At 44.2% G+C, this 130,253-nt stretch overlaps 2 protein-coding genes across 2 annotated transcripts; one reads left to right on the top strand and one right to left on the bottom strand.

Annotated features, from left to right (window-relative positions):
- Positions 1 to 16,020: 16,020 nt before the first annotated feature.
- Positions 16,021 to 97,492, bottom strand: LOC147605190 (CRM-domain containing factor CFM2, chloroplastic-like). The gene is made up of 11 exons (XM_086794165.1): positions 96,425 to 97,492; positions 95,433 to 96,228; positions 95,178 to 95,308; positions 94,801 to 95,091; positions 94,546 to 94,702; positions 94,153 to 94,445; positions 18,080 to 18,139; positions 17,752 to 17,835; positions 17,438 to 17,669; positions 17,187 to 17,317; positions 16,021 to 17,090 (listed from the first exon to the last, which is right to left on the bottom strand). Exons 1-11 carry the CDS (start codon positions 97,382 to 97,384, stop codon positions 16,791 to 16,793), a joined length of 3,435 nt encoding a protein of 1,144 aa, XP_086650291.1. The 5' UTR covers positions 97,385 to 97,492; the 3' UTR covers positions 16,021 to 16,790.
- LOC147605191 (uncharacterized) lies at positions 67,371 to 68,657 on the top strand. The gene has a single exon (XM_086793900.1). The coding sequence runs from the start codon at positions 67,371 to 67,373 to the stop codon at positions 68,655 to 68,657; it is 1,287 nt and encodes a 428-aa protein (XP_086650026.1).
- Positions 97,493 to 130,253: the final 32,761 nt, after the last annotated feature.

Below are 130,253 nucleotides of genomic sequence, written 5' to 3' on the forward strand. Positions count from 1 at the left end.
GAGGAGCTCAATGCCAAATTAGAATAAGTGAAAGAACAACTTCAACAAGAAGTGGCGACCAACAGAGAAAAGGAACTGGAGCACACACAAAAGTTGAGAGATGCATACGCTACCTTTCAAGCCAAGGAAGAGGGGTTCACTGAACAAATCAATGAGCTCAAAGAAAAAATTGTTGTCTTAGAACAAAAGGTGGTAAGCCTCCAAGTAGAGCGTGAGCAGCTGAACAAGGCACATGCTGAAAAGCTAAAAGCCCTCAATGAGGTGATCAATGCAAGGACAAAGGAGATAGATCAAATGTTGGTCAGCCCATCAACAACACGTACTTAAACATGTACACCAGCAACTAACCAGCAACCAAATCTTAGTAGAGGAGCGGATCAAGCAGCAGGTTGAAGTGGCTAAAGCTCAAGCCATCACTTCCAAGATGGCACAAGAGGAAGCTACACGAACATATGAAGAGCTGGTTGCTGCTCGAGAGGTTCATGAGGTAGCCATCTCCGGACTCCTTTCAAACAAAGATTCCAGGATTCAAAAACTGGAACGACAGCTTGCCCTCCAGCACGATCTCAAAGGACTAATCAACCTGATAAATTATGATAACTCATCGAACGCGCTTCGGAGATAGGTTTGTTGCTAGTAACTCCTCAAGTCCCTCCTCAGACTCTAACCTTGTTATTATCTACACTAACCCTCTCTCTTCTTCAATATGAAATTAACCTCAACGATGACCTCACTCTAGGAGACCTCACACTGATTCATCAAAATATGGAAAGGGATGCAGACCCAACATTGGTAATGGGAATCCTTCAAGGGGATATAATCCTTACTGACCCAATTGATATTTTCTTCTTTCCCTTACATCCCATAGTGCTAAACCTTCGTAGTTGGTGTTGGGTGCTATAACAGTCAGACATCCTGGATAACAGTGTCGATAAACTCGACCTGTTTCTACTAGATGACATACCATTAACACTCGGCCAACTATGAAGTTGTTGCACATAGCTACCAATGGGTGGGTAATTAGCCACGGCTGGATTGAAGTTTATAATACCCATTAACATCTAAATATCTTTGAATCAACATTATATCATCCGTTTGGTATTATAAAACTCTGTGGAAACATCCAGAAGAATTTGGAGGCTATGCTCACTCCCATGGTTTATAATTTTGATAAATAGCATATTGAATATCCTAATATATCCACAACAGATAAACTTGCACTCCAAGAATTTATGAAAGCTAACAAGCCCACCCCCACCCAACCACCCCCAAGTTCAAGAAGAAACACCAAGATCCTCCACTGCTTTTACTTATCCAGTGTTTACTTCCATCGCCCCTAGTAAATTACTAAATCCATTTCCTAGTGTATCTCCTACAAACAAAATTGAGGCCGATTGTATTTCTCTCGCTTCTCTTCTATCCCCGCTGATTTTCCCAATAAACCCTCTCACCCCCGCCCGAGGAGATGCCGACACCAACTCTATCTCCACCAAGGCCACTCAATGAGATACGTGATCTTCACCCTCAGGATGACATACAAGCTTGTACTAATGTAAATGTCGAGTCTCTGTCAGCTGCAAAGTACGAGGGCTTCATCCAAGCAAGTAATCTCCTCTTGAAGCCAAAACTCATGTTCAAGATGCTAACGCAAATCACACCATTTGAGCCTACCCAAAAGATTCCTACCAGAGGCCTACTCCACCATGGAGTCGCGAAAGCAGCCCTATGTAGCATACCCTCTCTGAGAGCCTCCATGCCTAAATTGGAAGAGCTATTGCTGCCAATGGGTGGAGAAGGGACATTGTGGGAAAATGTGGCTCGTCACACCAAACTAGCCAACCCGCACTTGGCTGATCCAAATTGTAACATTCATGATCAATTTTTGTTTCCGAAAATGGCGCAAACAATACCCAGTACATACAAGGGGAGGCTATGCATCAATCAAAATAGATGATACCAATCCTCGACTCGAGGATTTTGGCATATAGCCTGGAGCAAAAAGTTCCTGACAATGCCAGAGTACAGTTTTTAGTACCAGTGCTCCCCGCCAACATACCCCGCCAACATAAAGAGTGGATCCACTTTACATGCCAACATAAAGGCGGCTCACTCCACTCTAGTTCCACGAAGCAAAGCAAAAGGGATTCTCACATTTGTTATAACTTCCCTCACTTTTTGCCATCCACATTCTCGGACGTCACAAGTCAAAGGTAGCAAATGCTCACATGGATACGAGCTTGGTGAAGGATTCCAGATTCGGACATACTAGTTGTTATCAGATTCATAAAGTTAGTCGTAGTTCTTATTGATCAACCAAAAGAAAGGTATGATGGATTTAAGGCACAGCAGCTCTGCTTTGACATGAACAGAGGCTTGATTGAACAAGGCATGATGCTTTGTTATCATCGCCTCTTAGGTGTCTACCAAGTTACATGCATGTCACATTGGAGGACATGGTAGACACCAGGTTCTGGTCATCACACTCAGCTTTCAGAAGAATCCTTTAAAAGCTTCAATCTCGCCAGAACTTCTATAGACACGAGTTTAGTGACCAGGTCTTTTGACCTAGGTAAAAGGTTTTGAGGATAGAACCTACATCAAATAGAGGGGGATGTGAATCCCATTTTGGATTAACAAATATTCTCCTCCAATTTAGGACATTAATAAGTGTTATGTAAAGGCACTATAAAAGTTGTACATTTTGAGATACTAGCCACCCAAGGCCTTAGTTAGGAAATTTTGGGTGCCCAAGTGCGAATAAGGGCCAGATGTATAAAAGGCAATTTCTCATAATGAAAGGACACAATCCCCCTTTGTGCTACGAGAGCTCTTGCTTTGGAGGGAGAGAGAGAGAGAGAGAGAGAGAGAGAGAGAGAGAGAGAGAGAGAGAGTGCTCTAGTGCATGTTCCTCTTCTATACATGTGTGTAGGAGAGTGAGAGGTAGATTGCCTTGCATTGTGGTTGGTGCGAGTGACTCTGTGGTGGTGACAGCATGGAGGTGGAGCTTACCAAAGCGATCTTGGAGAGCCTTAAGGGACGCGAGCTCAAAGCATTGGTATGTACTCACCAAATGATAGTTGTTGTATATTGCTTCTTCCAATTATGAATGGGTAGAGTTCTCTCTTGGGAGGTGCGGTAGCCCATAACACTTCAAAATGGGTAGATTTAAAATAGAAACCAAAAGAGGATGTAAAACCTTCTAAACCCAAGAAAAACAAGGGATAACAAACTGTCGAAAACAAGGTTGAAATAAAGGACAAGGGAAAGGAGCTTGTGAAGGACCCAACCCCAAAAAATCCAAAAGCTAACATGATGCGAATGCATCCACCTCAAAGGCTAACAATCAAACCAAAAAACCCACATGTGCGACACATGATACAAAAGCCCAAAAGAAAGTTCGTTCTCGTTGCATGGGTAAACATAATGAAAACCTAATGATCCAAAGAAAGTTAGAAGATGAAACAACTTCTAGTACTTCACTTAGTGAGGGCGAAACAAGTTCTTACTCATCACTCAGTGCACCTCACAAACCAATCAAGAAACTAGAACCCACCCAACCACCCCATATTGAAAATTATGATCACATGACATGCGAAAAGCAAAAAGCAAGCTCAGGAGAGCATGCTTAGCATTGTTGAGTGTCATATAGGATCACAGGTTGTGATTGAACCTCATAATGTCAAACCTAAAAAAAGCAACCAAAATATATAAAACAGAGGAGTATCACTTCCCCTTTCAAGAGGAAGATGTACTCTCTACAAAAATGAACCCATCAAGACAAGAAAAGTCATTAAAAGCAAATTGCACGAATCGTGCAGTTGAAAAAGCACGTGAGGAATTCGATGAATCCCTTACGAAATTTAAGCAATCTCTCAAATCCTCATTTAGAGGAGTTTTTTTTTCTTGTGGCGAGGTTAGAATAGCTTCAATCCTTGCATCTTTAAAGGTTGACCATGAGTTATACACCAAGAGCTCAAGAGCTTTATATCATAGACCTCAGTTAAAATTGTTAAAGAACCGAGTGTGCCATTGTACACATTGGGCACTCTTGAAAAAGATGAAAGCCAAGAAGAGGATGAAAGTGAATGGGAATATGAAACCAAAAACGGGAACTAAAACTGAAATAAAAACTAAAAACATCCATGGTTCCACTTGAAGATTCTATCATGATATGGTTAGATTTCCCTATGGGTAATGATGTTAAGCGTAAACGCACATTGATTAGCCCCTGAGCTAGTCATAACATCCTAACAATAGACACTTGGGTGTCATTAGGGAAACCTAAAATCATCCCTAAAGACAACTCTCTTGCAAGAGGTGCTAATGGATAAAACATTGAAGTACCAAGTTGCTTTATTAGCTATGCTACTCAAACAATCGCGACGAAAATGTGAAATTTAGATTCCATGTTACCCGGATCCCCTTCAATATGATCTCATCCTTGGTGGAACTTGGGTACGTGACTCGTTTTATTCAATTAACGAATCCATGCAAACAGCACCTTGAACATATACGGGAGGAAGAGACCTTGGAGGAGGAGTTGGAACTCCCAACATATCTTACATAGAATACCCCAAGGGTTATGGTTGGATTTGAACTTCAAAATAAAATCACCACAATCCAAGCATAGCTTTATCCACAACAACAACACAATCTCACGACCCTCAAGTTATGGGATTTGTTAGGTCAACCAACACTAGACACTCATCCAAAGAAATTCCATTCACAAACAGACATAAACATGCCATGTTTGGGTACCTTGAACAAAAAATATATATATAATCTAACCCCCTTACATATAAGTTTTTTGTGGTTGAGTATGTATTGGAAATAGATTTGATCTTGGGGCATAAATGGACTATTGCTACTACCCAAGCACCACTCTGCTTTGCTGCAATAGGGTCATGATGGTCAATGAAACAAAGTTGACAATACCATACTGCACTACGGGAGAAGATCCAACCCTAATGGATTTATATAATGCTGAATGCAAAAAGCTACAAGCCTCTTCCTCGAAAGCCCCTCTACATGAAGACCTACCATCTGCAGCATCAAAATGACCGACTCTAATAAAGCATCAAAATGACCGACTCCGATAAAGCATCTACCCCTTCAACTCTAACAAAGTCCAATGCCAAAACCTTGCAATCAACAGCCATTCCTGAAGAAGTTCCCCAAGTGCAACCATCTATCTCTAAACGAGATCTCAAAGAAAAAGCCTCAACCTTGACAACACCTCATCGACCACCCTCTCCATAGGAGCGGGCTATATGCTCAAAAGCCTCATCATCGAAAGCCACTCCACAAAAGACTAAAGCCTCATCGTCAACAATGCCCATGAGTCTCAAACCTGCACCCTCAGTGTGCCAACCAAATGTGAAGGAGGACCCCACACCTTCCACTTCATCCAAAAAGAAAACCCCACCATGACAACCAAGATCATGGTATTAAAATGTGCGTGGAGAAGCAACTACTTGTAGCTCAAGGCTACTACGAAGACACCAATCCAATTCCACATTTCCACCAATTGTTTGAGTAGCATAGCTAAAGTAAAATTGTCCAATTGTTTGAGTAATATAGCTAAAGCAACTCAGGCCAAATAAGAATAAAATTACTCCACAACATCGTCCACAAAAGCCTATGCGAGTTCCTAAAAGAACTCCAACAACTCAACAAGTGTGGGTATCAAAAAGATTACTGCAAGCACAAGGGTAAAACCAAGGGAATACCAAAGCTTGGATTCCCAAGCGCATCAAGAAGTGTCCCAAGCCTGCTCAAAGAAAGAAGCCTCAAAGGCATTAACCATTAACTCCTAATGTTCATCAAAGATGGGTGCCTATGCACGTGCTTGAAGAACAAGGATACTATGATAGAAATCCCATCATATGATTGCCAAGATCAAACAAAGGAAGGAACGCTTCACCAACACCTTCAACCCGAGCAGCTTCACCAACACCTTCAACTCGAGCAGCTTCACCTAAAGTTTGACAAGAATGGAGACCCAAGAAACACCAAGCAAGCCACGCAACCTCAGTCATGCTTACAACACATACACAAGAGCTTGTGTGTTCAGTCAACACCACTGGCAACCAACCAGAAGTTTGTCCCTACCGCCTCGATAACAATTGAGCTACAAATTCAAGAATCAATTCCCACATCTGTAAAAAGGAGACTTATAAGTGCATCAAGGACAAACTCACGATGCTCTTTTCATCCCTCTGGATGAGAATCATGAGTGCAAAAGCTATGTGGCAGACATAAGAACCTATTCTCTCAAAAAGGAGAGTAGCCATAAGAACCTGTTCTCTCAAAAAGGAGAGTAGCCATAAGAACCTATTACTCGCAAGGTGGTAACAACCTACTCTGTCAAAAAGGAGAGTATCCACAAGAACCTGTTGCTCGCAAGGTGGTTTTTTTTTTTAGGAAAAGAAAATGACACAACACAAGGGAGTCACACAAATGGCCTACATAAAAATGGTAAAATATCACAATAATAAACTCCCAACGATCTTCCATAGCCAATACATTTTTTAAGATTATAGCTTACTATAAGTTTTGGCTAAGTTAATATAGCAACTACTCCATAAGTACATATCCATACTCATGCACTGGAGGACATTTGCACCAAAGCCTCATCATCAACAACTTTCTAGGTACATCTCTGGATGGGGGGGCCATGGTGGGTGAAAGCTTGGTCAATGGTACAACCCATAGAGCCTAGAATTTTCCTTCAAATTGTAAACCTCTCCAAACAAAAGTCTTCACAACACATTGACCTCTAATCCTTAGTGAAGATATCTAAATTATCCTCACAAGTCGATGTGATTCTTTCTTGCCTCGCCAACAACTGGCTACTTCAACAAAAGTAGGAGCTCAATAAGAGTCTATTTGACTCAGTTCTTGTACTTCATGTATACCTACTTCCTACACACCAACATTTGACAAGAATCCTACCACAAAAAGGTACATCATCAAAGGCCAATTTCTTCAAATGATGAATGTCACTTCAATGAATCAGATGAGGAACTGAGAATCACAATCTCATTCTGATGATTTTGTCTACATTCCTCCGGATCCTTCCATCTCTTCTCCCCCATCCTTAATATCTCTTAGTTTCCCAACTAACACAAATCACATGTAACTTTACTTATGATTGCCAAAAACAAAGTGAGAAAAAAATATAACCCACATAAAATGTGCTCACAAAAATATAAAAATGCAATCACTCGCAAAAAACCCCCCACCCATTAGCAATTCTTGCTAATCTCTAACCTTTTCATTTACTAACTAGACTTTCTTATTCCTTCCGAAGGACCGAGGACCATTGAACGTCACTCACCATCAAAAGCCATCAACAAAACTTATCAATTCTTCCTACACAAAGGTCTTCAACGCGATCTCACGAAGACGCGTTTGGCATCAAGATAGGGGGAATGTTAACCCATTCCTAGGGTTAACAAGAGCTACTGCCATTATCTTACATCAAGGAGTCAAGGTAGATACACCAAAAGGTCATACATTCAAGATATGAAGCAATGGTGTCCAAATCTATAACTTGGACGGGCGCCCGTAATAGTCCGATGGAATACTTATGGCGATTTTCGCTTCAACAGCGTGTGGTAGTAAGTTAGGATGAAGTCACAAGTGATGTACGTCATGGATATATTATGAGAGTAGTCATTGTAATAGCATTAGGCCTCTTATGAGCCTAAAGTTCCCGACTGGCCATAGTTTAAGTGAGTGTGAACACTTATGGCCATGTATATAAGTGAATATCTCTCACAATACAAAAAACCCTCCCATTGTGCAATAGAGTCTTGCTCTTGATAATCCTCTTGTTAATATCTCTCTAATTCATGATAGTGAGTGTGTGTGTGTGTGATTGAAGTGAGGTGACAAGAGGGACAAGTACATGTAGTGCAATGCGGTGGTGTGACAATGCTTGCAGGGAAGCACAGTGGAATTGCTTCTCAAGGAGTTATAGAGCTTGGAGACCTTAATGGCTATGAGCTCAGCCATTAGAAACATCCTCATGACAGTTTCCGTTCACCAGGTAATCTTCTTGTTGGATGTGTTTCGAAGGGGGTTTGGGTGAGCCATAACAACTATAGTTTTCCCTTTGTCCTTGGCCTTCTTTATCTTTTTTCTTATCTTCACACTCATCCTTCTTCCTTTTGTAGATATCAATCTTTGATCATATGTCCATAGTAGAAGCATGTCCTTGGTTCCTTCTTCTTCTTCTTGTCAATTGCAAACGTTTGGTCATCTATTCCTGAAGGGGGTAGAAGACTTTCTTGCTTCTCTTCTAGTCTCTTCCATAATTAGTGAGAAGAAGCACATGCAATTATCTTAGTTTTTTATTGTTTTTTGTTTTATTTTAGTTCTTAGGTTTTTCATCATTTTTAGGTATATGTGTATGTATAATTTGTAGGAGGCGCTATGTTATATATGTATAAATGGAGTTTAAGGATTACGGCTTACCATGTAGGCCCACTAAGCAAAGGAAGAGAATCGGTTGTCCATCCAGAACAAAAGCTTTAATGTCATCATCTCTGTTGACAGATTTGGTGGCACACTTGATTTGGGCTTTGTCCTTTTAGCTCCAGCTAGCAAGTTGGTGTTGTAGCATGGCACTGCCTCCTATGGGTGTTATGGGCCCGTTGTGATCCCCTTGGGCCTTAGGAATGCATGGCTGTTCCACGGAAGTGTGTACATAGATCTCTTTGGTGTTTGGAACCAGTTGTGGCTTTTCTTTGATGGAAACAGTGGTAGGTAAGGCCACTACACATGAGCTAGCTATTGTCTCTTGTTGTTGCTTGGTGTCCACATGATCCTTCAATTCCTTTGGAGGTGGTGTCAACACGTGAAATGAGGTGGTAGCCACTACTCTCCACTCTTGCTTAAGCTTGGGGATTGGCGTTGGAGGCACGGCTTTAGGGGGGCACCAGAGGCACAACTTTAGGTATCCACTCCATTTTTGGTTTAGTGTTTGATGGTGGTGTGGTTGTAGAGACTTGTGGGAAACCAAATGTAGGGGTTCCATTTGTAGAATCCTAACATTTTGATGGGAATCCTGTAAGGCTTGAGTTGTGGGTGAAAATATTTTGCATGAGGCTCTAACTTGGCATATTTATACTCATGGGTTGGCTTCTATAACCAAACATTATGGCTGTCAGGTCTTTGCTTTGGTGATATACGTGCCTTCGCTAGCTAGGGTATTCTTGGGTACCCACTCCTTGGTGACCTCTCTGAAGGGCTATTGAGGATAACATTTGGGGGGTGGTCTTCAACTTTGCAGGCAAGACTTTGGATCTTCAACATTTTGAGTGTTGAGAGTGACAGGGATTACCTGAGTTGCTGTGGAACCTACAAGTGGTGGGTAGGATGTTGATAGGTCCAAGGTGTCCACGTCTAGTATAACCATTTCATGGGGAAGCTTAAGTGTTGTGGGCGGCTGGACGCGGTGAGGCGAGAGGAGTGTTGAGTGTTAAGAGTGACAAGGATTACCTGAGTTGATGGCCTACAAGTGAAACCTAGAAGTGGTGCAAGGGGTAGGATGTTGATAGGTTCAGGGTGTTCTCGTCTAGTAACCATTTTGTGGGGAAGCTCGAGTGTTACAGTTTTTTTCTTCCAATTGACTACATAATCAGTGGGGCTGAAATCCATCCCCTCCCAAGGATGATGCTTTCTTTCATAGTACCTATGGGAAGCACATAAAACTTGCATGATGCATGTTTAGTTCCAAAGTAAAATTTTACTTCAAAACAATTGACAGTCATGGATTGGGAGTTGTTTATTGTGGTAATGATCATTTGCAGATGGTGTGAAGAGTGGTGGCTTAATGAGGTGCACATCTCCTAGGGCTAGCCATGGTGTCAACCAAGGTTGGCCACATAGCTAAGTGGCCTTTCTCGATGAGGAACTCTAGATCAAGGCAAGCAGGTTTCACCACAGTTTGGGAAAACTCTAGAGCTTAAGGGTTCTAGTTCTTTAGCTTTTTCAGGAGCTAGTGTGGCCTTTGGGGCTTGTGCCTTAGTCACTTTAGCTACTAGCTAAGGTTAAAGCTTGAGCTTTTTGTTTCTTTTTTGCCCTGGATGTTTCTTTCGCTACTACCATCATCTTGGTTTTGGGGCTTGTAATGGCATCATTAAGGGAAATTGTATGAATAAGTCCTCCTTGTACACTCACAAGTTAAGGCTCCTTGTACACTCATAAGAAGTTAAGGCTCATTAACCACTCATAACAATAAGTCCTCCATATACACTCATAAGTTAAGGCTCATTGGCATGGCTCTGTATCACTGGATTTGGGGATGGAGTTGGGGTACTTGGTGTGTGACGGCTCGACAATTCTATGAAGACACTTGACAACATTGTGCATGCCTTTGCAATGGAGACATTGAAGAGGTGGCTATGACATGTTATTGAAGTCTCTCACCCTTTGTCACACCATGGATTCAAAAAAGGAGGCATAATCAATGGATAGAGATTGTTTTGGATATCCATATGAATTTTATTACTTATATGACTCATAGATCTCTTGTTTTTCAGACTCTCAAAATCCATTAGCAAAAGCATGGAGAAGAATGTGGGGAGAGGATGACCTCTTGAGCTCCTTGTAAGCAAACACACATACATAAGAGTAGACAAGCACACAAGAGAGATGAATGGATGAATTTACTTTTATTCTCCTCTCTTGTCTAATCCTATAACATAAGAGTAGACAAGCACACAAGAGAGATGGATGGATTTACTTTTATTCTCCTCTCTTGTCTAATCCTATAACATAAAGAGATAAGAGTACATACTATATGTGTCAACCTGACTACATGAGTTAGAATTATATGTGTGAACCCGACTACATAAGCTAGTACTATGTTATATCTCTAATACACCCAAGTGGATCACATAGCCTATAAACCATTGGGTAGCATATCCCACATAATCTCACCATGTCCACAACACTAGTTGAGCTTGATATCTCAGCACTCCCCCTCGAGCTCAACTCCACACAGTGTAATCTAAGTAAGCTCATAAAATTGTGAAGCTTCTCTATACCCAATGCTTTTGTGAAGTTGTGAGCCACTTGATCCTCTATGCTAATATATACTAGATCCACATCACCTGCTAAAGCCTTCTCCCTCACAAAATGATAATGCACCTCAATGCGCTTTGTCCTAACATGATAAATTAGGTTACTGGCTAGGTATATGCTACTCATGTTGTCACAATAAATTACAACGTCTGTATCCATGAGCTTACCCATATCACCAAGTAGCTTCTGAAAACCAAGCAATCTCATATTGATAATGTCTGTATTCACGAGCTCACCCATACCACCAAGTAGATTCTAAAACTAAGCAACCTCATGTTGTCACAATAAATGACAATGTTCATATCCACGGGCTCACTCATACCACCAAGTAGCTTCTGAAACCAAGAAACCTCTTGCTGTTACAATAAATGACAAATTTCATATTCATGGGCTCACCCATATCACCAAGTAACTTCTAAAATCACATTGTCACATCACCTATTAGAGCCTTCTCCCTCACAAAATGATAAAGCACCTCAATCTCCTTCATCCTAACATGATACTCATGTCACAATAAATGACAACGTTTGATCCACAGACTCATCCATATTACCAAGTACCTTCTAAAACCAAGTAACCTAGAAAGGCAAGAGGCTGCTGACTAGACTTTGCCCACTCGACAGCTTCCCAGAAAGAAAAGATGTTATCAAATATACTCCTTCCTTGGAGGAACCCATTCTGTGTATCATGGATAGTCCTTTGGAGAATCGCCTGCAACCTTATACTCAAGGCTTTAGCTAAGATCTTATATGCATATCTAAGGAGAGTGATGGGCCTCCATTGTTTGATGTCAGTCTTGTCCCCACTCTTGGGGATAAGGTGAATCAGCCCCTCCGTGAGGTATGGCGGCATCATACCCGACAGCCACATTTCCTGAAGGGCAACAGTGATAGCATCTCCAATATGATCCCAAAAAAGAATAAAGAAGGCGGGAGAAAGACCATCATCCCCTAGGCATGAACTACTAGAAAGAGCATGTAGTGCGTGAAGGAATTCATCCTTCGAGAAAGGGGCATCCAGGGAAGAACACATAGCATCTGTAATGAGCCTGGGCATGCACTCCCAAACTTTCTGTCGTGCCACATCTCTTGGAGGAGAGGGCACCTCTGCAGTCAACAAAGACCGATAAAAATCTGAAGCAATTGTTAGACAATTCTTGGGAGATTATTGCTAGCATCTCAACCTCGAATATCTAGAAGGCTAGATGCACTAAGGCCATTGAGGGTACTCCCGTTCTTGTTTCTCAGTGTCTTTGCAGGATTTGGAGTGATATTATTCACACCATTATGGCTACTTGGGCCATAATCCAGGGATCTTTAAGGGCTGCGGAGAGAGGAAGCACGCCCAGTTTATGAGAGAGTGGGACATTGGTATCTTTTTCACATCCTCTCATTCAGGACCCTATTGGCAGCACAGGGCTCCCAACAATTGGTTGAGATCTCCACCTTGCTTGGTGTGAAATCTCCATTTTGTAAAATTTTTCATACTTAATAGAAGTCTCCTTTCTGGAAAAAAAAAAAGACCACGTAACCTCATAAGCTTCCATAGCAGCATGACAAGAAATGGCTATTTCTTGTTGCTCCAACTCACAAGCAGCACTCCTAAAAGAAAACATAAATCCAATGATAGAGATCTTATATCTGAGATACTACTAGCCCAATCACCATTTGTATACCTATGTAGATGTATCTCTTTGCTAGCCTCATAGAAAAGTCCATAATCAATAGTGGAATTTATATAACTACCAATCTCATAGAAAAGTCCATAACAACAGTGGACTTTATATATCTAAGAATCCGTCTAACCACATCCAAGTGTGGCTTCCTAGGGGCTTACATAAACTGACTCACAAGTCTAATATCATAGCTCAAATCTAGCCTAGTAATGGCAATGTAAATCAAGCTATCCATTATGCGCCTATACGTAATGGTAGGGTCCTTCATCTGTATCTATGGAAAGCTTAGTGTTCTACTCCAATGGCACTGAAATAGGCTTACAACCTGTCATACCAATGGCACTAAAATAGGCGTACAACCTGTCATACCATACTTGGACAACATGTCTAAGCCATATTGACTCTGTAATAACAAAATGCTATGAGGTGATCTCACCAAAAATATACCATAGCTCACCCAAATCTTTCATCTTAAGCTTTTGCATCAAATGCATCCTGACATCATGTATGTTAGCATCACTACTAGGGTGATAGTCAAGTCATCCATATAAATGGCTAACAACATGATCCCTCTATCAGCCTTTTTCACATAATGCGAAAAATTTACATTGGACAACTGAAATCCAATAGTAACAAGATATTTCCCAATCTTGTTTGACCATGCTTCTTTAAGCCTTACAAGACTTTACGTAGCCTACACATAAAATTTGGATATGCATCATCTTCATATCCTAGTGGTTGCATCATGTAAACTTCTTCTATAAATCACAATGGAAGAACTCCTTCTTGATATCCCTTTGATGTAAAGACAACCATAGCATGTAAGAATACATTCTTCATATCCCTCTAATATAAAGATAACCATAGCAGTGATAGCTCTCACACAGTAGTAGGCGCAACCGGACTAAATGTTTTCTCATATTCAATGCCATATGTCTATGTATAACCATTGGCAAGCAGTCTTGCCTTACATAGATATTCACAAATCCATCTGAGTCATGCTTGACCTTGTACAACCATTTATATTCAATTGCCTTCCCCTTAGGCAAAGACACTAAATCCCATGTTGCATTGTATCCAATGCTACCATCTCATTTAGGCTTTGGATGATGTGTATCCTCTATCTCTTGGTTTGCTTCTACATCCCTATCTTGAAGATTGTCTACTAGGTCTATTACCTCACGCCACACTCATCAAAGATGTAGTGTTTACAAATGGTCATGAAGCCTCTTGCTCTTGAGATCAGTCGTAAATTGATCAATAAGCAATGATTCATCTAGCCTTTTGTGAGGGGACTACATCTCATATGGAGATGCTTAGTTCTAGCAATGTAATCCCGCATTATCTCACCTTCCTCTTGCTTGAGGTTATAGATTTGTGCTATGGGGCTCCAGTGAGAATCCCACTTGAAGGTGTGTCTCAAGACCTCATAGATGGCCTTTCCTAGTGGGTTTAGGGACCTAAACCCACTGGGCTAAGTTTTTCTTCAAGGAAAAGTCCAAATGAGGAGATCTTAGTGGGATCATCAATCCTTCCCATGGCTTCACAAACTTAATGAAACTTCTCTAGGTACTGAATGGGATCTCTCTAGCTCCATTAAGTTTAGTCATAGCATCCTTGAGATATGAATTGGCTTAGTTTTGCCCAAATTTGAGGCTCTTGGTGTCATGTTTATGGCAACCCCTCTTCCCATTTCAAACGTCAGCATGTCTTCCACATATAGTGGTGGAACATAAGGGAAAGGCTACATAAAATCCTCTATTTAAGAATTTAGAGTTTCTTTCTCCAAGATTTGAATAAATCACATTATGAAAATGTATCACATAAGATAAAAGAAATTGAATTAGAAGTAGAAGCATACATTTAATAAGGGTTGATGCACCGGCCCCGAAAAAAAAGTACATATTTAATATGGTGCCAATGAGATGAAAATAAGAGTATCTTACACCAACAAACATTTTTCCAAGGGCCTTGCTATTTTGGAAATTCAGCTTGAAACACCCATAAGGGTATAATTTCACTATGGTTGTTCATAAATTGATTTAAACATGCAAACGTTATCCTTGTTTTGCTATCAAGCAAAGGAATGGGATTGAGAAAAATACATGCTTAATGCAATGGTTTATCCATCCTCAACAAAGGAAGAAAATTGCTTATGACATTTTCATCTTGAATTACCTAGAGAAACAAGGAAAAATGTGAACAATAAAATGTTGAAATAATTAAAAGTCACACCATGGACCAAGGTAAAAAGCCAACAATGGTGATAAATTTAGAAATGATGAGGATGACATTGGGAATAAGCAATAATATTTTCTTAATTTAAATAAATGTGAGGTACAAACTTTTCTTTAATGGCAAACTGTCCATTCCTCGCTAATTCTATAACAATATGGTTGCTGCATAATTTCTTCTTCTTTTTTTGAAAAGATTGGAATTATATTAATGGAAAAAATACATAAAGCTTTTTAAGCTTAGAAGCTAAACTTCAATATCTAAATACTCAAAAAATAGAAAGCTTCATTCTTCATCTATACTCTCTGCAGCCTTATCTCATTTAGGTTTATAAAAGTATGGACAATCGAAACTTAAGCTATCAAAAATCTTAATTTTATACATACCATTTGTTTGTCACACATACTAGTTCATCAAAAATCTCGATTTTACACATACTAGTTGTTTGTCTCACCAAATAAAATACTTTTTTTTTCTGAATCTGCTCTCCCTCATCCACATCATCACAACCGCATTGAAATATAACCTAACTAAAGTCTAATTAAATCTTGATTACAAACTTCATTGGAGAGCTTTATAAAGCTTCGAACAAGATTAAACTGCATGTTCTTCATTTACATATAGCCTCCATACTCCCACACAATCTATCAGTAAGGCATAGTGCCTCAAATCTTTGAGTTTTGGCTAGAACCACAAGCTTCATTGCATATAGCCTCTATGCTCCAACACAATTTATCAGTAAAGCATAGTGCCTTAAATCTTTGAATTTTGGCTAGTACCACAAGCTTTGTTACATAAAGCCTCCAAGAGATGTTACATAAAGCCTCCAGGAGAGTAATGACATAATCCCACAGTCCAACTCTTCTACTGTATAGTGATAATTTCGAAAGCCAGAAAGATCATGATGGCTTCATCTCAATCAGAGACTAGCAGTACATGTAAATATCGATGATGATGATACACAAATCGAATGGCTTCGAAAAGGATGAGTTAATAGTGATTTCTCACCCATGAGGTTACCATCAACACTCGCCATTTATTAACTATGTTCTAGAAAAAGATAACAAATTATTGTGTTGTAAGTGGTATGTTGTTTGCTAGCACAAACTGCACTTGCAATCATGTTGGGACAAGAAATTCCCTATTAAAAGAGTCCATTCATGAAGAGCAGTCTGTACAAAGCACAATTACAGTGAGAAATGAGATCATAGTGGTTGAAGCTACTAGAAACATCCCACTGTGGAGAAGATACAGAGAAATGCAGCATGAGGTCACATGGCTAAATTTACTTGCTTTCTTGTCTACAATTCATTCAACTGCATCAATAGGAGGATGAATTTTTGGTGCGCTCAAATGTTACACACCAGGTAAGCATACCATCATTCAGTTGGTTCTCTCAATTGTGATGTTGGTTGTCAGACGGATAACAGATCTTTTTCCTTCTTTTTCAAGGGGTGGAGTGGAGAGTTTTAAAAAATGCTTCTTGTTGACTTGGAGGAAACATTTGCCCCATCAAGGATGACCAAAACCTGAAAGGTCCTAGCCTTCGCAGTAGAGCAGAGATGAACAGTGCTCCCAGGCAAGCGTCTGTCCACCCGTTATGTTTGATGCTTTGCAAGCATCTGTCCAGTCATTATGTTTGACACTTTGCAAGCATCTGTCCACACATTACGTTTGATGCTTCAGAGCACAGCCCCATCGCTTCTGCCTTTCGTGCAGCTTGCATTGTCATGTGCTCGAGCCTCCACTTGCTCTCCTCGTGTTCTTTGCCAGTTGATCTGTCATCTTAATCCAACTGCTGCCTAAAATCTTCAGCATCTTCCTCTGCCTCCTCATCAGAAAGCATGTCCATGTCATCATCTTCATCTGCTTCCACCTCAATATCAGAAGCATCACCCTCACTTGTCTCGGAAGAATCGTCATCAACCAAATCACAGTCATCTTCCTCTGTTTCCAAGGCAGCACGAAGCTCGGGAGACACTTCCTCATTGCTTCCAGACATTGGTATTTTTTCACCACTTGGCCAACCCCGATACATAATGATTTTGTTCGGTTCTTGAGAGACTAGAACTCCTCCAGTCAAATCCTATAAAACACAAACATAAATTTCCCTTAAAACACCTGTTCAAGAGATAGAAGCTTTGCAAGTGGAATGCATTAACAACCAAAACAAAGCAGTCACCTCTAGTTCATGCACCAAGTCTTGTACCGATGTGCCCCGACCTCTATTCTTCACTCCAATTACTACAAGAGCATGGCTTAAGAAGTGAACACGGAGGGCTCTAGCAAGCCCTACCAGAACATTGCCCTTTCCTGTGTGCTCAAAAAGCTTTACAAATAAGCAAGTGCTGGGCCCCAGTTCACACACACACACACAAAAGCATGGCTTGCTTGGCAGTGGTAAACAAGAGAGGTGTTACATGATTTACATACCAACATTGAAACGGGCTCCTACACCGAGTTTGAGAGCCTTCCTCCTGAGTTTGAGCCTTTCAAGGTTGGTAAGCGGATCAGCCCTATAGATTGGACCCAATCCAACCAATCTTAAAAGCTCTTTCTTGTCTATACGAGGGCTTTCTGTGTGTATTCCATCATCAGATAAGCTGTGTTTATTTCCAGCAGTCACAGGAACCTCTCCTTGTTCATCCTCAAGTACACCATCATTCTAAAAAATACAAGCAGCCAAACAGACAAGCCTCTTCAAATTTGTTAAAAGAATGCCTACATATTTATGTTAAGGAATATACCTCCAGATCTATGGAGGATAGACTGCTGCAGTCAATTCCAAGGGCTACACGTGATATGTCATCTTTAACCTCCCCCACTTCCCTCTGTAACATGGCAATTACCATCACACCAGCATAACCAGATTCAATCAACATGCAAATGTAGACCAACTTGGTATCAATGCAATGACAAGCAGCATTAGTACCCACACCCATGCACGTGCACACGCCATGCAGGAACATGTGCACACGTGCACACACGCACTCACGCCCATGCACACGTGTGCCGACATATACACCCGCGCACACAGGTGCAGGTGTAGAATTGGACCAGATCAAAGATACATACCAGGCCAGCTCTCATTCTACTTATCTCCTCTTCCAAAGCTTGAACGTGCTTTAACAATGACTGCAACCAGCAAAAAAGAGCTACTGAGAAGAGCGACATAAAACTTAAATATATCAACAAATATATACGTCTCACCAAGAAGAGCATATCCAACTTACACCAGGACAATTATGGCAATGCAAACATTTATCAAGAAGACAGTTATGAAGTCTAAGCTAGGTTCTGAATAGAGGATGTTGCAAACATTTGTATCTATAATAATACCACAAGCTGAACTTTACATAAGTGGACACGAAGCTGTCATTAGAAAAACCTGGCAGTGCATACCCTACTCCACTACGCTTGCTGTTACTCCTCTTCCTGAGGTTTATTAAGAGAAACATAAGTGGACACGAGGCTGTCATTAGAAACATACCCTACTCCACTAGGCTTGCCGTTACTCCTCTTCCTGATGTTTATTAAGATAAACAAAAGATGTAATAAGCTTCACATTGCATGACATATATTTCCTAAAGCCTTGAGTAGCAAGGCTTCACATTGCATGACATATATTAAGATAAACAAAAGATGTAATAAGCTTCACATTGCATGACATATATTTCCTAAAGCCTTGAGTAGCAAGGTGCTGCTTCATTGAGAAAAGGCCTACCCGTTTCCGGTGGGAGTAGTTTGAAACCCCTCCATGGTGAAACCGGGGAGAGGGGATCTCGGGACCAAATCACTGAATAACTTTTAATGTAATTACGATTAATGAAATGACCACCACACCACTCACATCACCAGGGAAATAGAAATAAACTATAGGCAACACTAGGGCCGGAATCCCCCCCCCCCTCTCTCTCTCTTCCTTGGCAATGATATATTATCAAGAATACAAGCTTTGGGGGCATTAAATGCCAGATTTCCAAATACACGTGGAATGAGAACATTGTCCAAACAATGGATGTTGTCAATGACAAGAGATCCCCTTTAGGGAAATCCGACCCTTAGCCAGGCTTCTCTCAAATCTCCTCGTCCCTTCTCCCAATCCCAACAACCCCGATGCCCATGGACATTCACAGGTAAAATACCGGGCAATGTTCACGCAAACAAAACAAGTCACACATGCAAGTGCATTTCACAGGCAAATGCTTGTGCGTGATGATTTGGATTAGATCTCCCAACTTGCCATCTTGTACACCAAAACAATCGCAACCATGGGCACCACCCATGCTGGATCCAAATACTGTACTCACTAGAGCAACTGCCCTTGCATGAGTCTAGTTAACTCACTAGGATCACCAACCCTTCCATGAGTTCACATACTCACTACACAAAGTCACCAACTCTTTCATGAGTTTACATACTCGCTAGGGTCACCAACCCTTGCATGAGTGCATAAATTCAGTAGTTAGAGCATAGTAACATGAAACGTTGGTCTGTTTCGTTGTTTTGAAGGTTTCGTTTCGTTTCGTTTCGTTTCGTCTGTTTTGAAGGTTTCGTTTCGTTTCGTTTCGTTTTGTTTGTTTTGGACGAAACGCAAAGGTTTCGAAATGACACTTCTTATATAAACATACCAAATTCATGAAGACTTAGAAGGATTAGGGTTAGGGTTTTCACTAGCTCAAACAGGCGTGGAAAACAAAGAGATGAAGGAACACGACTCCCAATATGCTTCAATGAATAATAAAAAGTGAAGTACAAGCCACATGATAGTGACCCCTAAAGGATAAGTGTTCACATGACCGGCCATAAATGTGCCGGGTGGACCAAAACACTTATAAACTGCATATAAGTGAAAATGAACTAAACTGGGGGAAAAAACCTCCACTAACTGAAGTAAAAAGTGCCCCAGTAACCTACTGATGATCACTAGCACTCCTGTGGGTGCATACACAGCATAAAACCCAACAAACCCCCCTGGAGTGATATGTGATCACTGTACATCATCCACCAAAAGGAAACAAATTCAAAGCATTGCGGAATGCTTCAAATTTCGGACGTGGTAATGCTTTGGTGAAGATGTCTGCCACATTCTGATCTGTAGGACAGTAGATCAGACTGATATCTCCTGCCTGGAGTCTCTCCCGAACAAAATGATAGTGAATCTCAATGTGTTTCGTGCGAGCATGAAACACAGGATTCCTGGCCACAGCAATGACACTCTGACTATCAGTATAGATAGGTGTAGGCTCCTCCACTGAAATATCCATATCAGTCATAAGACGACGCAGCCAAACACACTCAACAGTAGTAGTGTAGGCTGCTCTGTACTCTGCCTCACAAGATGAAGTGGCCACTGTGGTCTGTTTCTTGCTTAGCCAAGAAATGCATGAAGCGCCAAGAAAGAAACAATTCCCACTAGTGGAATGTCTGGTATCAAAATCACCAGCCCAATCTGAATCACTGTAAGCATGTAACTGCATGTCACCCCCCTCAGGATAAAGCAACCCAAGAGACAAGGTACCCTGCAAATAACGGAATACACGCTTCACAGCTTGCCAATGTGACAACCGTGGGCTGTGCATGAATCTGCTCAACTGAGAGACTGCATACTGAATATCTGGCCTTGTATTACACAAGTATATGAGGCACCCAACAGCCTGAGCATATGTAGTGGCATCAAAGGAAACACTGTCATCTTGTAGTGACAGTTTCATCCCAGGCTCCATAGGAGTACTAATAGGCTTGCAATCCTGAAATTTAAACTTCTCCAGAAGTTTAGCAACATAACGTGATTGCAACAACCCAATGCCTCTGTTATCCTGCACAAACTGTATGCCCAAATAGTAATGTACAAGGCCCAAGTCAGACATGTCAAATGTCTGTTGCAGTATCTCTTTAAATGCTGCAATTTTGTCATCATTTGATCCCATGAGCAAGAGATCATCCACATAAAGACTGATGACCAGCAGATCTGTCTCTTCTTTCTTCACATACAAAGTGGTCTCTGATGGACTGTTCACAAATCCCTGAGTGAGTAGAAAAGCATCTATTTTTGCATACCAAGCTCGTGGAGCTTGTTTTAAACCATACAAGGCCTTTTTCAGCCTGCATACTTTCCCCTCATGACCATGTTCTGCAAATCCCATGGGCTGAAAAACTTCCTCCTCGAGGTCCCCATGTAGGAATGCAGTCTTTATGTCCAACTGGTGAACAACCCAACCACGATGTGCAGCCAATGCAATGACACACCTAAGTGTCGACATACGGGATGTAGGAGCAAATGTCTCCTCATAATCAATGCCCTTCTTCTGTGCATAGCCCTTTGCAACTAGACGGGCTTTGTACCTGTCAATGGATCCATCTGCATGTCTTTTCAACTTGTAGACCCATTTAGTACCAATGGCTTTCTTGCCTTTGGGCAGGTCAACCAAATCCCATGTTTGATTCTTTTTAATAGAATCAATCTCATCCTGCATGGCTGTGTTCCAATGCACATTATCTCGTGCATCCACAAACGAATCAGGCTCATCATCATCCTGTAAACTGGCTGCCATAACCAGATTCAAATCCATGATGTGTGCATGCTCATTGGTCCTTGTCTCCCTACGAGTACGACCAGCAAGAGGACCCTCTAAATGGCTGTCCTGTAGTGTCCTCAAATACCATCTAGGTATATGTCTGACCTGTGGTGCCTGCTGTCCCATATTTGGTTCAGCTTCTGGCTCATTTGGCTGCTGAATTTCTGCACCACCTACATCATTTGCTGGCTGTCCATTACCCTCATGAGTTGGATCACCAACTGTGGAATGAAACTCCATGGGTAGAAGACCTTCAAATACATCATTTTCAGCCTGATTTGCCTCATAACCAGCCATGGATAATTCTGATTTTTCATCAAAAATCACATCCCGGCTGATAAATATCTTCCTGGATAGTGGGTCATATAACCTGTAGCCCTTGCTTTCACGGCTATACCCAACAAAAATGCATTTTGTGGCTTTATCATCAAGCTTCCTCCTCAACTCTTTGGGTATGTGTGCATATGCAAGGCACCCAAAGATACGAAAATGCGATACAGAAGGCTTGCGGCCATGCCAAGCCTCAAAAGGAGTAATAGAAACCAATGCCTTTGTGGGACATCGATTCAAAATATGACAAGCACACATTACTGCTTCCACCCAAAAGATATGTGGTAGTCTTTTTGCCTTTAGCATACATCTGGCCATCTCCATGAGTGACCGATTTTTCCTTTCTGCAACTCCATTCTGCTGTGGAGTGTAAGGAGTAGTATACTGATGTTTTATACCTCTACTCCCAAGAAAAGAATTCAGCACATGTGACATATATTCCCCCCCTCGGTCAGAACGGAGAGTCTTCACCTTGCATCCAGACTCTGTCTCAGCAAGTGCTACAAAGGCCAAAAATGCATCATATACCTGTGATTTCTGTGTCAAAGGATAGACCCAGCATATACGTGAGAAGTCATCAATAAATGTTGCAAAATAAAAGCAACCACCTAATGACTTCGTCTGCATGGGACCACAAAGATCACTGTGTATAAGTTGCAACTTTGCAGTTGCTCTTAGAGCCTGATCACGTGGGAAGGAAAACCTGTGCATTTTTCCCAAAATACATCCTTCACAAATGTGATCTGGAGGCTTCTCCATGAGAGGTAGATCTGTAAACATATTATGTCGCTGCATAAGCATAAGACTACCAAAATTTACATGCCCCATGCGAGCATGCCATAACTCCGCATCAACCATAGCTGGAGTAAGAGTGAATGCATGATAAGCAGACTGATCCACTGGCTGAAATGCATCCAACTCATAAAGTCCATGACATAATGTACCAGTAAGCATCAAGGTCAAGGCATTTGCTTTGTCTCTGACCATGCATTTATCATCATCAAAGTGGACTTGCATTCCACAATGTGCTAAAGAAGAAATGGACAACAAATTCTTCTTTATCCCTGGTACATATAAGGCATCTGTAAGGCGGAGAATGGAGCCATCAATGGCTGTAAGCTGAATCTCCCCAATGCCACACACTGGATATGAAGCATTGTTGGCACACTGAACAGTTTTGCCAACAGGGGCAGGGCCAACATGACTAAACAAATCCCTGCGAGATGTGATATGCTTTGAGGCACCACTATCAAAATACCAAGTACATGCATGCTCTGTCATACTGAGTGCCTGTGAAGACCAAGAGGCATCATAGCTGCATGTATAGAAACAGTAATCCCTGTCCTCAACAAAAGAAGCAGTCTCTGGAGGAGCTTTAGGAGCATCATTAACAGACATCCCAGCTTCCTTTGCCTTCTCTTTGGCAATCCTCTTCCTACATTCCGTGATGTAGTGACCTGGCTTCTTACAATAATGACATTTGCCCTTCTTCTTGGGCTGTCCATCACTTTTCTTGGTATCCTGTGAAGAACCACCATCACCTGAATTTTGATTTGCACTCTTTGGCTGAGATTTCCCTTTCCCCTTTTGACCTGTAGTAAATGCTTGTTCAGCATTTGTGTTCATATTCATATTCTTCCTCATTTGCTCCTCTTGTAATAAGAGAGCAACAAGTTCCTGATACTTGAGGGGTTCAACAGCATTCCTCATGCTGAGGTTCAAAGAGGTATGGAAAGCCAAGTAAGATCTTGGCAAAGAGTGCAAGATGGTGGACACAAGCTGTGTCTCAGGAATAATCTCATCCACATTGATGAGTTGCTCTCTCAAATCCTGCAGCTTGTTCAAGTGGGTAGACATATCATCTCCTTCATTCATTTTCTGATTTTCCAGCTCTCTTTTCAAAAATGAGATCCTAGCCTCATTACGAGCAGCATACATTTGCTCCAAAGTCACCCATGCATTCTGTGAAGAGCCAGCTGACCGAATATGAGGTATAATGGACCTCTGAACTGACAATGCAATGAGTGACAATGCTTGTGCATCCCTGGCATCCCATGTCTTTTGAGCATTTGTTCTCTGAACAGGCAATGGCTGTCCTGGAGCCTGTACCTGTTGTCCTCGTCCACGAGCACCCCCTTGGGGAGGGGTCTCTGGAGCCAATGGACCTGGACGTGGTTCATCACCACTAACAAAATCCCAAAGACCTTTTGCCACAAGCACATTTTTCAGCATAAAACTCCACAAGGAGTAGTTCGTGCCATCCAATTTGTCTTCCTTAGACAAATATGTGAATACATCACTTTGCTGTTGATTTGCCATTATGCTTTACGCACAATGTTGTACCTGTTTACCAAAAAACCCAAAAGCAAAAAACCCTGATAACAACTGTACTCCACTGAATACAGTTTACCCAAATCTGCCTGCACTCTCAATCCTCTGAATGTGCAGCTTAATGCACCAATGACTGAGTGGTGCAGCAAATGGCGTACACAATGCCAAAATGCCCCAAAATTTGCTGCACCCAAGCTGTGCAAAAAACCTGTATATTTCCTTGCTAGAAAATCTGCCTGTTGTGCCTGTATATTTTCACAGAGAAAATAAAAATGCCCAATATTCAAAATATGTAATGCTTACCACTTCTGTGCTGAGCAGAAGTACAGTCGACTGTATTGTGCAGGTACACAGCAACTACAGTCGAGGTGCTGTACGGAAGCAGGTACGAAAGCAGTACGGAATCTGAAGGCGGCGCTTACTGTATGTACGGGCAGCAGACGCAGAGGTGTAGCTGAAGGCGGCGCAGTCTTGTACTGAGGTGTACGCAGCAGTACTGCAGGTACAGTCCACCACAGGAACAAGTACAGTTGACTGTACTATACAGGTACAGTCGACTTGTTCTGTACAGAACTGAAGGTGACTGCAGACAGGTACTGATGAAGGCGGCGCTGACAAGTACAGTCGGTGCTGACTGGTACAGTCGGCGCTGACTGTTTACCGGCTGGTACAGTACGATGGCGATGTCAGGTACGGAAGCAGTACGGCGCACAGGTGTACGGGCAGCTGATGCTGATAGTGTACGGACAGGGCTTGAGCTGAGCTTCAATGCTCTGATACCAAATGAAGACTTAGAAGGATTAGGGTTAGGGTTTTCACTAGCTCAAACAGGCGTGGAAAACAAAGAGATGAAGGAACACGACTCCCAATATGCTTCAATGAATAATAAAAAGTGAAGTACAAGCCACATGATAGTGACCCCTAAAGGATAAGTGTTCACATGACCGGCCATAAATGTGCCGGGTGGACCAAAACACTTATAAACTGCATATAAGTGAAAATGAACTAAACTGGGGGAAAAAACCTCCACTAACTGAAGTAAAAAGTGCCCCAGTAACCTACTGATGATCACTAGCACTCCTGTGGGTGCATACACAGCATAAAACCCAACAATTCATAACATAGCCAACAGAAAGATGAAGGTGCATTTTTTGGGGCTAGTGGGTGTGAAATTCATGATTTTGGGAGCAGGTTTTTTCAAAATTTGGGCAAGAAAAGGAGAGAAAGAGAGGAGGAAAGAAACAAGTTGGAAGGGAAGAGGAGAAACGGGAAGAAGGTGAGAAGAAAAGGAGAGAAAGTTGGAAGGCAAGAAAAGGAGAGAGAGGAGGAGAAAAGAGTAGGGAAGAGGAGGGGTGGACCATGGACGAGAAGAGAGAAAGATGAGAAGGGAAGAGGAGGCGTGGAGGAGAAGAAGCAAAGGAGTGAAGAGGAGGAGTGGACGAGAGGAAGAGGCGAAGCAGCGGGCTGCAACCGGGAAGAAGCGAAGTGGCAAATGGGCAGCAAACGGGCGAAAATTACGACAAAAATCACATTTGCCAAAAAAAAAAAAAAACTTTCGACTGTTTTTTTGACCTGACTTTACATTTGGGCGAAACATTGTTTCGATGGACAGGTTTCGTTTTGTTTCACGACATTTTGTGCTAGAAACGTTTCGTGCGGTTTCAAGAGGGCAAAACACATTTTATGTTACTATGAGACAAAGTCATCAACTCTTCTTACTGACTTAGAGTCACCAACTCTTATATGAGTGAATCCATCATGCTCCATGAAATCCTATGAGTGAATCCATCATGCTCCCAGAAATCCTTCCGCATGTCACATATCTCTGGAGAATTGTGACATCCCCCTCGGCTTCTAATCACTTGTCCGCAGCTAAAAAGCATCCATATATGCAGTAAGGAGATCCGGATACCCCTTAAAATATTCTTCATCAACCCACTTCGCATCAAGTGCTGGGTTCTTTTTGAATTTAACCATAAATCTACGAACAAGCCTCCCACGAGGCGCTTTTCGTTCTTTGTGGAAGACAATTTGCTCAAGCTGTAGGATTTCTTCCAATTCATCAATCTCAGGTTGATCCTCCACTACCGGTTCCAGAGGATCAGGACCAACATATGGTTTCAAGAGACTGACATAAAGGCATTATGTATCCACACCAATGATTTGACTATACCAATCAAAATGCTACCTCATTGATCTTCTCCAAGATCTGAAATGGTCCATAATACCTGCAAGATAGCTTGGGATACATTTTCTCTTTGCCTATCTTCTTACGCGAGCTTTTTGGAATTTCAATAAAACCCAATCACCCTCCTTAAATTGCAACTGTTTCTGATATTTACCTGCAGGTTTTTTATGCTTTTCTTGGGGTTTTTGTATGGCTATTCTGACCTGTGAAAAGGCAATATCCAGATCCCTGACATACTCATCTGCTGCAAATATTTCATCCTTTGTGCATAGGATAGAAGGCAAAACAACTTTTTCCATAAACAATTTCAAAGGGTGCCTTTCCTGTAGAAGTATGCACTATATTTTTGTAAGCAAACTCAACAAGCGGTAAATACTTCTCCCATTCTAACTTGCGGTCAGAGACGTAAGATTTCAGCAAATCAAGCATTGCTGAATTTGCAATTTCACTCTGCCCATCCCTCTGTGGATGATATGCCAAAGCGAAATTCAGCTTGGTTCCCATATTATCAAATAGTGCGTGCCAAAGAGACTAGTGGTGCAAGGGTCACAATCCCCCACAATTGTCTTTGGCATGCCATGATGCTTGAAGATTTGGGCCAAAAATATCTTCGCCATATGCTCTAGCTTTACCGTCTTGCACTGGAATGAAATGTGCCTGTTTACTGAACCTGTCCACAATAGTCCAAATAGCATCATTCCCTTGATGTGTTTTTGGAAGATCCATGATAAAATCCATGATACTCTCCCTAGGCTGATTCGGAATCGGTAACGGCTGAAGCAACCCTGGGGTCTTATGCCTCTCAAATTTGACCTTTTGGCAAACCAAACATTGGCGAACATAATCATCAATGTCTTTACGCATGTGATGCCAAAAGAAATACTTCTCCAAAGCCTGCGTAGTGGCAAGAATGCCTCTATGTCCTACATAAGGTGGTATATGGCATTCCTCCAACACTTTTTGCCTTAAGTTTTTATGCAGACAAAGGCGGTTATGCATCATCAAATACCCATCATGTATGGAATAATTCGGGGCTGAATTACCATGTTTTAAATCAGCCCATATATGCTGAAAATCATCATCTGTGTGATAGGCGTCACGCATATCTGAGAGATCTTGATGATAGGCCACGGTAAATGGCATGAACTTTAGGCCTTCGAGTAGGCACATCACCCACTACATTCCTCTTTCCGGGAGTGTGTAGAATCTGAAAATGAAACAGAGAGGAAATTTGCCCGTCTCATATGCTTTTTAGACAACGGTAAATTCATGTCACATGCACTCTGCACTGTAGTGCATGGTGACAAACTGGCTCATCATCATCAGTGCAACATTGTAACAGTATTAGTTCCATTCAGAATGATATTTGTCGTACACCGTGACCCCATTGTAATCCTCAGTCCAGGATAAGTCAGGCACGAGCTACGTAGGTCATTCTCAGCCATAGCAAGTCGATCAGTCAGTCTAAGTCCCTTAGCCCACTTAAAGAGACGCATTCACGCATATACAGTCAATAGAAACCTTAGGGTTTGCATCAGAAAGCATCCTGCACATTGCACATCATTCATGCATAGTATCTAGACCATTGCACGAACCCCAGATATCATCCAGTATTTATCAAGATATTTACTAGGATTTTTTTGATATTTTTCCCAACATTTTCAGTATTTTATACACATTTATGCATTATTCATTGGACATGAGCAGTCGGCTGGCCAGCTCAGTAGCCAGCTGACTGGCTCATTCAGCCCATATAAATAGAGCCCTTGCATAATCATTCTCTCATTCATTCATATTCAGCAAAGAGCATTCATGCGTATCATATTCAGCCTTGCATCCACTTCAGTTCCATGTGTTTTGGAGAAGCGTGTCATCGTACAACAAAAGGAGCATCAACGCTTATGCATTCAGCCCTCCATCAACCGCATCAGTTCTCAGCATTCAGCCGTCAGTAAACCTTGCGTTTTCTGCATCCATACAGTTTTCAGCATTCATCTTATCATCGTTTTGCTCCAGCCTCTTGGTGAAGGTAAAACGCAGCATTCACATTCATTTACAGCATTCATACTCAGTCTAGAACAGTCCCAAACAGCCCCCCTCTTAGCCCTAGCTTTGCAACCCTCCCTCATTCCATTGGGAAGAGTGCATAGGCTCGAGATTGGACATCTTTGGTGTTTCTATAGCAGTGTACAGTTCAGCCAAACACTTGGTCTTCAAAGGTCTTGCGTTTGGCTTATCGTCGTCAGTCACACCGTCAGTCTCTTTAAAGATAATAAAGCAAATACTATCTCAGTAACGGGATAGGGGGCCCTTCAATGGGTAATTCGAGACCCCATACAGTGTACAGTTCTCATCCTCTCTCGTATCTCTTAAAAGTTTGAAGTATTAAAGTGGATTGCTAATGTCACCATCTCTGGCAGACGTCTGGAATGATGTCATGATTGAATACATGTGGAAGGGCTCCATGGAAGGATTGGTATCCTGGTGTGAGTTCCTAGCATGATTTATAAACTCATGGAAGGGTGGTAACCCTGATGAGTGACTCTGGACTAATGGAAGGGTGGTTACCCTGGTGAGTACTTTTTGGTCCTGTGTGGACGACGCCTGTGAACGGGCTAGTTGGATGTACAAGATGTAAGTTGGGAGATTTCATCCACTGCACCAGCATATGTATGTGAGTTGCACATGCATGGATGACTTGTTTTTGATGCCTGGACATTGCTTGGTATTTTGCCTGTGAATGTCCACGGGCACCGAGGATGCCTGGACAACCCGTGGATACGCGTGTGCACACCTGTTTGGGACTCATATGGTTTCCTTATGTGTTTTGCAAGTGGTAAGTGTGCACACTTAACCCAATTTATTCATTATTTCATGTTACTAAGGTTTATTGGGTGCACGGTTTACATTCACTTAAAGTGTGGGCAGACACACTTATAATTTTATAAGTGAGTTAATCAGGCCTGGGGATGTGATCTGGTGGAACCTGTGGGTGGCTAGTGAGCCAAAACCATGGTTGGTTACTGTTTTGCAGGTTTGGGACAACACTTTGTTAGAGGGTTGGTGACCACTCTATCAAAGTATAGGAGTGGTTGGTGATCACTCTACCCTAGTTGGTGACCGAGGGTATTTCTACAGGAGCGGCTGGTGATCGCTCAACCTTGGTTGGTGACCGAGGGTGTTGCAACAGGAGTGGTTGGTGACCGAGGAGTTGCAGGTAATGTGTTTACCTATGTTTTTACAGTTGGATAAATCTGGTGTCGGCTGGATGAGTATGTACTCTTCGGGCACCCGCATCTTGTAAATATAAATACTTCTATTGGTAATAAAGATACCTCAGGGGGGGCTGGCCCAACTTCAGCCCCTAGTGCTGTGTCATGCGCAAGTTGGTTTATGTTTGTAGGATGTATATGCTCATGTAATGTTTCACAATGATGGTAATTTTGTATATGCCAAGAATGGTTGATGTATGTATGTTGTTTTGGTAGTGAATTGGTTCCGTATACACGTGCCCATTTGTGACAGTGGTATCAGAGCAATGGCTTCTTTCTTTGCTTGAGAAAGACGATTTTTGGGCATACGGAAAGCTTTTTTGCTGAGCATACAGATTGTGACCAGGCTGATGTACTTTCAGAGCTAGAGGCTCTCAAGCGTCAAGTTAGACGCTATCGTGAGGAGACAGTGAATTGCAGTCTCTCAAGAATGACCCTGATATGCAAAGGGTTTTGAATGAAAACAAAAAGAAGGATTCAGGAGACGATGCAGCCTTTGAGGCCATAGTAGCAAAGATGGGATATGAAGATCCTAAAAAGCTGGCCATATCTTATTTGAAAGGCAAAAAGGATGTATTGGGTGATGCAAGTACAAAAAGGACTCCCCGTGTGGAAGCACATGCAGATTCCAGTACATCAGGAGATGTAGATCCTCGTCACCGTTATGCATCTTCACGCCGAGAGCGTTCTTCAAGTGAAGATTCTCACCACTCCAGGAGCCTGTCTCGAGTACGTGGGAAGAGACCCAGGCATGAGTCACCTAAGCCTAGACATGAGGCTAGAGACAGGTCTCGTTCTAAAAAGAAGCTGAGAGTTCAAGTCAAGAGACAAAGATGTAAAGTTTGAGAACTTCTATGGCAAGATTGATACTACGAAGTCGCTTGCTTTTGTGAGACAATTTGAAATTGCTTTTTGCAATGAAGATTTCTCTGAGAAGTCTAAACTCAGGCATGTGGGTATGCATCTCAAAGAGACAGCTAGTGATTGGTTAATGGCCAAGCTTTTGGATGCAAGTGCTACCCGCACATGGGATGACTTTAAAATTCAGTTTTATGCTCAATTCTTGCCTACAAACTTTGCCAAGAATGTACGCAAAGAGTGGGATTGGTTGAAGCAGGATGAAGGGGAGACAGTGCAGACATATATAGCTAAGTACTGGAAGGTACTGCTGAAAGTTACTCCCTTTATGTCTCTTTCTAATGGGGAGAAGAAACGGAAGTTTGAATCAGGTTTGCACCCCATCATTCAAGAGAGCTTACAGGTGTACCCTACCACGTATCGATGATATTTTGGATAGGTTAGAGGGTGCAGCATGTTTTAGCCGCATCGATCTTAAGAGTGGATATCATCAAATACAGGTGGCCCCTCAGGATATTCATAAAACTGCTTTTCGTACGCAGTTTGGGCTTTATGAGTTCTTGGTGGTCCCGTTTGGACTTACCAATGCTCCTGCCACCTTTAACAGTATGATGGATCGTACCTTCAGAGCACACAGAAAGTTAACAGGTACTTTCTTTGATGACATCATTGTGTTCTCTAAAGATGAAGAGCAGCATAAGCAGCATTTGGCCATAGTGTTTGAAGAGCTTCGTTGCCATAAGCTCTACATTAATGGCAAGAAGAGTGAATTTTTCTTGGCCGAAATTCACTACCTTGGTCATATTGTCTCCAAGGATGGAGCACGTATGGATCCCGCTAAGTTGCAGGCTATAAAAGATTGGCCTGAATTGAAGAATGTACATGAGATTAGGAGTTTTCTGGGATTATGCTCATATTATCGCCGGTTTATTAAGCTCTTCGCCGAGATTGCTTCACCTTTGCATGATTTAACAAAGAAGAAAGCTACTTTTCACTGGGGTGACAAGCAAAGAAATGCCTTTCTTAAGTTGAAGGAAGCAATCATGATTGGACCGGTGTTGATCATTCCAGATTTACATAAACCTTTCTCAATGGAATGTGATGCATGTGGGAGTTGTATTGGTGCAGTGTTGAACCAAGAAGGCCATGCAATGGCATATGAGAGTCGTTGGTTGCAACATGCCGAACTCCACTTGCAGGTTTACGAGACAGAGTTATTGGCAGTGATTCATGCTCTCACGATGTTGAAGTAGCATTATCTTTTGGGAGCTGAATTTACCGTTAAGACTGATCATCAAAGTCTACGGTATTTTCTTACACAGACTAAGCTATCTGAGAAATATATGAGATGGGCAAACTTCCTATCTATGTTTCATTTTCAGATTTTACATACTCTTGGTAAGAAGAATGTAGTGGCCAATGCGCTATCCCGAAGGCCTCAAGTAAGTGCTATTACAGTAGCCTATCATCAGGACTTATCAGATATGCGAAATTCTTATCATACAGATGATGATTTTCAACATATATGGGCTGGTTTTCAGCAGGGTATAACAGCCCCGAATTACTCCATACGTGATGGGTATTTGATGTTTCATAATCGCCTATGTGTATATAAGGATTTGAGGCAGAAAGTAATGGATGAATGCCATGCACTGCCTTATGCAGGGCATAGAGGAATCCTTGCCACTACACACGCTTTGGAGAGAGACTTCTTCTAGCCAGGAATGCGTAAAGACATAGATGACTATGTGCGCCAATGCATGGTTTGCCAGAAAGTTAAGTTTGACAAGCATAAGACTCCGGGGTTGCTTCAACCGTTGCCGATTCCGAATCAGCCTTGGGAGAGTATTGCCATGGATATTATCACACGTCTTCCTAAGTCGCAGCAAGGGAATGATGCCATCTGGACTATTGTGGATAGGTTCAGTAAGCAGGCAAATTTTACTTCGGTACGGAAGACCATAAAGCCAGAGCATATGGCAAAGATATTTATGGCACAGGTTTTCAAGCATCATGGTATGCCAAAAACGATTGTGGGGGATCGTGATCCTCGCCACAAGTCTCTTTTGGCGAGCATTGTTTGATAACATGGGAACGAAGCTGAATTTCTCTTCTGCATATCATCCAGAGACAGATGGGCAGAGTGAGATTGCAAATTTAGCAGTGCTTGATCTTTTGAAATGCTATGTGGCTGATCGCAAATCAAATTGGGAGAAGTATTTGTCACTGGTAGAGTTTGCTTACAACAATACAGTGCATACTTCTACGGGCAAGGCGCCCTTTGAGATTGTTTATGGCAAGATTATTTTGCCACCTATTCTTCGCACAAAGGATGAGATATTTGCAGCAGATGAGTATGTAAGGGATTTGGATACGGCCTTTGCCACCACAGGTCCGGACAGCCATTACAGAGATCCCAGGATAAGCATAAGAAAGCTACAGATAAGCATAGAAAGCAATTGGATTTGAAGGATGGAGATTGGGTTTTATTAAAATTCCAAAAGACTCGCCTTCGCAAGCAAACTGGGAAAGATGGTAACTATCCGAAGCTATCTTGCAGGTATTATGGACCATTTCAGATCTTGGAAAAGATCAATGACGTAGCTTACAGGCTGTTGTTGCCAGATCATTAGCGGATTCATAATGCTTTCCATGTCAGTCTCTTGAAGAGATATATTGGTCCTGAGCCAGTGGAGCCGGTTATGGAAGATCAACCCGAGGTTGATGAGCTGGAAGAGGTATTGCAGCCTGAGCAGATTGTTTTTCACAAGGAACGGAAAGTTGCTAGAGACAGGCTTGTCTGTAAGTACCTTGTGAAGTTCAAGAACTATCCAGCACTCGATGCAAAGTGGATGGACGAGGCATATTTTAAAGATTATCCAGATCTTCTTGCGGCCTACTTGGAAGCTTTTCAGTTGCGGACAACTGACTAGAAACCAAGGGGAATGTCACCACTTCTCTGGCAGACGTCTAGAAAGACATCATGATTGAATACATGTGGAAGGGCTCCATGGAAGGATTGGTATCCTCGTGTGAGTTCGTGGCATGATTTATGAACTCATGGAAGGGTGATAATCCTGCTGAGTGACTCTCAACTCATGGAAGGGTGGTTACCCTGGTGAGTACTTTTTGGTCTTGTGTGGACGACGCCTGTGAACGGGCTAGTTGGATGTACAAGATGTAAGTTGGGAGATTTCATCCACTATGTTTGTGCACCAGCAAATGTATGTGAGTTACACATGCATGGATGACTTGCCTGGACATTGCTTGGTATTTTGCCTGTGAATGTCCACGAGCACCGGGGACGCCTAGACAACCTGTGGATACGCGTGTGCACACCTGTTTGGGACTCATATGGTTTCCTTATGCGTTTTGCAAGTGGTAAGTGTGCACACTTAACCCAATTTATTCATTATTTCATGTTACTAAGGTTTATTGGGTGCAGGGTTCACATTCACTAAAGTGTGGGCGGACACACTTATAATTTTATACGTTAGTTCATATCAGGCTGGACTATTTTTTAATGAACCAAGGCCAATTATGAGAGATGGGCACCCGGGCACTCCCAAATAGCTCCACGAGATGCTATTCTGGGTGTGGGAGGGCCAGAGTGGGCAAGCCCTGACTTGTAGAGCACTCATCTAAAAAAACGTGGGCTGTTAGGAGCTGTTTGGACAGGAAAAACAGAAAGTTTACTCATTTGCATGAGCTACCGGTGGAGTACATGCCAAGAGCAAGAGTCCCAGGGTTGGCTGGCTGCTATTTCTCTCTCTTTCTCTCTCTACAGGGCTGGCCGACTGCATCTACAGGGCTGCAGGCTGTTAGATTTGTTTCCAGAAGCTCGCGCATGGCTGTTGGGATTGTTTTGTGCTACTCTGCTGAGAAAAGGGCTTGGACAGAGTGAACAGAGCCTCAACAGGGGCTGACTGACTGACTGTTGTAAGGGCCATTATTGGCTGTTTTTACAGGTTTGCAGGAGGTTTCTCGCGACATAACTTGAGTAAACATGTCCCTAGACAAGTATCAGGCCTGGGGATGTGATCTGGTGGAACCTGTGGGTGGCCAGTGAGCCAAAACCATGGCTGGTTACTGTTTTGCAGGTTTGAGACAGCACTTTGGTTGGTGACCACTCTATCAAAGTATAGAAGTGGTTGGTGATCACTCTCCCCTGGTTGGTGACCGAGGGTATTTCTACAGGAGCGGTTGGTGATCGCTCAACCTTGGTTGGTGACCGAGGGTGTTGCAACAGGAGTGGTTGGTGACCGAGGAGTTGCAGGTAATGTGTTTACCTATGTTTTCACAGTTGGATAAATCTGGTGTCGGCTGGATGAGTGTGTACTCTTCGGGCACCCGCATCTTGTAAATATAAATACTTTTGTTGGTAATAAAGATACCTCAGGGGGGCGCTGGCCCAACTTCAGCTGTCATGTGCAAGTTGGTTTATGTTTGCAGGATGTATATGCTCATGTAATGTTTCACAATGATGGTAATCATGTATATGCCAAGAATGGTTGATGTATGTATGCTGTTTTGGAAGTGAATTGGTTCCGTATACACGTGCCCGTTTGTGACAATTAAACTCGCGAACCTCGGGATACAGAAGATGGTGTGAGCATTTGTGTGACAAGATCCTCCAATACGAATACTTCCGCTGCATGTTAAATTGGTATCAGATTCAGCTTGTCCACAGACACCGGATCCTAGCGTGAGGGCATCCTTGGATGGTCAGATTGCGTTCCGGCACAACCACCGACTTCAGCATCGTGTCTACAGAGGAGAGTACCCATTAGTCGGAAGACGTCTCCCCCGAAGGAGACCTTGCTCTTCCGACTACAACAGACACCATAGCTCTTCTTAGAGCTGAGAACCAGCTGCTCATGGGGCGTCTCCAACTCTTGGAGGCAGCAGCAGCACGTCCTCCTCCGCCTCCAGCAGCCCCCGACTACATCTCCCTCTTCTTTCAGATGGAACAACTAAGGAGAGAAGACGAGGCCCGAAGGAGAGAAGAAAAAGCAGAAGCAGAAGCTAGAATGCAACAAGCAAAAGCAGAAAGATGGGACTATGAGGAAGCCCAACACAACACAGGATCAACGAAGACCGGCGTCAGGCTGAACTCGCCACTCGGGAGCACCAACGAGAGCTCGATCGAGAACGTATGTTACTCGAGCACCAAAGGGAAAGGAGGCCATTCATCTTAGATACTAGCACCTCTCTTCAGCATCCCCCACCTCAGGTGCCACCAGCCAGCAGTCCGCAACATCAACTACTGTCATTCGCCGTCAACCTAATTTTAGTAAGTATGATGGTAAGTGTGATCATTTCGCAGTAAATCAGTTCATTCATCAATTTACTGTTCATTTTCCATTAGCTAGGATCACAAAGCGGCTGCCCATCTCACTGGTGAGGCAGTCACTTGGTGGCAGCATTGGTCTAATCTTTATACAGACCAGACCACAGGTGTCACAGATTTTAGCTGGGATACCTTTGTCCATGACCTGAAGACCAGATTCCTCCCGTCCCAGTACATGACCGATCTAGTACATGACCGGTCTAGCAGATGAGTTCTATGGACTCAGACAGAACGGAACACCAGTGCTTCAGTTTTCCGGCAAGGTTATTACTTTGGCACAGCAATTAGGGCTATCTGCGTAGGCCAAGATGGAGCAATTCATTCGTGGATTGGATCCTAACATTTGGTTCACAGTTCGCAACTTTGAACCCAGTACATATAACCGGGCTTTGACTCTCGCTTAGAATGAAGAAATGAAGATGAACGGAGGCAAGCCCAAGCCCTAGCTCTAGTTCAGGGGGTAAGGAGTCCAAGCCTAAGAAAACCCCTGAGGAAAAGGCTAAAGCAGGCATCACTGGAGGCTATCTTCCTCCAAAGGAGCAAAGACAATATCAATCAAAAAACCGATGTTCTTTCTGTCATACCATTGGGCATGGTAAGAAGGATTATCCAAAAAGGCAAGCGGAGTAAGCCTCCAAAGAGCCTTCTGCCACAGTTGCCGTAGTATCCCCCGCTCCTCCAGACCCGCCTGCTACCACAAACGCAGTTCAGATCTTACCTTCTATGCATCCCATGCCATTCGTGGTACTTGATGCTAAGCAAGAGGGTGAGGCAACAACCACACAGAAAAGCCTGATGCGAGCTTATGGCTCTGCCAAGGACCGACAGTTCATAATCCTTTTTGACATGGGCAGTTCTAAGAACGCTCTCTCTCCCCAGTTGGCTACCAACATGAGTTGTACCTTAGTGCCCTATCATTTCGAGGTAGACGGGTTTACACCTAGTCTCCGCACCCACATATCTCAACGGGCACAACAGTTTTCTTTTCAAGTTCAAAAGGTCTCATTCCAACGAGATTTCATTGTCTCTCGTCTTTTGGGATGTGACATGATCTTAGGAATCCAGTGGTTTCGTCAGTATGAACCTATTCCCAATTGGGGACAGGACACCTTTATTATCTCTAAAGGTTTACCTGAGCCTGTCATGATTCGGGGAGATAGGAGCATTCTTGGCATTCCTGTGATTTCTCATCTCCAGGCCCGACAAGCTATCCACAAGGGAGCAGAAGGAGCATTGATTTATGCTCAGATAGCTTCTATCTCATCGATAACCGCCGCTGTCTCATCTTCTTCAGTCCCTCAGTTGGCAGATCTCCTTTCTCATTCAGACATTTTTAAGGATGATCTCCCACCCAGTATCCCACCCTCTCGTCTTGTGAATCATCATATCGATTTGGTCCCTAGGGCAGAACCTCCTAGCAAGTTTCCCTCTTGTCTTTCCAAGACTTTCAAGGGCAAGCTAGAACAACAGTCAGTTGTCAACCATTTGAAACCTGTTCCTTATGGACGCATTTTCACAGTCACCATAGACCACCAAGCAATTAAGCGGGTCTCGAAAATGCCAAGTGCCCAGTGGAGTGATCAGTACACCATACAGGGTCAACTCTTCCACCAGGTTGAAGGAATGATTGAGTACATCCATGGTCAACATAATCCAGTAGCAAATGTTCTTAGTAGAAAGACCAACATCCAAACCATTCAGGAGTCTACCATTCTCAACATCTCTGGAAAAAACTTAAAAAGCATAGAATATCAGTATGTCAATTCCGCAGAGTTTGATACTCAACCCAATTTGGCCCTCAGTTTTGAGCCTGGCCATTATTCAATTCATAGACAAGCAAGTAAGTTTAGACGAGATATCCACTTCAAGAAAGGGGATAGGGTCTATTTGCGTATCATGAAACAAAGATTGAAACAAGTGGGTAAACGTGGCTTATCGTCAGTCACACCGTCAGTCTCTTTAAAGATAATAAACCAAATACTATCTCGGTAACGGGATAGGAGGGCCTTCAGTGGGTAATTCAGGACCCCATACGTTCTCATCTCTCTCTCATATCTCTTTAAAGTTTGAAGTATTAAAGTGGATTGCTAAACTCACGAAACTCAGGATACAGAAGACGGTGTGAGCATTTGTGTGACAGGATCCTCCAATACGAATAATTCCGTTGCATGTTACAATTCAGCTCCCAACAAATAATGTTTCCACATCGTGAGAGCATGAATCACTACCAAAAGCTCCTTCTCATAAACCTGCAAATGAAGTTCCGTGTATGCTACAACATGTCCTTCTTGGTTTAATACTGCACCAATACAATCTCCACATGCATCACATTCAAATGAAAAGCCTTCTTTTGTACATCACCCCACTGAAATACTGTCTTTTTCTTGGTGAGATCATGTAATGGCGAAGCAATTTCAACAAAGTGCTTAATGAACCATCAGTAATACGAGAATAATCCCACAAAACTTCAAACTTCATGAACCATCCGCAACTCTGGCCTATCCTTGATTGCTTGCAATTTGGCTGGATCCATGTGTACACCTTCCTTTGATACAATGTGACCAAGATAGTGGATTTCTAATAAAAAGAATTCACTCTTCTTACCATTAATGTAAAGCTTGTGACTACGAAGCTCTTCGAACACAATAGCTAAGTGCTCTCGGTGTTGTCTCTCATCTTTGGAAAACACAATGATATCATCAAAGAAGGTACCAGTAAAGTGTCTGTGTGTTCTGAAAATCATGTCCATCATCCAATTGAACGTGGCCGGTGCGTTGGTAAGTCCAAATGGCACTACCAAAAACTCATAGAGCCCAAACTGCATACGAAAAGCAGTTTTATGTACATCCTGCGGTGCCACTCGTATTTGATGGTAGCCGCTCTTGAGATCAATTCGGCTAAAGCAAGTTGCACCTTCCAGCTTGTCCAGAAGGTCATCAATGCACGGAATAAGAAATCTGTTCTTTATTGTAATCTTGTAAAGAGCACGATAATCGACGCACATTCTGCATGTACCATCCTTCTTTTGCACCAATAACACGGGTGAACAATAAGGAGAAGAGCTGGGTTGTATCAACCCTTTTTCTAGCAAGTCATTTACTTGCACCATAATCTCTTCTTGTTTACTAGCACTTGCCCTGTATGGAGGCCGATTGGGCGGTGTGCTACCAAGTATCACATCAATACGGTGATCTTCGGGACGCTCAGGTTGCAACTCACCAAGCAGTGCATCTCTAAAACAATCACTATAGTGAGGTAGGAAATCTACTCACTCTCGAGTTAGTTGATAACATTCACTCTTTCATGCTCAGCACTCTCTTACAAAAAGCAAGTAAGAACAAGCTGATTTCTTTATAACCTTATTACCTGTACATGACTGACAATATGTATGGTAGTTCCTAGAGTACCAACATCTATAACAATCTCTCTACCTCTACGCATGAAATTGATCTTCTTTGTTTTATATGATTTCTTTGGCTCCATATGAGCATGGCCAAGGCATTCCCAACAAAACATCACAGCCAGTGAGAGGAGCAACCATAAAGCTCTCATGATCAAGATAGCCATGTATGTGAATACGGAGTTTGCCAATAATTGGCGTTACATTCACTCCTTCATCTTCAAAAGCTGCATCTCCATGCCATAATCTGATTCATCCAACCCTATGGTGGCAACCATCAGCAGAGCAACAAAATTGTCCGTGGATGTATGATCACAAAGAAAGTGCAAGTTGATCTTTTAGTTGTCCCCATGCTTTACATATAAGTCTTTCACTTAAAGTATGACCTGTGTTTCCCAGTACATCCGACACAGCATTTACATGAGGCTTTTCAATGCCACTATCTGCATTTTTTGGGTTTCGTAGGCACCTAATCTTTAATACCACATCCAAAACATTTTCCATCACGTGCATACTCAATCCTCTACTGTTTTGACAATCCATGGTCATTGCATTTGTCCCACGGCTTCTTGAATGAACGTTCCTTTGTATCCTCGGAATCTTTTTGATCACTTTTTAAGGACTGTCCACAATCGGCTTAGATCTGTCTTGTTTTATGTGTAACTTCTCCACTACGGTCGCCAAATGTGTTAACTATTGAAGAGTTTGATTTGGATACACTTCAAGACTCGCTTGAATGATCGGATGCAATCCAGACTCAAAACTTTCTTTTCTTCTCCTCATCAGAGAGTCATGAAGGGAGTAACTTTCACCAGTACCTTCCAATATTTGGCAATGTAAGTCTGCACTCACTCCCCTTCTTCCTGTTTCAGCCAATCCCATTCTTTACGCACATTTTTAGCAAACTTTGGTAGTAAGAATTGATCATAAAACTGAGTTTTAAATTCAGCCCATGTGCGGGCACACTATGATCCAAGAGTTTAGCCATCCACCAATCACTAGCTGTATCTCTTAGATGCATACCCACATGCCTTAGTTTAGACTTTGAAGTCTTCCTTGCAAAAAGCAATCTCAAATTGCCGAATAAAAGCAAGAGCTTTGGTTATTTCCATCTTCCCAAAGAAGTTCTCAAACTTGATGACCTTATCCCTTGTCACGTGCATCCCGCACTTGGATGCCACGTAGACATATCTGTACAGAAGGTGCAGGACCTGGGATGGTGAACTGGTCCCATGTGAGCCTAGTCCGGGACGAGTCAGCCAAGGATCCATCTCAGTTGTCCGGGTCACGTGTGCATTGTCCTGCACAGGAGTCTAAGGTCAGGTGTGCACTGTCCTGCACATGAAACACTGCCAGTCCGCACTGTGAGTCTCCCTCTGGAATGATGTCAGTGATTCTGTGTATCTGGTATGGTACCAGATGCCAGATCACCAAGTAGTTAGTTAGGGTTTGCGTTTAGAACAAGGGGCCAGCCCATAGGACTACCCCAGGTCTCTGTGTGGGCATGGGGATAGTGTGGAACCACCCCCATGAGGGCCAGGAAGGCCATGGCTAAACCCACCAGCCATGGAGGGGCTGTAGGACAGCCATAGGGGCAGGCCAAGGGTAGCCGACTGATTATCCAGCCATGGGAGGGGTATAGGGCAAGTATGGGGCAGCCCATACAGGCTGCCCAGTCCCCAAACAGCCTAGAAAAGGTGCCCAAACTTGACTTAAAGCACGCGCCTGATGTCCAATCAGCCAGGAAGAGATGCGCAGACTTTATGGGATTTTTTCCAGCATTTAATGGGATTTTTCCAGCATTTAATGCTGGATTTACAGTCGTGGGACAGAATATTGCTGGCCACCTGGATTTACAGCTGGCCGAATGCCCTTTATGGAGTAGTATAAATAGGGAGCCCACAATCCCATTGTTTCATCTCATTTCTCACCAAGAGCTCAAGCATAAAGAGGCTAGACAAGCCAAGAAGGTGCTAAGCAAAGGGGTGAAGGACTGCAGGTCAAGAGCAGGGATTTTCCAGCCAAGAAAGGTCAAGGATTTCTGTATTTTCTTTCAGATTTACATCATTCTAATAAAGCAAATACACCATCCGTGGTGGGGGACCTACAGAGGGTATTTGGGACCCAATATTGTGTCCTCTCCATCTTTCTCTCTCTCTCTCTCTCTCTCTCTCTCTCTCTCTCTCTCTCTCAAGATGAACAAATCAACGAACTGAAAGTGCAAGTGCAAGCCATGAAGACGAAGCAAGAGGAAGCACGAGAAGGACCCATACCTACAACACTACAAACAGAAACGACAAACCATGTTTCAAAGGTAAATTCAGTTAACTCACAAGATTATTTTTTTTTGCATCAGCTGGCATTGATGCTGCTGGTGTAGTGAGAAACACTTTTGCCTTGTTCATGCAGCCCCACTGGTAAAAAACTGTTCTTCTAAGTCAATTGGACTTGCTATAGAGAGCAGCAGATCATTTATTGCCAAGCATCTTTTGTAAGGATTAGGTAAAGAGACGTTGACCTCGCCTGCGAGCTCCGCTTCTCCCCCCCCCCGCTGCTTCTCGCCATCGCGCCCCCCTCCTCCTTCATTGCGCCGCCGTCCTCTCCCCCGCCTCCTTCATTGCGCCCCTCTTCGCCATCTCTCCCCCGCCTTCTGCCTAGCGTCCTCCCCCGCCTTCGCTCCCCTGCCTCCCTCCTCGTTTCCGCCTTCTTTCCCCCCGCCTTCTCTTCCCTCGCCACCTTCCACGCTGCCTTCCCCGCCATTCCCCCCGCCGCTTGCTTCCTTCCCCCGTCATCTTTTCCTCCGCCTCTCTATCCCCTTCGCCTCCTTCTACCCCGCCTCTCTTCTCTCCCCCGCCACCTCTCCCCCCTCCGCCTTCTCTCTCCTCCCTTTCGTCTCGCCCCTCCGCCCACCGCTAACTCCTCCCCGCCTCAGCTTCCCCTCCCCCCCCCCGGCCCCCGCTATCCTGTAGCCCTCCGCCTCTTTTTTTCCTCGCAAGGCTGTGTCCCTCCCGTTGGTGACCCCGGTTTCTGGCCTTTTCCCTCTGGAGGACTCCATGGAAGCCGCTCCGACTAATCCTGCCGATTCCGGTCTCCGTCTGGAGTTCACAGCTGAAGATCTTCAGTTGTTTGTTTCCACAGTTTCCGCTCTTGAGGCCTCCTCCTTGGTCTGCAAGATAGTGGGTAGCCGTCCGATGCGGAGAGAGCTTCGCGACCTTCTGCAAGGCAGCCTTGTTGGCGTGCCCGCCAAGATCGTCAGCGTAGATTTTTTGGGACGTGGCTACTACCAGGTGGATTTCGAGTCCCCACAGGCAGCTCAGATGGTGCTGGCTCGGAGCCCCATTGCCCTCCGCTCATCCCGGGCGTTCCTGGCGCGATGGACTCATGGTTTCGACCCCGCTTCTGACCCGCTAGCAGGCGCGACAGGTTTCCCCGTCACTATCTGCTTTCCTGGACTCCGTAGGGAGTACTTGCCCCTCTTGTCATCCATTGGCAAGGCGTTCGGGCAGGTGGTGGAGACGCCTCAGACAGCGGCTTCAGTGATTGCTCGGGCAGCAGGACTCCCGGCCATTCGGGTTGTGGTTCCGTCACCGGAGTCCCTCCCGAAGACGATCCTTCTCCCTTGTCTTTCTGGAGGACATATGATACAGCGCGTGGAGTATTGGGGCCTCCCCGGCCAGTGCTACGCATGTCGGGAGATGGGCCATCTCGCATGCGCCTGTCCCCGCAAGGGGGCTCATCCTTCACGCTATGCCGCCTCTGGACCCCCTGCAGGAGACCCGAGGGGTGGCCATCCACCTCAGAGACCGGACATCCCTGGCTCGCCACAGCAGGCGCCATCATCTGACGAGCAGGCCCCGGCGGAGGATGCCGCGCAGTCCCAGGAGGCTGGCGGGTGGCAGGAGGTTCGCCAGCGGAAACGCCCGGCCCGCAGGGTCCGTCGCAGACGCCAGCAGGCAGCACAGGCTGGCGGACAGGCTGGCGGACAGGCGACTCCGGTTGGCGTACAGGCACCTACCCGCACTTATGCTCCTGTCAGGGATAGGCGGCCAGCAGGTCCCACCCCGATGGACGAGGATTCAAACTCAGTGCCCGTTGAGGCCGCTGGTGGAGCCTCCGAAGTGGAGACCCCGCTCCCGCCTCCCCCCGCGGGGGGCCCTGCCCCCTCCTTGGAGCAGATTCCTGAGGATCCTGGGCCGCACTCTTCGACCCCCGGCTCCCCTTCCCCTCACCCGGAGAGCACTCCTTCCACCCTCCCCTCTCCCCCCCCAGCCCCCCCCCTCCCGCCTCCCCCGGCGGCCCCCCCTGACACCTATCCTCTGGCAGCTGCCTCTCCATCCTCTCCTCGCTCTCCCCCCTCCTCGCCGCGAGCCCCCATCCCTCCCTCGGCCTCTCCAGGTTACTTCGCCAGACCACCCACTGCCCCGGGGCAGCGCAGCTGGGTAGGCCAGAGCTCAGTCCAGCGGCTGTTCCACCGCCACTTCGGGCCGGTGGAGATGGCGATCCTTGCTTCGCCCGCCACAGAGTTCTCTCCAGCCTCCCCTGGGGGGCCCCCGCGAGTGATGGGGCTACCAGTGGATTACGGTTTTTTCAGGTGCCTCCAGCTGGACGCTGGCCCATTCGAGACACTGGTCACGCCCTTGCTAGTTTGCGTGGTGTGCCATCCCTCTCGTTCTCCCTCAGTGGTGAGCAGCATGGTGGCTTTCTCCTTTCCTCTCAGTGTTGCCCCAGACACAGCATGGGATAGCAACTCTGTAGAGGAAGTTTTGCGTGATCAGATACTGGAGTTTTCTCACCACTTCAGTGACCTGGGGCTCACGAACCTATTGCAGACCCGATTACACTCAGCCCGCATGAGCTTGTTTGGTATAGGAGACTGGCGGGCGGATCCGGTCCACACCTCAGTTGAGGCGGTGCTTCTGATTCTCCTCCATGCCGCCCCGAGGGTGCAGCCTACCTTTAGATACATATATGCAGAGGATTGGTCTCACGCCTATGCCCTGGACAGGGCGAAGGCGGAGTGGGGCTGGACACAGAGACAGGTCACCCTCTTTTTGGAGAGACTCCGCACCCGGACAGACAGTGATTATTCTCCCTCCAAGCCGGCGCCCAAGACTCACAGAGTGGAGGGCAGATCATCCGGGCCGGCTGAGAGGGGTGAGCCAGTGGAGGCTGCTTCACTTGCCATAGCTCATCCATGAGGATCCTCTAATGGAACATCCAGGGTCTCGGTGGACATCGCTGCTACATTGGTCGGGGCAGACTTCGCCAGGAGATCCAGAGGGCTCTCGTTGGAGGACCCATAGATATCCTTTTCATCCAGGAGCACCACCTTTCTGCCGGGCGTACCCACACCTGCGGGAAGATCTTGCCAGGCAGGAGTCACACTTTTTGGTCACCGGCATATGGCTCCCAGGGGAACCAGGGTGGAGTATGCATCTCAGTCAGCGAGCAGCTTCTATCCGAGGTTGTGGACTCTGGCATTCTGGTCCAGGGTCGTGCGCAGTGGATCATCCTTCGGGTTGGGGAAGACCGCATTGGCTTCCTCAACTTCTACGCCCCTAATGGGGCGACCGGGAGAGCCGAGTTCTGGAGCACCATTAGGCAGTCCCTCCCCTTGGCAGACCACTGGTGCCTCGGAGGGGATTGCAACATGCTGGAGGATGCAGAGGATAGGATGGGGGGCAGCCAGGAGACCATTCATGGGCCGGAGCTCGCTGCCTGGGAGGAACTAGTGCTACAGGTGAGAGGCCAGGATCCGTGGACTCTCCCGGAGTTTGGCAGGTTGCAGGGGAGTCTTTCTTTCTCGCGCTCGGATAGACGGGCCACAGGAGTTAACCTTTCCCGCATCGACAGGTTTTACATTGATGAGTGGGCCTGTGATAGAGGTGGCACAGTGGGCATACTTGCAGGCTCCTCGTTTTCAGACCACTTTCCAGTGCTTCTCCAGATCGAGGACCCCACGAGAGGAGAGCAAGGCCAAAGCGTCCGGATTCCAGATTGTCTCATAGAGGAGCCCGAGATTGCGATCAGAGTTGAGCAGATCTGGCAGGAGCTACAGTTCAGGAGAGGATTGGCAGCCAGCGATCTTGCCAGTGGCTTGCAGGAGATCAGCCAGATGCTCAGACAGGCTGCCTTGGACCGGCTGGAGGCCTTCAGAGAGCAGGAGAGGAGCCTACGGAGGAGTCTAGCGTCCCTCCAGAGACTCCAGGAGAGGGATCCTACGAGCCCTTGGATCTCAGAGCAGATGGAGTCAGCTCGCACTGAGATCAGATCCATCGAGGAGAGGAGGGTGGAGTTCCGATTCCATGCTCAGGCTTCTTTTTGGACACAGGCTGGAGACAGAGTGACTCGAGATTTCTTTGAGGCGATAGGGCCTCGCTTCAGACGAGAGGGTCTCAGGCGTCTTCGGCGGGCTGATGGCCAGGTTGTGGTGGATCCACTCAGGGTTCGGGCTATAGCCACAGATTTTTACAGGGATCTTCTCTCTGCTGAGCCAGCAGATGACAGGGTGAGAGAGGCTCGGGAGGCAGTCTGGAGCTTCACGAGACCGGTTGTGCCGGCCCATTTGCAGCACTCCCTTCTCTCCCCCTTCTCGGATACGGAACTGGAGGAGGCTCTTCAGGCATTACCTCGGGGCAAATGCCCAGGACAGGACGGTCTTTCGGTGGCTTTCTTCCAGAGGTACTGGGGCCTCTTACATAGGGGCTTCAGATTGGCATTCCAGGAGATTATGGAGTCAGGAGACATGCCGGACAGCATGGCAGAGGGGTTGATCCACTTGATCCCCAAAGAGGGAGGAGACAGACTGGAGATTAGACAGTGGAGACCGATCACCTTGCTAGGCACGGCCTACAAGGTCCTAGCTAAGGCGATCAGCAGGCGGCTTCAGCCTCACCTTCCGGACATCATCCACTCCACGCAGACAGGCTTCATCCAGGATAGGAGCATTCTGGATAACATTTTCTCTTTCTGGGAGGCTACGGCTCTGGCTAGATTTCGACAGGAGGATCTGGCAGTGCTCCTTCTCGACTTCGAGAAGGCATATGATCGGGTGGACTGGGCCTTCTTGGAAGGCACTATGGAGAGGATGGGCTTCCCCCCTCAGTGGATCCGTGGGGTCTCTGCACTCTACACATCGGCTCATAGCCAGGTGCTGATACAGGGCGTGCGCGGAGAGAGGTTCCAGCTCTCGCGCTCGGTGCGGCAGGGGTGCCCCTTGGCGCCCTTTCTTTTTCTTTTTGTGGCGGAGGCCATGAGCACTTTTTTGACGGCACAGGATACAGGTTTGCGGGGCCTCCAGCTTCCCATCCGCACCTCGGAGGAGCTCCTAGACTCGGAGTTTGCGGATGACACTGCTGTCTATCTTCAGGGAGGTGAGGAGAACCTCCGCCGCTTCGCCTTAGCCATGGACAGGTTTTGCAGAGCTTCGGGCGCCTTGATCAACTGGCACAAGTCGTGTGGGTTGTGGGTCAGCTCTATGCCCCCCCCGACTTGGAGGCCAGTTGACGGTTTTCAGTGGCTGCCCCCCGGCACTACAGTGCGTTATTTGGGATGCTATGTGGGCATTGACATATCTCCGGAGCAACAGATAGCCCCCCTTCTTCTGAGCATTCGGAAGAAGCTTCTGTATTGGAGTACCGCTCGTTTATCTCTGGCTGGCCGAGTAGTTGTGGCCAACCAGGTTCTGCTTGCTACTATGTGGTACATCACTTCTTGCTGGGCCTTCTCTCGGGCGTGCATTGGCCAGGTGCAGAGACTCATCAGGAACTTTCTTTGGTCCGGTGGCGACGGGCGGCCCGCCAGGGCCAAGGTGGCATGGGCGGTGATCACTCAGCCGAGGGAGAGAGGCGGCCTGGGCATTGTTGATCCTATTTGCCAAAGCCGAGCATTGCTTGGCAAGTTGGTAGTTCGTGGCCTCCTGCCAGGCGCTAAGCCGTGGAAGGAGTTTCTTGTTTCCAGGATGCTCAGCCGCACCCCTTCTCTTAGCGGCCCCTGGACCCCCAGCATCAGGTGGATCTTTACAGAGCAGCGATCCAGAGGAGTGGACCTTGGCTTCGAGGAGCGTTTTGCAGCTAGCCTTCTGAGGGCCTGGGCGCATCTGAGGCCGTCACTCTTCCAGACTCCCCCGGGCACCGATGAGGAGCGCCTGAGGCAGCCTTTGATCCGGAACCCCTTGATTCGTCTCCCCAGTGGCCATATGGTTGGATCGCGGTCTCACGTGTCGTGGGGCCCGCTGAGCTCTGGCCCAGCCCAGTCCCTAGACGACTGGATAGGTTTTCAGCAGCTGCCTCTAGAGGCTCAGGAGAGGAGACTCAGTGGCATGAGGGGCAGAGAGTTGATGAGACAGGACATTGAGGCGGCCATCCCCCGGGAGTGGCGGACCCCAGTACAGGACCCTCCACCTCCACAGTGGATGGGTGTCCTCACTCGGCATGAGATCCTTCTAGCGGTCTGCGGCACAGCGGAGAGAGTCGCCCCACTCACTTTCGAGGTGGGAGAGGGTGGCCAGCTTCAGAGGACACGACTAGATTTGGATGGGCTCCAGGGATGTATTCTTCAGAGGGTGCGGGTGGTCGGCTTTCATCAGAGACAGTGGCATGTAGACCCCTCACCGGCCTCGATAGGGGAGGACTGTTCTTGGAGATTATGGGCTTGGGACAGCAGGCCTCTTATTCGCCTTCAGTGGGATCCAGGTGAGTGGTTTTGGCGAGATCCCTACTTGGCCCCTACCAACCCAGGCATCCCCTTTTTTCAGTACACAACGAGGCTGGGGCGGAGGATTCAGAGACACAGGATAGCGAGCACCCCGGCGGCGGCCGAGCATTGGCGGCGACAGGGGCTCTCCCCTGCCTTTCTTAGGGACTTCTGGCAGCGCCTGTGGGCCAGCTTCCGACCCTGGAAGGTGACGCTGTTTCTCTGGCTCACAGCGCATAGAGGATTGGCTGTGGGGGCTTGGCTAGCTTTCGGCAGTCACCCAGCGTCCTGCCCTCGGTGCGGCCATGCACAGGAGTCGCAGCGGCACTGCTTATGGGATTGCCCACAGGCACAGCAGGTCTGGCAGCGCGCTCTCAGGATGGTTTTTGCAGGCTCACCAGGTGAGATGCTGGTGACGTGGGGTGCGGTGGCTTGGGCCACGGACAGCGGCCCGGCCCTTGGATATGAGGACGTCCCTGGCAGTGCGACCATCCAGGTCTCTGACAGGGCGATGGCGGTGGTTCCGACGCCAAACTTCTCTTCGGCAGCCCCTCAGGAGGGGGTCGGGCACAGATGGGAGTTGATCAGCAGCATGACGGCTTGGCACATTTGGAGAGCCCGATGCAGGGAGGCCATTGACCGCCAGGCGACTCCACCGACGGAGGTCATACAGGCCCTCTGGGTGGACATCATTCACACCTTGATGAGAGGTCACTGGGGGAAACTCCAGGGCGACTCGGATCGCATGAGAGGGCGCCGCAAGGCTTTCCTCCGCACTTGGCAGCCTGGCCCTTTCCTCACCGCGAGGGGCGAGGATGTCACTTGGCACTACAGGCCTCCAGTTTGGCTTTTCTCACCTCCCACATGTACTACTAGGTAGCCCCCCCCCAGAGAGCGGCCAGCCACGGGGGTGGAGCTCAGGAGTTCACTGTGTTTTTTTATCCCTCCTTGCGAGGTGAGCTTTGTAGCCTTATGGCGTTTTCTCATTGACTAATAGAAGGATCTTTTTTCCGGGAAAAAAAAAAAACTCACAAGATTTTGTTAAAGAAGTCATATCAGCAGTCAAAGAAAAGGAACGAATGGAAAGTAACAAAAAGGTAATCAGAGTCGGTGGTCTTCCTCAAGGCTGGGATAGGGCAGACATAGCTCAAGAGCTTCGAGAAGACTACATGTTAGATACAGATGTACTTACAGCACAACTAAGCAAAGTAGTCCCCTTCGTGGACTTAGGAGACCCTATCTCTATTATAGTAAAGGGTACACAGGCAAAAGTCTCCTATATGGACAACAATGAGAAAATAGCAGTGATGAAGCAAACAAGGTCTCTCCAAGGGACAAAGGTATGGATAGCTGATGAACTCACCCCGCTACAACTCAAGAACAGATCGGCAAAGCTGAATAAAGTTAAAGAAGCAAGAAAGAATGGCAAATGGGCAATATACAGAGGAGGACAAGCAATCATTAAAGAATTCCGTACCCCACCCCCCTCAAGAGCAAATCCATCCATGGATGAAATATAGCTATTTTTATTTTGAACCTCAATTTCGAACTAGATGCAATAGAACCCATTGTAATTTAAACTCTTAAAGTCTTAAGAGTTCATTTTGAGTTTTTTTTTTTTCAATTTTATGCCTCTTTGGCATCGATACCCAGAGTGGAATGTAAATGGATGTACCTGATCTGTCCCATAGGTCGGATTCGGCCTCCCGTGGACGTTAATATAACTTTCTTTCTTCTCTCTCTCTCTCTCTCTCTCTCTCTCTCTCTCTCTCTCTCTATTTTCTACACATCTTCATTCAGTTTGTGCGTTAATTCCGTCACGAAAAGAGTGCTGATTTCTGAGCATTGAAGTTACCGATTCTTCTCCGAAGCTTCCACATGTTACAGTGGTATCACAGCCTACTTCAAGTGCAAAGATTTAGCAAAGAAACCAGAATTTTTTCTCGCTCGTGTGCTTGGTTTTCAGACGCCGGTAGACTACCCCTTTCGGAGTGACTCCTATCCCTCGAAGGACAGTTGGTTTTCAGCCTCCGGAAGCCTCCGGACGTCTCCCACACAGATAGTGGATGGTCAGCTTGCATTCCGGAAAGGAAGTGCATTTTCCTGCTATGGCGAGCTTCGATGACAAGAGAGACCAAGAACCATGGGACCAGAGTGCACCAAGCAGCCCAGCTAGGGCACCAGGCTTGAGTGTTACAGACACGTTCCAGCAGATGATGCGAGCAATCGCAGAACAGACAACCAAGTTGGACGAGCAGAAGGCGCAGATCTTGGCTCTGGAAGAGCGTACCCGTTCTCCAGCGTCGCGTTTTCCATCTCCTCCTCTCTCTCCTTCTGTATCCCAGATTCTAGATCCTCGACACACGGACCCTTTTGCGGGGTCACAACCGCAGCCGAGCTCTTTGCTCGAGTTGCAGATGCATGCATTGGAGATCCGACATCGAGAAGATGAACCCATGCGACACATGGAACACGAGCGTTACCTCAAAGCTTTGGATGCCAGATTGACACCGGCGGCGCCCTCGAATCATTTTCCCGAGAAAATGAACTTCAATAAGTATAATGGTAAACTCGACCCCACAACTCTCTATTCATGGTTGCATCAGTTTGAAGCTTACTTTGCCGCAGTTAGAAAAACAGATACTGACAGAGTGATCTTAGCCAATTGGTACTTGGAAGGTGAGGCCATTCCTTGGTCGACTCAATGGGCTCATGCCCACACCAAATTAGGTATGGCAGCATATGTGTGGGACGAGTTTGTCCGCAACCTTAAGCAGCGGTTTCTACCGCCCCACTACCTTGAGCGACTCGAAGACGAGTTCAGGGGAGCGCGTCAGAACGCGCAACCAGTCCTTCAGTTTACCAATAGAATTTCGACTTTATGTCTGCAAGTAGACTTATCTGATACGGACAAGAAAGGGCAGTTTTTGTATGGCCTTGACACGCAAATCCAATGGGAGGTGCGTATATTTAGGCGAGCCACCTTTGAAGACGCACTCTCACTTGCGCAGAGTGCAGAAATGAAACATAATGGTGGCAAGCCCAAGACTTCCCAGCCGGCTTCTCCCAAGGCTACCGCCTCAGGGAGCAAAGGCCAGAACCAGACGAGGTCTTTCCCAAGACAGAGCCCGGGAGCCTCTGGCTCCAAGAACTCGAACAATGCGTCTAAGCTTTCTCCAGACCAAAAAGCGGAGGCACGCAAGATAGGTGGCAAGTTGAGTGCTGAGGAGCTTTCTCAGTACAAAAAGGAGGGTAGATATTTCTTTTGTCATACAAAAGGACATACTTCTCAGAATTGTCATAAGAAGCCTCCAAAGCCCGCCGCCGCTGCCTCCACAGCTTTCGTGGTGAGCTCAGCTCCCACACAGACCCCAGCGGCTACCCCTAGTTCTTCAAACCCCGGTGCTTCGGTTGGAGCAATTATTAGCCGGGAGCTCAGAGATAAGCAGAAGGGCGCCCATGACCAGGAGTATGAGCGCAACGAATTGCTCAAGTCCTTTGGCTACATAGGTGGCCAGAGAGTCGTTGTCTTGTTTGACAACGGCAGCACGGAGGATGTGGTCACGGAACAGGCCGCTAGGCGTGCCCGTTTCGATCTGACTTCAATGGACAAATAGGTTGAGGGTTTTAGCACAGGCATGACAACGAGCGTCAAGTATGAAGCTCTAGGTGCTAAGTTAGTTATTCAGGGCATAGAGTTTGTGCGTGATTTTATGGTTGCCCCTCTTGTAGGAGCAGACATAATTTTGGGTATTCAGTGGTTTCACAAGTTTCTTCCTAATGTCAAGTGGGACGAGCACACGTTCCAGATCAATCGGAATGTGTCAAACGCCCCAGTGACCATTAAGTGTGAGCCAAGAATTCCGAACTTTCTGCTCATAAGCCACTTGCAGGCTAAGCGAGCAGTCAGGAAAGGCGCACAGTGTGCGATGATTTACATCCAAACAGCCCAGACGGTGGCCAGTGCTTCCGAGAAGTACTCGGTTCTCCATGAAAAGTTCCAGAAGATTTTTCTTCGAAACAACCTCCCTCCCCAGCTCCCCCCATCCAAACCAGAGGACCACAAGATTGACCTCCTCCCAGGCTCGGAACCCCCGAGCAAGTTTCCGTATCGCCTTTTCAAGGCGATGGAATCGGAGTTGGACCGCCAACTCCAAGAATTGTTGCAATCTGGCTTCATCCGCCCCAACGTGTCGCCATTTGCAGCACCGATCTTATTTGTGAAGAAGAAAGATGGGTCTTCCCGTTTGTGTGTCGACTATCGTGCACTCAACAAGCTGACTATCAAGAGCAGATTCCCGATGCCTTGAATTGACTATATTCTCGAGAGGCTGAATGGAGCAAAGGTGTTCTCGAACCTTGATTTAAAGAGTGGGTACCACCAGGTGCGGATTGTGGAGGGGGACATCCCCAAGACAGCCTTCCGTACGGAACAAGCCCACTATGAATTTGTGGTCATGCCATTTGGCTTGACGAACACCCCAGCTACATTTAACCGCATGATGATGCCTGTTTTCCAGGATTTGATTGGAAAGTGTGTTCTCATATTTTTGGACGACATACTGGTATTTTCAGCTACGGTTGAGCAGCATGACGTTGATGTGGAGAAAGTCCTTAGGTTGCTGGAAAGCAACGAGCTCTACGTCAATGAAAAGAAGTCGGAATTTTATCTGTTCCAGGTGCATTATTTGGGATACATAAGTAGTGCTGAAGGCATTTGACTTGATCCGGCTAAAGTGGCCAAGATTGTCAACTGGGAAGTACCTCAGACAGCCTATGACATTAGATCCTTTGTGGGTATGTGCCAGGCATACTCCACCCACATCAACAAGTTTTTTGACCTCTCGGCAAATCTCACCGATCTGCTAAAGGGAGTGAAGACAAGAAGGAAAAAGATTCGAATGACTCCACGAGCATTGGAGGCATTCCAGAACCTCAAGGTGGCTTTATCAGAAGCACCTTGTTTAGCACTTGCCTCGTGGGACGAACCATTTCAAGTGATCACCGACGCGAGTAACATTGCAATTGGAGGTGTATTGCAACAAAATGGTCATCCAGTAGCTTACATGTCTCGTAACTAACTGCCCGCAGAGAGAAACTACTCAATCTATGATCGTGAACTCCTAGCAGTTATACAGGCCTTAAACATTGAAAACATTTTCTGTATGGCCATGACTTTGAGGTTCGCACTGACCATCAAGCATTACGCTGGATTCAAACAATGCCAAGTGCACAGTGGAGTGATCGATTCCTCGTGGAAAGAAGGTAGGGTTGTTACAGCCCTTGCCAATTCCTAAGGGTCCTTTCCAAGACATTTCCTTGGACTTTGTCACGAATCTGCCTCCCAGTCCGAGTAAGCGTAATACGCAGCGCTTGACTATTGTTGATAGATTTAGCAAATTTGTTATGCTTATTCCTTGCAGGGCCAATGTGACCCCCGAGGATGTTGCCCAGTTGTTCATTCGGCATTGGTATCCGATTGGCGGAATTCCTAGGACCATAGTGTCAGACCGAGATGCCAAGTTTACCAGTCATTTTTGGAGGGCATTGTTTGATAACTTTGGTACTAAGTTGAATTTTTCCAGTGCATTCCACCCACAGACGGACGGCCAAAAAGAGATATACAACCAGTTGGCCTTTGATGTGCTGAAGTGTTATGTCCACGATCAGCAAGGTAAGTGGGAATCATATTTGCCTTTAGTTCAAGCTCTTTTGAATGATTCTTTCTCTTCAGCTATTGGCAGGACTCCATATGAGGCAGCATTTGGAAGACCTTTCCAGTCATTGTTGACCAGGACCTCGTCTTCAGTACCTGAAGCGAACAGAGTGACAGGGTCTTACCAGGAGATTTTAGAGTCAGTAAAAGACAGATTGGCTAAAGCGCAAGAGGCCTACACTCGACAACCAATAAAAACCGAAGGGATATGAAGTTTTCGGAAGGAGATTGGGTTTATCTTCGGATTATGAAGCGCAAGAGGCCTACACTCGACAAGCCAATAAAAACCGAAGGGATATGAAGTTTTCGGAAGGGGATTGGGTTTATCTTCGGATTATGAAGCAAAGATTGAAATAGATGCCCAAAGTTGTCTTTCAGGAGCTTCGGACCTTTTCCCATCAGAAAAAAGATTAATGAGGTGTCTATGGAGTTAAAGCTACCTCCGAGTTGAACTATGCATGATGTGTTTCACGTCAGTTGGTTAAAGCCATATGCAGGTCCTATCCCTTCAGAAGTCAAAGACGAAATGGAACCACATATTGTTGATGAAGCAGAAGTTATGGTTCCAGCATAGATCCTTCTGCACCGTTTCAAGCATGGCTCAAGCCGAAGACTAAGACAGTTCCTCACGAAGTTTCAGGACCGAGGGACCCATGAAGCGATATGGCTCGACAAAGAGTTTTTCGAAGACTATCCGGCGTTATTGACGGATTATTTGGAGGCTATGCAGCTTCCGTCAAGTTAAGCAGAAGGGGATGTCACGTAGACATATCTGTACAGAAGGTGCAGGACCTGGGATGGTGAACTGGTCCCATGTGAGCCCAGTCCGGGACGAGTCAACCAGGGATCCATCTCAGTTGTTCGAGGTGAGGTGTGCATTGTCCTCCACAGGAGTCTAAGCTCAGGTGTGCACTCTCACATGAAACAGTGCCAGTTAGCGCTGTGAGTCTCCCTCTGGAATGATGTCAGTGATTCTGTGTATCTGGTATGGTACCGGATGCCAGATCACTGAGTAGTTAGTTAGGGTTTGCGTTTAGAACAAGGGGCCAGCCCATAGGGCTACCCCGGGTCTTTGTGTGGGCATGTGGATAGTGTGGAACCACCCCCATGAGGGCCAAGAAGGCCCTGGCTGAACCCACCAGCCATGGAGGGGCTGTAGGACAGCTCTAGGGGCAGGCCAGGGGTAGCCGACTAATTATCCAGCCATGGGAGGGGTATAGGGCAAGTATGGGGCAGCCCATACAGGCTGCCCAGTCCCCAAACAGCCTAGAAAAGGTGCCCAAACTTGACTTAAAGCAGGCGCCTGATGTCCAGCCAGCCAAGAAGAGATGCGCAGACTTTATGGGATTTTTTCCAGCATTTAATGCTGGATTTACAGTCATGGGACAGAATATTGCTAACCACCTGGATTTACAGCTCGCTGACTGCCCTTTATGGAGTAGTATAAATAGGGAGCCCACAACCCCATTGTTTCATCTCATTTCTCACCAAGAGCTCAAGCATAAAGAGGCTAGACAAGCCAAGAAGGTGCTAAGCAAAGGGGTGAAGGACTGCAGGTCAAGAGCAGGGATTTTCCAGCCAAGAAAGGTCAAGGATTTCTGTATTTTCTTTCAGATTTACATCATTCTAATAAAGCAAATACACCATCCGTGGTGGGAGCCCTACAGAGGGTATTTAGGACCCAATACTGTGTCCTCTCTCTCTCTCTCTCTCTCTCTCTCTCTCTCTCTCTCTCTCTACTTTCTGCACATCTTCATTCAATTTGTGCGTTAATTCCGTCGCGAAAAGAGTGCTGATTTCTGAGCATTGAAGTTACCGATTCTTCTCCGAAGCTTCCGCATGTTACATCCCTTGACTTGAACTCTTTGGCTTTCTTCTTTGAATGAGATCTGCCACGCCCATCAGTTTTAGCATTAGGGGACTCATGTCGAGCTCTCTTTCCACTATCCCAAGCGATACTCATAGATTGAGTGGAATCAACATGATGAGAACGCTCTTGACGTGGAACAGTATGATGAGGATGAGATATAGCCTCTTCTTAATCATCAGAATCTGCATGTGCTTCCCAGCGAGAAGCCCTTTTTCCATTGAAGTCCTCGGATACATCCTTTTGTCCTCTCAAATAAGACTTAGCCAGCTCACGAGGATCTTTATATCCCATCTCTGCTACCACGGCCTCAAAGGCTACATTATCTGGAGGAATTTTCCTTTTTGTACTCAAGGCTTTTTGTACATCAGGATCTTTTCTCAAAGATCGCCATTGTACTGTCTCATCACGATATCGACTAACTTGGCGCCTCAAGACCTCCAACTCAGACCTTACATCACCAAGATCTTTATGTGCAGTACTAGTAGGCTCTCCTGCATATGCCCTCTCTTGCTCAAGAAGAGTATGAGTAGTTTCAACAAATCCCTCGCCATGTGCCCTCTCCTGCTCAAGAGGCTCAACTTGAGTGCTCATGTTCTCTCTTCTCTATGCTTAGCCAAAATTCTGTATGCCTAAAAATCGTCCTTTCTCAAGCAGAGAAAGAAACCTTTGCCCTGATACCCATGTCACAAGCGAGCACGTGAATATAGAGAACCAGTGGCCCAAATCACAGCATGCATTCAAGTTTCAACATCCATCACAACATGAGCATGAATCAATACATCTGTCTCACAAGCATCATAAACATATACATCTTGAAACCACATAAAATAGTCTTGCACATGACGCTACACTAGGGGCTGAACTTGGGCCAGCACCCCCCCCCCTAGGTATCTTTATTACCAACAAAGTATTCTCTTGTACAAGATGTGAGTGCCCAGGAGTCCCACTCCTCTGCCAGCACCAAATTTATCCAAATCTGTGAAAAACTAAGTAATACAATCTCTCAGTCACCAACCAGAGCAAAGAAGTCATCAACTGCTCAATAAAGAAAACAAACCCTCGGTCACCAACTAGGGCCAAAGCAATCACCAACTGCTCAATAAAGAAAGCAAGCCCTCGGTCACCAACCAGGGCCAAAGCAGTCACCAACTGATCTTCAAAGAAAGCAAACCCTCGAACACCAACCAAGGCCAAAGCAATCACCGACTGCTCTTCAAAGAAAACAAACCCTTGGTCACAAACCAGGGCCAAAGCAGTCACCAACTGCTTGATTTCTCGGCTGTCCACACGATTGTGCAAACCAACAGGTTCAAACAGGCCCAAAACAGCACTTAGGCCAAATTGTTTTGCAACCCGTGAGTAGGGTTGAAGCTAGGCACAAACTGTATCGGCTACGTCCCAAGAAAACCCTGGGTATCTTGCTGAATTTTGCTGTAAATCAGCACAGCCAGCCTGTAGGGAAGCAAGAGAATCTGTTGACCAGCCCTAGAGAGCCTGTATGCAACTCAGCCAGCACTAGAAAAGAGAGAAATCACTACCGACCAGCCCAGCAGCACAAGTTTTGATAGTCGACCAGCCCAACAACACATACTCATGGAGTCGACCACCTGTCTGGCCCTATGCTCCCTACAGAAGAAGTCAACTTGTTCTTTTTGGCTGCTCTGACTTGTTCAACACACCAAACTCCCAAAAAAGCAACTTGTGTGCCATAAAAATACCTCATGGGCTTTTGATCCAATGGTCGGGTGCCCAACACTCATATCTGGTCCCGATTCATTAATAAAGTCCAGCTCGATGTGAACTCTCTTATAATTTATAAGTTTGTCCGCCCAAACTTTAATGAGTATGAACCTACAACCATAGACTTTAGTAGACAAAGGGAATAATAATTAAGTAAGGGTGAGTGCACACTTACCACCTACAAAACACATAAAAAGCACCGCCTTAGTCCCAAACAGTTGTACACACACGCATCCACGGGTGTTTAGGCGTCCCCAATCCCCGTGGACATTCACAATCAAAATACCAGGCAATGTCCACGCAAACAAAACAAGTCATACATGCAAGTGCCTTTCACAAGCAAATGCTTGTGCGCGATGATTTGGATTAAATCTCCCAACTTGCCATTTTGTACACCAAAACAGTCACGACCAAGGGCACCACCTATGCTAGATCCAAATACTGTAATCACAAGAGCAACTGCCCTTGCATGAGTCCAGTTAACTCACTAGGGTCACCAAGCCTTCAGTCAGAGTCACCAACTCTTCTTACTAACTTAGAGTCACCAACTCTTATATGAGTGAATTCATCATGCTTCAGGAAATCCTTCCGCATGTCACATATCTCTGGAGGATTGTGACCCCGGTATGTGTCACTTAACCCACTCGGAGAACAAAGCATTTAGGTTTATCCTACAATAGATGCATTGTAGAAGCATATAGGTAACATAGGTTTAGGCTAGCCTTATGGCCAGCCTTAGCTTGGCTCTCACAAGAGCCACCAATAGCCACAAAAGGGGGCATAGTGGCCAGCCCAGAGGCTTGACAGCCCAGTAGACATAAGACCCCAGCCACACGTGTGTGAAAGCAATGGCATAAAATGTCATTTTCAGCCAGTCATGGAACCTTTATAAACAGGGCAACAGGTTAAGCAAATCAACTTGCAGCATATGCTCATATATAAGCAGTCCTTCATATGAAAACTGTCAAGGTGATAATTGCTATAGCAACCCATGATGGATGGGAAGATGCATCGACAATTTAAGACATAAAGACTGCATTTTTGAACAGTGCATGCAGCATGTGACACACCTTACTTGCAAGTACACGTGGCTGGCCTATAGGAGCCAAGAAGCAACAGAAAATGTAGGCTCAGCCCATTGGCAGGTGCAGGTGCAGGTGCCTCGTGACAGGTGATGACATAGTAGTCGTGATGATGTGGCATGTCGAGCAACATGCCGACCGCATATATGCGGGCCGGCCAACAATAGTAATACATATATATACATGTATAGGAAAATCGTCATAATCATCTGCTTTTTTCAATCTTGGACTTCACAGAGCATTTCTCTACAAGCAAAGTGCTAGCCAGAGTAGCCAGGAGTATACAGTAGATCATAGGGCATCAGTTGATGCTTTCACTAAGCCGCATCTTTTGTACTTGAAGTACAGTTATAACACTTATTTCTTGCACATAATACGGATCAGCAGTTTAGGACTCTTGTGCGTGCTATGAGTGTGATTCCGTCACACTCTTTTCTATCTCTGAAATCCCTAGCACATAAGCACAAGTGCTCTACAGTGCAATTGGACATAAAGAATGCACTTTTAAATGGTGAACTTCAAGAAGAAGTTTATGTGCAACAACCGCCTGGTTTTGGGTTTGCAAGACATGAAAAGCAAGTGTGCCTATTGAGAAAGGCTCTCTATAAGTTTAAGCAAGCTACCAAAGCTTGGTATTTGTTGGCATTATCATCTCCAGATTGGGCATATATGTGCATATTTCATGCTATTTCTGGCCAGATTTATGAGGCCATGCATTCATCTTATTTTAGATATTTTTCTGCTATTTTTGTCTATTTTTTAGACATTATTCTAGTATTTTTTGCATAGTCGGCCAGCCCACTGTTTTTATGCTGGCCAACCAGCTCTTGTCCAACCTATAAATAGGTGGCTTGGGTTAGCATCATTAGCACTTCATTATTCAGCCATTGCTGTTGGTTGTATGCACCTATGGGCAGCCCTCGTGCTCTACTTCAGCAGATAACAAGTTTTCTACTTCACTTCTTTTGCACATGTGCTTCTTTGCAAGATCTATTTGCTGTTTTTCTGTTTTACAGCCATTCTTTCATGTTTTCTACTTCAGTTCTTTTGCAAATGTGCTTCTTTGCAAGATCTATTTGCTGTTTTTCTGTTTTACAACCATTCTTTCAGTATCGAAAAATACATGCATATTTGAGCAGCTAGGGTTCCAGAATAGTCCAACTAAGAGCACTCTTTACATTTGGAAACAAAACTCAAAAATTGTCATCAATTTACTCTATATTAATGACATGATTTTAACAAGGAACACTAGAGAGAAAATTTCAGGAGTTAAGGCTGATTTGGGGGTAGCTTTTGAGATGACAGATCTCGGCATGTTGCATTATTATTTGGGCATAGAGTTTGTGCAAAAAGAGGATGGCACTACAAGTCAATTGCAACTCCTGTTGAGACAAGTGTTAAGCTTAGCGGTTTTGATGCAAGGGATTCCGTGGATACGGCTCTTTATAGTCACTCTATTGGATGTTTCATTATCTATGCAACACTAGACTGGATATACCTTATGGTGTTTCCCAATTCAGCAAGTTCATGCACAGTCCAAGCACTTTACATTGGAAAGCTCTGAAGACAATTTCCAATTACCTCCAGGGCTCTCAGTCACTCGGATTGTTTTATGCCACAGGAGGTGATATTCACTTGTATGGATACAGTGATTCAGATTTAGCTAGCGATTTCGCTATTCAACAATCCACTAGTGGAAATTGTTTTTTTGTGGGCAACTCACCTATTTCTTGGCTTAGCAAGAAACAACCCATTGTGGCTGCATCCGCATGTGAAGTTAGGTACAATGCAGTCTAAACAACCACAATAGAACGCATATGGTTGCGAAGGTGGTTGAAAGACATGGAGATTAGACAGAGTGGTGCAATACCTATTCTCACAAATAGTCAAAGTGCTATTGCCGTTGCTGAAAATCTAGTTTTTCATGCACGGACAAAGCACATTATCGCTACGTGAGAGAGAGACTCCATGCAGGCAACATCAACCTCATCTATTGTCCGCCTCAAGACAACATGGCCGACATCTTTACAAAGGCTCTTCCAAGAGACAAGTTTAAAGCTTTCCGAAAAGCTTGAAGCTTGATACAATTTATGACTTAATGTTGCTCTGTGCATCCACATTTCCATTACAAGGGGGATTGTGACAAATGTGTTATTGGAAATGTGTATTAGGCCCTAGGTATTAGTTGGTGACAATCTACTACAAAAATATGTCCAACTTTTATGACCATTGGATAAGTTCCCACGTGTCAGTGTGTGATTTAATCTTGGGCTAGTTAGGATAAGCCCTAACTTTTGATGTACTAGGTTGCTTCTTTCAATAGAACATTGTTACATGCGGACGCTCTGGGAGTCTTCTTTCAGCCCTAAACACCATCCTGGAACAACCTAATGCAAAACGCAAGCAAGAGAGATGGAGAGGAGAGAGAGAGATAGCTCAGTTTCAGTATATTTATACAATACAAAAAGGTATATTCATGGCAAGCCCTTGGCTGCCCCTCAAAATTTGGTAAACCACCTAGTCTAAACCCTATTCTATGACTCAGCACACGGAGGACTGAATGAGTGTCAAGGAGCCTAGCCAAGCCTATTAATAGGCCTTGAAAACAATTGTGGGTTGGCCGACCTATTGTTGGCCGGGTCCCGTGGACAAGTCCCCCAATATGCTGCAGCAACAGCCGACAAAGATTTCTCTTCATGAAAACTGGCCGACAGCCTCCTAAGTATTCCCACTGCCTTCCTGCCCATGCCTAGTTGCTATAGCTCCAGAGTCTAGTCCAAAACTGGTTCTAATCTTGTTCTTTATCTTGTTGCCCTTCAAGGATTAGCCCTAGGATCAACATGTACATGTGCATGCACATGACAAGCCCCTCTGCTAAACTTGATGACGAGATTCCAACTTCTGTTCTTGGATGATTGTCATCATCCCTTTGTCTGTTCCTGGAGTCCCAAACCCGTCATCCTTCCTTCCTGGCAACCTTTTCACAAAAAACTTTTCTGGTCTCCAAATCCACTCCAAATCTGATGAAGATCTATGCATCTATTGTCATGACCCTGTGTTTTTCTCTGGACAGTATGCAGGTGTGCACGGGGACATGGTGGACAGTGTGAATGGCATCAGATTGGAGTTAAAATAAAAAGTAACCCATGTGTGGACAACCCCATGTGTGGAGGGGACAAAGGTTTAAAAGCCTTTAAAAATAAAAGAACCCCTTTTAGGGGATAATCGTGGCCTTTATGCTATTATGGGGGCATATACTTCTTTTAGAGGAAGTCGAGCTGCAGCTTCAGCCGGGTGTGCTTTTTCAAAAGGAAGGGCTGGCGGGCAGAAAAGGAGGGGCGCCTATTTTCTGATAAAGGTGTACTTTTCTCTTTTGGAGGGGCCAGCAAAAAGCTACACCCGCAGGAGTTTCTAAATCTCTCTCTGTCCGCCTGGACTCCACGTGGATGGACTGCACATGAGCTGGACAGAGGAGCAGGGTTGAACAGCAGGCTGGCGGTCTGTTTGCAGGTGCCACACGGGGGCTGAACAGCACGTGGAGGCTCTCCCTCTCTAGCTACAAGTCGGGCCAGCAGACGGGGGTGCTCTCTTTGACGGCTGGTCACCAAGGAGCGCAGGTGGGCAGGCTGCAGGGCAACGTACAGCTCAGCAAGCTCACCCACTCTCTATCTCCCCTTTTGGAAAGCAGCCAGACTGCAGCGCTCTCTCTCTCTCTCTCTCTCTCTCTCTCTCTCACTGCTGAAAAGCGGACAGGTCTGCAGGAAGGGCTGGTCGGGCAGATGCAGCAGAGATACATGCTTTATTGGCTTGGAAAAGAGGCTGGTGGGCTGGCTGCAGGAAGCGCCCAGCCAACAGATTCTCACGCCCCCTCTCTCTTGAGAGGAGGCCGGCTCTAGGAAGTGCAAGACTGTTCTCTCTCTCTCTCTCTCCCATGGAAGGCGGCGCAGGACTGCTGGCCATTGCAGGAGGGGAGGCGCAGGGCTGAACAGGTCTTTCTCTCTTGAGAGGAGGCCGGCTCTAGGAAGTGCAAGACTGTTCTCTCTCTCTCTCTCTCTCCCATGGAAGGCGGCACAGGACTGCTGGCCATTGCAGGAGGGGACAGGGAATCCATGACAGAGATGGATAGTACCCTTGGAAGGTAGAGAAGGTTGGTACAGGTGTGTCGACTGTATGGTATGCTGTGCTGTGATGCGAGTTCTCTTTTGAGAGACAGTTTGGGAGTCTGTGTTGTGATGCAGAAGCACTGGATGTGTCAGGGTGTGATGCTGTTCATAGGGTGAGAGGCTATGGATGGTTGTGGCAGTCCTGATCATGGGAAAAGACTTCTGTATGCAGGACTCAATGTGTGAGAGTCTTTTGAGGTGAACAATGGCTGGACTTGTTTGTGGATGCCGAGTGGATATGAAGCCATGATGTAGGGTATTTGCAGGCTTCAGGAGTTCTACGGTTGAGTTCCCAGCCTTATTGTAATCAAAGCTCTTATAATCAATTAAAGAAATACCGCAAGGGGCGCCACTGCGTTTTGGGGCCAATCGGTGTCCGTGTACTGTTTGCAAGAGCGCTCTAGCTCCCCCTGTTTGTTTTCCTTTTCTAGGTCCTCAATGGCGTTGAAGTGTTTTATGTGCGAGTGTTTGTTTCACCGCCCGTCAGGCCGGTTTCAAGGTTCCGTTGCCGGGACATCATCGACTTTCTCAAGGAGGCGAGTCTGTGGTTGCTTTGGTCGGGACAATCGCCAACTTTCCTAAGGGGGCGAGCTCGTGGTTGTCTCATGAGAGTCACATCAAAAGCTTCAACATGTGGAAAGTGAAAGGGAAGTGCAGGAGACAGTGCAGGGTTGTGTGTCTTTGCCTATATGAGGTGAAGAGCAAGAGCTGAAGATGAAGCTCAGGAGAAAAGACACCAAGGACAAGAAGCAGTCAACCAGGAGAACAAGAAGCAGTTGAAGTGTTATGGTGCAAAACATTCGATAGTTTGTCACCGGTCGTATCTTCATAGAGGCTTCATGGGTTTGGAATATAGTTTCTTTCTATGTTTAGCAGTGGTGATCTACTATGCTTCATCGAGGACTTGTGCTTACCACTTGGGTGGAGTGCAAGCAGGTTTTGGGTGCCTGAGGATGTATCAGATGAGGCTCAGACGGAAGCAGAGGAACTTGACGAGGTTCTTATTCCCGACCAGATACTGGCACATAAGGAAAGAAAGGTACAGGGTAAAGTTTCTCGTCGCTATCCTATGAAGTTCAAGAGCTATTCACTGATGGATGCGAAGTGGATGGAGGAGGGTGACTTAGCAGATTCACCTCAGGATTTGCAGCTTTATCTTGATGCCTTTGAGTTGGAGTCGACTCTTGTTACGGCTCATTCAGGTTCAGCAGAGCATAGGTCTGGAGCATTGCCTGATGCTCAAGAGGGGGGTAGCACCTCCGCTCCCTTGTTTTACAGACAGGCTCAGTTGTCATCTAGGAGTCGCTTGGTGACATCTTTGTATTCACCCGAAGGTACTGAGGCTGGCAGTACATCTGCTTATGGGACTTCTATGATATTGTGTACTAGTCACATGAGATGGTACAGTTGGGTATGGTTCACAGTCGGCCGCCCCTTGAACTATAACTGCAACTATGGATAACTCTATGGAGGGCATAAGTCTTGCGAGCAGTCCTAGAGTTGGTTTGGTTCATATATGGATTGAACTCTATTTGTGCATGTATGCATACACTTTTTGTGGTATTATTGTATTCTGGTGCCATTGGATCCTAGTACCATTGAGAATACATTGGGTAATACTCTGGATTGTGTCGTGTGCTGCATGTATATTGGTATGATACATCAAGTGCTTTATTATGTTCATGGATGCACCATTGGGTGTGAATCCTGCGGGATGGCCATGAGACATATGTGGGAAGTACTTAGTGGATGTATTGTTTGGATGCATTGAGTGCTTTCATATGCTCAAGTTGTACCATCAGTCATGAGTCCTACGGGATGCCCGTGGGCGTAAGGCTTGCGAGCAGCCCTTAGACTGTTACTTTAGAGTAGGTAGAGCATCTTGAGGAGCATATTGTTTGCGAATGCATATATGTCTCATGCATATGTGTGTCATATGTAGAATGATGCATGGTTTTGCTTTTGGCTAACACAGTTAACGTGTTTCCACTTAGTTTTAGACTTTTGCTGTAGGTTCTGCAGGAACAAGCAAGAGTCGTTTGTCACTTTGACGTGACCGTGTGGCCATATTGTGCAGGATGATTGTTTCATCACCCAGATGCACTTGAGGGCCATTGCTTTTGTCATAAGGGGAGTCTTTGCTCATAAGATGCCTTACTGTGCCATTGAGTGCAATCGAGGACGCTTGCTATTTTTCAAGAGGGGGGTATGTCACGACCCTGTGTTTTTCTCTGGACAGTATGCAGGTGTGCACGGGGACATGGTGGACAGTGTGAATGGCATCAGATTGCAGTTAAAATAAAAAGTAACCCATGTGTGGACAACCCCATGTGTGGAGGTGTCACCAGGTGGTGAACTTTTGCAGCTGCTTTCCTTGTATTTACCTAAGTAAATACATATATTTTCTTTTTCTTTTTATTCTTTAGTTGCTGTTGATTTTTACCCTCAAATATCTCTTGGATCAAGCTTCGACATTGCATGACCAGAGAAGGTGGACCATTGGGACTTTGTGCGACTGATGGTTTACTTGAGCCTTGGGACCCTGAAATCCCAGACGATTGGGCACTGAAGACTTCACGAACAGTGGACCAGGACAGTGTACTTGGCCACTGAGAATGGTGCAGGACAGTGTGCCTGGCCATAAATGTAGACACACATTTGTGAATGTCCCTGAAATGAAAAGTCACTGTATCATGACCACATTACGTTTTCTGATGTGGTCACGAAAGAGAATGTTGGTCAGATGACCTGAAGGAATGCTTTGGGCATATCTCCTAAATTTTAGGGAAAACTGCTATTTTTGGCCAGTTGTCCCGATCTGGAATCTGTTCGCGTCATTACGTCAAGATTGATGAGAGGAATAATAAGTGCTGAAGAAGTGATGTCAAATTGTGAACGAGCCGAGATATTTTTAGCTGAGAAGGTTCGATGCGGGAAAACAAGGCATGAGCGCCAAGTGTCAAATTTTGACAAAATTTCCTTCTACAGAGAAGCTGGCGCCCAATTTCCACAAAAAGGGAGTTGTGCTCTCATTTTCAGCTATGGTGGATCACAGGTTGGCCAAGGAATGCAAGCTTTTCCCCTGTTTTATGTAGAGTGGTGCTTTGTCTTACATAATCACTCTCCTTATCCCTCTTTTATGATATGGTTATGCCTGCAGAAAGGCTATTTCATTTGACATGTACAGCCTATGTGGTCAGATGCTTGGTTGCTGAGGCAAGAGCCTCAATTGAACAGGGACAGGTGTAGCTAGCTGCTACACCCAAGCAGGAACAGAAGAGGGTCATAACCTCTTCAAGCAGGTGTCCGATTCAGCCCTGTTTAGGGGCTGTTTTTGGACTGTTTTGCAAGGGACTTGACGCCAGGATTTAGGGCAACTGTGCCCAAAGGTTAGGGGATGGTACAGAAAGTGAACAGGAGCTGGAACAGGACCCAAACCAGTGCTGTGCAGAAAATTACAGTCCGCTGTAATTGACTGTTTTGGGCTTATTTGAGTGGTAGAAGGCCAAGGAAGAGGACCAGGGACTTGGGATTTTGTTCAGGGAAGGTTTATGTACCGAAATGCTGCCGAAATTTCCTTAGAACAGGGGTTTCTTGGCTGTGAATTGCTTTTGTAACTACAGATACCATACCCTTGTAATTTCCTTTGAATTAATTGATAAATAAATACCGAAAGGGGCGCCGGACTTCGGGGCCAATCTCGTGTTGAGCAAGGGAGCGAGGATTCTGCTTGTGTGTGTGTCATAAAGTCCAAGTATTTAATTGAAAGAATTACTGCGATATGTGTCCATAACCCGGTTTCATGGTTCCATTGCCAGGATTGGGACCTCTTTTCTGCAAGAGCCCGGACACGGATTGCATTGGTTGAACAAGAGACACACACAGAGAGGTACAGCTGATTACAGATGAGAAAGATTACGAGATCTTTCTTTGGATACAGGATTCCTTTGAGGGCTCAGTAGACAGCATGGCAGATAAGGGAAAAGGAAATCTCTCGGCAGAAGAGAGTTCCTCTTCTACCCACCGACACCGTAGAGAGATGACAGGTGCCAAGGTGTCAGCATCTGAGCGGACACAGCCATTGTCACAGCCAACCACGTCAGTAGAAGAACAGGAACAAGAGGATTTATTTCATGCGCAGCTCCTGAGCATGGTTGGTACCTTTGAACAGCTGGTGAAGAATCCCAGGATGAAGAGATATTTGCATTCAAGGACAGGGGATTCCAAGGCTGAATCATCTAAGCATGCAGTTGAGAGGGCACAGGAACAAGTGCCAAGGATGCCACAGCATGTCGAGCAGACACCAGCAGTGGCAGCTGATCCAGTGCCGCATGTTACACAGGCACAAGATCAGGCAGTTAATGGTCAGGGCAGTAACGCACAAATGGTTCTGCCGACCATTCCTCCTTTGGTTGCTGCCCAACCTGGTTATTTGGTGGTGGCTCTATTTTCCAGGCCATGGCTAGACCGCCCACAGCTTTGCCAGGTTTGATGCCAAGAGGATCACCAGGACTGATGCCTACAGAATCTATGAACCCTCTTTATGCCAACATAGGTGTGCAGCCTGGACTTCAGACACATTTCAGCCCAGTTTTGATGCCTGCAACACTTGTTAGTGTGGCTGAATTTTCTCAGCCAAATGGACAAAGGGCATCAAGGACTGGTGCTGAGAAAGTGCAGAAGGATTTACCATTCTTACAGCCGCCAGTCTATAATTACTTGACCCCCAAGAGCAGTAAGCAAAAGGATTACAAAGAAGGTGGTTAAGCAGTGAAGTTTGAGACTTTCAGTGGGATGCAGAACAAATTGAAAGCGCTGACTTACATTCAGCAATTTGATGCAGCATTCACTGGAGGCAACTTCACAGAGTCTTCTAAGGTGCGGAAGGCTGCTACTTTCTTGAAAGCTAACGCATTGCAGTGGTGGACCTCACTGTTGATGCAAGGACAGGCACCTGCTACATGGGTCCAATTCAAGCAGCAGTTCTCTTTTGCATGGCTGACAAACACTTTTGAAGTGGATGTGATGACAGCATGGCACAAACTGGATGCAGCTAATTGTGCAAATCTGGAAGAGTACAATAAGAAGTTTTGGGATGCACTCTTGCCAGTAACTTCTTACAGGACAGTGCCATTGTCAGAGCAAATAGAGAAGTACTGCTGTCGTTTGCCCAAAGAGATCAGGGATTACTGTATTAAGACCAATGTTTCCAACATGACTCAACTAATTGAGAATGCAAACATGGCTAATGCACTGCTTCAAGGAGGTTCAGGTGGTTTCAAGAGCACAGTGAAGAAGGAACCTCAAGGCAAAGGACAGAAGAGGCCACTGTATGGAAAGTCATTTGAAGAGAGAAAGGCATTGATGCAAGCTGGGAAATGTTTCATCTGTGAACAGAAAGGGCATATGGCTGCAAAATGTCCACAACAGCCAGCAAAAGATGCGGAGGATAAAGAAGGGCCACCCAAGAAGAAGACAATGCCGAGTGCAGGATTGGTACCCGACATGGTTGGTGACCAGCCATGTGATGATGCGACAGAATTGTGCAGAGCATGGGGTAAAATCAGAGATGCTACAGTGCTGATTTTCTTTGACCCTGGTGCTCGAGCTAACTTTATTTCACCGGCATTGGCAGCCAAGTTGGGAATTCGTGCTAAAGAGATGGGACCAGTTGGACAGGCTGATTTGGCATGCCCTGGGCATTCAATTCCTGTCACTCCTATACTTGGCAAACTTCCCATGCATATACAAAGTTATATGGACACAGAGGACTTTCATATCATGCCCTTGGAAGGATGTGATGTCCTCTTGGAAATTCCATGGTCTCATAGGAAACATGCAATGTTGGATGCTTTCAACAGGAAAATCACAATTGTACATAGGGACAAGACTCATGTTCTGGATGTGAAGCTGAAAGGAGAGTCTGTCCCAGTTATTTCTGCTTCTGCCATAACTTCAGTAATGAAAAATCATCTTTCTCTGTACTTGGTTTTTGCAAAGCAAGTGAATGAAGTTGAAACTGATTTGTCTACACTAGACGAAGGTAGAAAAGCTTTCCTGTTAGACACTACAGTGACATGATCTGCCTTTTGAACCTGAATTTTGAATGACCTGTACACTTGTATCATATGTTTGGCAATGTACAGTTTTGACATTTGTTGTCAATAAATGAATGAATGGACTTTCAGTGCTTTCAAGTTGTATCTGTTACACTTCAATGAATGATTATACGTGTTGTGACACTAATAGTGCGGGGACACGTGCTATCGCCCTGTGTTGCATCCGGAAACATGTATATTGAAAGGCTCGACTTGCGATGGCACTAATGGTAGTGGGGAATTCCTATCATCGCCCTGTGTCATCCGTTAGCAAGTGATACATGCGATGGCATTAATAACATGGGGAATCTTGTTATCGTCCTATGTCATCCGTTAGCATGTGTAGTATGCAATCGGGTCGCTTGCTTCTTTCAAGAGGGGGGTATGTCACCAGGTGGTTAACTTTTGCAGCTGCTTTCCTTGCATTTACCTAAGTAAATACATATATTTTCTTTTTCTTTTTGTTCTTTAGTTGCTATTGATTTCTACCCTCAGATATCTCTTGGATCAAGCTTCGACATTGCATGACCAGAGAAGGTGGTGTAGGCATATGCTCACTTATGGTAGTGCTATGTGTGAACAGGGCTTAACCAAGGGCACTTTTTCCCATGTGGTTTTTCCCCTTGGACATCAAGTGTGAAAGGACACATAATATATTTTGTACTTCTATATTATATGGATGTGGCACACATGCAAGGGTTGACTTGCATTTTGTGGTTGACTTGCCAGTGTCCGATGCGGCACATATTATGAGATGGAGGTACCTCCATAGTGTACCTTCCAGTTCCAGTTTCATTTTCTAGGTGCCAGTAGTATCATCTTTATTTTTCATTTTCTGGGTTTTTTTATCCAGACATTGTATCAGATCCACCATGATGTAACTTTTGGTCTCATAGGTCATTATGGCCTTTTGAAGACGTTAATATAACATTTCATTTCTCTCTCTCTCTCTCTCTCTCTCTCTCTCTCTCTCTCTCTCTCTCTCTCTCTCTCTCTCTCTCATTTCTGTGTGTGAGCTTCTCTACCCTGCACCTAACCCTAATGTGCAGGTTTGTGTGTGTGAGTGTGTGAGTCCAACACCCAACATTTGGTATCAGAGCTGGGAGCTGGGAGCTGGCCTTGGAAAACTGCAGCTGGAAGAAACCCTGCGAAATTCTGTCGAAAACAAGCGTTCCGTCCGTCGCCTGCGTTTTTCTGTCACCGTCCGTCCGTGGTTTCCGTCGCTGCTCCACCGTCCGGCCGTCGGAAACGGGCGGCACTAGTGGGGAGCCCACCACCGCCGCCCAGCTCGCGGGCGGCACCGCCGTATACAGCCGGCGTTTTCCAACAGCGTCCCTCCTCCGGATGCCCAGAGCCGTCGACCGCCAGCAACCTGCACGTAGCCGTCCGTCCTGCCATTCCGTCCCACGTGCCGTCCGTCCGTCCGCCGCCTCCGACCAGGTCGCCTCGCACCTGCCGTCCGGCGGGCCCCTGCTCCGTCCAGCCACCGTCGCCGTCGCCCAACGCCAACTTACTCGCTCGCCGTTCCGACCGACCACGTCTGGCACCCACCTTCGACGTTCCATTCTGGCCACCCGTTCCGACACCAGCGACTCCGGCTCCAGCGCCCAGCGCTCGCTCGCCCCTGGCTCGCCCGTTACAGGCCATTCGTGCTGGCCCACGGCTGCCGCCTCCGCCTCCCACGTCGCTAGTGACTCCAGCACGCATGCTCGCCTACCCAACTCCAGCGCCCGTCTACTGTTCTCCCGCCTCTGGCTGGGGCCCGACACGTCAGCAGCTCTGCAGATCTCACGACACATGCACGCCTCTGCCACCTGCCACGTGATGACACCCGCCTGCAGTTCGTTGAGGCTCCACCTGCAACGTCTCCACCTACTGTGCTTCCGTACTTCCCAACTGTGCTTCCGTACTTCATAATGTACCTTTGTTTCAGCAAACACAAAAAAATAAACAAAGAAAACAAAGGAAGATTTGAAAGCTTGCAGGTGGTGGATTCAGGCAAATTGGGGGATTTCTCAATTTCAGGACAAATTGAAAAAATTGGGCATTTTGCTTTGCATGCAGTTTGGGGGTTTTCAAAATTGAGGTCAAAATTGGCAAATTGAGCCTCTTTCATTTGCAGAAATTTGGGGCTTTTGTGAAAATTGGCCAATTAGATGCACATTAAAGCGATTGGAGTGCATAAAAATTGGGGATTTTCAGATTGGAGCATGTAATTGGGCATTACAGCTGCGATCTGTCGCGTATGTATACACATTGTGTGTAATTGGACAATTTGGTGCAGGTTTACACTTGCTTTGGTTTGCAAGCATACATTTGCACAGGACATTTGGTTGCCTGGCAGTGCACATTGGTGCTTGGTTTGCTTGCAGATATATTTTGTTGACATGGCACAGAATGCTACAGATGTATTTGGTGTGCTCACCCAGGAGGACAAGCTGGATGGATCTAACTACTCCCTCTGGAGTTTCATGATCCGTAATTTGCTGGTAGCCAAAGGGCTTTGGGGCATCGTGTGTGGTGATGACACACGTCCACTTACCATACAGCCAGCCACGCCTCAAAGGGGAGCTGCTCAAAGAGCTCCTGATGTAGATCCTACTCCCACACAAGAGCAGGAGAGATGGGACTCTAGAGATGCACAGGCCATGTCATTGATAGCCCTTTCGCAACTCTTGCCTCGTTGCGTACCTGATACATTGCTTCCAATGTGTCCCATGCAAGCTTCGATGTCTTGCACGAACGAATGTGCGGAATAATAGTCCTTTTCACTCTACTTGAAGAGGCAATTGGATCTTCTTTCTATGGATGAGGGTGACTCCATGGCAGATCATCTCACCAAAGTGAAAGATTTGCAGGAACAATTGCTCAACATTGATGAGGTTATCCCAGATAAACAGATGGTCACCAACACTCTTCATTCTTTACCGCCTTCCTACTTGGGCTTTCACACCTCTCTCAACCTCTCAATAAGAGGAGGTGGTGATCCCGTCACTTTTGAAGAGCTCGTGGGTTTACTCTTGCAGGAAGAGCAAACAAGAGCAAACTTATCGAGCAACCGTGGTGGAGAAAAGGCATTTACAGCCAAGGATAAGGGTAAAGCAAAGAGCTTTAGGCATGGGGGACAACAGTCTAGCAAGGCTGGTCATGGACAGCCCTCTTCTAGTAGTGAAAAGTCTGACAAAGGGGATGCAAACAAGCCCAAAAAGAAGGGCAAATGTCACTACTGCCATAAGCCTGGACACTACATCAGTGAATGTAGGAAGCGGATTGCAAAAGAGAAAAGGAAAGAAGCAGGCAATGCAGTAGCAGACTCTTCGGATGACAAAGCACAGCAATCAGCTAATGTAATCCAGGAAGAGTACACTTTTTTGGTCACATGCACTAGTGACACACCAAGTGCTTCAGACACTGATATGTCTTGCATTGCATCTGACAGACAGAATGCATCATGGTATTTTGATAGTGGTGCTTCAAGCCACATCACTTCATGCAAAGATGTATTTCAGCACTTGGTTTATGCTTCAAATGGCCGCACTGTATCATGTGCAGATCATACCACATATCCAGTAAAGGGAATTGGTAATGTCATACTTATTGCAGCCAATGGTGCCAATATATGTATGAAAAATGTATTGTATGTTCCAGGGATAAAGAAAAATCTGCTCTCTGTCTCAGCCATAAACGACCAAGGTTTAAAGGTTGAATTTGAAGACGGGAAGTGTTTGGTAAAAGACCCATCAAAGGGTTATGAAATACTCACTTCTGGAACACGATACAAAGGCTTGTATAAGCTGGACAGCTATGACAAGCGCACTTATGATGCAAATACAGTGGCTGCCCACACTCCTGCTATGCATGATGCATAGCTATGGCATGCTCGTTTTAGGTATGTAAATTTTCAGAGTTTGATGCTTTTGCAGAAGCATCATATCGTTGATAATATGCCGCCTCTTGAGTCTCCATCAAGACATGTATGTGAGGGGTGTATTTTGGGAAAGATGCAACGGAAACCATTCCCCAAAGATGGAGCTGTTAGAGCTGAAAGTAAATTACAGCTCATACATAGTGATGTATGTGGTCCAATGCGGACACCATCCATAGGGGGGCATCTTTACTTCGTCACATTCATTGATGACTACTCCAGGTTTGCTTGGGCTTACCCTTTGAAAGCGAAAGCAGATATGTTTACATGCTTTCGACACTTTGTAGCAATGGCTGAAAATATGTGTGCATGTAAAGTCCAAACACTCCGCTCAGATAGAGGTGGAGAATACATGTCAAATGCATTCAAGGATTATATGCTTCAAAAGGGCATCAAACACCAATCTACTGTGCCTTATATACCGCAGCAGAATGGTGTAGCTGAAAGGAAAAATAGATCTCTCATGGAGATGGCAAGATGCATGGTGAAAGCACTAAAGTTGCCTCACAAATTTTGGATGGAAGCTATAATGTGTGCAGCTCATGTGTTGAACAGGTGTCCAACAAAAGCTTTGAAAACCATAACACCATTTGAGGCTTGGTATAGCCGCAAGCCAACAGTGGATTATATGCGTACATTTGGGTGTTTGGCATATGCACATGTGCCAGAACAACTCCGAACAAAGCTAGATGACAAAGCAATTAAATGCATTTTTGTGGGCTACAGCAATGAGAGCAAAGGATACCGTCTTTATAATCCAACTACACGAATGATTTTTGTGAGTAGAGATGTGGTATTTGCTGAAAATTCAGTCATGTACAGCTTGTATAAAAGCAATGATACAGGCTTACAGGACATGTTTGATGGACTTTTACCCATTGCAATTAGGGGGCATTCAGATCAGCCAGCCCCTACACAAGAAAATCCACATGTAGAACATGTGGACCAGCCAGCCATTCAGCCCCCTTCTATGGAAGAAGTGGAAGATCTTGTCAGGGAAGAGCAAACAGCCATAGACACAGCCAAGTCAGTGCCAAGATGGTTGCTGAAAACTTTGCAAGAAAGCAAACTTGCAGCTCCACTCACACGTAGAACAAGGGCTAGTTCCAGCCATGCTTTGAATGTACATCGTGGGGAGTCTGCATTCGCAATGGGTGGTCTCTTTCATTCAGAAGAGCCTTCTTCTTATGAAGAAGCACATGAGAATGAGAATTGGTTGCAAGCTATGCAAGCTGAAATTTCTTCTATCATGAAGAACAATACATGGGATCTTGTGGAATTGCCTAAAGGCAAGCATGTAATTGGAACAAAGTGGGTGTACAAAGTCAAAAGAAAGTCTGATGGTACTATTGATAGTGTCAAGACCCTGTGTTTTTCTCTGGACAAGATGCGGATGTGCACGGGGACATGGTGGACAGTGTGAATAGCATCAGGTTGGAGTCAAAAAGGGAGCCCGTATGTGGATAACCCCAAGTGTGAAGGGGGCCAAGTGATTAAAGTCTCTCATAACCCATGGGGACAAAGGGTTTTGGTGGGGACAAAGGTTTAAAAACCTTTAAAAATTATTATAAAGCCCTTCATTAAAGAAAAACGTGGCCCATATGCTATTTTTGGGGCCACGTGTGCTTTTTGGGAAAAAGAGGGGCTGGCAGGCAAAAGAGGCGCCTATCTCTTGAGGAAGCGTGTGCTTTTTGAGAGAAGTGGACTGCATGCTTGCTGCGCACAGGAGAATACATGCAGGTCTGTACGACTGTACGGACAGGACAGAAACAGGCGCTGTTGGACAGTTCTGCTGCAGTCGGCGCTGGACAGATCTGGTTGTGCAGGTACAGGCGTGTACAGGTTGCTGGAACAGGCAGCGCAGGCAAGTACGACAACAGGTACAATACTGTACGACTGCTTGTACAGTAGACTGCTCGTGGGCTGGACTGCGAGTACAGGTGGGCTGCGTGGAGGAGAAGACAGTCGGGCAGGGGCTGAACATAGCATAGATCTCTTCCCCTTCCTGGTGAAAAGCTGGCGCAAAGAGACTGTCTGCATGGACTCCACGTGGATGGATTGCAGAGGTGCTGGGTTGTACAGGGCATGAGAGTCTCTCTTGAAAAGAGGGGACTGCAGGAGAAACAGGGGCGTACACGTGGGGACAGCCAGTATTGCTTTCTCTCTCTTTCTCCCTCTGCTGAAGAGTAGACAAGGGTTGGTTTCTCTTGATACAAAGGTGGACAGAGGTTGGTTTTCCATGAACATAGACATCATGTCGATGGCGTTCAACTGATGGAACTTTCAGCTTCTCTTTGATTTGGGTTCAGGACTGTTTTGGAACAGTTTATGGGCTGTTTTTGTGTGGCTGCAAATTCAGCTGTGTTTGGGTTTTTGGCTACAAGTACAAGGTCATTTGGTTATGTTTCTTGGCATGGGAGTGAAGCAAGCTCGCATGGCTGCGTGCTCATGGAGCAGATTGTTTTCTTCCTGCTAAAAAGGAACAGTGGGACCTACAGTTATGGGCATCTCTATGTTGCCAGATGTTTCATGAGGGAACAGGTAACTAGATGTATGGAAACAGGACAGAAGTTTCAAAAGGGAAACAGGCCTAAGGGTTTCATGTGGAAACAGATAGTAGGTTTTCTCGAAGAAACATGTTTTTGGGTTTCTCCAGGAGATAGGTCACATGCAGGCAGAAGGTACAGGAATGGACACATGTTTGGTACAGCCTTGCTACTGATTGGACAGGGGACAGGGAATCCATGACAGAGATGGATAGTACCCTTGGAAGGTAGGGAGGGTTTGTCCAGGTGTGTCGACTGTATGGTATGTTGTGCTGTGATACTCTTTTGCGAGACAGTTTGGGAGTCTGTGTTGTGATGCAGAAGCACTGGATGTGTCAGGGTGTGATGATGTTCATAGTGTGAGAGGCTATGGATGGTTGTGGCAGCCTTGATCATGGGAGAAAGCTTCTGTATGCAAACTCAATGTGAGAGAGTCTTTTGATATGAACAATGGCTAGACTTGTTTGTGGATGCCGAGTGGACAAGAAGCCAGATGCAGGTTCTTTGCAGGCTTCAGGGGTTCTACTGTGACGGCTGAGTTCCCAGCCTTATATTGTAATCAAAGCTCTTATAATCAATTAAAGAAATACCGCAAGGGGCGCCACGGCGATTTGGGGCCAATCGGTGTCCGTGTACTATTTGCAGGAGCACTCTAGCTCCCCCTGTTTGTTTTCCTTTTCTAGGTCCTCAATGGTGTTGAAGTGTTTTATGTGCGAGTGTTCGTTCCACCGCCCTTTGGTATCTGAAGGCCGGTTTACAAGGTTCCAATTGATTATAAGAGCTTTGATTACAATATAAGGCTGGGAACTCAGCCGTCACAGTAGAACCCCTGAAGCCTGCAAAGAACCTGCATCTGGCTTCTTGTCCACTCGGCATCCACAAACAAGTCCAGCCATTGTTCATATCAAAAGACTCTCTCACATTGAGTTTGCATACAGAAGCTTTCTCCCATGATCAAGGCTGCCACAACCATCCACAGCCTCTCACACTATGAACAGCATCACACCCTGACACATCCAGTGCTTCTGCATCACAACACAGACTCCCAAACTGTCTCTCAAAAGAGTATCACAGCACAACATACCATACAGTCGACACACCTGGACAAACCCTCCCTACCTTCCAAGGGTACTATCCATCTCTGTCATGGATTCCCTGTCCCCTGTCCAATCAGTAGCAAGGCTGTACCAAACATGTGTCCATTCCTGTACCTTCTGCCTGCATGTGACCTATCTCCTGGAGAAACCCAAAAACATGTTTCTTCGAGAAAACCTACGACCTGTTTCCACATGAAACCCTTAGGCCTGTTTCCCTTTTGAAACTTCTGTCCTGTTTCCATACATCTAGTTACCTGTTCCCTCATGAAACATCTGGCAACATAGAGATGCCCATAACTGTAGGTCCCACTGTTCCTTTCTAGCAGGAAGAAAACAATCTGCTCCATGAGCACGCAGCCATGCGAGCTTGCTTCACTCCCATGCCAAGAAACATAACCAAATGACCTTGTACTTGCAGCCAAAAACCCAAACACATAGCTGAATTTGCAGCCACACAAAAACAGCCCATAAACTGTTCCAAAACAGTCCTGAACCCAAATCAAAGAGAAGCTGAAAGTTCCATCAGTTGAACGCCATCGACATGATGTCTATGTTCATGGAAAACCAACCTCTGTCCACCTTTGTATCAAGAGAAACCAACCCTTGTCTACTCTTCAGCAGAGGGAGAAAGAGAGAGAAAGCAATACTGGCTGTCCCCACGTGTACGCCCCTGTTTCTCCTGCAGTCCCCTCTTTTCAAGAGAGACTCTCATGCCCTGTACAACCCAGCACCTCTGCAATCCATCCACGTGGAGTCCATGCAGACAGTCTCTTTGCGCCAGCTTTTCACCAGGAAGGGGAAGAGATCTATGCTCTGTTCAGCCCCTGCCCGACTGTCTTCTCCTCCACGCAGCCCACCTGTACCTGCAGTCCAGCCCACGAGCAGTCTACTGTACAAGCAGTCGTACAGTATTGTACCTGTTGTCGTACTTGCCTGCGCTGCCTGTTCCAGCAACCTGTACACGCCTGTACCTGCACAACCAGATCTATCCAGCGCCGACTGCAGCAGAACTGTCCAACAGCGCCTGTTTCTGTCCTGTCCGTACAGTCGTACAGACCTGCATGTATTCTCCTGTGCGCAGCCAGCATGCAGTCCACTTCTCTCAAAAAGCACACGCTTCCTCAAGAGATAGGCGCCTCTTTTGCCTGCCAGCCCCTCTTTTTCCCAAAAAGCACACGTGGCCCCAAAAATAGCATATGGGCCACGTTTTTCTTTAATGAAGGGCTTTATAATAATTTTTAAAGGTTTTTAAACCTTTGTCCCCACCAAAACCCTTTGTCCCCATGGGTTATGAGAGACTTTAATCACTTGGCCCCCTTCACACTTGGGGTTATCCACATACAGGCTCCCTTTTTGACTCCAACCTGATGCTATTCACACTGTCCACCATGTCCCCGTGCACATCCGCATCTTGTCCAGAGAAAAACACAGGGTCATGACATACCCCCCTCTTGAAAAATGGCAAGCGTCCTCGATTGCACTCAATGGCACAGTAAAGCATCTTATGAGCAAAGACTCCCCATATGGCAAAAACAATGGCCTTCCAATGCATCTGGGTGATAAAATAATCATCCTGCACAATAAGCCACACTGTCCTCTTGCTTGTTCCTTCAGCACCTACAGCAAAAGGCTAAAACCAAATGGAAACACGTTAATTGTGTTAGCCAAAAACAAAACCATGCATCATTCTACATATGACACACATATGCATGACACACATGCATTCGCAAACAACAATATGCTCATTAAAATGCTCTACCTACTCCAAAGTAACAGTCTAAGGGCTGCTCGCAAGCCTTACGCCCATGGGTATCCCACAGGACCCACGACTGAAGGTAAAACATGAGCATATGAAAGCACTCAATGCATCCAAACACTACATCCACTAAGTACTTTCCCACATATGTCTCATGGCCATCCCGCAGGAGTTACACCCAATGGTGCATCCATGAACATAATAAAGCACTTGATGTATCATACCAACATACATGCAGCACATGACACAATGCAGAGTATTTCCCAATGTATTCTCAATGGTACCAGGATCCAATGGCACCAGAATACAAAAATACCTCTACCTCAAAAAAGTGTATGCATACATGCACAAATAGAGTTCGATCCATATTTCCATGAACCAAACCAACTCTAGGACTGCTCGCAAGACTTATGTCCTCCATAGAGTTATCCATAGTTGCAGTTATAGTTCCAGGTGCGCGCGACTGTGAACCATACTCAACCACCATCTCCTGTGACTAGTACACAATATCATAGAAGTCCCATAAGCAGATGTACTGTCAGCCTCAGTACCTTCGGGTGAATACAAAGATGTCACCAAGCGACTCCTAGATAACGAATGAGCCTGTCTGTAACAACAAGGGAGCGGAGGTGCTACCCCCCTCTTGAGCATCAGGCAATGCTCCAGACCTATGCTCTGCTGAACCTGAATGAGCCGTAACAAGAGTCGACTCCAACTCAAAGGCATCAAGATAAAGCTGCAAATCCTGAGGTGAATCTGCTAAGTCACCCTCCTCCATCCACTTCGCATCCATCAGTGAACCTCCTCCATCCACTTCGTATCCATCAGTGAACAGCTCTTGAACTTCACAGGATAGCGACGGGAAAACTTACCCTGTACCTTTCTTTCCTTATGTGCCAGTATATGCTCAGGAATAAGAACCTCGTCAAGTTCCTCCACTTCCATCTGAGCCTCATCTGATACATCCTCAGGCACCCAAAACCTGCTTGCACTCCACCCAAGTGATAAGCACAAGTCCTCGATGAAGCATAGTAGATCACCACTGCTAAACATAGAAAGAAACTGTCTTCCGAACCCATGAAGCCTCTATGAAGATACCACCGGTGACAAACTGTCGAAAGCCATAGCCTTCAACGCATCTCCTGCACCATAACACTTCAACTGCTTCTTGTTCCTGGCCGACTACTTCTTGTCCTTGGTGTCTTTTCTCCTGAGCTTCATCTTCAGCTCTTGCTCTTCACCTCATATAGGAAAAGACACAAAATCCTGTACTATGTCCTGCACTTCCTTTTTCACTTTCCTCATGTTAAAGCTTTTAATGTGACAACCACGGGCTCGCCTCCTTGAGAAAGTCGACGATGTGTCCCAGCAACGGAACCTTGTAAACCGGCCTTCAGATACCAAAGGGCGGTGGAACGAACACTCGCACATAAAACACTTCAACACCACTGAGGACCTAGAAAAGGAAAACAAACAGGGGGAGCTAGAGTGCTCCTGCAAATAGTACACGGACACCGATTGGCCCCAAATCGCCGTGGCGCCCCTTGCGGTATTTCTTTAATTGATTATAAGAGCTTTGATTACAATATAAGGCTGGGAACTCAGCCGTCACAGTAGAACCCCTGAAGCCTGCAAAGAACCTGCATCTGGCTTCTTGTCCACTCGGCATCCACAAACAAGTCCAGCCATTGTTCATATCAAAAGACTCTCTCACATTGAGTTTGCATACAGAAGCTTTCTCCCATGATCAAGGCTGCCACAACCATCCATAGCCTCTCACACTATGAACAGCATCACACCCTGACACATCCAGTGCTTCTGCATCACAACACAGACTCCCAAACTCTCTCAAAAGAGTATCACAGCACAACATACCATACAGTCGACACACCTGGACAAACCCTCCCTACCTTCCAAGGGTACTATCCATCTCTGTCATGGATTCCCTGTCCCCTGTCCAATCAGTAGCAAGGCTGTACCAAACATGTGTCCATTCCTGTACCTTCTGCCTGCATGTGACCTATCTCCTAGAGAAACCCAAAAACATGTTTCTTCGAGAAAACCTACGACCTGTTTCCACATGAAACCCTTAGGCATGTTTCCCTTTTGAAACTTCTGTCCTGTTTCCATACATCTAGTTACCTGTTCCCTCATGAAACATCTGGCAACATAGAGATGCCCATAACTGTAGGTCCTACTGTTCCTTTCTAGCAGGAAGAAAACAATCTGCTCCATGAGCACGCAGCCATGCAAGCTTGCTTCACTCCCATGCCAAGAAACATAACCAAATGACCTTGTACTTGCAGCCAAAAACCCAAACACATAGCTGAATTTGCAGCCACACAAAAACAGCCCATAAACTGTTCCAAAACAGTCCTGAACCCAAATCAAAGAGAAGCTGAAAGTTCCATCAGTTGAACGCCATCGACATGATGTCTATGTTCATGGAAAACCAACCTCTGTCCACCTTTGTATCAAGAGAAACCAACCCTTGTCTACTCTTCAGCAGAGGGAGAAAGAGAGAGAAAGCAATACTGGCTGTCCCCACGTGTACGCCCCTGTTTCTCCTGCAGTCCCCTCTTTTCAAGAGAGACTCTCATGCCCTGTACAACCCAGCACCTCTGCAATCCATCCACGTGGAGTCCATGCAGACAGTCTCTTTGCGCCAGCTTTTCACCAGGAAGGGGAAGAGATCTATGCTCTGTTCAGCCCCTGCCCGACTGTCTTCTCCTCCACGCAGCCCACCTGTACCTGCAGTCCAGCCCACGAGCAGTCTACTATACCAGCAGTCGTACAGTATTGTACCTGCTGTCGTACTTGCCTGCGCTGCCTGTTCCAGCAACCTGTACCTGCACAACCAGATCTGTCCAGCGCCGACTGCAGCAGAACTGTCCAACAGCGCCTGTTTCTGTCCTGTCCGTACAGTCGTACAGACCTGCATGTATTCTCCTGTGCGCAGCCAGCATGCAGTCCACTTCTCTCAAAAAGCACACGCTTCCTCAAGAGATAGGCGCCTCTTTTGCCTGCCAGCCCCTCTTTTTCCCAAAAAGCACACGTGGCCCCAAAAATGGCATATGGGCCACGTTTTTCTTTAATGAAGGGCTTTATAATAATTTTTAAAGGTTTTTAAACCTTTGTCCCCACCAAAACCCTTTGTCCCCATGGGTTATGAGAGACTTTAATCACTTGGCCCCCTTCACACTTGGGGTTATCCACATACGGGCTCCCTTTTTGACTCCAACCTGATGCTATTCACACTGTCCACCATGTCCCCGTGCACATCCGCATCTTGTCCAGAGAAAAACACAGGGTCATGACAGATAGGTACAAAGCAAGACTTGTGGCTAAAGGCTACTCCCAGAAAAAGGGAATAGATTATGAAGAGACTTTTGCTCCTACTTCGAGAATGACCACAATAAGATCAGTGATTGCATTGGCTGCCCATAAAGGATGGAAAGTGCATCAATTGGACATCAAAACTGCATTCTTAAATGGGGATTTACAGGAGGAAGTATATGTAAATCAGCCCATTGGTTTTGTAGTTCCTGGTGAGGAACATAAAGTATGCAGGTTGCACAAAGCATTGTATGGGTTAAAGCAAGCTCCAAGAGCTTGGTATGATAAGATACATGCTCATCTAACCAGCCAAGGTTATGAAAATAGTCCAGCTGAAAGCACATTGTATGTGAAGAAAACCGATGCCGATATTCTCATAGTCATCTTGTATGTAGATGACATGCTCATTACAGGTACAAGCAAAGCACAAATTTCAGATTTCAAAGCTGATTTGAAAGCTGAATTTGATATGTCAGATTTGGGGCCTTTACACTACGATCTCGGCATATAGTTTATGCATACAGATGATGGCATTGTTATGCAGCAAACTAAGTACATAAAAAGTTTGCTAAAAAGGTTTCACATGGATGAATGTAAGCCCATTTCTACTCCGGTAGAACCAGGTGTACGGCTTACTATGCATGATATTGGAGAGCCTTTTGAGGCCGGCATTTACAGCCAGGCAGTGGGATGCCTCATTTACTTGTGTAACACGAGGCCAGACATATCTTTTGGAGTGTCTTTGTTGAGCAAATTCATGCACAGCCCAGGCACAAAGCATTGGCAAGCAGTCAAACGCATTTTTCGCTATCTTAAGGGTACCCTGGATCTTGGTTTGTTCTATCTCGGGGGGGCAGCTTGCAGCTTTATGCATACAGTGATTCAGATTGGGCTGGTGATTATGATACCAGGCAATCCACCAGTGGGAATTGTTTTTGTCTTGGCAGTTCATGCATGTCTTGGTTGAGTAAAAAGCAACCCACTGTTGCTACATCTACTTGTGAGGCTGAGTACAGGGCAGTCTTTACAGCTACAGTAGATTGTGTATGGTTGAGGAGACTATTGGCTGATCTTCGTGAGTGTCAGCAAACACCCACCACCATTCTCACTGATAGCCAGAGTGCTATGGCCGTGGCACGAAATCCAGTATTTCATGCACGCACCAAGCACATAGAGATTCATTATCACTATGTCAGAGACAGGCTACATGCAGGGGAGATCAGTTTATCTTATTGCCCTACACAGGATAATGTTGTAGATCTATTCACAAAGGCTTTACCTCGAGAAAAGTTTGAAGCTTTCCGCAAAGCTTTGGACTTACTCTCATACAGAGAGTGATTTGCTACCTTGTACAGGTTCACATTTCCACTACAGGGGGGATTTGTAGGCATATGCTCACTTATGGTAGTGCTATGTGTGAACGGGGCTTGACCAAGGGCACTTTTTCCCATGTGGTTTTTCCCCTTGGACATCAAGTGTGAAAGGACACATATAATATTTTGTACTTCTATATTATATGGATGTGGCACACATGCAAGGGTTGACTTGCATGTTGTGGATACCACACTTTTGGCTCTCTCTCTCTCTCTCTCTCTCTCTCTCTCTCATTTCTATGTGTGAGCTTCTCTACCCTGCACCTAACCCTAATGTGCAGGTTTGTGTGTGTGAGTGTGAGTCCAACACCCAACGGGTGGACCATTGGGACTTCGTGCGACTGATGGTTTACTTGAGCCTTGGGACCCTGAAATCCCAAAAGATTGGGCACTGAAGACTTGACGAACAGTGGACCAGGACAGTGTACTTGGCCACTGAGAATGGTGCAGGACAGTGTGCCTAGCCATAAATGTAGATACACATTTGTGAATGTCCCTGAAATGAAAAGTCACTGTATCATGACCACATTACGTTTTATGATGTGGTCACGAAAGAGAATGTTGGTCAGATGACCTGAAGGAATGCTTTGGGCATATCTCCTAAATTTTAGGAAAAACTGCTATTTTTGGCCAGTTGTCCCGATCTGGAATCTGTTCGCGTCATTATATCAAGATTGATGAGAGGAATAATAAGTGCTGAAGAAGTGATGTCAAATTGTGAACGAGCCGAGATATTTTTAGCTGAGAAGGTACGATGTGGGAAAACAAGGCATGAGCGCCAAGTGTCAAATTTTGACAAAATTTCCTTCTACAGAGAAGCTGGCGCCCAATTTCCACAAAAAGGGAGTTGTGCTCTCATTTTTCAGCTATGGTGGATCACAAGTTGGCCAAGGAATGCAAGCTTTTCCCTTGTTTTATGTAGAGTGGTGCTTTGTCTTGCATAATCACTCTGCCTCAATTGAACAGGGGCAGGTGTAGCTAACTGCTACACCCAAGCAGGAACAGAAGAGGGTCATAACCTCTTCAAGCAGGTGTTCGATTCAGCCCTGTTTAGGGGCTGTTTTTGGACTGTTTTGCAAGGGACTTGACGCCACGATTTAGGGCAACTGTGCCCAAAGGTTAGAGGATGGTACAGAAAGTGAACAGGAGCTGGAACAGGACCCAAACCAGTGCTGTGCAGAAAATTACAGTCCGCTGTAATTGACTGTTTTGGGCTTATTTGAGTGGTAGAAGGCCAAGGAAGAGGACCAGGGACTTGGGATTTTGTTCAGGGAAGGTTTATGTACCGAAATGCTGCCGAAATTTCCTTAGAACAGGGGTTTCTTGGCTGTGAATTGCTCTTGTAACTACAAATACCATACCCTTGTAATTTCCTTTGAATTAATTGATAAATAAATACCGAAAGGGGCGCCGGACTTCGGGGCCAATCTCGTGTTGAGCGAGGGAGCGAGGATTCTGTTTGTGTGTGTGTCGTAAAGTCCAGGTATTTAATTGAAAGAATTACTGCGTTATGTGTCCATAACCCGGTTTCAGGAGGGGACAAAGGTTTAAAAGCCTTTAAAAATAAAAGAACCCCTTTTAGGGGATATCGTGGCCTTTATGCTATTATGGGGGCATATACTTCTTTTAGAGGGAGTCGAGCTACAGCTTCAGCCGGGTGTGCTTTTTCAAAAGGAAGGGCTGGCGGGCAGAAAAGGGGGGGCGCCTATTTTCTGATAAAGGTGTACTTTTCTCTTTTGGAGGGGCCAGCAAAAAGCTACACCCGCAGGAGCTTCTAAATCTCTCTCTGGCGACTGTCGGCCTAGACTCCACGTGGATGGACTACACGTGAGCTGGACAGAGGAGCAGGGTTGAACAGCAGGCTGGCAGTCTGTTTGCAGGTGGCACACGGGGGCTGAACAGCACGTGGAGGCTCTCCCTCTCTAGCTACAAGTCGGGCCAGCAGACGGGGGTGCTTTGTCTTTGACGGCTGGTCACCAAGGAGCGCAGGTGGGCAGACTGCAGGGCAGCGTACAGCTCAGCAAGCTCACCCACTCTCTATCTCCCCTTTTGGAAAGCAGCCAGACTGCAGCGCTCTCTCTCTCTCTCTCTCTCTCTCTCTCTCTCTGCTGAAAAGCGGACAGGTCTGCAGGAAGGGCTGGTCGGGCAGATGCCGCAGAGATACATGCTTTACTGGCTTGGAAAAGAGGCTGGTGGGCTGGCTGCAGGAAGCGCCCAGCCAACAGATTCTCACGCCCCCTCTCTCTTGAGAGGAGGCCGGCTCTAGGAAGTGCAAGACTGTTCTATCTCTCTCTCTCTCTCGCCCACCCCTCCCGCTGCCCCCCTTCGCTCTTCGTTCTCCCCTCCCGCTGCCTGCCTGCGCCCCCTCTCTCTCTCTCTCTCTCTCTCTCTCTTCGCTGCCCGCCTGCGCCTCCCCCCTCCTTCCCTGTTTCGCCCGTTTTCGCCTGTTTCGGCCGCCCTGCCCCCCTCGCCCCTACGCCGCCCTCCCCCTCTCTCTCTCTTCGCTGCCCGCCTGCGCCCCCCCCCTCCTTCCCTGTTTCGCCCGTTTTCGCCTGTTTTGGCCGCCCTGCCCCCCTCGCCCCTGCGCCGCCCTCCCCCTCTCTCTCTCTTCGCTGCGCGCCTGCGCCCCCCCCCCCCCCCCCCCCCCCCCCGCCCCCCCCCCCACCTTTTCCCAGCCAACCTTCCTCAGGCCCCCAAGGCAGCAACATAACTCTCTTCTCCTCTCTTTCCCCCTTTTCCCTACATGACTTGAACCCCCCCCCCCCCCCCCCTGTTGCTGCTGTTTTGCTCCTGTGTCATGGATTAATTTTCAGTCCATTGACTGTGGGAATCTGCAAAAAGTCATGACCAAGACCGGGTTTAAAGAGGAGCTCGTGAAGATGGAGGACAAGCTCGGCACAATTATCAAAGAAAACAAGAAGATGGTCGACTCTTCCGTCACCGCAATCATAAACCGCCTCTCCAAACTCGAGAAGGGATTTGACAAAATCCAAGAGCTCGAAGAGAGATCTTCCAAGCAAGAGGCTGAGATTTCAGCTTTAAAGGAGGAACTAGTGGAGGCCAAATTGCATGCTAAGAGTCAAGCGGCTGAAATCTCAGCCCTCAAAAAAGAGTTGGCAACCACTTCAAAAAGCAATCTTGAGGATGGAAAATTTCAGCCCTCCTTTCTTGAAGAGTTGAATACCATCAAGGAGCAAATGAGGATCATTCGAGAGGAAGAGGAGCAACATAAAGAGAAGACATCTTCATGGGTGGAGGTGATCACAAAGACACAAAAGAAGATGGACGAGGCGGAGAAATGGATCGAGGTCGCCAAGAAAGGGAAAGGTAAAGAATCGCCACCCATCCCCACTCCCACCATCATCAACATGACCCTTGAAGAGGAGCAAAGGAGGAAGACCCAGGCCTTACATGTACGAGTGTCCGGTCTAAAAGACCGTGATGATGCGGAAGGGGAAACCAAGGAGCTCTTCTCTATGATGGGCATTGAAGCCACGCACACAAAGGCATGGAGAGTGGGAAAGAAGAGAGAAGGTAGTGGTGGCGAATCTTCTAAGGAGAGAGCACTTATCATTCGTTTCCCCTCCATGGAAGCGAAGAAGGACTTCTTGAAGAGACGTCCTACACTCAAGAAGACGGGAATATTTCTTGGAGATGACCTCACACTCTCGCAACTTGCTCACATGAAAGAAGTTATGCCAGAGATAAGGGCAGCCCGAGAGAAAGGGAAAGTGGCCTTCTATAGAGATGGTAAGAGTGGTGATTATGGAGAGGCGCTCTTCATGACGGCGCGAGACCTATGGGACTACACTCAAAGTTGCTACTTGGAATTGTAATGGATCTCTACGTCTTGATGTAGGGGCTTTTGAGGATAGTTTCACTGGGAGGGACATCATCTTCTACTGTGAGACGCATCAGGCTCCTGGACAGTCCATGCCACATGTTAGTGGATACCCATGGGAGACAGCTTGTAGACAGGAGACTCGTTCAGAGCATAGAGGACGGGGCTCAGGAGGAGTGGCAGTATTGTTTAGAGAGGAGCTACAGCCACTGATACATATAGTCCGCAGAGATGAGCAGGCTAGGTACATGTGGGTTAGACTGAGGCCAGAGACGGGCAGATATCTCTACATTGCTATATGCTATTTTGCTCCTAGTACATCAGTGTATGCATCACCTAGCGGGCAGTCTCCCTTTTCTATTTTGGATGATGATATTTGGGAGTTCTCCAGGGATGGTGACATCATTCTCCTGGGGGACTTCAATGCCAGGACCGCCCATAACCAGACAGTATTTTATGATACCTCAGAGGAGATGTTGAGGGAGCTTGATGTTAGGGACATGGGCCTATCTAGACTATCACAGGATGAGGAACATACAGTGTATGGGCGGTATTTGATAGACATGGGGACTCCACATGGATTGGCCATCCTGAATGGCCTACAGAGATTCCCGACATCGGGCGGTTTCACTTGCTTTCCACATAGGCATGGTGCTAGTACAGTGGACTATGTTATGGCTCAGCCCAGTCTCATTCCCTCTTTTCAGGATTTTATGGTAGGCACTAGGCCGGTTGGAATAGCAGTGGATCATGCTATCTTGTCCTTCACTCTCACATTTCAGTTCAGCACCGCTCCATTGGGACAGGTCTCCACACACACTCGTTATACCTTTACGAGGGAGACTGACACCGTGTACACGGATGAGATATACAGACGCTTATGTGCCGGGGAGCCGGGACGGCCATTAGATGAGCTCACTCAGATATTGATAGATACGCTTCATGCTGCAGCATTAGAGGCATATCCCCATAGTCAGCCTACACGGAGACGATCTTGGAACATGCCCCCAGAACAGTTGGTATGATGAGGAGTGCAGAGAGATGACGGTCAGATTACAGAGAGAGGTGCTCATGGGTGTTACCACTCACAAACAGTCACGGATTACCTTCCGGCACCTAGTGTGACGGAAGAAGAGGGCTTATCTTGCTCAGTTAGAGAGGGATTTGTATCAGTTATTTATGAGTCGGGACTCAGGCGAGGCGTGGAGACTATTTCATGAGCATTCACCATCACCAGCCATTACCTCCACAGAGATTTGGGGTGAGTATGCAGCATCCCTGTACACAGCAGCAGGACAGCCGCCCCTGCCAGACCCATCGGAGCCATGCCCAGAGACATGTGCTTTCTTTACTGCTGAGATGGTAAAGAAAGCTATTGACAGGATGAGGACTGGGAGAGCATATGATCATGATGGTTTGGTAGCAGAGCACTTTATTCATGCCAGAGATATGCTTGCAGAGCTTATTGCTATGATGTTTAACCGAGCCATGTGTGAGGGTTTTCCTGAGACTTGGAATATGTCCACGATTGTGCCTATCTTCAAGTCAGGGGATCCCATGCTTCCTGGGAATTATCGTACCATCATGATTGGTCACACATTGGCTAGATTATATGCATCTGTTCTTGAGCAGGAGTTGAGTAGATGGGCAGAGAGAGAGGGCATACGTGCATCAGGGCAGGCAGGGTTCAGGAGAGGTTTCTCCACTCTTGACCATATCTTGACACTCAGAGCTATTATTGAGGAGGGCAGATTATATGGCAGGAGGATTTATTGTTGCTTTGTGGATTTCCGCAAAGCCTTTGACACAGTACCAAGAGCCAGATTGATGCGCAGACTACAAGAGATGGGAGTGCCCACAGAGCTGATTTGGGGAATCATGGCTTTATACAGGACAGTTGTGGGACAGGTACGTACTACTCAGGGTATATCTGAGATGGTTCACTCCACTATTGGAGTGAAACAGGGCTGCCCCCTTTCTCCCACCTTATTTGGGATGTACGCGGATGAGGTTTCAGACTATGTAGAGCGGGAGGGTGACAGAGGAGCACAGCTAGCAGGGACATGGATTCCGCTGTTATTGTATGCTGATGATATTGTGCTAATCTCAGATTCTCCAGAGGGGATGCATTGCACACATTTGCACAGGACAGTGGATTGTCTGTTAACCTTGGTAAAACCAAGGTGATGGTGTTTAACACCACAGCACAGTGGGTTAGGAGGTCAGTACCCACCTTTACATATGGTCAGGAGACAGTGGAGTATACAGATGCATATACTTACCTTGGTGTGGTTTTCAGTGGCCCACTATTTTCCTTGAGGAGAGCAGCGGAGACCAGATTGACCAGAGCTTATGTAGCATTGGGGAGACTAGAGAGGATGTGTTCGCAGGTTCAGTTTCACGAACCTCGAACAAAGCTCCGGCTCTTTGACACTTTGGTCACTTCAGCCATGCTGTATGGAGTGGAGATATGGAGACCCTCAGTGGATCACCACAGCCGAGCTGGTAGCACTGATGGATGGAGACATATGGAGAGGCCCTTGGTTTCTATGATTTCCCGGATGATTAGGGCCAAGGCCTCCGTACCACATGATATTATCCGTGCAGAGATGGCTGCCCCCCCATTGGTGGTAGAGGCACTCACTCGATCAGTCTCCTTTATACATAGCACTTGGGCTCTCCCTAGAGACAGATATGCTCGCTTAGCCCTAGAGTCTTCACGACAGTTGGCATCACAGGGAGACGGATCATGTTGGTATGCACAGATGACAGCTTGGTTCCAGTTGCATGGCTTTAGTATGGAAAGGCTACCTCCATTTCAGTACTCTCTGGATGCACCCTCCCTCTCTCTCACACGGGCAGAGATTACCAGACTTATCAGGCAGGACTTGATTCAGCTGGACACTAGGAGGACATGGATACAGCCGACACAAGAGCTTGGTACGAAGATGGCTTTCTATAGGGATCATCTTCTCCAGCTCACGCAGGATGGGTTTGTGATTAGACCCAGCTACATGGATACTCATCTTTCTCATGGGGTACGGTGTGCTATTGGTCAGATGCGCACATCCTCACACCAGCTAGAGATTGAGACTGGCAGATTCAGAGGAGTACCAGCTGAGGCCAGGATTTGTCAGCTATGCCAGATGGAGCCAGAGACAGAGTTACATTACATATGTCACTGTCCAGTATATTATGAGATACGAGGCCATTTTCACTGCCTGTTTAGAGAGGGTTTCGGACCACTTTCTAGAGTCATGAGATACCAGGATCAGAGATGCCTCGGATTGTACTTGCTGGAGCTTCGTAGACATAGAGAGGGTCTCTTGAGAGGGACGGGATCACAGAGGGAGACACACCTACAGAGGCAGATTACAGACTTCTTTCGACCAGAGATTGAGCAGTCAGGCCAGCAGGCATTGCAGCTAGCCCCAGAGTATAGCCGCACTAGAGGTACACTGATTGATCGGGCTATAGAGCTGGGGCGGTCCAGGCGCCCCAAGATGAGAGGCCCATCTCGACACCGGCGGAGACTACAACAGAGGATCAGGACCATACTAGCACGGCATGGGAGACGTCCAGTCAGAGTACTCACCATGGAGAACATTGAGGATATCCGCCATCGAGCTTACCTTTGTTGCTAGAGTTTTCCTCCCAGATGTTATCCATTAGGAGCTCCTAGTACCGTACTTTTCCTCACAGTTATTTCAGTTTCAGTTAGTTGTTTTTAGCTTTTCTTACACAGACATTGTATCAGATCCACCAATTGTTGTAACCTTTTTGGTCTCATAGGTCATTTTGGCCTTTTGAAGACGTTAATATATCATTTCATTTCATTTCATTTCTCTCTCCCATGGAAGGCGGCGCAGGACTGCTGGCCATTGCAGGAGGGGAGGCGCAGGGCTGAACAGGTCTTTCTCTCTATCTCTCTTTCTTTTGGAAGGAGGCGGGCAGAAGGAGGCGCAAAGCCAGGACTGTTTTGAGATTGTTTATGGGATGTTTTGGTTGGCTGCAAGTACAGGTCATTTGAATGTGTTTCTTGGCATGGGAGTGAAGCAAGCTCGCATGGCTGCATGCTCATGGAGCAGGTTGTTTTGTTCCTGCTAGAAAGGAACAGAGGGACCTACAGTTATGAGCATCTCTATGTTTCCAGATGTTTCATGAGGGAACAGGTAACTAGATGTATGCCGTTGTTGGCACTGTTGTTGAATGGTGCCATGAATGGTTCTGTATGGAAACAGGACAAAAGTTTCAAAGGGAAACAGGCCTAAGGGTTTCATGTGGAAACAGGTCGTAGGTTTCTCGAGGAAACATGTTTTTGGGTTTCTCCAAGAGATAGGTCACATGCAGGCAGAAGGTACAGGAATGGACAAATGTTTGGTAAAGGGCAGGGGACAGGGAATCCATGACAGAGATGGATAGTACCCTTGGAAGGTAGAGAAGGTTGGTACAGGTGTGTCGACTGTATGGTATGCTGTGCTGTGATGCGAGTTCTCTTTTGAGAGACAGTTTGGGAGTCTGTGTTGTGATGCAGAAGCACTGGATGTGTCAGGGTGTGATGCTGTTCATAGGGTGAGAGGCTATGGATGGTTGTGGCAGTCCTGATCATGGGAAAAGACTTCTGTATGCAGGACTCAATGTGTGAGAGTCTTTTGAGGTGAACAATGGCTGGACTTGTTTGTGGATGCCGAGTGGATATGAAGCCATGATGCAGGGTATTTGCAGGCTTCAGGAGTTCTACGGCTGAGTTCCCAGCCTTATTGTAATCAAAGCTCTTATAATCAATTAAAGAAATACCGCAAGGGGCGCCACTGCGTTTTGGGGCCAATCGGTGTCCGTGTACTATTTGCAAGAGCACTCTAGCTCCCCCTGTTTGTTTTCCTTTTCTAGGTCCTCAATGGCGTTGAAGTGTTTTATGTGCGAGTGTTTGTTTCACCGCCCGTCAGGCCAGTTTCATCTATTCCATCCAGTCCCCTAGCCCTTCATGCCTTCTCCCTAAACACTTTCTCCGGTCTTCTTTTCTTGAGTATTGAGTCTAGCACTCTCGATGCACCCCTTGGAGGATCATCTTCCCTTGCAACCGTCGCCTAAAAGCCTTTCCTGGTGTGCCCCGAGTGGCACCCAACTCACACGACTGCCATTCCCCTTGGGTCTTGTGGAACACCACCAACCAACCTCTTGGGAACTTCTTCTATGTCTTGTGTTCCTTTCCTTGGACTGTGCACCTTCGTCTGGGACTGAATCAATGTTTAGCCTTGCTGAGCCTGATGCTTTGATACCAATGTCACATGGAGAAGCTCTAGGAGTCTTCTTTGAGCCCTAAATACCACCCCAGAACAACTTGATGCAAAACGCAAGCAAGAGAGATGAAGAGAAGAGAGAGAGATAGCTGAGTTTCAGTATATTCGTATAGTACAAAAAGGTACATTCATGGCAAGCCCTTGGCTTCCCCTCAAAAGGCGGTAAATCACCTAGTCTAAACCCTATTCTATGACTCAGCCCATGGAGGACTGAATGAGTGTCAAGAAGCCTAGCCAAGCCTATTTATAGGCCTTGAAAACAATTGTGGGCTGGCCGACACAGTAGGTCCCCTCAACAAGTCCCCCAAGGGCCAATATGCTGCAGCCAACAGAGATTTCTCTTCATGAAAACTGGCCGACAGCCTCCTGGGTATTCCCACCGCCTTTCTGCCCACGCCTAGCTGCTATAGCTCCAGAATGTAGTCCAAAAGTGATTCTAATCTTGTTCTTTATCTTGTTGCCCTTCAAGGATCAGCCCTGGGATCAGCATGTACATGTGCATGCACATGACAAACATATCGTGGAGTTATGGTTCTCCTACACGTGTGCTTCTCTACCTTGTGTTCTTGCACATCTTGTCTCCTGCACGCTACTCCACTCCAATACCGGCAGGAGCATCAAACACCTTGGGAGGAGTTTTTGCCGTTGGTGGAGCATGCCATCAATGATTCACTCCAGACTTCGACGAAGATGACTTCTTTTGAGGTGGTATATGGTCGTTCAGTCGTTAACCCGATGACCCGAGCACTTGAGACTTTCATAGGCCATTGTGGTGCGACTTGCGTTGTGCTCGATCTACATCAGAATCTGCAGCAATCATAGGAGAGATCTGGAAGTCTTAGACAATTCTGGTCCGTGAAGCCAACAAGCACCGTTGGGATAGCCACTTTTTTAGGAAGGAGATTAGGTTTAAAAGAAGATTCATAAACAGAGACTCCAGCAAATCCGGGAAGTTTCTGTCAAACTTGCTTTGAAGAAGAAGGGTCCTTTCGAGATCATCAAAGCAGCTCAGTGGTGTAAGTTCTAAGCTTGAGCATCTGAAACAGCACTAATTACTTCATTTGAGTAATCCTCTGGAGTACCATGGCCCACAGTTTGTTTCCCCGCCTAAGGACGATAATAAGCCCAAGCTAGTGGATGATGGGGTTCTTCAAGAGGTACTAGTGCCATAACAAATGGTTTATCAATACAAGTGTCATGTGCATGCACATGGACATGCTAAATCCCCGATTTTGCAGCAGATAAAGATTAGATCAAGGCTCATGCCAGGGCCAGATACACACAGAAGTGGGCTTAGATCCCTGTCGGCCAGATTCGTAAGGAAGTATGAAGCAGGTCGGCAGCATATATGAATAGATGTGATTTTCTGCTGGCCAACTGCTGGTCGACCACAGTTGCTTGGGCATGCCATGGACCTATAAAAGGCTAGGCCATGGGTCATTGTAGCTATCTCACTCCCCTAGGGAGTAGGTCTTAGATTAGGGCTTTTTGTTATCCTTTTGGGAAGGCCAAAGGCCACAGATGATGTACCCTTTTTGTACTCTAAGAATATATTGAAATTGCAGCGATCTCTCTCTCTCCGTATTCTCTGTCTATGCTGATTGTTCTTGCATCAGGTGTTCCTATGCAGTGCTTAGGGCTGCAAGAAGACTTGCAGAGCGTCCGCATGTGACAAAACCAGAGAGGCTTTCACAAGAAGAAAATTCACTCTCCTCAAGTTTAAGGGGTATTCCATACAGCAGGCTGTTTGGTTTGATGAAAAATCAGTTAGCAGACAAAGTTATTGCAACCTTATCAGGAAGGCATACAGCTATCAGCAGCTGCATACAGCTAACAGCAGCTGCAGCTTAAATGAGGGAAAGTGTGACACACCTGCACAGTACACTCAGGATAAGTAAAGCCGGGACTAAACCTGGTCAAGTAGACAGGCAAGAATTTCTTTCTTGCTTTCATAACAAGACATCAAAATTTGTATACAACAAACAAGCCTGAACGATTGGAAGCATGTATGCTCTATGGAAGCCATAGAGAAATTTCAGATACCATCCACATAATGAAAACCAAGGGATGCGACCAGAATTGATCTCTATACATACTACCTGCATGCTTGCCAAAACTCACCATCTTAATGTGATAAACAGCTACGGTACAATGCATGAAACCTCCGTTGGCAAGATAAAAGAATGACTTTCTAGAAAAGAGAAAATGTGATGGAGGGGAGGGTGGGCAAGGTGGTGGCCTGAGTTCTGCCTTTCACACCTTAAAGGATAGGGTGGGGGTTCAGATCAGGGGTTAAGTGCATACCGCACGACGCTGCATTTCCAAGGACCTCTCAAGTGCCTTTTTCTTGGTGAGAAGATTATACGGTCGCAACAGTGACGGCCGCTGGTAATTTTTACCACGATACATTATTATTGCCTGACCTTTGGATGTACTCACTACAGCTATTAACACCCCTCCACTTTCATATTCTAGCATCCTGGCAGTCTTTTGTAGCTGCACTGGATCCCTCTCCTTCACAATAAGTTTGACCAGCTCCCTGTGCTTCCAATGCAAATGCATGTTCTCCACTAAACCGTCAAAAACTCCACGCCTACCTGCCACACCATCAAATGGATATGCGTTAGTTGTAGGACACAAAGCCTGCTTCAGGCATTATGAAGGGTGTGGCACCTTGGTATCGGCACAAAAACCCACCAACAAGGAGAAAGGCAGGCATCTTCAACCCAAGTCTTCGATACATAAATCTCTCTTCCTCCGTAATGGTTTCTGAATCAGTGGGCCGATCAACAGGCGTCATAAACAAATCTAGCTTTTCAAGCTCTTGCTCTGCCTTTTCTTTCTTCTCTACTGCCTATCAAAGTCATAAGCTGGGCATTAGGCATCATGGTAAAGCATTGAAAACAGACACCCTCTACATCTGGATCCCAAACACAACCACTTTAAGCTTACCATAGCAAGCTTTCTTTCCAACTGCCATGCCAATGTAAGCCGCCTAGACTTTGTAGCCTCTTCTTTAACTTTGTTCTGTTCTTGGAGTACTTTCTCTGTTGTGACAGCTGTGCTTGGTTGAATTCCAATGCTTTTGCATTCTCCTATGCTTTCCTCTCCTTCCTTTAGGGTCCTCAACAATGCTGTTCGCTCTGTAAGAGCAAGAGCCACCTGTTTAGGGAGAAAATCCTTCCCTCTGTAGAGAGTTATGAAATATTTATCTCGAGCAAGAAGAACCCCTCCTGTGAGTCGCTGCGCCCATTGAGAACAACATTACTAAAACAAGATCTTTATTTTCACACTGCAGAAACTCAAAAATTATGTAGAATGTTTCTAACCTTTAGCTCCTCGGCCATTTTTTCACTGCTCGTGTTTTGTACACCCGTCTTCACAGCAATCTTAGCAACCTCGCTTCTTTCCCACAGCTTCAGTATAGCAACAGCAAGACCTTGTTGACCCCTGTTCCTGCCTTCCTCACAAAAAATAAATAGAGACAAATCACTCAAGGATAATGCATATTGACAAAGACCATAAAACCTCCACAGTCAAATCTCTGAGACAAACATGACACTGGTATTTTCTAAAAGAAATACCTAGCACAAAGTGAGGGGCTATGGGCCGAACAAGCCTACGAAGATTGGTCTGCTCGTGGTTGCTTAGCTTTGGTTTGACTCCATAAGGGAGAAGCCTGTATGGAGGTCTGTAATTGGGAACAGTTGGAGGAAGTAGGTCTGCATCCACCGGAGCTGGTTTCAAGCCTGTCCAATCCTTGCATCGAGGTCCCAAGCCTTCCAGGATGCCCTCAACTTCCATTTCATACTCTCTGTCAATGTAAGGATCAGGTGTCACATTTAACCTCCTGATAGTCTGTACAATTCCCAAATCCATGTTCTCATCGGCCTCATCCTCCTCCTCCTGATCAACTCCTGTTACATTGGGCTGGAGCATGATGCTATTGGCCTCGACTTGGAAGTCAACAGTTGTTTCACTGATTTCATGCAAAACCTCATCATCTGCTTCATTCGTATCATGCAAGGTGTTCTTGGCATGCGCATTCATGAGCTTTCCTGGAGGGAACAAACCTTGATCAGTGGCATCATCTTTCTCCTGATCAATGCCTGTTACATTAGGTTGGAGCACAGTGCTCTTAGTGTCAACCTTGGAGTCACAGGTTGCTTCATTGACTTCATGCAGGACCTTCTTAACATCTGCTTCATTCGTATCATCCGAGGTGCTCTTAGCATGAGCATCCAAATGTCCCGAAGAGATCAAACCCTCCAGCTTTCTCTCCAAGCTGCTCGAGACTCTATTAGCCATGTCGTAATCGCTGCCTCTATAAACCACGGCAACACTCCCAGCTCTCCAGATGACCAAGCCTCCAGTCTTTCTCTGGTGAAAAAAAAGAAGACCACACAGAAATCAGCTTACTTTCAGTGTCCACTTCACACTAAACAAATTTGCAACACACATGCACCAAAAGGAAAGGTGTTTCCACACTTGACAAGGAAAAAAGGAGCAATCTTAACAGACAGCATGGCCCCATTTACTGTGTAAGATTGGTATGTGAGGTTTAAAAGATGCTAACCTCTAAATCACTGTGTATTTTCATCATGTTCACTACTGCCGACCCACATTTCACTTTAACCAGCTCACACGAGCGCCATCTTCCCATGATACCGTCGGCAATGTTGTCTGTGACTCCTAGCCTTCCAACCCTGACCGGATTTTGCAATTGAATGCCGAGAGATCGTAGCCTTCTCAATTGGTCTGGAGGGATTGTAAGCTCTGCAAGAGTTGGCGGTTTCACCCTCTTGTTCTCCTCCTCTTGTTGATCCTGGTCATCAAACTCCCATGGGAACTTGGTGTCTAGGACCCCTCTGCCAGGTGCTGGGACAGGGTGATCTGGTGTGCTCCAGTAGTTGCCAATGGAGAAGAGATTCTGGTTGGGTTTGGGAAGGAACAGCTCACCTGCTGTACGGCTCGGCGAAAAGCCACCACCTTCAGCCTCCACATTCCGACAAGCTGAAATGTCTGCACCTTCTTTCAAATGATGAGCATCTACCTGTTCTGTAGAGTCGAATGCTTTCTGAATGTCACGCAGTTTCTCCAAAATCCTCGCCATGGCGGAGCGCTGTGCAAGGGCATGTGTGCTACTCTCTGCCCTTGCAGCATCCTCACCATTGCAGCGTTCATCTTGCGGCCCGATTCGCTGTTGCCATGGCGCAGGCGAGCGACCGTGAGGATAATGCGCATCTCGTGCAGGTGCATGCTGCTTGGCTCTCTTGTGGGAAGGATTCCATGGGGGTGAGCTCCTGCTTTTTTTAACGTTGCCCTTAAAACGCTTTGCGCTTTGCGAGTGCTGACTCTGCTGCGAGTCCTGCTGGACCTCTGCGATATTAGCGGTAGCGAGCCTGAAGGTTCTGTTGCGCCACTGAGAGTGCAGAAATAATGGCAAGCAGGTGTAGGGGCCTGCTCCGCTGACGAGGGATATTGATGAATTGCGGGCGTGTTTTTCTGCTAAAGCAGGCACCGGGAGCAGCGCCATCGCTGGACCGACAAGCAGCAAGAGCTATCTATGTATGAAGAATCTAAGACAAAACTCTCCGGTGTAAGCTTGATCATCGCCTTTTAGATCCTTAGAAAGTGTTGTAGTACTTTATAAATGAAAATTTTTGGCCATAAAAAACTCCCAAATCAGTAGTTTTGAGTGGAAATCTCCAACACTTAAAAGGATAAAAATTTTGAAAGATTTTCCTAAGGTTTCTATACTTTCATATACCTTGAAAAATATATATTTGCCGACCCGTTTATATTTATACCATCACAATAGACTCTTATTTTTTTCTCGTGGCTATGTGCAGAGCACCCTTGCACTTACATGCTCACTTGACCCTATTTCTAAAAACAATGTTGCACGCTCTTCATTGGTGGCACCCCTTTGTAATCTAGAGATCCGTATTAAGGTGTATTAGATATCAATATCCACCCTCACTCTATTTTGTAATGGGTTTAGACAGCTCATGCTTTGTAAGGCCCCCATTATGGGGAGGAGCTAGTTGACCAACTTGACACATAGGCTAGTTTAGACACCACATGGTGGCCTTAGTCAGATAGTGTTAGTAGTTCTAGCATATTGTAGGCTACAAGCAGGTGCGAACATGTTGCCAAAAAACGAGACGCATCGGGTAGTTAGACTTTAGCCTTGGACACCGTGTCCAGACATTACAAGGCCCAAGATGGAGCCCGAATGGCCGTGGGAGATAGAGAAATTGTATAATGATCTCTATGGGCCAAGTCTACGTCATAGAGAAATTGTATAATGATCTCTATGGGCCAAGTCTACATCATAGACCATGGCACCAACTATGATCGTCGCAGACCTATGTGGTCTACTCATAGCCACCCCATGTCTCCACACCTATATAGCTGCATTATGGAGCTGCATTATGGCTCATCTCCACCTGCCATGGGTGTGGAATGCACCCATCCTTATATCTTTGCCTATTGCAATATAGTATTCTATTGTACTTAAGTTGTGTTTTTTTAATAGATCCTACATTTTGTGAGTGTTATAAGCTTGCACCACCATTGTAGGTGAGCCTAAGTGCATCCTTATACAAATCAAGGAGCATTGATGACACACACACACTCCATGTGACTAGTATAATTCATGTGATCCAAAATGCTATGATCCATGTGACTAGCACTTTCCACATGTCTAGCCCATGTGGCCCATGATAGGGCATCTCTACCCTTTTCCACATATACTTTTAACTCCCATCCTCCATCACCATATTTCCAAGACTCCCCTTTTATGAGGCCCGACCCACCTATGTGTTGAGATATCAAGGTCAACTAGTGCTACAGACATTGATGAACCACTTGGGTGATAGCTTCCGTACTTATGCCACTTGCATGGCTGGTGAGATTATGGTTGATATGTCACCGATGGACGACAGGTTGTTTGACAGCCACTTTAGAGTGCTATAGTTATGGCATAGTTATAGCGCCAGCTTCTCATGCAGTCAGGTTCACACTATGGGGACAGAGCTTTGTAAGTTATAGTAGGAGAGTTCTTTTCCTTATAGTAGTATATACTCTTTTCAGGCTGACATGAAATACATTATGTACTTGGAGATGAGGAGGCAGAAGAAGCTCGTAGGCTAAGTCACCTACTTTCTTTGTAATCAGATATGGTCCACAATTTAAGACTTATGTTCAAAGGTGTTAACCAGACATCGAATCAGCAGCCACTATGTTGATTTCCACGATGCCAGACTCTCGTCTTCAACGTCAAAAGTTACCGGCTCCGTCTTCATTAATGGCCAGCACTCACTTGCCTGCAGAACCGGGCACCAACCAATCCTCTTGTGCATCAAGTTCGTCATCAACACTAGGTAGTTAACTGTGTTTGTGTGGGAAGTGAGAATAACACATTAGTGCAAGCTTATGTTTGTGGTAAACTACTATTCTCTATTTTTTTAATAATTAGTGTTGGTACACTTTTAGTTTATGGTTGTAGAGAAGAGAAGAAGATAGAAGAAAATTTAGCCATCCATCTCTCTCTTATGGCTTGCTCTCTCTTGTGTGTGTGTGTGTGTTTTCTTATAAGGAACTCAACCTTTTCCTCTCCCCTGCATTCTCTTTATGGTATCAAAGCTGTTGTTCATGTGAGAGCTAAGGAGGCCAGAATAAGGAAAGCAAGGAAGCAATACACAGGTAAGGTTATTTGCATCTCTTTCTTTCTTTGATTTTGGAGCAACACCTTTGTTAGCTGTGAGAGCTATAGGAAGTTAGGGAAGTCATTGTCTCAAATTAAGGCATCCTCAAGGGTGAAAGAAGAAAACCATATTATGTGGAGTTAATTTCTTTAATTGAATTTTTTAATGCATTTTTGCAAGATTCGAATGCGTTTCGACCCTCGTTTTGGCTCTGCAAGTTTTTCACACACACTCTGTAAAAGTATCAATTCTAATTGTATATGCCCAATTTCTAGTTCGACGCAATGTTACAACCAAAATTTGATTACAGGATGGTCTATGCAGAGAATCTAAGTATTCCAAGGATTGTCGAATGTATGTGTATGTGACTGGTTCACATACAATTGCATTATAAGAGATTTATAGTACCGCACTGTTGGAGCTTTGCAAGTTTTTCACACACACTCTGTAAAAGTATCAATTTTAATTGTATATGCCCAATTTCTAGTTCGACGCAATGTTACAACAAAAATTTGATTACAGGATGGTCTATGCAGAGAATCTAAGTATTCCAAGGATTATCGAATGTATGTGTATGTGATTGGCTCACATACAATTGCATTATAAGAGATTTATAGTACCGCACTATTGGAGCTTTGCAAGTTTGTTGCAAGTGCATAAGTTTTTTACCAAGCACTATTTGGTAAGTTGTTGTAAGTAAAGATGCCTGACAGACTTTTTCACAAATTAGCTAGATAAGAATAACTTCCATGCATGGAAATTTAAGATAACCAATTTTCTTATGGGAAAGGGTATTGGGAATTCATCACAGGTGATGAAAGGGCGCCATAGATAAAGAGAATGTGGGGGAGAAAGAGAGCTTGAGTTCCCTTGTAAGCAAATACATACACAAGAGAGTGCAAGACACAAGAGAGATGGATGGCTGAATTTTCTTCTATCTTCTTCTCTTCTCTACAACTATATAGCTAAAAGATAAGAGTACATACATAAAGGGAAAATACTCTCCGACAACAACATACAAAGTAGTCAGTCTATAGTGTGAACCCGACTATATGAGCTAGCGCTATAACTATGCTATAACTCTAGAACTCCAAAGTGGCTACTATGCTATAACTATGCTATAACTCTAGAACTTCAAAGTGGCTGTCACACAGCCTGTCATTCACTAGCAGCATATCAACCATAATCGCACCAATCGTGCTAGTGAAATAAGTGCGGAAGCTATCACCCAGGCGGCTCATCAATGTCCACCGTAGCACTAGTTAAGCTCGATATCTCAACACTACCCCTCAAGCTCAACTCCACACACTGCACTCCAAGTAAGCTCCTAAACATGTGGAGCTTCTCTCTGCCCAATGCCTTTGTGAATATGTCACCCACCACCTAATCCTCTGTGTTGACATATACTAGATCTACATCACTTTTGCTAGAACCTTCTCTCTCACAAAGTGATAGTGCACCTCAATGTGCTTTGTTCTAGCATGGTATATTGGGTTCCTAGCCAACTGTATAGTACTCATGTTGTCACAATAAATGACAAATGCCCTATCCACAGGCTCACCCATATCACCAAGTAGCTTCTGAAACCAAGCTACCTCACAAGCTGCCATAATAGCAACCCTGTACTTTGTCTTTGTACTCGACAAGGCAAATGTTAGCTGCTTCTTACTACTCCAACTCACAGAAGCACTCCCAAATGAGAATATAAAACCACTGGTAGATCTTCTGTGTCTGCAACACTACCACCCAATTAGCATCTGTGTACCCATGTAGATGTATCTCTATAGAAGCCACATAGAAAAGTCCATAATCAACTGTGGACTTTATGTTCCTGAGAATTCGTTGAGCTGCATCCAAGTGTGGCTTCCTAGGGGCCTGCATAAACTAGCTCACAAGTTTAACAGCATAACTCAAGTCCGGCCTAGTAATGGTCATGTAGATCAAGCTACCCACTATGTGTTGTATGTAGTGGGGTCCTCCAAAAGCTCACCTGTATCTGCGAAAAGCTTTGTGTTTTGCTTTAATGGCACTGAAATAGGCTTACAGCCTGTCATACCATACTTAGTCCAAGCCATATTGCCTCTGCAATAACAAAATGCCATGAGGTAATCTCACCACCTCAATGCCCAAGAAATACCATAGCTCACCCAAATCCTTCATCTCAAACTTTTGCTTCAAAAGCCTCCATGTATATCAACATCACTATCATCAATGATAATCAAGTAATCCACATAGATGACTAATAGCATGATCCCTCTGTCTGTCTTTTTCACATAAAGTGAAAAATCTACATTGGATATCTGAAATCCAATGGTAACAAGATATTACCCAATCTTGTTTGACCATGCTCTGGGTGCTTTTTTCAAGCCATACAAGGCTTTGCATAACCTGCACAGCATAACCTGCACACAATCTGGGTATGCATCACTCTCATAACCTAGTGGCTGCATCATGTAAACTTCTTCTTGCAAATTACCATACAAGAAGGCATTCTTTACATCCATCTAATGTAAAGACCAACCCTTTGCTAGCCATAGCAATGACAGCTCTCACGGGTGTCATTCTTGCCAACTGGGCTGAATGTCTCTTCATAGTCAATGCCTTAAGTCCGCATAACCTTTGGCCATCAATCTTGCCTTATATACCTGCTCCACTGAACCATCAGCATTATGTTTAACTTTATACACCCACTTACATCCAATTGCCTTCTTTTCCTTAGGTAAAGGCACTAACTCCCATGTTGTGTTTGAATCCAATGCTGCCATCTCTTCATTCATAGCATCCTTCCATTTCTTATTTCCAAGTGCTTGCTCAAAACAAATGGGCTCCAATTCCTATATTGCTCTAGCCATGTAAGCATAATGATGGGCTCTATATCCATCATATCTCATTCTGTCTCAACAGGGTACCTAACCCTTGTAGACCTGCATACACCTAAATCACTGCCAGGTTTCCTAACTAAAAAACAGCCTTCATTCTCCTTACACCACGAGTAACCACAGATGGGATGCCAAGCTCCTCGTCAAGGCTCTACTCATAACTACTAGAGTCACCATCCACATATAAGTGACTTGCTGGGGAGTCATCCACATATAAGTGACTTGCTGGGGACAAATCAGGCACAAAAGGTTGATCTATCTTTTCCTTCCCTTTGCATGATGCATGTGTACCTACATCTGTCCTCAACCTACCTGACTAACTACAGTGGGTGTCCTGTTCATAATGTATACAGCTATTGCTACTGCTTTTGCCCAAAAATAATGTGGCATGTGTCACTTCTGAAATGTGCCTGTTTTTTCTTTTTGCAACACCATTTTGTTGAGCGGAGTGTACCTACATGTAAATTATCTCTTGATTCCCTTCTTCCTCAGGAAATTATTGAACTCATTGGAGAAATATTCTCCCCCACAATCTGAGCTCAGGCATTTTATTTGCATGCCTTTTTCCTTCTTGACTAAGGCTTTAAATCTCTGAAAGTGAGCAAACACCACACTTTTCTCCTTCATGAGGTAAACCCACACTTTCCTAGTGTGGTCATTAATGAATGTAACCTAGTACCTGTAACCTACAATTGTTGCAGTCTTGGTTGTAGCAATATATGATGGTAGTGATGTGTGTGAACACACTTAGGACCGTCGGGGCACTTTTTCCCTCACTAGGAGGTTTTTTCCCCCGTGCATATGTACAACTCATTTTGGGGTGTGTACTTATCATTTGTATCTGGCACACATTTGTTCATTCTAATCTAGTGAGTTTGTGTGCTTTCAAGCTTCTCTATCTTGTGTGTGTGTGTGCATTTTTGTGACCCTATCTCTATGAAAAGATTTACGAACATTTGGGTCGAGCTCTTCTTCATCGAGTTGGGGGTTAACATTCCTACCAGAAAACGACCTCAATCCATGATCCTATCAATACAAAATTTTTTGTTAAGTCCCTTTTTCCAATTTAACCAAGACACGTAGGTGAAAAGACCACTATATTTATAATTCGAATCCAACTTTAGATCCAACTTATTTTGGGGTTCCTTAAGGTCTAGTCAACCCTCACAGAATCCTGGGATAAAGATCCCTTCTACAAGAAGAACATACACAACTCATTATCAGAAAATAGTTCATTCATATCCTTAACACAATAATGGTCCATCAGACCAATAATTTCATCTGAACACTTCCCACGAAAATTTCAATTATTTAGGTTCTCAATTTGTCATTCCTCAATTGGGTCTACTGGGTCAAAAGTCAAACAGCAACAAAAATCTATTAGCATGATCCACTAATCTCATAGTGATCTGCTGAAAGTCTTAATTGTCATCCAGGTTACCATTAGAATATTTCAGAGGTCATTTGGAGGGCCTTTTAGAAGAGAGAGGAAATAGAAGTAAACTAATTCCATCAATTAGTATCAAGCTAGCTTACTTGACACTTGATCTAGTGGTCTGCCTCCCTCCTCTCACAACCTTGTTTTTTTAATCTCTCCAATTAAGATACGTTCTTAGGAGAAGAAGGTGTATACTGTAGTGTGCTGTATACAAAGTACACAACGTTTTCGGGATCCGCGGTGCTATTTGGACGCGTTTTGGGCACCGCAAGGTTTCTACAGATGTTTTAGAGAAGCGTCATTTTGGAATGGTTCTGCTCGATTTTAGGTGTTTGGGCTATGCAGCATGGCAAAGATTTGGTGTGCAACAAATCTACAATGTCTTCAATAACATCGACCATCATACTTTCACCAGTAACACTCTATTCTTTACTCTATGTTTTTTTTCATACACTTTGTAGGTGATTCAGTCAGTTGGCAGCATCCACGGTTGCATTCAGTGAATATTGAGTACTTGCAGTGTGTTGAAAGATTTTGCATTTAGTAGAAAGTCATGGCTGGCAGTAGTGATGTATTCAGCATGTTTTCTATTTATGAAAATCTTGTTGGGACTAACTACCCATTGTGGTCCTATATGATGAGGCATGTATTGGTTGGTTGCTAAAGGCCTTTGGAATGTGGTCAGTGTGGTAGTGAGATTTATCCTGTTTCACAACTACCAGTGTAACCAGGTCCTGTAGATACATCTGAAGTAGAATCTGATACAGACGTGGCTCCTCCACATGCACCACCGGTATCACCCACTGCTGCTCAAACACATGCATTGCTTGCACTTTGTGTGAAGCAAAGCATTATTCCTTATATTCGGTCATGTAAGACTTTAAAACAGGCATAGGATACACTTGCTGCATAATACCAGGTGCGTAATGAAGCATGTGTTGCCTATCTATGTAAACAGTTGGAGTCTAAGCACATGAGTGAGGGAGAATCAATGGACAGCTTCTTGACCAAGATTAAAGATTTAAAGAGCATCTTGCTAGTATAGATGAGATATATCCTGATAGTACATTAGTGCCCACAGTTCTCAATGCATTGGCGGATTCTTATCAGAGTTTTGCCTCTACCCTTAGACTCATGATGAAGGGAAATCCGAATTCCGTTATATTTGATGAGATGGTTTCAGTACTCTTGCAAGAAGAGTAGTATAGGTGAAACAGATCTGTTATGCGAGTTGGTGACCAAGCTTTTGCTGCCAATCAGAAAGACAAAGGTAAAGCTTTTTTGCATAGTGGCTATAAGCCAAAATCTAAATCCTCAGGTAAGGATGCAGAGAAAGAAGGTGATAAGCCTAAAAAGAAGGGCAAGTGTCACTATTGCTGCATAAATGAGTGCAAGAAAAGGCTAGAGAAGGAGAAAAAGAAAGAATCGAGCATGGTTGTGGCTGATGCATCTACACCAAGTGTAGAGAAGAAGGAATCTACAAGTTTTTCTCAAGATGTTTGGGCATGGACTGTATATTGCAGTTATGACCCTTATGTTCATAATGTTTGTACTTTGATAGTGGTGTTAGGAAGCACATTACTTCACAAAAAAATTTGTTCTCATCTCTAAAATCTGTCCCAAGTGCAGGAACCATCACATGTGCAAATGGTTCCTCATATCCTGTCAAAGGAGTTGGTAGAGTTGTGCCCACTGCTGCAAATGGGGGTGCATTTACTTTTTCTAAAGTTTTATATGTGCCATGCATTAAGAACTTGTTGTCAGTTTCAACCTTAGCCTTGTCAGGCTTGACGGTGAAATTTGTGGATGACAGATGTATAGTTCATGATAGAAATGATGGTTATTCTATCATTGCCTCAGGTACCTTGTTTCATGGCCTATATAAGATGGATGTATTTGAGAAGTTGTAGCATGATGCTTGCTCAGTCTCTACTACGACTAGTGCTATGAGTGATACATAATTATGGCATGCACAAGTTGGCCATCTAAATGATGGCAGTTTGTTACGCCTTCAAAGGCATGATATGGTGTCTAAGTTGCTAACTCTTGAGACCCCTGCTAGACATGTATGTGGGGTGTATTCTTGGTAAAATTCATCGGGCATCATTTCCAAAAGATGGATCTGTGAGAGCTGTTAAGAAATTATAGCTTATACATAGTGATGTGTGTGGTCCTATGAGGACACAATCTATTGGGGGATATCTCTACTTTGTCACTTTTATTGATGATTACTCTAGATATAGCTGGATATATCCATTAAAACAGAAGTCGGAGGTTTTTATGTGCTTTAAGCACTTTGTATCCATGGTTGAAAATGCATGTGAATGTAAAATTGGCACCCTTCGTTTAGATCGAGGGGGGGAGTATATGTCCAAGGAATTTCATGCATATATGGCTGAAAAAGGCATAAGGCATCAAAGTACAGTGCCATACACACCTCAGCAAAATGGTGTGGCTAAGAGGAAGAATAGGTCTCTCATGGAGATGGCATGATGTATGGTGAAAGCCCAAGATTTATCTCATGGTTTTTGGTTAGACACAACTATGTATGCAAACTATGTGTTGAACAAATGCCCTACCAAGGCCTTGCAGTCTAAAGCTTGGCATGGCAGGAAGCCTTCTGTGGCTCATTTGCATGTTTTTGGTTGTCTTGCTTATGCTCTTGTGCTTGAGCAACAACGCAGTAAGCTTGATGTGATAAGGTAGTTAAATGCATATTTGTGGGGGATACAGTTCAAAAAGTAAGGGATATAGACTCTACCAGCCTTAAAGCGGATTTTGGTAAGTACAGATGTTGTTTTTGTCAAAGACTCAGTTCAGCCCATGCTTTCATGCAGAAAACATCAGAATGTATGCTCACAGGACATGTTTGATTCGCTCCTACCTTTGTTTAATGGAGGGCAGCCATATGTAGAGCAATTGAATGCTCAACCAAGTGTTGAAATTCAGTCTTTGTAGGTGCAAAATCAGCCTGCAAATCAACCTTTTGATGAGGCAATTATTGAGGATGTAGTAGATGAGGAGAGAGCAGTCATAGAAGAATCTAGGCATATGCCAAAATGGCTTGTGCAGATATTGAGACATAGCAAGTTGGCAGCTCCTTTACCTAGTATAACTCATGCAGGTTCTCATCATGCAGATTATTCTCATGTGGATCATGTTCTCATTTCTACTTTATGTAATGAGGAGAAACTTGTTTCCTTTGAGGAAGCACAAGATGATGATCATTGGTGGATGCATGTTATACAGGATGAGTATAACTCTATACTCAAGAATGACACCTGGTATTTGACAGATCTACCTCATAGTAAGAAGGCCATTGATACTTACTAAGTGGGTTTACAAGTTAAAACGCAAAGCAGATGGTAGCATTGATCGCTACTACAAGGCCAGGCAAAGGGGTATGCCCAGAAAAAGGGCATTGATTATGATGAGACCTTTGCACCCACATCTCGTATGACTACCATTAGGTGTCTCATTGCTTTGGCAGCACATCATGGGTGGAATGTACATCAGTTGGGCATTAAGACTACATTCTTGAATGGTGATTTACATGAAGAGGTGTATGTATCGCAGCCTCCTGGTTTTGATGTGAAAGGGGAAGAGTCTAAAGTATGCAGGTTGAAAAAGGCTCTTTATGGCCTTAAGCAGGCTCCTAGAGCATGGTATGAGAAAATTCATGCATACTTGGTTGCAAATGATTTTTGTAATAGTCCAACAGAGAGTACCCTCTATGTGAAGTGGAATAACGACATATTTTTGGTCATCGTTCTATACGTTGATGACATGCTGCTCACGGGACTCAATATAGATCAGATTTCAACCTTTAAGACTAATTTACATTCATCATTTGAGATATCAAATTTGGGGCCACTGCATTACTATTTGGGGATTCAGTTTATGCAGCGCAATGATGGCATTGTTATGCTGTAGTCTAAATATATACATAAGTTATTGAAGACGTTTAATCTTGAATACTGTAAACCTATGGCTACACCTATCTAGACAGGTACTCGGCTTAGTCGTCACCATGTAGGAGACTCTTTTGATGCTAGTTTGTATTAGTAGGCTGTTGAATCCCTTCTTTATGTATGCAACACAAGGCTAGATATACAGTATGCGGTCTCACAGTTGAGCAAATTTATGCATAGCCCAGGTATGAAGCTGAGTACAGGGCAGCTTTTACAGCTACAGTTGAGTGTGTGTGGCTTAGACGTCTTATGGCTGATTTGGGTGTTGGACATTCGTCTAGCACAATGATTTTCACTGACAGCCATAGCGCATTAGTAGTTATGAGGAACCTAGTATTTCATGCTCGCACTAAGCACATTGAGGTGCATTACCACTATGTTAGGGAAAGTTTCTCTACAGCAGAGATCAGCTTGGTCTATATGCCTACACATGACAACATGGTAGATTTATTCACAAAGGCTCTTCCTCCTGAAAAGTTCGAAGCTTTTCATAAAGCTTTGGACTTACTGCCTTTTTAGGATTGATCAGCCATACCCTGTACATGTTCACATCATCACTCCAGGGGGGATTTGTAGCATTATATGGTAGTCATGTGTGTGAACACGCTTAGGACCACCGGGGCACTTTTTCCCTCACTAGGAGGTTTTTTCCTCCGTGCGTATGTACACCCTCTTATCTACTCATTTTGGGGTGTACTTATCTTTTGTATCTAGCACACATTTGTTCATTCTAATCTAGTGAGTTTGTGTGCTCTCAAGCTTCTTTATCTTGTCTGTGTGTGCATTGTTACAACCCTAAGCCTAATTCCAACATTGGTCAGTCCCCATATATCTAAATGTATGACATCTAATGGCCTTGCATTGATATGCTTTTCATGTGGGAAAGCATGTTTGGCCTACTTACCAAGCTGGCATGCTTCACATACTTTGTGCATACCATGAACCTTAAACTTTGGCAAACCTGCAATGGCAAACCTGCAACAATATTTTGGGCCTACATAGACTTCAGTCACTGTACATTCACATGACCAATATGCTTGTGCCATATGTCAATATCTACAATGACACTTGTTCCATGTGCAAACATGGCTGTCTTTACTTCAGGCATGTTCACATCACATCCAAAGTAAACATCCTATCATTTCTGTTACCCTTTGCAACCAAGTGATACTAATTTTTGAAGTCTTCTACAAAACATCCTTGAGGATTAAACCTCACTTGTTGTAGACCTTGCTCAACCATCTATCCAACAGAAACTAGGTTTTTTGTAATATTTAGAACATGAAGTACATATGCCAAGTACTTCATTTTGCCATCCTACATAGACAATGGCACTTTACCAACATGCACAATATCATCACTTGTTTCTACATAACCTAGTTTTTTCATTTTTTACATATCTCTAAACCACTCAGCATGATTGGTCATGTGGTTAGAGGCACCATAATCCACATACCATGTATCTTAAGATCTCGACACATCTCTTGTTATGGAACCAAGCATGTGTTACATCACAAACAACTGCTACTTTTGTCATCACCTCCCTGTATACTAGATGATGCATAGTTGCCTTACTGCAACTTTTCACTTTTAATGTCATTCTACTTTTTATAACAGATCTTTGTTATGTGCCATGGTTTGCCACAATAATAGCACTCTATGCTATTTGCATTCTGATTTCTTTGCCAACCACCTCGGCCTCTTTGGCTCCCCCTGCCTCTAGACTAACCTCTTCCACCTGCGTATGATTATTGTTGTGAATCATTGGACTGTTGTCCAAAATTGTGATTTCCTTGTCGGCCATCACCTTGGCCTCGACCACGACCTCTACCTCTGCCTATACCTAAATTGGAGTAGAAGGCCTGTTTTGATGTGTTATTGCTTTGTGAAGAAGATTCCTCACCTAAAGACTTTTCTTCTATGATTAGCATAAACACCAAGTCCCAAAAGTTGGGAATATTCTCCTTGATTGAGATGGAGCTCATGAATGGCTTGTACTCTTTACCAAGCCCATTCAAACAGACACTCACCAAATCATCATCTTCCATCGTTACATTGATGGACCCAAGGGATTCAACAATGCCCTTGATCTTTAAAGCACACTAATTGATAGACATGCTTTTCTTTTCCATAGTATGCAACTCTTGCTTTAGTTATAATCTCCTTGCCTTTGTGTTGGTTTGGAACATCTGCACTAGATTCTACCACACAATTGTTGTAGTGTTGGCATCATGTATGTGTCCTATCATCGTATCTGTGACACTAATTGAAAGCCAATACATGACTTTTGTTTCACCCTGGTTCCAATCCTTGAATGCCTTTATGTCTGCTGGAGTGGCATTCTCTTTAGAAGACAACTCAGGAGGCTCCTCACTGACTCCTTTGATATAGTCCCAAAATCCTTTACCCATAAGGAAATTGGTCATTCTAAACTTCTAGGCATGGAAGTTGTTCTTATCCAGCTTCTCACTAACAATCTAATTGATTCTGTTACCAGACATGTTTTCCTACAATAATAAAAAAACTACAACAGACAATTTCTATATGTAACCTGTAGCATAGTAGTATCTTCTATGACTACTGCAGGCCGTACTTCAGCACAACTTATAAGTCAACTAGATCTTACCAAAGTACAGGTGCATACACCCAATGTCAACAATATATGTGCAAACACTGTCTGCACTCCCAAAATGTAATGTTGTACTGTAGTAACTAGATTTTGACCATAGACAGTTCTCAACCAGAACTTATTGAAACTATCAAAAATACCTTTGCAATGATAGAACGGAGACCAAGATATACCCAAAACGCGATTCTAATCGAAAAACCTAGAGTACAAAGTACTATGTACCACATAGGTACCTCCAAGCTTGCGAAGACTACTCCTCAATCGGAGATGTGTAGCTCTCGGAGCTACCGAGGGGTGTTGTACCTAAACCAAGAAGGGAAAGAGATGGTGATACTCTTATGCGTGTATCACTTTCTTGCTTGCTTGTTCTTACCTCTTGCTTGCCTCCTAAGCTCTCACATGAACCAGAGCTCTAATAATATAAAGAGAATGTGGGGGAGAGAGAGACAGCTTGAGTTCCCTTTACAAGCAAATACACACGCACACACACGCGCACACACACACACACAAGAGAGTACAAGACACAAGAGAGATGGCTGAATTTTCTTTTGTCTTCTTCTCTTCTCTACAACCATATAAGTAAAAGATAAGAGTACATACATAAAGGGAAAGTACTCTTCTCTACAACCATATAACTAAAAGATAAGAGTACATACATAAAGGGAAAGTACTCTTCTCTAACAATATACAAAGTAGGTGGTCTATAATGTGAACCCAACTATATGAGTTGGCGCTATAACTATGCCATAACTCTAGTACTCCAAAGTGGTTGTCACACAGCCTGTCATCCAATGGTGGTATATCAACCATAATTGCACTAACCGTGCCCAGTGACATAAGTGCGGAAGCTATCACCCAAGTGGGTCATCCATGTCCGCTGTAGCACTAGTTGAGCTCGATATCTCAACAAGAGATTACTGACGAAAATCCAACCCCACCATAGCAACAGGTGTAGGCATATAAAGCATGGTATGACAGAGCCAAAAAGATGCTATATTGGTTGTCTATCAATGTGTTAGATTTTATGACTATGCATATGCACAAATGCTTAAAGAGGCTTGGGACACCTTGGTGAAGATGTACAACACAAATTCTCAAGCTCGAAAGATGTAACTAAAGCAAGAGGGTTACATAATGTGGCCAGAGTAAATTTGAGTATAAATTATTACTCAGTTTGTTGCTTCTATTGGATCTCACTAGTAGATGCCATTAGAGTTTGAGAGAACTTTCCTAATTTTCAAGAATTGATTGCTCATGAGGAGATAAATATTAGGGGAGGTTCATCCTTTGGAAATTCAAATAATCAGACCTTCTAGTCGTATACAGGTAGAGACAGAGGTAGATCATCATCTAGAGGCCGAGGTGGAGGTCGTTTTGGAAATAGAAATCATGGGCAACATGAATCAAATGTACAAACAGGTGGAAGAGGCCACTCTAGAGGCAGGGGAAGCCAGAGAGGCTGAGGCAGTTAGCATAGATCAAAATGCAAATAGCATAGAGTGCTATTACTATGGCAAACCAAGGCACATGGCAAAGAAGTACTATAAAAGCAGAATGATGTCAAAACTAGAAAGTTATAGCAAGGTAACTATGCATCATCAAGTAAATATGGTGGTGACAGAAGTGAGCAATTGTTTGTGATGTAGCATATGCATAGTTCCGCAGAGATGTGTCACGATTTAGAGATGTTTGGTATATGGATTCTCGCGCCTCTAACCACATGACTAGTCATGGTGAGTGGTTTAGAGATATGTGAAAAATGGAAAAACATATGATGATGATATTGCGTATCTCATTGTGCATGTTACATGTGTCATTGTCTATGTAGCATGGCAAAATGAAGTATTTGGTGGATGTACTTCATGTTTCAAATATTATAAAGAACTTATTTTTGTTGCACAGATGGTTAAGGTCATTAAGTTAGGTTTAATCTTTGTGGAAGGTTTCAAAAATCAATGTTATTTGTTTGCAAAGGGTAACAAAAATGACAAGATGTTTACTTTGGATGTGAACATGCCTAAGGTGAAGGCAATGTTAAAACTTGAGGATCTAAGCTCCCATGGAGATTGTGATTGGTGAGTGAATTGATATTATACTAATTATATATGATTAGTGCTAAGCTAAGCTAGGGTGATATTTAAGAAAAATTATGATGAATAAACTAAACTAATTAAGCTTTAAACTCAAGCACAATTAGGTTGACAAATTAAGACTTGTACTTCATAAAGAGGCTTGAGAGCTTGCTTGATTCCATTGATTGAAAATGACCCCTTTTATATGAGGGAGGTACAACAAAGCTTTGATAGCTCATGTGGGATAACTTTGACAAGGTGACTTGGCATGCTAGCATCATTGATTTCAACACCCCCCCTTGATATACTAGATTGGGTATAATTTTTAGGCTTTCACTCTTCCTCTCTCTCCCTTTGTGCTAGGCTACTTTGGCCCTTATGCTACTTTGGTATTATAGCTACTTTGGCTTTGAATTTTAATTTGAGTGTATTATATGGCCTCAGAAGCTGATTACATTATACTTTTAGTATAGACAAGAGGGGTGAAGAATACAATGGTTCTTTCTTCTGTTGGAGCATCTTTGAGCTCAATGTAGTTTGTCTGCTTCTTTTTGCAATAGCAATCTTCTTGTAGGTGACCAATTTTTCCATAGTAGTCACAAAAAAGCTTTGGTTTATCTTTATTTGTGACATTCATTCTTGGCATGACCAAGTTTTCCAAAGTGATAGCATCTTGGAAGTTGAGATGTTGATTGATTGATTTTTCCTTTGAAATCTCCCACTTTTTGTACAGATTCACTTAAATGTGATTTGAATGATTTTTTATCCTTGAATTTTTATTCATGTTCAAGCAAAGATGATTCTATATCTTGAATTTTAGTGTTGGGCACATTTTTAAATGTAGCAACACGTGATTCATATGGTTCTTTGTCAACACTCTTTAACAGCACAACAATAGATTCATCTTCTTCAATAACTTTCTTTAATTCACTAAGTTGCTACTTGATACCTTTGAACTTGCTGATGTGTTGTGCCATGGTCTCGATGTCCTTCTCAAGCTTATAAAACTACATGAGAAGATTGATCTTTGAGCTCTTTGAGTCGGTGTCAAAAATCTTGTTAAGCTCCTGCCATGCCAACTTGGCATCCTTGATGCCAACGATGTGACTAATCACTTCAACACCAAGATTTTGAGTGATAAGGACCAATGCTTTGTTGTTTTGAAGTGGCTCAACCTCCACTTGTTCATCCTCAATTAGGTGCCAAATCCCCTCATGCATAAGCAAGTACATGGCCTTGCTTTGCCATGTGTAACAACTTCTACATGCTCCATGATGAGAAGGGGGTCTTACCTTGAGCCCTAATTTTAGTGCTAAGGCAATGTGTCCCTTTCACAAGTGGTTAAGATGCAAACTCTATGCTAAGAATGAACTAGATGAAGAAAAAGACACTTAAATTGAGCAATACAAGTGGATGAGATGGATTTTGATGCAAGAAAGGGTTCCCCACAGTGGAATAATACTCTAAATTTCTATTTTTGACTCTCAAATTTTGCTATTGACTATTAATAATAATTATTAAGTGCTATCATAGTATTTAATGGAGCTACAAAATGGAGGATAAAATTGAGAAAATCAATGGTGTTTTTTATGGGGATTTTTACTTAGCTTTCTTGCCCTTGATGAGTACCTTTGGATGGGACCCACAATTAGCTCAATCTCTCACAGAAATCGATGCAAATTGCCATTTATGCCCGATTGGTTTTTTTGATTCCACAGCTGCCACCAGTGGATGAAATAGGCTCAAACTGGTTTTTTGATCCCACAGCTGCTACTAGTGGATGAAATAGGATCAAACTTGGTTTATGGGTAGCTTATAGCATTGCTAACCCACAGCTAAGAGGGCTTTGGGGTTGATTGCAAGTGACGAGGTGGAATAAATGAAAAGGCCAGTCGGTGCTATAGAGCAAAACATGCAACCTAGAGACAATCTTAGTTGATTCTGCCAAGTGACATTGAGATGGGAAGTAAGTAGCTAAAAGATCTTGGACAATGGTCAAGAGAGTGTGGAGAATAAGGCTTTGCAATCACAGCCTCTCTCTTGGGTAGAAGATAAGGTTGGATTGAAGTGAGTGCAAATGGCTAATAGGTTGAGATTAATGCAATGTGAGTTGAGAGAGATGAATGCTAAGCTATAGGGAGCAAGAACTTGGCTCTAATACCATGTTGAAACTTGAGAATCCAAGCTCCCATGGAGATGGTGATGGTGAGAGTGAATTAATCCTATACTAATTACATGTGATTAGTACTAAGCTTAGCTAGGGTGGGTAATACCTAAGAATAATCATGATAAATGAACTAAACTAATTAAGCTTTAGACTCAACCACAATAAGGTTACAAGATTAAGACTTATATTTATCAAGAGGCTTGAGAGCTTACTTGATTTTGTTGATTAAAAATGGCCCCCTTTATATGAGGGAGGTTTTGTGATAGCTCATGTGGGATAACTTTAACTAGCTGACAATCTAGCATCACTCATTTCAACTGGCAACCATGTTTGTGTCATTGTTGCTGATATTGACAAATGACACAAGTGCATTGGTTATGTGAATATACAATAGCGGTGGTTGAAGTCTATCCAGGCCCAAAATATTGTTGCAAATTTACCAAAGTTTAAGGTTGATGGTATACATAAAGTACGTGAAGCATGCTAGCTTGGTAAGTAGGCGAAACACGCTTTTTGCATGAAAAGCACGTTAGTGCAAGACCATTGGATATCATACATTCTGATTTATGGGGACTGACCAGGTTGTAAATATTATGTTACATTCATTGATGATCACACTAGGAAAGTGTGGGTTTATTTCACGAAGGAGAAAAGTGAGGTGTTTGCTCATTTTTAGATATTTAAAGCCTTGATCGAGAAAGAAAGAGGCATGTAAATAAAATTCATGAGATCATATGGTGGGAGATGAGTTTAGCGATTTCTTGAGAAAGTAGGGAATCAAGGGACAATTTACATGCAGGTATACTCCGCAAACAGAATGTTGTTGTAAAAAAAGGAAAAATGGGGACATTATAGAAGTGAAACATGCTTAAATGTTTGAAAATAATATGCCACATCATTTTCAAGCAAAAGCAGCAATACTGATATTTACATTATGAAGAGAACCCCCTTTGCAAACAACAATTGTTTATGGTATAACAAACATAAGTTTATAGGTGTAAAACCAAATGTGTCTCACTTGAAAGTGTTTGGGTGTATTGCATATGTTCTCGATGAAGTGAGAACAAAGTTGGATCCAAAGGCAGAGAAATGCATACATGCTCATTGGTTGTGCTTTAGAGCAAAAAGGTCATAAATGTTATAACTCTACCACTCTTGTAAGATGTGAGTAAGAAGAGATGTTATCTTTGATGAGATGCGAGTAAGCATAGATGTCTTCCATATGCACCAATGAAGGTAACGGAAGATGATAGTAGCTAGTATACACCAATAAATTCAACAGAAGATGTAGATGTAAGAAGTATTGATGCTATCTAGATGTATAGTAGCAATCACAAGTGCTTAGTAGACCTAGAGAGTAGATGTATAGTATTGATGCTATCTAGATGTATAGTAGCAATCACAAGTGCTTAGTAGACCTAGAGAGTAGATGTATAGTATTGATGCTATGTAGATGTATAGTAGCAATCACAAGTGCTTAGTAGACCTAGAGAGTCCTCTAATAACAGTGGATCCAGTGTTAATCTATGGTTAGTAGGTTGAGAATAGATGTAAGTACACATATATCACGCAAAAGGAAAGAAAAAGGTAGATCAACCTTTTGTGCGTGATTTGTTGTTAGAGGTCACTCATATATGGATGGTGACTCTAGTAGCTCCGAGCAAAGCCTTGATGAGAAGCTTGGCATTCCGTCAGGTGGTTACTCTAGGTGCAAGGAGAACCAAGGTTATTTTGAGGACACATGTTAATGATCCAGGTGTATGCAATTCTACGAGGGTTAGATACCATGTTGTGAGACAGGTTGAGATATGATGGATATACATAGTTAAACCAATACAGGAACTGGAGCCCACTTGTTTTGACCAAGCACTTGGAAATAAAAAATGAGAAGATTCTATGAATGAGGAGATGGTAGCATTAGATGCAAATGCAACGAGATGGTAGCATAAGATGTAGATGCAATGGGGAAGTTAGTGTCTTTGCCTAAGAAAAAGAAGGCGATTGGATGTAACTAGGTGTATAAGGTCAAGCATAACATAGATAGATAAGTGAGTAGGTATAAGACAAGATTGGTTGCCAAGATTGGTTGCCAAGGGTTATGCGCAGACCTATGGTATTGACTACGAGGAAACATTTAGGCCGATTGCAAGAATGACACCGTGAGACAATGCGACTACGCAACATCATCCTCAAGGGTGCAATCATCCTGTAAACTATAATGCAATGTCCTCTTGCAAACGATCCAAATCATGTGCCTATAGAGTCTCATCCTCCAAAGAAGGATCAATATCCTGTGAGGCAAGAGTTGCATAAGGGTTGGGTTGCTCCACTAGGGGTGTAGGTAAAGGGACAGGTACGGGGGTCTGAGAGTGCTTGCCATCTCTAACCACAACCCAACGCTATGTGGTCTATGCTTTGGGTGCCTGCTTTAAGCTATACAAGGCTTTGTGTAACCTGCACATAAAATTTGGGTGTGCATCACTCTCATAACCCAGTGGTGGGGCTACATTATGTATACTTCTTCTTGCAAATCGCTATGCAAGAAGGCATTCTTTACATCCATCCTTTTGTTGTTAATAATCCTTTCGCTGTTTGCAACCATAAGCTACAAGAGGAGGAGGAGGGAGATGAGTAGGAGATGGAGGGGGCTCCCAAGTAGAAGGGGGGGGGGAATAGGAGAAGGAAGGGGGGTGGAGTAGGAGATGAAGGGGAGGTAATTAGGAGAAGGAAGAGGAGACTAGTATAAGATAGAAAAATGACCAAAAATACAAGGGGGTGAGTGAGTTACTAGGGGATGAGAATGAGGTAGGGGGAGTGAGTATGTCAGCATTGGAAAAAAAGGACATATCTTTTTTTTAATCAAGTTTTTTTTTAAGGTCAGATTGGGGAGTTGGAGATGGAGGGGTAGGAGAGAAGCGAGGGTGGCCAAGTGGGAGATAAAGGAGGAAGGCGAGCAGGGGATGGAGGGGGAGATGAGTATGAGATGGAGGGGGAGAGTATGAGAAAAACAACTAGAAATAGAAGGGTTGATTGAGTATGAGTTGGGGGGGCAAGTATGAGGTAGAGGCAAGTATGCCGGCTATTGAAATAGCAAGTGATGTTGGGAGAAAGGGGGAGTGATACGTGACCCTCAATCAATTGTATGAGTTTTATAAGTCATGGACTATGGTTCAAAGGCTCAAAGGGAACCCAAATATAAAGGAAAGTGTGTAATGTCTAGCCTATGTGGAAGGGATAAGTATACTAGATTAGAAGGGAAAAACAAAAGGTTTTGGTTTGGAAGAGATAAGAGAACCCTAGCCATCATTACCTTAGTGCTAGGAGATAGTTTCATCCATCACATTGGTCTAAAAAACATTTTTTTTTGGATTGGATATCAAAGAGGAATCACTCCTAGCTCACTTAAATAAAATGAAAACTATTATTTAACAACTTTCATGTGTAGGGTCTCTAGTGGAAGAGGAGGAAGCCATTGCAATCCTTCTCAAGAGCATGATCTTAGAAGCATTCATCCCGTTGGTGGCTACCTTGAAGAATCTACCCAAACCAAACTTCACTGCCATTGAAGCAACTTTGATCAAAGAGGAGAAAAGAATCAAAGTCAAAGTGGGTGGACCTTCATCACATTATGAGGAAAAAGCATTCTTCACTAAAAGGATCAAGAGCCAGAGCAAAGTTAGTGCAACTTTTGTGGCAAGCCAGGCCACATAGATAGAGATTTTTGGAGCAAGAAGAATACTCCAAACAACACTCAAGCCAATATAATGATTAAAGACGAGCCAAATGAAGGGGCTTCCCAAGAAGGAGGTCGGAACATCTCTTCTAGTTAATGAAAGAGAGAACCTCTCTCACCTTGTGTTTAAACCCACTCATTGTATTCCTACCCTTGACCATTCTAGCAAATGACTAAGAGTGTAGATCCCCAGTGTATGTATGGTGGTAGTAGTTTACCACTTGAGGGGGGTGTTGAAACAATAAGTGATGTTGGGTAAATGTTAGGAGAAAGGGGGAGTAGTATGTGACCCTCAATCAAGTGTATGAGTTGTATAAGTCATGGACTATGGTTCAAGGCTCAAACATGAAGGCAGTGTGGAATGTCTAGCCCATGTGGAGGCCGAAAGTAGGCGCCTAGAAAAAGGCAGAAAAGAAGCCACTTCAAGGGAGATGGTGCTCAATCTAGGAAATATTAGGGGAAACTTAATCAAGCTTATGTGCCAACATTAGTGGGGTTAATGGAAATGTACTTAATCCTATAAAAAGGCACTCTATCCAATGGATTATCATATGAGCTTTTTGCTAAACCTCTTACTTTGTCATTATACTATATTTTTGTCATTAGTCTTAATCTCTTTCTTGTATTTCTCCTATGTTAAGATCTTGATTCTAAGCCATTTTCTACACACCCTAATCCTTTCTAGATACGAATCCCAAGTACAGTGGGGCAAGAAAAAAGAAGTATAGTGACCACCACCAAGTCCTATGTGGGCATCTTCAATGAGATCTGGCACCTTGTGTGGTTAGGGTTAACACACCACCATAGGACACTATTGTAACCAACCTTATAGAGCTTACTTGTTATGTGTTGGAAGGGCTAATGTTTATCTTTGAGGCTTACACCAATTGAGAATCGTCTTATAAAAAGAAAAGTAAGTGTCAATGTGGCAACCAAGGATAAGATAAATCTGGCTAGTTGACCTTTGCATGCAGAAGGGTAAACTACCTAGAAGGAGAAGAGGGGATGATGAGAAAGAGTATATTCTAAGGGAAAACCTAGACTTGATCTCATTATTTGAGTTAGATGTGGAGCGGATCGTATTGAGATATGATTTAAAAATCTTGTCAGTTTAACCGAAAGAGTTACCTACCAAAGAAAGACACTGGAGGATGGCAAGAGTCATTAAAGAGGGACAAGACCATTCTTGCACAAAAATAGAAGGGTGAATAGGGGAAAAGGCACAATGATATAGTGCAAGAGAATGAGCTAACATAATTAAATCTAGGTGATGATTTGGAAACTTGCATGGTCAGAGTAAGTGCCAAACTAAGACAAAATTAAAAGGAAGAACTATAGGGATTGCTAACTTCATACAAGGATGTATTTGTATGGAGCTACACAGACATGAAGGGAATTGACCTAAGCTTTACCCAATCTTCTACTCGCACAAGATCAATATGAAGGAAGATGCATCAGGCAAGACAGATACAGGATGAATCCAAACTATGCAAGGTAGGTTAATGAGGAAAGCGACAAGTTGGATTCATCTATCATGTGGACAAAGTGGAATGGCCTATCATTACTAGTCATTGTACCAAAGATGAAGGGAAGTTGAGAGTCTACATAGATTATAAGAAGCTGCATATAGCCAAAAATTGGTGACCCATTCCCTATTTCTTTCACTGATTCTTGCTGGATACAGTGGCATGACATGAGATATACTCATTTATGGATGGATTCAATGGGTGTAAACAAGTCCAAATGCCCACAAAAGATAAGGAACAAATACCATTTGTGATAGAATGTGGAGCACTTTCTTCTAATGTGATGACATTTGGGCTAAAGTATGCATTTTCTTCTAATGTATGATGACATTTGGGTTGAAGTATGCACTAGTAACTTTCTAGAATGGTTCAAGAAATCTTCTATCTGAGCACCTGACCACCTTTATGAGAGTCTTTATGGATGATTTTAGTGTGTTTGGAAAAAAGGAAGATCACCTACATCTCCTAACATTATGCCTTAAAAAATGCTGAGAGACCAGGCTCAGCTCGAATCTAACAAAGTGTGCTATTATAGTTAAAGTGTATCCTTTACTAGGACATATAGTGTCAGCAGCAGGGATCCACTAGTAGATCACTTGCATCACCTTACACTATGCCTTTAAAAACATAGAGAGACCAGGCTCTGCATGAATCTAACAAAGTGTGCTTTTGTAGTTTTACCAGTGGGTCCCTACTAGGACGTATAGTGTTAACACATGGATTGATAGTGGATTTGGCCAAGGTGGAAGTAATTAAAAAGTTGCAAGCACCAAGAAATGCCAAGGAATTAACTAGATTCATAGGGTATATAAAATGGCACAATAGATTTATAAGTTTTTGGCTAATTAGCTATGCCTTTGTATTACTTAACTTTAAAGGATACAGAGAATGTTTGGTTCATAGGGTGTTAGAAAGTATTCCATAACTTGAAGAAAATGTTAGCTTCTACACCCATAATTTAATAGCCCAACTATGAGCTCATCTTCCATGTCTTTGTGGATTACCTCAAATGAGGCTATAGAAAGTGCCATGTATTCTAGAATTTGAAGAAAATGCTAGCTTCTACACCCATAATTTAAGAGCCCAATTGTGACCTCATCTTCCATATCTTTGTGTGAATACCTCAGCTGTGGCTCTACAGGAAGCACAAGAAGATTGGTTTCGACCAACGTACAAATGCAAGCACAAGGCTATCCAACGCACAAAGGAACAATTCCACCACATGAATAAGGAATCAATGTGAATGGTCTATTTTATAATAAAGTTTAGTCACTATCTTCGGGAATATTTTTGGGTTCCATGTGGACCATAAGGCTCTATATATATGGTGAACAAACTTGATCTTACAAGAAAGTTGGGTTGAGAAATGTTGCTTGTGTAGGAGTTCAACAATAAGCATTAGCTGATTTTTTATCTAGGCTAGAGTTCAGAGAAGCTATAATAGGGTTTAAACATGACTTTCTAGATGCAATTATCTTTGAAGTGGATGGTGAAAAACTAAAATGGTATAAAGAAATGCTATAAGTTTTGTCTAACTTATCTTTTTTTGGAATATATGTTCAGAGTCTAAAGAAAGAAGCTGAGGTAATGATAGACTTCAAAGCAATGTCAAATAGCCAAATTCCTATATGAGGTGATCATGACAAGATTCAGATGTCCAATTAAACTTATAAGTGACCAAGGGACTCAATTCTTGAATGAGTTAATCAAGAAGATGAAAGAGTAGCACATGGTGATACACAAGAAGTCAACAATGTAATATTCACATGTCAATAGTTAAGCAGAATCTACATATTAGATCCTGAAGGGAATTTTAGTCAAGACTATAAGTGGGAACCGAATGGACTGGGACACAAAAAAGTTGCATTCTACACTATGGGCATTTGAATAGCTTACAAGAACACCATAGGCATGAAATCCTCACCCTTTAGTATGGTGTAGGGTTGGAGGATGGAGTTCCTAGTCTAAGGATAGCTATAGCAGAAAGGTTACCTCAAAAAGAATATGAGAAGCATAGGATAGAGCATCACTTGAATTTGGATAAAAGGAGTTCCTAGTGCCAACAACCAAGTCTTAGGATAGCTATAGTAAACTATCTTTGAAAGAATATGAGAAGCATAGGATAGAGCATATCTTGAAGTTGGATGAAAGGAGTGCATGGACAACTAAGATGATTTAAAAGAGAAGGAACCCTTAGGTGGACATGAACTTAAAATTCAAAATCTTTGAGCAAGGAGATGTGGGGCTACTATTCAATTCCAAGATGGGATCACCCCCCAAGAAAGATTTAAATGGGATGGGTAGGGACCATACAAAATTTATAGGAAGCTAGGTACACGAATATGTGAATTAGAAAGCATGTATGGCAAAAGACTCTCAAAGCCATGCAATGGGTATAAGGCTAAAGCCATACCAAGGGCTTGTTCCATGGGTTCGTATCTAACTACGATCCCTTCTTGAGTGGTGTTAGTAATTAACTGCAACCCCTTCTTGAGTTGGGTAGATTGCCATGTGCCATCCTTCACTATGACATTGAGCCTATTGATCATTGTTACTCTATGCAATCATGCTTTTTGCATCCCTTGTTCTCTATCATCAACAACCAACCCCATAAGCCTTCCTAGCAAGATGGTGGAATTTGAACACCTAAGCTCAGCCATTCCCAAAGAAGATAAAAGACATACAACAAAATTAGGCCTTAAAGAGTGTACATAGTTGCAATGGGAGGAATTGTAGCTTAATCTGCATGCAAATAGGCACCTAGCCAAGTTATAGAAATCAAACATGATAAAATTGCCATCTGCTAAGAAAGTGAAGTTCTCTCCACCATAAATAGAAGATGTATTCAAGCTCCTTATAGAAGGAGAGATCAAGATCAAGCCAGCTAGTAGATGAGAAAGATCTCATCCAATATTCGGGTCAGCAGAGGGAAGAAATAAAGAGTACAAGAATTTAGACAAGGACATACAGAAACATATGAGGTTTATGGTGGAAATGATAAACCTTGTCCACAAACCCTACAATATAACCCGAACAAGGACATATAGAAACATATGAGGTTTGTGGTGGAAATGATAAACCTTGTCCACAAACTTTTCATGAAGAACTATGGATTAGTGAAATCAATTAGGCAGAGGGAGGATCCAAGGTGGCGTAGCAGAAGGGATAAAGAGATTGAGGAGGTCCAAATGTAGAATGTAAAATAACTAGAAATTTGCCATTCCAGAACGTACGTGAAGGTTGAAGGTAAGAAGACAATTTAGAAAGGGAAGGGAAAAGAAAAGAGCTAGTGGTGTGGACATCCACTCTCTTGGACATGAATTGAGAGAGAATGTATTAGCCACCAAGAATTTGGAAGATAAGATAAGTGACGTAGAGCCCAACTAGATAGCCTAGTGCATGAATTTAAAGAGCAACAGAAGTAGGACAAGCAAAAGCACAAACATACCTATGCTAAAAAAGGAGCTAAAGAATAGCCCTTGCCTTCTCAAAGGCTGAGCTAGCAAAGATGTAGGTTGAGATCCAATCAATGGCAAACAAGCACATGAAGGACTTGGATTCTAGAGTTGGGAGTAGAATTCAAGGAAAGGTCTAGCACAAGATAAAGTCTAAGTACTATTGATCAGTCTCTACAAAACCTCAGATGTCGCCTTCTCAAAGTCTGAGCTAGCAAAGATGTAGGTTGAGATCCAATCAATGGCAAACACTTGACTAGACACAATGCTAATTCACACAAAGGTTGTCTATGAATACTTTAAGGAGAAGCTCCTTATAAGCCATACTCATCAAGCTCCTTATAAGCCATACTCATCAAAGTATTTGGAACGAGTCTTTAGAACATTATAGGAGCATTAGCGAGACCGATGAATAAGAATACATCACTCATTCTAGAGCAAAGGTAGCTTTTATATTGATTTGTGGAATCAATTTAAACTTGATTATAACGTAAGAAACCATCTAAGAAGTTGTAAGTTTTCTTTCTTGTGATTACTTTGTATATGGTAAATGATCGAGATCTAAAATTGTGGTTGTATCAACCTTCTTCAAGTCCATGGAGACTTGGATAATTCCATTCTTTCTAGAAATTATCACAAGGGGTAATCTCATTTGGCATGCTCAATCTCATAAATAAATCCTAGATCGACTATCTTATCAATTTCTTCCTTAACTAGCCACCATGAATATCTTGGGCTTATAGGATAAGGATTATGGGTCATGCACTCTCCATGATAGGAATAGTATTTTTCGGTATCACTAGTGGAACTCCCTCACATGATGTTGATGTACTTTCACACAAAATTAATCTTGGAATTCCCATACCAAATCCAAGAGTTTCTTCTTATCTTCTAGTTTTAAGACTTTACCAATGTAAACCAGTTTGGGATCTTCCCCTAGTCCTAACAAATTCACTTCTTTTAATTTTGTTGGACCATCATGGAAAATGCTTGGTTCTTCTTCAACCACTCCTTTTAGCTTTTTATAAGAAGACATGTTGGACCATCATAGAAAATGCTTGGTTCTTCTTCAACCACTACTTTAAAATTTTTATAGGAAGACATGTAGGAACATCATAGAAAATGCTTAGTGCTTCTTCAACCACTCCCTTTAGCTTTTAATAATAGGAAGACATGTTGATCATTGATAATATATATGAATTGTAACTTTTTGTTGGAAGTTGTTGTAAGTTCACCTCTTCTTTTTTTGAGTATTGTTTCTCTTTAAGTTTACTCTCTCTCACCTTGGGCTTTCTCCTTATTATGTATATATCAGCAAGCGGATTATGATATATTTGGATAATTTCTCAAATGTTCTTGTCTCCTTTCTCTCATTAAACATTACTAATCGGCTCAGCATAAATAGACATTTATGAAATCTCCTTCGTATTGGAAGTTATACATTGCATGATCTTCCACAGGAGGAGGTAGTAGCCAATGTAGGTTTTTTATGGTGCTACAATCTTCTTTGAACTACGTTTTCAAAGTTTATAATCCTTGGACAATCTCATCCAACTAATTGAGAAGATTCATTTGTGTCACTTTTATTGATTTTGCTAGCTCCAAGAGTTGAGCCACCCGAAGCATGCATAAGGTGTCAGTTCCAATTTGGGGATCATCTCATAGATGGTTCCTTGTGTCTTTGTAAGTATATTCATTGTAGCCAAAAGATATATCCCTAGTTTTCCAAATCCTCAAGATCAGTATAATGAGACATACTCTAATTCCTTACACTCATCTTTCAAGGTTTGTGTGGCATGTTTAACACACATTGACCAAATTAGTTCTGGCCATGGTTTCTAACTCTTTAGCTACAAACCCTCCATCTTCTAAGTATGCACTAAGAACAAAGGTTTACCTTTATAGTTTGGTGCTTTTTTCTAAGGAAAATGTGGTATGTATCCCAATCACCAATCTCCCTTCCAACATGTAGGATCACTTCCAAACGTAGGACCACTTCATGCTTGTGGAAATTTATCACTACAAAAGTAGGATGAAAGCTAAGCCAAAACATTTTGATTCTAAGGAGTTTAGTTATGGTTTAGCAAGTTTGACAACCAATTTAGTTTCCTGGTTTTCCAAAGTTCCTAGTAATGTTTCGTGATAATAGTGACATTAGTCTCATCGTTCAAGATTTACGATGCCTTGGTTCTGATGTACTTGTTAACCCCATTTATGGCAGTTAATTGTGTGAACTCCAACATGTCCCACATTAAATTTTTTAAAGCAGTCAAGGTATTTATAAGCGATCAGCATCAATAAGTCTAATCATCTTTGTAATTTTACCTGGTCAAGTGGTTTTTTACACATAACACACATCTGAAAACTTTTTCACTCTCTAATGAGCTACACATGATGTAAACAAGGATGATTAAGCTCAGTGGAATGCCAACATCAAACTCACATGTATACTAGTAGTCTAGCACACAATAGATTAGAGATTTTCACTACGGCCGCTCAAGCTTGGGTGCTTGACCACTTTTTAAGTTTGTATACAAGATAACTCATATAATGAGAATGGAAACTTCCCTTGTATGATATTAAGAGCACTACCTTCTCTACTCTACCTTATTTCTTAAGTGTATGTGTGTGCTGAGAGAGTGTGTGAGAGTGAGAGCTTGCAGGTTATCATCTCATAACCCATAGCTTCTTGCTTTGTGAGCTACAAAAACATTATGGGTGAGAACAGTGGAAGCTATAGCACAAGGTAGCTACTTAAGTAAGTGGTTGGAGAGCCTCTCTTGGGAAGCTCTAAGCGGGTAGCCACTCTCATCCCCATGAAAAACACGTAAGTATTCTCACTGGTTTTGACTATAGGCTTCTGTATGGGTAGTTTTGGTTGATAGACTTCTCTTTGAGTAGCACAGAGAAGCCTATAACCAAAACCAGTGAGAATACGTACTTGTTTATGGGGATGAGAGTGGCTACCCATTTAGAGCTTTCCAAGGGAGGCTCTCCAACTACTTGTTGAAGTAGCTAGCTTGTGTTGTAGCTTCCATCGTGTCACCTGCAGTGTTGTAGCTCTCCAAGGACAAACCCCTGACACGAAGAAGCTATGAGATATGAGGCAATAACCTGCAATCTCTCACACTCTCTCTCTCATCACACACATGCTCATGAGATAGAGTAAAGTAGAGAAGCTAGTGCTCTTAATCTCATACAATGAAGTCACAAATTTGGAACACTCATTTTAGAGATGCTTAGGGAGAAAGTTCATGCAGTGTTTGGGAAATTGGTTTGATATAACTATTTCCTGGAGATTTGCAAGGATCTACAAGGATGCTACTAAGTTACCTTAATATATATGTGGTCACACCATGTAATTTAATTTCCAAGACTTGACATGGGACATCACGCAGGCCTTGATGTCATATTTGTCACATTATGTAGTTCTTACTTTTGTCTTTGGGTTGTTCATTGGGATGAGAGTGGCTACCCATTTAGAGCTTTCCAAGGGAGGCTCTCCAACTACTTGTTGAAGTAGTTCCTACTTTTGTCTTTGGGTTGTTCATTGGGATGAGAGTGGCTACCCATTTAGAGCTTTCCAAGGGAGGCTCTCCAACTACTTGTTGAAGTAGCTAGCTTGTGTTGTAGCTTCCATCGTGTCACCTGCAGTGTTGTAGCTCTCCAACTACTTGTTGAAGTAGCTAGCTTGTGTTGTAGCTTCCATCGTGTCACTTGCAGTGTTGTAGCTCTCCAAAGACAATCCCCTGACACGAAGAAGCTATGAGATATGAGGCAATAACCTGCAATCTCTCACACTCTCTCTCTCATCACACACATGCTCATGAGATAGAGTAAAGTAGAGAAGCTAGTGCTCTTAATCTCATACAATGAAGTCACAAATTTGGCACACTCATTTTAGAGATGCTTAGGGAGAAAGTTCATGCAGTGTTTGGGAAATTGGTTTGATATAACTATTTCTTGGAGATTTGCAAGGATCTACAAGGATGCTACTAAGTTACCTTAATATATATGTGGTCACACCATGTAATTTAATTTCCAAGACTTGACGTGGGACATCATGCAGGCCTTGATGTCATATTTGTCACATTATGTAGTTCCTACTTTTGTCTTTGGGTTGTTCATTGGGTGATTGCAGGTTGCACGATGTCAGAGACTACTTGGTTTCTACCAATGTATCCATTTGTTCTTCACTTTAGCACTTGGGCTAGAAAACTACTATTATCTCAAACTACTATACATTAGTTTCTACCAATGTATCCATTTGTTCTTCACTTTAGCACTTGGGCTAGAAAACTACTATTATCTCAAATATGGAACAAAAATGATCTACCATTGGTAAGAGTTGTAAAATTATCAAAGTCAATCCAAATGGATCAAAGACAATATATGGTGGTGAGAAGTGTATGGTGTACAAGAGGTTAGAAATGGTTACTAACAAAAATAGTCCCTCTTACCTTTCCCTCGGATTGTTAAGATTTTCTACATTCTGTACATGTTTTTAAAGAATATACTTCAAAAGTTGCTGGAGAAATGCCCTAGATCTAGTTAACTGCCCCCACCAATAGAGGAACAAGAAGTTTAAGAGCTGCATGGGATCTAGAAAGTGGTTTAAAAAATAATGAGTAGAAGTTGATGGATTTTACTTACCCTTATTTTTTAGAGTAAAGGCACTGAGATGCTCTTGCCTTGTCCATTATACAAGTGGTTTGGAAATTTTCTCTTATGTGCACAGATAAAAACGAGCTCAAGACTTAATGTGGCCCAAACAAATTTGATGGTGGTGGGAAGAAGCAACATTCATAATAGAGGAAGAACATATATCACCAAACACATTTATTAATAAACCAATAGAAGGATATAACCTATTTAAAAATTAATTGCAACTGACAACATCAAGAAGATATTTGTAGGAGAAAGTGTCTTTGAGTAGACGTGCCGAATCAAGACAACTTAGAGGTGATCAAAGAAGGGAACTCGTGGTTAAAACCTTAATTACTTTTCCAAGGAGTAATGCAGGTCTAATTGTCCCCTACATAATTCTTGGCCATATCTAGCATATCCAACTATGGGTAGTAGGAAAGAATATGTGGAGATGCATAAACGGAATGCCGAGGAATTACGAGCACCCATAGCACGTAACACACAATTTAAAAACACTCACCTAGTAGATATATTAGATGTCCAAGTGGTTGCCATTTTGATTGAGTACTCCTTTGAAAGATGGACGAGGCAAAATCCCATAGAGAAGAAAGAAGTGGATATTCGTTAGCCCCAAGGTACAACAAAAGGCTGAAGGATGGGAGAGGGTGAGCAACTATATGGAGGAAGCCTTACTTACAAGTAAAACAATATGCATATGCTTAGTTCTATTTAACAAGAAGTTCAAGGGTCAACACATGTTACATGCCATACCCCAAAATATGGACAAGAACAATGTTTGCAGAAAAGAGGATGAAAAACCTGCACTATATGTTCAATTATCCTAAGTTCAATCCCTCTATCTTCAACTTAGTTTAGGATATACGTCATCACTTAAAAGTTTGCTACTATGAATGGAGGCAAATTCATGACCCAGCTTTTGTAACTACAATGCATTTCATTTAATGCATTGTAGTTTAGGATATACATCATCACTTAAAAGTTTGCTACTATGAATGGAGGCAAATTCATGACCCAGCTTTTGTAACTACAATGCATTTCATTTAATGCTAATCACTCTTATTGATATACCACAAAAAGGCATAAGATGGGGTAATAATGAGCTTATCTTTGATCTCAATGAAGGGCTAAACTCTAAACAGGTAGGTTTCTATTTCCATTGTCTTTGTTCCTTGCCTAGGCACATGACTTGTGATTTTGAGATAATGGTTGATTTTGACATAGAATTTTGGCCCCCCTACAAAGCATTCAGGAGAACTCAATACTCTTTATAGCTTTGCCACTTACACTAGCAAGTCTCTGTATAAATTTTGTGTAAGTAAATATAGGTATAATACCTGTACAAAAAAGGTCCTAATATGCTGTCTTGCTGGATTGAAGGCATAGTTTTTTTCTTACACACACCGCTTACATAATCATTAAAAAATGCCATACATATTCCTTGTACACATAGTTGCCAATTGGTTTCCTGACAATTAGCATGGTCTGGTTTTTGCATAAGTAGGTAAAGAGTTGCCAATTGATTTCCCAACCATTGGCATAGTCCAATTTTTGCAAAGTAGGTAGAGAGTCGCCAATCTAGGTATTGGTATAAGAGTTTAAAGTTTTCCGATACTTTCTGGTCTAAGGCATAGTCTTGCTTTTTTGTCTTGCATATCATATTATTATTTTTTCTTTCTTTTTTTTAAAGGAGAGGCAAAGAAAAGGAAAAAAGATCTTCGACATCAAAAACCATCCAAGTATGTTTATGGATGGAGGGACTTTGGTGGCGGGGACATCCCTCGCCCAAGGTACGACCCATGGCCTCGATAACCTTACCATATATTTTCCTTACACTTCATGTTGTTTCTTTTATGTGAAGCATATAAGCGCTTGCATTTTTAAGTGCATGAGTTAGGCTTTCTTCTATTGTTTCTACCTATGCACATACATTGCACTTGAGAATTGCAACCTCATCACAACAAAAGTCAACTCTCATGATCAAGATCCCTACAATGCAATAATAATTAATGCATATTTATTTGTGATGTAGTTCATTGACAATGGTAGAATCTAGCTTCAAGTCCTCATCTTTTCTACCTCAACACATGAACCACCCCTCAACTTTGCACTTAATTGCATACTTCCAAGGATAAACCTACATCAGGTAGGGTGATGG

The sequence above is a fragment of the Cibotium barometz genome, chromosome 60 (assembly GCF_041138505.1).
Source record: "Cibotium barometz isolate CiBa-2024 chromosome 60, ASM4113850v1, whole genome shotgun sequence".
Lineage (NCBI taxonomy): Eukaryota > Viridiplantae > Streptophyta > Polypodiopsida > Cyatheales > Cibotiaceae > Cibotium > Cibotium barometz.

Excerpts from the sequence above, each read along its gene's own strand:
- LOC147605191 (XM_086793900.1), top strand. The coding sequence starts at position 67,371 with ATGCAGAACAAATTGAAAGCGCTGACTTACATTCAGCAATTTGATGCA.
- LOC147605190 (XM_086794165.1), bottom strand. The coding sequence starts at position 97,384 with ATGGCGCTGCTCCCGGTGCCTGCTTTAGCAGAAAAACACGCCCGCAAT. Across the intron at positions 95,309-95,432 it reads AGCCCCTCACTTTGTGCTAG|GCAGGAACAGGGGTCAACAA; the intron begins GTATTTCTTTTA and ends TTTGTGAGGAAG. Across the intron at positions 17,318-17,437 it reads AGGAGCCCGTTTCAATGTTG|GAAAGGGCAATGTTCTGGTA; the intron begins GTATGTAAATCA and ends TTGAGCACACAG.